Below are 143,658 nucleotides of genomic sequence, written 5' to 3'. Positions count from 1 at the left end.
GCACCTGTGTGGGAGACCAGGAGGAAGCACCTGGCTCCTGGCTGCGGATCGGTGTAGCTCCAGCCGTTGCGGCCATTTGGGGAGTAACCAACGGAAGGAAGACCTTTCTCTCTGTCTCTCTCTCACTGTCTGTAACTCTACCTGTCAAATAAATAAATAAAATCTTAAAAAAAAAGAATAATTCCTTTTAAACCCCCTGCTGCTACTTTCTTTGGATACCAATGTAATTGTCTTTTCTAGAGATTGCCAATTTATTTCTGGAATAGAGCTACTTTTGAGATTTACAAAGTCTTTGGTCTGCTGGAGTTGGGACTTACTGAAGTTACTGAGTCGAGGGTGAGGGCACATGGGGGATTACCGATGTAAAGCTTCAGTGCTTCCGTGTGAGGAATAGCTGTGTAATAAATAGACCTGGCAGAGGATACAACGAGGTGTTAAATAAGATAGTCACTTGCTTATAACTGATTGTTGTCTAACTAGCCTGAGTAACTGCTCATCAAATGAACATGGAGTCAAAGTTGGTCAGACCTAGATGGTCATAAGAGCTTTCCAGTGCTGAAATTGTGGTGATTTTGTGTTAGCAGATTTGTCATTGGGTTGACTGCTCATCTTTTACTTCTCTGAAAGTTTCTTAAACTGGAAATGGTCATAAGGGATCTTTTGAGTATGATAGAATGTTCTAAAATTAGATTGTGGTAATGGTTGCACAACTCTGTACATTTACTAAAATCATTGAACCTTGTACTGAAAATGAATGAATTTTATGGTATGCAAATTTTGCTTAATCCCTTGCTCCTGACTTTGGCTTGGTCCAGCCCTAGCCATTGTAGTCATTTGGGGAGTGAATCAGTGGATGGAAGATTTCTCTCTCTCTCCCTCTCTCTCTCTCTGTAACTCTGCTTTTCAAATAAATAAATCTTTAAAAAACAAAAACAAAAAAATTATGCTTAAATAAATTCATTTTTAGGAAGTCCTTTAAGATCATAATAACTATATTTATTTTTATTTATTTATTTTTATTTTTTGACAGGCAGAGTGGACAGTGAGAGAGAGAGAGAGACAGAGAGAAAGGTCTTCCTTTGCCGTTGGTTCACCCTCCAATGGCCACCGCGGCTGGTGCGTTGCAGCCAGCGCACCGCGCTGATCCGAAGGCAGGAGCCAGGTGCTTCTCCTGGTCTCCCATGGGGTGCAGGGCCCAAGGACTTGGGCCATACTCCACTGCACTCCCTGGCCACAGCAGAGAGCTGGCCTGGAAGAGGGGCAACTGGGACAGAATCCGGTGCCCTGACAGGGGCTAAAACCCGGTGTGCTGGCACCGCTAGGCGGAGGATTAGCTTATTGAGCTGTGGTGCCAGCCTGAGATACATCTTAATATTTTCTCAGTCGTCTAATCTCAGCCTGGAGTTGGGCAGGAACATGGCTCAAGGCTTCTCTCAAATTGTTCCTTCCTTCCTTCCTTCCTTCCTTCCTTCCTTCCTTCCTTCCTTCCTTCCTTCCTTCCTTCCTTCCTTCCTTCCTTCCTTTCCTCCCTTCTTCCCTCCTTCCTTCTTTTCTTTTCTTTTCTTTTCTTTTCTTTTCTTTTCTTTTCTTTTCTTTTCTTTTCTTTTCTTTTCTTTTCTTCTCAGATTTATTTATTTGAAAGGATTACAGAGAGAGAAGGAGAGACAGAGAGAAAGTCTTCCATCCACTGGTTCACTCCACAGAATAGTTGCAATGGCTGGGGCTGGGCTAGGCTGAAGCCAGGAGCTTCATCCAACTATCCCACGTGGATAGCAGGGGCCCAAGTACTGGGACCACTTCCTCTGCTTTTTGCAAACCATTAGCAGAGAGCTGGATCAGAAGTAGAGCAGCCCGGAAATGAACCAGCCCCCATATGGGATGCCTGCACTGCTTTCGCTACAGTGCTTGCCCTCAAATCATTCTTGGCTTCAGTTGAAGTACACAATCTTTGAATCAACAAGTGCTTATTGGGAATAGTCCCTGGGCAAAGAAAAGGCTGTGGGTGACACGGCGTTTCCCAACCCCTGTCTTCTCCAGTTTGAAAAGACTCTCAGACTTTAGCTGTTATCAATTTCAAATTTTGAATTTGAAAGCAATGATTATTTTGGGTTGTGGGGATTTCCCTGCTGGCAACCAATCAGACTGAGAAAGGCAAAATAGTCAGAGACAGAGGGAAGTTCATCTGAATTCAATCACGCTCCCAGAATCACGAGCAGTTAGACTTAGGAAGGCTTTTAGAGCCAGTTAGCCGACATCTGAACTACAAACATAAATACATTGAGATGCAGAAGAGAAGATGAATAACAGGTTTGCATAACCAGCTGCAGAGTAGCTGAGTCTCCTGACTCTGTTTCAGTGTGCTTTCAACTGTTGTATACCATGAAGTTTACTATCTGTTTCGTCTGAACTTGAGTTCTAACATGAACTCTGTCTCTTTGTACTTACTCTGCCACATCCTTGATTGCTGGTGATTAGAACAATACTTGGTATACATCACTATCACTTGAAGGATGGTTTTGGATTATTGTTTCATTAAGTTATGATCTGAGTCCACTTCTTGTTGCTAAACCAAAATACCTGAGACTAAGTACTTTATAAAGAGTTGAGATTTATTGAGCTCACAGTTCTGGAGCTCAAGGGCATGGTGCCAACATTGCCTTATCTCTAGTGAGGGCCCTCTGATTCTATCAGAGTGTGTGGATGGCATCCTGATGATAGGAGCACATGTGGAAGAGATCACGTGGTGGGACTGGAAGCCATGGGATTCAGGGCAGGTGTCAGATTCCCTGTAACAACCCATTCCCATGGGAACTAATAGGGGTCCCGTGAGAACTGCATGAATCCCTTCTGAGGGCAGTGTCCCCAATGGCTAACCAACTTCTACTAATCCCTGTATCTTCAAGGGTCTACCACTTCTCAACACTGCCACACGGGAGACCAAGCCTCCTACACACTTACCTCCGGGGGTCACATTGAAACTATATGTAAATCATTGCAGTTATTATTCCTGACTCTTTATATCGTGAAACCATGGTTGTTTCTTCTGTTTCTAGGCAAAACGCCAAAGAGAAGCACACAAGTCATTTTAAAAGCAAGAATTGGAAAGGCCTCTAGGAATCAGTTGAGGAGGTTCTGAGGCTTCTTAGGGCCCTCCAAGTCCCCACCCAGAGCACTTCAGTAGCAGGGAAAGCAAAGGGGATTAGTGGTGCTGGTGCTGCCTGCTCTGGTTGAATCATTTGGTATCATTTCAATTCTTCCTGAAGGGCTTCCTTTAACATTTTAGTAGTGTTAATATGCTGGCAACGAAGTCTTTCAGCTTTCGTATGTCTGAAAAAGTTATCATTTCATCACTGTTTTTGAAGGCTGTTTTCCCTGGGTATAGACTTCTAAGTTGATAGTTCTGCACCTCCTCCTCATCTCACTTTCAAGATGTTTCTCACTGACTTGCATTGTTTCCAGTGAGAAGTCTGCTACCATTTATAGCTTTATTTCCTAGTGTATGTTGTACATTTTTTCCTCTGGCTGCTTTCTAATTTTTCTTTGTATCACTAGTTTTAAGCAATTTGGTTATGATGTACCTTGGCATAGTTTTCTTAAGTTTCTTATGGTTCAGATTTATTGAGCTTCTTGGAGCTATACATTTGTAGTTTCATGAAATTTGCAAAATTCGGTCATTAATTCAACTTTTCTTGTCCTTTTCTTTCTTGAGCATAATAGTCAATTTGAGGTTGCCCTGTAGATCAATGATGTTTGGTTATTTTTCTGAGTTTCTATTGCTACATTTTCAGGTTCACAAATCTTTGCTTACGCAGTGTCTACTCAGCTTCTAATCCCACAAAACAGGTATTATATTTTCATTTCTAGAACTTTAATTTGGGCTTGTTTTAAAAATATATTTCATACTTTTATTAAATGCTCATCTTTTCTGCTACCTTCTTACACATAAAGAATAGTTACAGTAGCTTTTTTAAAAAATGTTTTATTTATTCATTTGAGAAGTAGAGTTAGAGACAGAGAGCAAGATCTTCCATCCACTGGCTCACTCCCCAAATGGCTGAAATAGCTGGAGCTGGCTTGATCCAAAGCTAGGAGCATCTTCCAGGTCTCACACTGGGGCCCAAGCACTTGGGCCATTTTCTTCTGCTTTCTCAGGCTATAAGTAGAGAGCTGGATTGGAAGAAGAGCAGCCAGGACATGAACTGGCTCACATGTGGGATGCTGATGCTGCAGGCAGAGGCTTAATGCACTACGCCATAGCTCCAGCCCCTATAGTAGCTTTTTAATTAATTAATTAATCTATTTTTATATAACAACTCTATTTTAATTTTTTTGACAGGCAGAGTGGACAGTGAGAGAGAGAGACAGAGAGAAAGGTCTTGCTTTTTCCGTTGGTTCACCTTCCAGTGGCCGCTGCGGCCAGCGCACCGCGCTGATCCGAAGCCAGGAGCCAGGTGCTTCTCCTGGTCTCCCATGTGGGTGCAGGGCCCAAGGACTTGGGCCATCCTCCACTGCACTCCTGAGCCACAGCAGAGAGCTGGCCTGGAAGAGGGGCAACCGGGACAGAATCCGGTGCCCAGACCGGGACTAGAACCTGGTGTGCTGGTGCCACAGGCGAAGGATTAGCCTAGTGAGCCGCGGTGCCGGCCTTTTTAAATTTTTAAAATATTTATTTGAAAGACAGTTACAGAGAGAGAGAGAGAAAGAGAGAGAGAGAGAGAGAGAGAGGTCTTTCATCCTCTGGTTCACTCCCCAAATGGCCACATCAATGGAACTGAGATGATCTGAAGTCAGGAGCCAGGAGCTTCTTCTGGGTCTCCCACGCAGCTGCAGGGGCCCAAGGACTTGGGCTATCTTCTACTGCTTTCCCAGGCCATAGCAGAGAGCTGGATTGGAAGAGGAGTAGCTGGGACTGGAACTGGTGTCCATATGGGATGCCAGCACTGTAGGCGGCAGCTTTGCTTGCTATGCCACAGCACCAGCCCCTGACGTAGCTTTTTAAATGTTCTTTTCTGCTAATCTAATCATCCATATTATCTCTGGCTCTATTTCTAATGATCTGTTTTTGTTCTCATTATGGGTAATATTTTCTTGCTATTTCGCATGTCTGTTCTTTTTTTATTGAATGGAAAATATTGTGAATTTTAGATAATTAGAATTTTTGTATTTCATTAAATTATTTGAAGTTTTTGTATAGCTAATTTACTTGGACACTGCTTGATATTTTAAGGTTTGCTCTTAAGCTTTGCTGGATGAGATTAGAGCCAGAACTCTTAATTTCTTTTTATATAGTTTTACCTGAATGTCCATCTGGAATCATTTTTTAAACACTTATGTAAAACTTTATTTTTATTTGAGAGGGAGACAGGGAAGAGAGAGAGAGAGAGAGAGAGAGAGAGAGAGAGAAAGCTTCCATTCTCCCATTTGGTTCACTCTGTAAATACCTGTGACAATGAAGACTGGACTGGGCCAAAGCCAGGAGCCAGAAGCTCAGTGCAGGTTTTCCACATGGGTGGGAGGAGCCCAGCTCCCTGGGCCGTCACTGCTACCTCCCACAGTTTACATTTGCAGAAAGCTGGAATAAAGAGCTGAGTGATGTATTTTTTAAAGCTTTTGTTTGAGGAATGCATTTTTCATAGGTACAACTTTAGGAATATAATGGTTCTTTCCCCCATACCCACGCTCCCACCCCCACTCCTGTCCCACCTCCTACTCCCTCTCCCATCCCATTTTTCATTATGGTTCATTTTTTAGTTTAAATTTATATACAGAGGACCAACTCTATGCTAAGTAAAGATTTCAACAGTTTGCACCCACACACATACACAACATATAAAGTACATTTTGAGAACAAGTTTTGCAGTTATCTCATAGTACAACTCATTAAGGACAGAGGTCCTACATGGGGAGTAAGTGCACAGTGACTTCTGTTGTTCATTTAACAATTAACACACTTTTATTTATGACGTCAATGATTACCTGAGGCTCTTGCCATGAGCTGCCAAGGCTGTGGAAGTCTTTTGTGACCATAAACTCCATCAATATTTGGACAAGGCCATTAAACTCAAGTGTTTGGATGTGGGATGCAGACATGGTAACCAAGTGTCTTAGCACTAGGCTAAGTACTAGCCCCTGGAATCTTCTTATTTCAAACTTAGAAACTTTTTTTTTTAAGATTTTATTTATTTATTTGAGAGGTAGAGTTACAGACAGAGGGAGAAACAGAAAGAAAGGTCCTTCTTCCACTGGTTCACTCCCCAGATGGCTACAACGGCCAGAGCTGAGCCGATCCAAAGCCGGGAGCCAGTTGCTTCTTCCCGGTCTCCCATGTGGGTGCAGTGGCCCAAGTACTCGGGCCATCTTCTACTGCTTTCCCAGGCCACAGCAGAGAGCTGGATTGGAAGAGGAGCAGCCAGGCCTAGAACTGGTGCCACAGGCAGAGGATTAACCTACAGCACCATGGCGCCGGCCCCCAGAAACTTTATTTTTTAAAAACGTATCATATAGTTTAGGTCTTCTGGTCGTGAATTTTTTCATTCTTTTACTTTTACTTTTTTCATTCTTTTTTAAAAATAAAATAATAAATAAAATAAATAAATAATAAATAAAATAAGTAAATTTATTTATTTGAAAGAGTTACAGAGAGAGAAAAAGAGACAGAGAAAGAGAGAGAGAGAGATCTTGCCTGCAACAGTAAGATCAGGCCAGGCTGAAGCCAGGAACCTAGAACTCAGTCTGGGTCTCCTATATGGGTGGCAAAGATCCAAGTACTTGAGCCATCATCTGCTGCCTTCCAGAATAAAAGAAGCTGGAATCAGAAATGGAGCCAGGACTAAGCATAGACACTCCAGTATGGGATATGGGCATCCCAAATGGTGCCTTAACAGGACACCTGTCTGTGCAACACTTCTTATCTTATTAACCTGCATGTAATGTAATGCAATGTTTCTTTCTCCTTTGGCTGCTTTTAAGATTTTTTTTTTTTTTTTTGGTTTCCAGCAATTTGGTTCTGATTTTTTTTTTTTTTTAGTGGCAAGTGAGGAAGCAAAATTCAATGATGAGAAATAAAGAAAGGAGTATACTTGATAGACCAGTGGGTATCTCTGGTATGCGTTTTTTTAAATGCGTGTTTTGCTGGGGTTCATTGAGTTTCTTGCATCGTATATTTATAGCTGTATCAAATTTGAAATATTTTTAGCCATTATTCCTTCAAGTATTCCCTGCTCTCCTCTTTTTGGGTCTCTGATTTCATTTATGTTCCACTGCTCACCAGTGCTCTACTTCGCTGAGGCATTGCCCTTTGTGTTTTCACTTTTTAAGTTTTTTTTTCTATTCTTCAGTCTTGATGGTTTCCATTGAATGTCATCAAGTTCACTGATCATCTGTTCTGTACTGTGAAGTCCAGCTAGGAACTATCCTATCAGATATTATATGTTTCAGTTCTGCAGCTTCCATTTGGTGCTTTTCTATGTCTTCTCTATCTTTCTGAATGAACACATGAGGAGATAAATAGAAGATACAAAAAAAAGAACAAAACGCAACTTCTTAAAAAAATCATTTTATTTAGGCACCCATGAAAGTACACTGTTTAGATATTGTTGCAGGACGCCCAATTGATTGATGGCTCTAGCAGCTGTTCCCTGAATCCACCATTGTGTTTGCATGAAAGTCACACTGTTAATAGGCTGCTCCTAGACAAGGATTGAATGTGATGTGAATACTAACACAAGTCTTTTCTTGTAAGATCTGGACTTCTTTGATAGGTGGCTTGGTTTAAGGACTCCCCATCAGGCTGGCTGAACCTTTCTTTTAAAATTTTTTTTCATTAATATAAAGAGAACAGATTTTATTCATTCCATGGTACAGTTGCAAGAAGGCAGCCACACTTCCTGCACTCCCCTGTTCTACCCGTGTTTCCCTTTATAGTTCAGAAGCTTGATGTAATCCCATTTGTCTATTTTTGCTTTGATTGTGTGTGCTTCTGGGGTCTTTTCCAAGAAATCTTTGCCTACATTAATGTCTTTTAGAGTTTCCCTCTAGTATTTGATGGCATCAGGTCATAGATTTAGATCCTTGATGCATTTTGAGTTGATTTTTGTATAAGATGTAAGGTAGGGGTCTTGTTTCATACTTCTTCATGTGTAGGCCCAATTTTCCCAGCACCATTTGTTGAAGAGACTAGCCTTTCTCCAGGGATTGATTTAAGCTCATTTGTCAAAGATTATTTGGTTGCAGAAGTGTGGATTAATTTCTGGGGTTTCTATTCTGTTCCATTGGTCTATGTGTCTATTTTCGTGTCAGTACCGGGGTGTTTTGATTATAATTGTCTTGTAGTATGTCTTGAAATCTGATATTATGATGCTTCTGGATTTGTTTTTGTTATTTAAGATTGCTTGAGCTATTTGGGTACATTTGTGTTTCCATATGAGTTTTAGCATTATTTTTTCTAATCTGAGAAGAATTTTGATTGGGATAGCCGTAAACTGCTTTCAGTAGTATGGACATTTTAAGGATATTAATTATTCCAATCCACTAACATGGAAGATTTTTCCATTTTTTTGTGTCTTCTATTTCTTTCTTTAATGTTTTATAATTTTAATTATAGAGTTCTTTCACCTCCTTGGTTAAATTTGTTCTAAGATACTTGAGTGTTTTTATAGCTACTGTGAATGGGACTGATGTTACAAGTCCTTTATCAACCATGGCATTGTCTGTGTATACAAAGGCTACAGATTTTTGTGTGTTGACTTTATATCCTGCCACTTTACCAAACTCTCTTATGAGTTCCGATAGTCTCTTAGTGGAGTCTTTTGTGGACCTTTCTTATAATGGCACAGCAGCCTTGAGACTCTACTTATCGAATCCTTCTTCCTTTGTTTCCTTTTCTTGGGGGTCAGACCTGCACCATGGTCTGAAGAGTCTCCCTACCTTCTCCAATGTCCTCCCTTCTCATGTAGACATCTCCTCCAATGAATCTTTGGCATTTACTTTTTGGATGATCTGAGCTAACACATTTATTATTATGATTATTTTTCTTCATCTAGTCCATATAGGATTTTATTTACATAAAAAGTTCTAGACGTGGAGAATTTAGCATAGTGGTTAGGATGTCATTTGGGATGACTGTGTCCCCTGTGAGAGTACCTGGATTTGAGTTCCAGTTGCATCCCTGATTCTGGCTTCCTGCTAAAGTGCACCCTGGGAGGCAGCAGGTGCACATTACTCAAGTACTTGGTCCTTGCCACAGGCATGGGAGACTCAGATTGAGGTCTGGGCTCCTGTTGAAACTGAGCCCATATACAGTGCTTTGAATGCAGATATCACCAGGTCCCATTCTCCTTATCTTGACTGAAAGTTTCCTTATCCTGATTTTTTGATTGAAAATCAACTATATACTAAAATTAACTCATTTGAATTAATGGAGTGATGTAGCTGGTCCTATAAAGTTCTAATCACCAGACCCATGAGATCATTTGTTTCTCTAATAGATAGCGTCTCCATGTTTGGTCTTATATTGAGGGGTTTCTTTTCCAGGAATGCCAGACCTGGAGCATAAAGTAACTACAAGCCTGCACACAGCTCCCAAATGACTGAAGTACACTTTGCCATCATCAAAATTCCTAAAGGGTGTGATATCGTAGATCAAAGGAAGGACATGAGCACTGCCAGCCAATGGGGGATTTGACACACACTGAACATGCCCCACTCAACCCCAGCTGCAGTCTGTAAGAGGCATCATCCCTAACCTTTCAGAAATCCCAAGAATTAAGTGGTAGCAGCCCAGATCCTTTCTTCTGACTTTGCAATAAATACTTTGTTTCTTGCCCTATCCTGGTGTCAGTGATTGGCTTTTTTTTTTTTTAAGATTTATTTATTTATTTGAAAGTCAGAGTTACACAGAGAGAGGAGAGGCAGAGTGAGAGAGAGAGAGAAATATTGAGATCTTCCATTCGATGGTTCATTTCCCAATTGGCCACAATGGCCAGAGCTGCGCCGATCTGAAGCCAGGAGCCAAGAGCTTCTTCCGGGTCTCCCACATAGGTGCAGGGACCCAAAGACTTGGGTCATCTTCCACTGCTTTACCAGGCCATAGTAGAGAGCTGGATCAGAAGAGAAGCAGCTGGGTCTTGAACCAGCGCCCATATGGGATGCCTGCTCTTCAGGCCAGGGCGTTAACCCACTGCGCCACAGTGCTGGCCCCAGTTGGCTTTCTGTTCTTTGGGTGACAGGACCCAGTATTGAGGGGTCTAAAGCAACTTCTCCAGCCAGTATTGGGGTTGCTCTGTATCACTGGCTTTAGTGCAATCCAAACCTGACTGTTGCAGTTGTTTGGAGATTGAAACAGAGATGGGAAATTCCTATTTGTCAAATAAATAAATAAAATCTAAACAAAATGTAAGTAATTATATAAGTGAGAAAAGTTAAGTACTTTACCTGACTGATCTCCCAAAAATTTATTAGACAAAGAATTCCTGGTTTTGATTTTTTTTCTCATAGTCAATAAATGGCTCATGATTTATTTTCATTTCATTTTATTTTATTTTTAAAAAAGATTTTATTTATTTATTTGAGAGACAGAGTTACAGACAGTGAGAGGGAGAGACAGAGAGAAAAGTCTTCCTTCCACTGGTTCACTACCCAAATGGCTGCAATGGCTGGAGCTGTGCCGATCCAAAGCCAGGAGACAGAAGCTTCATCCAGTTCTCCTTGGGCAGGGGCCCAAGCACTAGGGCCATCCTCCACTGCTTTCCCAGGCTATAGCAGAGAGCTGGATTGGAAGAGGAGCATCTGGGACTCAAACCAATGCCCAGTGGGATGCCGGTGCTGCAGGTAGAGGATTAACCACAGCGCCGGCCCAATCATGATTTATTTTTATACTGAACTGTCTTTAGGAAAATACCCTGATAAACCACATAAAGTAAATGGTATGATCAAAGGACATGGTCGTCAGGAATCAATGTAGTTTAAAAAAATAGTTGAACTGTTCTGCAAATGTAGGGAAGGAATTTGGTTTTGATCCTAGGAGGCAACAGGAAAGAGAAAGAAAGAAAGGGAACTGAGTGAATCTATTAAGGAAGTATAAAACTAGAGACACACTTGGGGAGAAAATTCTTGGGAAGAAATGAGGAAAGGCTTTTTAAGGCTAGAGCTACCCACTCTTGGAAGCTTTCTGCTGTTTTAATGACACACCCTCATTTTATTTCGTTATTTATTTTTTAAAGATTTAATTATTTCTTTGAAAGTCAGAGTTATAGAGAGGGGGAGAGACAAGAGATTTTCCATACACTGGTTCACTTCCCAATTGGCTGCAATGGCCAGGCCTGGGCCAGATCAAAGCCAGGAGCCAGGAGCCTCATTTAGATCCCTCATGTGGGTGTCAGGGCACTAAACACTTGGGCCATATCTGCTGTTTTTTCCCAGGCCGTTAGCAGGGAGCTGGATAGGAAGTAGAGAAGCCAGGACACAAAAACTGGTGCGCGTATGGGATACTGGCGTCCCAGACAGCGGCTTTACCCACTACACCACATGCTGGTCCCACAATCCCATTTTAAACAAATTTAAATAGGGCCGGCTCCGCAGCTCACTAAGCTAATCCTCCGCCGCCGGCACACTGGGTTCTAGTCCCGGTCGGGGCGCCGGATTCTGTCCCGGTTGCCCCTCTTCCAGGCCAGCTCTCTGCTGTGGCCAGGGAGTGCAGTGGAGGATGGCCCAAGTGCTTGGGCCCTGCACCCCATGGGAGACCAGGAGAAGCACCTGGCTCCTGCCATCGGATCAGCCGCGGCGGCCATTGGAGGGTGAACCAACGGCAAAGGAAGACCTTTCTCTCTGTTTCTCTCTCTCACTGTCCACTCTGCCTGTCAAAAAAAAAATAAAAAATAAAAAAAAAAATTAAATAACAGGAAATCTTAGCAGCTCACAAAATTTAGAATGATTCCAATGTAGTTTGAAGCATGTAAGGCAAAATTATAGAAACGAGCACTGCAGAAATTGGAACCCGAAATTTGAATTGAAATTGCCAAGTTCTCTCTTTCTTTCTTTTCCTCCCTCCCTTCTTTATTTCCCTAGCTTTCTCATCACTGTGTGACTCTGGTTTTCTTCCCATGTTGACCTCACTCTTTTCTACTACAGATAGGACCTAGCCGTGTGGCAGGAAAGCTGTTTGCTCTCAGACCTAGCTCAGCAATCCAGAAAGAGAGCTTTGCCTGGTCCCAGTACCCATAGAACAATTCTAGGGACCTGTTCTAATTGGCCTTCCTTGGATTACATGTCCATCCCTTGTCAATCATAATTTCCAGGAAATTTGGACACTATGATTGTCCTATACAGGTCACATGTCTCCATTTTTGCCTACAGATGAAGGGTTTATTACAAGAAGAATGGGGGTGTAAATGCTAGCTGGGAAAATAAAAAAAAAGTTGCCCATATGTGTTACTTCAGTGTAAAGCAGCTCTTCTTGCAAAACCTTCAGTATAATCAGAATGTTGTATCCATGGAGATTTCAGAAAGGATCTTGACACTTTAAGTTTGTCAGGACTTGGGAAACACATGGGTGGTCACATGGGTGGTCAAATGATTCATAAATTGAACTAACTGAACAGAAGCAGGAGGTGAATACAATAGTCTTGACTGGAAAGAGGGCATCAGAATGCCATAGACTGTAGAATGGAAACTGAGCCCATTCTATGTACCATTGTGGTCTAGGATGCACCAGATATATCATTTCTGATTATTTTCCCCCATGAGATAGATTTTCTGTTCTTCAAAGATTCCCCTGTTGGCACAGGTATTTGTCACAGCGGTTAAGTTGCTACTTGCGATGCCTGCAACCCATAACAGAATGCCTGGCTTGAGTCCCGGCTCCTCTGCTCCCAATCCAGCTTCCTGTTAATGTACACCCTGGGAGGCAGTGGATGATGGTTCAAGTCCTTCGGTCCATATAAGCCATGTGGGAGACCTGGATTGAGTTCCAGGTGCCTGGCTTTGACCTGGCTCAACTCTGGCTATAGTAGGCATTGGAGAATGAGCCAGTAGATGGAAGCGCTCTCTCTCTGTCTCTGCCTATCCCTGTTTCTCTGCCTTGCAAAAAAAAAAAAAAATACATTAAATATTCTTAGAAAAGAAAAAAGATTCCTCTGCTGGGAACCTTGAATGGTAACTCCTGTGATGTGGGTGATGTTTCTTATCTGACTGGTTGGTTTTAACTTCAGTCCTCAGGACTTAGCTTCCCTTACTTGGTTATGAGGGACCTCTATGGAATTGTGAGCCCTCGAACAGGCTCCCAGCCAACTCTGTTCACTGGTCAGGGGACGCACTTGGGCATTCCTGCCCCACCTTCTGTAGACAGTCTTCTTTGTTTCTCTGCTCTGTAGCCTGAAGTGCAGCTAGCCTCTCTTCACACTCTTTGTACCCCAAATTCCAGAGGGTGTATGACAGGCTGAATGCTCTCCCACTTATCATCTTATGGAAGTCCGTCTGACTGGCTTGAGGTGAAGGGAACGTCCCTGTTCCCCACTGGGGAGAGGAGTAGAACACAGCATTCCAACAACTCCTTCTAAAGAAATCCTCTCTCTTTTTCTTCAGTTTCTGATACTGTTAGGTGATGTGCTAAGGGCTACGTCAGATTTTTTTTAAATTTATTTATTTATTTGAAGGTCAGAGTTACACAGGGAGAAAAGAGACAGAGAGAGAGAGAGAGAGAGAGAGAGAGGTCTTCCACCCTCTGGATCACTCCCCAGTTGGCTGCAACGGTTGGAGCTGAGCCAATCTGAAGCCAAGAGCCAGGAGCTTCTTTGGGGTCTCCCATGAGGGTGCAGGGGCCCAAAGACTTGGGCCATCTTCTACTGCTTTCCCAGGCCATAGAAGAGAGCTGGATCAGAAGTGGAGCAGGAGGGACTCGAACCAGCACTCATATGGGATGTCAGCACTGCAGGCAGTGGCTTTACCCACCATGCCACAGCGCCAGCCCCACAATGTCAGATTTTGATTATCTCCTTTATAACCCCCTGAATAAGTGAATAAGCTATCCAATATGTGTGTGCATTTGTGTGGTGGGGGAGGGATTAGCATCTACTGTTTTTGTTTTTGGAATTACAGCTCAAACTGCACAAGAAAGAATCCCATTTTGAACCTCTTTTGTTGTGTATTGTCTCAAGTAATCATTTAAATAAATTGATCCTAATGTACACATGGGGAAACCAAGGTTTAGATAGATGTGGCTTGTTCAAGGTCACATAGATAGTAAGTAGAGGAGCACAATCTGAACCCAGAACTTTCTGATTCCATTATTGCCACTTAAAAATTGTGAGCTGGTTATCAGGGAGGCCCAGAGCCCTGCAACTGATTCTCTGAGTCCTCTTGAGAAGTTTTGTGTGAGTGCTGGTACCTCTGATTCACCTCTGGGCCTAGGTTTTCCTTTATGTAAGCTGTGGAAAATAATAATAGTTATATATATATGTATATATATTCATATTACTGTTTTCCAACAGAACTGTGTTGGTGATGAGGGTTAGGGGTGGGTGGATAGGAAAAAAGACTGATAGAACTAAAATTTATTGGCCATCCACTACCATGTGCCATGCAAGAATCTGTGGTAGGTTCTCTAAATGAACATTCCCAGTTTAATGTTTTCAAGGTTGATTAAGAAACATTTAGTAGCTAGTATAGCACAGTTGTTGACTAGCCAGGGTGCTGCTGGCCATGGAGGGTGCTGGTGAGGACCACAGGACAGGAGGAGGTTGAGCAACTTGTACAAGGCCAGGAAGCCAGTGAAGAGGGGACAGGATGTCCCCTCTTGCAAAATTCTTGCAAAATTCTTGCTCTTTCCAACTACGTGAGCACTTTAGAACAAAGTCACCACAGAAAGCCTAGCTATTACTATCTTCAGTGGCAGGTACTCGAGTGTTAGTTGGGCAAAGGTAAATCATGCTAAGAAATTTCATTTCTATGGTTTTCCTTTCAAAGGAACTCTGTTTGGCTCCTTTTATCTGTCTGTCTTTCTCATGCCTCCAGGAGACCAACAGTAACTCGGTTATGAGTTTCAGAATCTTTTGCTTAAACCATTACTTCCTGTCCCTGTGGTAGCACTGCTTCGTAACACACATTTAAAAGACTGAAAGCGACCCCGAAGAAAAAGAAAGAGAGGATGGGGGAAGAAAGAGAGACAGGGAGGGAGGAAGAAGAGAGGCCGATGTTGTACACAGGCTCAAGGGTTCAGACCAGGGCTGGGCTGGGAGCTTTTATCTACCTGTCTAATCAGGTCGGCTCACAGCAACTGGAAAGTTTACACGTTTAGTAGTCATTTCTGGCTCCCTCCCAGCTTTCAACTTCAAAGTGCTCCAGAACCCTCAACATGCTCCACCAGTGCCCGGCCTGTGATAATCATGACCTGGGAGAGGAGGCCAAGGTGAAAGGTAGAGACTCAACGATTACTTATGGAAAAACCAAGGACAAACAGGAAGAACTGAAATAGGCAATGACTCATAAGTGTTGGGGGGGGGCATGCCCCTCGCTTGTGTTGTCCCCTCTCAGACAGGAGTTTCCATTTGCTTTGTTTTCAGGAGCTTTCCTTCAACAGCCGCTCAAAGCCCCCCTCATTCCTTTCTTTGAGGGGACTAAGTTTTTCCGAAGTCACAACATGCATTGCCTTGCCCTCCTCTCTCTCTCTGACTTCTCGTGAGCCATCTTGATACTGAATACTGTGTTCAGTATTGGCTGGGGAAGAAGACAGGGATTTGAAAAACTGCGGCGGCCCTTACCAATGTTAGGGTAAGATTCTTCTCTTAGCACCAGCCTCTCTGGTTTGGCAAGGCCCCTCAGTAAGCCATTTTGTTCAGATCCAGACCCCAGAGCCTGCTCTGAAAAGCAAACTGCTGTGGCTAAGATGGGTTTAAACTGGTTTGTGATGGAGCAATGGGTATGTTGTAGTCTCACAGAGGGGGATAGAGTGGTGTACTGGTGAGTGTGCAATAATCACCTCTCCATTAGAAACAGCAAAAAACACACAAGAAACCACACACGGTTTGCAGCGCCTGTCTTTCTTTCTTTCTTTCTTTCTTTCTTTCTTTCTTTCTTTCTTTCTTTCTTTCTTTCTTTTTCTTTCTTTAAGATTTATTTATTAACTTGAAAGAGTTACACAGAGAGAGAAGGAGAGGCAGAGAGAGAGACAGAGAGATCTTCTATCCGCTGGTTCACTCCCCAATTTGCCGCAATGACTGGAGCTGTGCTGATTCGAAGCCAGGAGCCAGGAGCTTCTTCTGGGTCTCCCATGTAGGTGCAGGGCCTAAGGATTTGGGCCATCTTCTGCTGCTTTCCCAGGCCATAGTAGAGAGCTGGGTTGGAAGTAGAGCAGCTGGGACTCGAACTGGTGCCCACATGGGATGCTGGTGCTGCAGGCGGTGGCTTTACCTGCTACATCACAGCGCCAACCCCCCTGCCCATGTATATGGTAGCATTTGCATCAAGCTGCTGGAGTAGAAGATGTGCACCTTCACAGAGGATTTCCCCTATGCAGGTACAGCAGATGCAGATAACCACAGGCAAAGTGCTACAAGATAATTAGGAAGCATTTAAGTGCTTACAACCTTTAAAAATATAGGATTGATTTAAATGTAAGTGTGATTTCGTTTTTAATTAGTGCTATATTTAACAACCGCTTGGCAGAATCCCTGTGATTTTAGCAACGTGTGGACCTGCATCAGTAATCTGTGTACCACTAGTTCTGGGGGCCTGGAACTTGGAGAGTAGGAGCGTGGGCTCTTAGGAAGGCTGTAGGCCAAGTCTCAAGCCAAACGACACCTGGTGAGACAGTTCCTGTACAGGGATAGCAAAGGTTTTTTTTTTTTTTTTTTTTTTTTTTTTTTAAAGATTTATTTATTTATTTGAAAAAGGCTGCTGGTGGTGGTGGGGGTAGGGGAGATACAAATCTTCCATCTGCTGGTTCACTCCCCAAATGTCTACAACAGCCAGACCTGGGCCAGGCCAAAGACAGGAGCCAGGAAGTCCATCCTGGTCTCTCACACAGATGGCAAGGTTCGAAGTACTTGGGTCATTTTCCTCTGCCTTCTCAGACATATTCTCAGGAAGCTGGGTGGGAAGGAGAGCAGCTGGTCCCTCAGCCATTACGCTGAGATGGCCCACTGTGCCACAGTGCTGGCCCCAACCAAGGGGCTTTGAGGATAGTGATCTAAAGTTCTCATCTGTTTCCTGTTCTGTGCTGTACTCTAGGCTCCTGCCCTTATCCTCAGACCTTTATGTGAGGAGTGGGCCTGCATCCAGCAGTCCAACTACTGCTTGGGACCCTTGTATCCCATATCAGAGTGCCTGGTTCAAGCCCCCACTTCTAATCCAGTTTCCTGCTAATGCATGCCATGGGAAGGCAGCAGTAGATGGCTCAGGTACTTGGGTCTCTGTTACCCATGTGGGAGACCTAGATTGAGTTCTGGGCTCCTGGCATTAGCCTGGCTCAGGTCTGGTTGTTGTGGCCATTTGGGAGAGTGAACCAGAGGACAGGAGATATCTATCTCTCTTTGCCTTTCAAACAAAATGAAGAAATTAAAAAAAAATCCTTTAGGTAAACACGGAACAGAAACACAGACTTGTGTTTGAGGGGGAGGGCCAGCGCTCATGGTGGTGGAGCATGGCAGGAACAGAGCTGTAGAAGGTGAGAAGGGGCGGTGACTGGCTATCCTGTCGACGTGGCAGTGTGGAGTGAGAGTTCACCAGGCACCACCCCTTTGCCGCCCATCTGGCAATCCTCCAGTTCTGTGGGAGGATGCTTGAGAATTTTATTTAGTTTATTTAGGAGGAAAGGATGGCCCCAGAAATCTAGAAGACCTAGAAATATTTGGTTTAAATATTTAAGAAATATTTTACATTTAAAATGGTTTAAAGGGCAGGTATTTGGCATAGCAATTAGGATGCTGCTTATGACATCTGCATCCCACATGAGAGCGCTTGGGTTTGAGTTCCAGCTCTGTTCGGGATTTCAGCTCTCTGCTAATGCACACTCTGGGAAGCTGCAGGTGATGGCTCAGGTGCTTGGGTCCTTGCCAACTAATGGGAGACTCAGATTGAGCACCAGGCTCCTAGCTGTTGCTGTTGCAGGCATTTGAAGAGTGAAACTATGGATGGGAGATCTCTTTCAAAATAAATAAATAAGTAAACAAATAACATTAAAAATAGTGTGAGTGAACAAGAATGACCCAAAGAGACACAGTTTGATTATTTCCTCTGAATGATAAGTGAAAAATTATTTAATTTGGCCCCCCTCTATCCCTTTCCATCCCCATTCCTGTCTTGGCAGTGGGGAAGCCATGGTAATATGTACAAAAGGCAAGACCCCAAGTTATGTCAGTAAAATTATGACAAAAATTGCTCCAGACTTTCAGAAATTTAGACATCCAGATTACCTGACCAGGAGACGTAGGAAGGAAGGCAAGGCTGCTATACTGATCACCATCAGGCCTGTGTCTGAAACTCTGTGTGTCCTTGGGTCACCTTTCAGAGCCAAGCAGCTCTCTCTCTCTCTTTTTTAAAATTTATTTGACAGATAGAGTTAGACAGTGAGAGAGAGAGAGACAGAGAGAAAGGTCTTCCTTCTGTTGGTTCACTCCCCAAATGGCTGCCACGGCCAGAGCTATGCCGATCCGAAGCCAGGAGCCAGGTGCTTCTTTCTGGTCTCCCATGTGGGTGCAGGAGCCCAAACACTTGGGCCATCCTCCACTGCCCTCCCGGGCCACAGCAGAGAGCTGGACTGGAAGAGGAGTAACCGGGACTAGAACCCGGCGCCCATATGGGATGCCGGTGCTGCAGGCGGAGGATTAACCATGTGAGCCATGGCGCCGGCCCCAAGCTCGCTTGCTCTCTCTCTCTTTATGTATTTTTAAAGATTTATTTATTTATTTGAAAGTCAGAGTTATAGGTAGAGAAGGGGAGAGAGATCTTCCATCTTGTAGTTTGCTCCCCAGATGGCCGTAACAGCCAGGTCCCGGCCAGGAGCAAGCCAGGAGCCAGGAGCTTCTTTTGGGTCTTTCACATGGGTGCAGGGACCCAAGTACTTGGGCTATCTTTCACTGCGTTTCCCAGGCACATTAGTAGGAAGCCAGATTGGAAGTGGAGCAGCTGGAACACAAACCAGGGCATGTATGGAATGTTGGCAGTGACTGCCTGCTATGCCACAATGCTGGTCCCAGAGCCTGGCAACTCTTATTTCATATTTATATGCTGATAGCATTTTCAGATCACAGCAACCATGAAACAGCAGTTTACAAGATGCTAGGGCTGTAGGGGCAGTTTCTATGACAAAAAAAGATTCTGTTGTTCTCCTGTTAGGACAGAAACTACAGGAAAACCCAACACAGTACAGTAAGTAATAGCTATAATCGACTTCTGTGGTGCCAGCATCCCATATGGGCACTGGTTGGAGTCCTGGTTGCTCTACTTCTGACCCAGCTCCCTGCTAATCCACCTGGTAAAGCAGCAGAAGATGGTGTGAGGGGCCACTGTTGTGGTGCAGCAGGTTAAAGCCACAGCCTGCAGCACTGGTATCCCATATGGATGCCAGTTTGAGTCCCAGCTGCTCTACTTCCAATCCAGCTCTCTGCTGTGGCCTGGGAAAGTAGCAGAGGATGGCCCAAGTGCTTGGGCCCCTGCACCCGTGTGGGTGACCCAGAAAAAGCTCCTGGCTCCTGGCTTTGGATCGGCTCAGCTTCGGCCATTGCAGCCATTTTGGGAGTGAACCAACAGATGGAAGACCTCTCTCTCTGTTTCAACCTCTCTCTGTAACTCTGCCTTTCAAATAAATAAAATAAACATTAAAATAAAAAAGAAACATAAAACGGCCTGAATGCTTGGACCTCCCACATGGGAGACCCAGATGTATCTTCTGGCTACATTTTTCTCTAGTTAATTTTTTCTTTTCTGGCTTCACCTCCAGCTTGTTTGACCTCTTGCTTTTTTGTTTGCCTAATACTTGTATCTTTGGGGAATTTTTTTTTTTTTTTTTGACAGGCAGAGTGGACAGTGAGAGAGAGAGAGAGAAAGGTCTTCCTTTGCCGTTGGTTCACCCTCCAATGGCCGCCGCGGCTGATCCGATGGCAGGAGCCAGGTGCTTCTCCTGGTCTCCCATGGGGTGCAGGGCCCAAGCACTTGGGCCATCCTCCACTGTACTCCCTGGCCACAGCAGAGAGCTGGCCTGGAAGAGGGGCAACCGGGACAGAATCTGGCGCCCCGACTGGGACTAGAACCCCGTGTGCCGGCGCCGCAAGGCAGAGGATTAGCCTAGTGAGCCGCGGCACCGGCCTGGGGAACTTCTCACTCCACGTGATGTTGATAGGACTGTTAGTCATACAGCCTATCCTCCTCCCACCCCCACAACCTCCAAGTATGGATTCCAGATCCTGGCTGACCAAGCAATCCTTCTGGGGTTTGCTATGTACACTGTAAGAGAAAGGGCTGGGGCCTGTCTATGTAACCCTGGGCTCTAAGGAACTTGTGAAAACAGAACTTAGGGAGCTTGTCCTGTCACAATTGGACTTAGGGGAAAATGAAGTCAAGCAGAGGCAACCTGAGCTGAGGGTTAAGAGAGACAGCACTCCTATGCCATTATTTGAAATGTGGGTGCTGCCGGGCATGAAGCCAGTTGTATCTCTTAGACTTCCCAGTTATGTTAGCCAATAAATCCTTTCCTAGTTCTTAAAAATATTATTACGTTACTTTAAAAAAATCTATTAATTTACCTGAAACACCGAGAGAGAGAGAGAGAGAGAGAGAGAGAGAGAGAGAAGATCTCCGTTCACTGGTTCACTCCCCAAGTGCCTGCAATGCTGGGCTAGGCCAGGCTGAAGCCAGGAGCCAGGTACTCCATCTGGATCTTCCATGTGGGTGGCAGGGGCATCATCTGCTGCTCCCGGATAGGTTATAAGAAAGCTGAATTGGAGGCACAGAGTAGCCAGGACTTGAACTAGTCACTTGGATAAATGAGATGCAGGAATTCCAAGTGGCAGCTTAACCTCTTATGCCACAACTCCTGCCCCTATTATTATGCTACTTTAATAATATTTTTGTTTTTTACAACCAGAAGCATTGTGACTAACACATTTATTTAGCCTGAATCTGTTTCAGTTATGAATGCATTTGATTGCAAAGCAGCAGAAAATATCAAACTCATGTCTTCGATAAATCCATGTTTATTTCCCCCACAAAATAAGAACTCTGCCGTGGGACAGATCAGAGCTGATGCAGCAGCTCCACAATGCCATCAAGAACTCAGGTTCTTTCTGCGTTTCTGCTCTGCAATCCATACTGTGCTGCCTTGGTCCTATTACTTGTTGCTTCAATGGTGCCAAGCACTTACTGCTTCTCTAGGTCTCATGACTGCTGTGGGCAGAAGGAAGAAGGAAGTGGAAGAGGTAGCATTTGCAGCTTTATGCTCAAGAGTCATTGGCTGGATGCATACCAGATGGCATTTCCTAGCTGTAGGACAGCTGGAAAATTGCTTAGCTTTTACTGTCTCTGTATTAGAAAGAGTTGGAAGTGGGAAAATCCAAGTTGAAATTTAGATTTTTTTTTTCTGGATTCCAGTACTACGTCTTACTTCTTTGCCTAAACTGCAAAGCAACCAACCACCTCCTAGTTCTACAAATCATTCTGCATTTGAATGCTGAGTGTTATTGGGTAAAACCACAAAACCATAGACAACAAAGCTTTTACAGATTAATGACATTTAATATCTTCAGGCACTCAGAACTGTTTGGCAGTCTTTTTGTCTTGGTTTTATTAGCTTCCTCTACTACTCCCTTTAATTTTCATTGCAAATCTTTAACCTATACAACTTTCTTTAAACCCATTTCTCATATTCCTTTCACGCTAAATAGATTATAGTCTTTTTGCTGAGAAAATTGAGGCCATGATATATGAAGTTCCTCAGTTTTATGTAATCAATACATTTGCCTCCTCTTTTGTTTCCCTCCATTTTTAAGGCCAGAACCTACAACTGTGGTCTTACTCTCACTCATGTATGCTGTAAGCTACGTGGTGTTTATTTCACTCATTATATCTCTACACTTGACATTGTATGGTAGCAGGCACTACACATTTTTGTTGGATTCTGCTGAGTCTTTTTTGTCGTTGTTGCAGAAACTTGCTAAATCAGTAATCATTTTTCTCTCCTTAATCTTTTTTTTCAATCCTAAACGGAAAAAAAAAAAAAAAAAGGAATTCCAGTGCAATCACTCCCTAGCTAACACCTGATAAGGATGCCAGTTCCGGTCCTGAGTCCCGGATGCTCCACTTCCGATCCAGCTCTCTGCCGTGGCCTCCGAAAGCAGTGGAAGATGGCTCAAGTGCTTGGGCTCCTGTACCACATGGGAGAATGGGAAGAAGCTCCTGGCTCCTGGCTTTGGATCAGCGCATCTCTGGCCATTGTGGCCAATTGGGGGAGTGAAGTAGTGGATAGAAGACCTCTCTCTCTTTCTCTCTCTCTTTTTTCTCTCTCTCTCTCTGCCTCTCTTCCTTTCTGTGTAACTCTGACTTTCAAATAAATAAATAAATAAATCTTTAAAAAAAGACTTATTGAAGAGTTGGTGCCCTCTATTACTAATTTTCTGCCCTTATCTCCTAGTTGTCTAGGATAATGAGAGAATGAACTAGGGAAATAAAGTATAATTGCCCGATGCCATTGGAGTTGGGGTCACAAATTTAAGTCAGACTAGTAAGTATTATTGCATGCTTTTTTATGGCTACTTTTTTAAAAAAAGATTATTTATTTGCAAGTCAGAGTTACACACACACACACACACACACACACAGAGAGAGAGAGAGAGAGAGAGAGAAAGAGAAAGAGGTCTTCCATCCAATGGTTCACTTCCCAATTGGCCACAATGGCTGGAGCTGTGCTGATCCGAAGCCAGGAGCCAGGAACTTCCTCCTGGTCACTTCCTCCTGGTCTCCCACGCTGGTACAGGGGCCCAAGGACTTGGGCCATGTTCTCTGCTTTCCCAGGCCATAGCAGAGAGCAGGATTGGAAGTGGAACAGCTGGGTCTCGAACCGGCACCCATATGGGATGCCGACTCTTTAGGCCTGAGTGTTAACCTGCTGCACCACAGCGCTGGCCCCTACTTTTTTTTTTTTAATTTTTTATTCATTTATTTTTTAGGAAAAATCACACAGACAGGGAGAGACAGAGAGGTATTCCATCTGCTGGTTCACTCCCCAAATGGCTGCAACAGCTGGAGCTGGGCTGATCTGAAGCCAGGAGTCAGCAACTTCTTCCAGGTCTCCCATGCAGGTTCAGGGGCCCAAGTACTTGTTTCATCTTATACCACATTCCCAGGGCAATAGCAGAGAGCTGGATGGGAAGAGGAGCAGATGGGACACAAACTGGTGCCTATATAGGATGCTGGAGAAACAGCAGAGGCTTAGCCTACTACACCACAGCACCAGCCCCTCTCTGGCTACCCTTAGTTGTGCAAATTCAGGGACTAAAGTGTCAAAGAATTGTATGGAAGTAGTATAGAAATGTTGAGTGTGTGTGTGTGTGTGTGTGTGTGTGTGTTTGTCCACTCCAGGGAAGGACAATCCAACAAAGGAGTTGAAGGTGTGTGGGAGGGAGTTGTGATAATGACTTATTATGGAATTTAAGCTGTGTTAGCAGGAACATGATGGCATAAGGGATAGGAGTAATAGTAAAAACTGGTTGGATCAGTGGGTTTTAGGATGGGTGATGGAGGCTGGAGGATTATTGAAATCGGGGCTAGAGAGAGTGAAAAGGAGAAATGGAGGGTTGTGATGACAGTCAAATGCTTGAAATGAAGATCCTAGAGGGGTTGTGGCTTTGGTGCAGGACACAGCTCATGGTTGAAAGGCTGAAAGGATGAAGCAGTGAAAAGAGTATAGGACAAGAGCAATGGAGGAGAGATCAGGGATCCAAAATGCTGGGCTGTGCAGGGATCATCCATCCAGATCGATTTCTGAAGGACTGATTGTGAAGAATGAAAGAGTAGGCCAGGAGCCAAACTCTTCAAGGAGTAGGGTGCAGCGATCTGAGGATGGCAGATGATTGCAACAGGAAGCACAGTGGGGTTTTATAACATGAGGTTCAAAGCTAAAATTGCTCATCTTATGGTCACACATGACATCCTACTTAACAACATTTTATCTTGAGTTTTCTGCAGAATTGGTCATCACTTCCACTTTCATAGACCTTTTATTTTTTCTCTTGAAATTTTGATCATGAGATGAGTTAGTTCTCCTGCCTCTCTGTCATTTACTCCTCTGGCCACCCACTGTCTTTTGAATTCTGGGCAGTGGCATTATCCAGGGTTCCCCAGCTGTCCTCTCTTCTCACTGGACACACAATTTCTGGGTGATTTCATCAATTGCATGACTTCAGCTGCCCCCTAAATGCGTGTGGCTCACATGCATCTGTATCTCCAGCCTTAACTGTGCTAATTTGCTCCATGTCTTGTATTTCTGACTACCCTTCCTTCCTTGAAAATCTCTGTTCTCAGTTAAGTGTTGAAGTTATTTTCCATGTTGTCCTAACTTGTCATGAAGTCTCTTTATGATATGTTTTGCTACCAGATCCCGAGAGGGGATTTGATTGGATACTTTCTTCCCCTTGGTTCATCAGGAGTCTCAATCACATTAGTTTATGGAAATGAACACAGGGAAAGAGAAAAGTGGACTTTAAGGTGATGTCCAGGAGGTTTGCAGTCAGCAGAATCTAGGGAAACAAATCTACTTATGATACACAAAGCATAAACTGGGGAGAGGTCAGGAGGAGGCAGAGGGGCAGAGAGGGAGCCAGGATGGTGCGACCTAAGGAGAGCTAAGTGAGGGAAATGTTCAGGTGGGTGGGGTCCTGCCATACTCATGCTGCAGAGGGCACTGGAATATGGCAGAAAGACCTCTGCTTCTGGACGTTGGTACCTTAGAGGAGTGCAGACACAGAAGAGGGGTGAGGTGAGGTGTGAGGAAGGGAAAGATTTGGGCACAGTCGTTCATTGCAGAAGTGTGACAGTTAAGGGCCATTGAGGATGCCCCCTCCCTCCTCCCTATAGGGAGGATATTTTGGCTAACCTCTAGGAAGAGGAGCGTTGCGGGGGTCAGACTTGTTCCTTCACCATTTGAGGAGTCACTTCTCTGTGGATTCTTTTTTTTTTTTTTTTGACAGGCAGGGTGGATGGCCGCTGCGGCCGGCGCACTGTGGCCAGCGCACTGTGCTGATCTGAAGCCAGGAGCCAGGTACTTCTCCTGGTCTCCCATGCGGGTGCAGGGCCCAAGCACTTGGGCCATCCTCCACTGCACTCCCAGGCCATAGCAGAGAGCTGGACAGGAAGAGGAGCGACCGGGACAGAATCCGGCGCCCCGACCGGGACTAGAACCCGGTGTGCCGGGGCCGCAGGTGGAGGATTAGCCTAGTGAGCTGCGGCGCCGGCCCTGTGGATTCTTTTTACCACCTTATAATCCAGGGGGAAAAGTCTGTCCAAGGACCTTGGAGCAAGGTTACCTTCTCTGTTCCTCATCCAGCTGTGGCAATATTCCTTCTATCAGCATGTACACTGGATCCAGAGGGAGCTTAAGTATTTCTTTTCTAAAACCCTCAGGTAAGTATCCTAAAGCCACACAGGATCCAGCTGTTGGTTTGGGGGTGGAATGGGGAGTGAACAAAGGAGATTAGGCATTGTTATTTTGGGACTATCCACTGTGCTCCTTCACCAACAGGAAATGCGGCAAAGCTTCCTGGCTTGGGCTAGAAGTTGGAAATTTAAGTATTTTTAGGGGCCAGGCAGATAACACAAGCAAGCTGAAGTAGGCAGGAGAGGAAGGGCCTTGAGGCAGATGTAAATCACTCCAACCTGAGAACTTTTCCTTTTAACAGAGGACTGTGCCCTGCAGCTGTGACAGGGTAAACATGGGAGGTGTGTCAGCCCCACTTCAGTTTCTCAAATCCACAATGTTGCCATCAGTCTTCTTTTAAGGTATCTGACAATGAACACAAAACCTGAGTGAGAAGGCTAATTTTCTTGAAGACTACCCAATCAATGTAATCTATATGCAAAAATGAATGCCTCTCTTGTGGAGTACCCTGGAGTTACTTGGAGGAGTTAAAAGTGTTCTTGTGGGCCGGCATTGTGGCTTAGTGGATTAAGCTGCTACCTGAAGTGCTAGAATCCTGTATGGGCACAGGTTTGAGTCCTGGCTGCTCCACTTCTAATCCAGTTCCCTGCTAATGCACCCAAGAAAACAGTGGAGGATGGCCCAAATACTTGGGCCCCTGCACCCACGTGGGAGACCTGGAAGAACCTGGCTCCTAGCTTCGGCTTGGCCCAGATCCAGCTGTTGTGGCCATATGGACTGTGAACCATTGGTTGGAAGCCCCCCCCCTCCCCCTGTCTACCTCTCTGTCTGTAGCTCTGCTTTTCAAATAAATTAAAAAAATCTTAAAAAAAAAAGCAAAAATGTTCTTGCCTGGGTCTCAGCCTAGACCAATTAAATCAGTATCTGTGGTGGTTGTGCCTTGCTAATAGTAGTTTTATTTATTTGTTTTTAGTTACAAGGCAGTGAGAGAGAGAGAGAGAGAGAGAGAGAGAGATTGATTGATTTTCCATCTGCTGCTTCATTCCCCAACTGTCCCTGGCTGTGGCTGAAGTCAGGAATGGAGAACTTAACCCAGATCACTCATGTAGCTGGCAGGGATCCAATGACTTGCCCCATCACCACTGCCTTTCAGAGTCCTCATTAGCAGAGAGCTGGAATCAGGGCCGAAGGTGGTTATTCAACCTAGATGTTCCAAAGGGGACATAGGTTTCTTAATTGCTAGGCCAAATGCTCACCCCACAATAGTGGTTTTATTTTTAAGATTTATTTTATTTATTTGAAATGCAGAGTTACAAAGAGAGAGGTGCTCGCTTCGGCAGCACATATACTAAAATTGGAACGACAAAGAGAGGTAGAGACAGTGAGAGAGAGGTCTTCCATCTGCTGGTTCACTCCCCAAATGGCCACGATGACTGGATGGGTACAGGGGCTCCAGTACCCAGGCCATCCTCCACTGCTTTCCCAGGCTACAACTGAGAGCTGGATTGGAAGTGGAGCAGCTGGGACTCAAACTGGCGCCCATATGGGATGCCGGTGCTACGGGCCAGGCCTTTAACCCACTGCATCACAGTGCCGGCCCCCACAATTATAATTTTAAAAGCTCCCTGGTTGACTCTAACAAGCAGCTAAGGAGTTGGGAACCACTGGGAAGGTGACAGTGATGTGATTGAGAACATGTGAAGTGTGGAGAAGCTTTGGAATCCCTAGGAAATCCCCCGGGGGAGTTACTGTATCTTTGACTGGAACAAAGCACCAAAGAGAAATGGAACGGCTTTGTGGTGTGCTGCCTGGTTTCATGGTTTTCTCTTATACCCTTTACAGGTTGGATGTAGTCATTGAGAAAGCAGGATGGGGATATGGAATCCTTTGGGTTGGATATTGACCCAGCAGAGTGAAAAACTATGAAAGAGTTGCACAGAGTGTTAATGGCAGCTTTATTGATCTGTGAACAAGGATGAAGGTAGGCAGGAGCTGAAGCAAAGTAGGAAGGGGAGTTTGGATTATTCCAGGAGCTGAGTGATGGCCAGTCTGACTGAGACAGCCAATCACAGCCTCTTGTCTCAGTCAAAGCCACTTCATGGGGTTGCCGTTTCCTTCATTCTACCATAAGAATATTAAAGAACACGCCAACTTTCTGGACAAGGGAGTTTCCATTTTGTTTTGGTAGGCATTTTTTAATTATTGACTGATTTTTTTCCCTGCCTGCAAAATATATATGTGTCTTTCGAGAATGAGACATCCAAGTTTAATGTATTCACCTTCAAAACAATGCATTAGTCACAGCTGGTTATATGCATTTGTTGCCTACAAGAAAGGAAAAATGATTAATTGTATGGTGAAGATTGGGTGGTCTTCCAGGGAGCTCTAATGAAGAGTGTCCCATAACAATGATGCTATTTACTGATCTGAAGAAAAATGGTGGAAGAAAAAGCATGGCAAGAGAAATCAACAGTTTTTGTTTTTAAAAATGAATTCCATGGTCATGGCAGATGGGCATTTGGTGATGTAAGCCAGGAGAATAGGGTCAAGGATAGGAGTTTGGAAACTATCAGCATGTAAATGGTAGCAAGGAACAGGAATGACTGACCTCAGAAAAGAACACCTAGATGGAGAACAGAAAGGGCCCCGTATCTGAGCCTTAGCTCAGCCTTTACTGGTCCTTTGGCGGAGGAAGATGCTCAGCAAAGAGACCAAGAAGCAGCTAGGAAGGAAAGAGGAAAGCCAGGGCAATGCAGTGCCCACGAAGCCGGGAGAAGAGAGTGTGGTATTGATAATAAATACGGAGATTTGAAAGACTGCAGGAAACAGAAGCATTAGGCAGTCTGTATTTTATTACGTGTTCTGTTGCGAAACACAAGCTCCACCTGACATGACTTCACCGACGACCCCTTCTGCCCCTTTGAAGGATCTCGGGATTCTTGCTGGTCTGTTCTTGGTGGTCCTGACCGGGAAGGCACTCTGCTCCAGCCCAGTGAAACCTGCTCTCATCTGGCAAGATCAGAGCAGTAATGCTCTGCCTTCTCTCTTCACTGAAGTCTCCACGACTCTATTCCTGGCTTCCCTTCCTTCCTCCTGATTGATTTTTCTCAGACTCGCCTTATTCCACAGACTGATAACGTAATAAATGGCCTGTATTTGAGATCAATTGCACATTGATGCATTTTGCTTTCCTCTTCAACTGCCTGGTGTTGTTGTAGCTCTGCCCCACTTCAACTTCTCTTCCTTCTCCTTTTCTTTTGAAACTTGAAGTCTTGAGAGCTTAACTCTATTACATAGTTTTCAGTTCATGGATTCTCTCTGATAGCCCTGTTAAAGTGCTGTGCTTAATTTTAAAAATTGGTTAAAAATTTAAGGGAATTTGGTTGGTTTACAAAATCACAAAGAGTGCATTATTACTGTAATTATTTAAGCAATTCAGAGATATATAGAGGAAATACTCAGTTACATAAGTTAGGGCATCTCACAGAGGACTTAGGTAAAGAATTTTCTGAAGGGATGGCAAAGGAAAGTCCCAATATAGTTGTTATGCATCAGGCACAGTATGGACGAGGAGGTTAGATGCTCCAGTAGGGATTTCTGTAGAAGGATATAAATCTGATAAATTGTTTCACAGACTTAACCAGGTGAAAAATTATATTGAGGATCATTTTTGTAGAGCTAATAGAACACGGGCTGATAGTCAGTGTTCACTGAAAACAAAGTAAAAGGAAAAATGAGGCAATTATCAACTGTAAGAAAATCCAAAAGTTATGCAAGAAAGGAAATGTAACAGTAATCATGACTTGGCTCATTGAACAACATTTTACATGGTAATAGTGATATAGTTGTTTAATATGTGTGTAACCAAAATTGAGATGTATTTGCATTAGGAAGATGGGGTGAGGAGAGAATGAGACTAAGCAAACGTAACAGGAATTCAATAGAGTGTGTGTGTGTATGTGTATGTGTGTGTAGAAGCAGGAGTGTGACACTGAGCATATAAAAAAGAGACTGTAGTTAGTTGCTATATACATTTTAAAAGACTATTTTGACTTAATTATTTGCAGATAATAATGACAAAAATAATCAAAAGCAAAAATAATGTAATAGAACCACATATTCTGACTTTGGGAAGTTGTTTAAGAGATATTTTTTGGAAAGATTTTATTTATTTATTTGAAAGGTAGAGTTACAGAGAGAGGGAGAGACAGAGAGAAAAGTCTCCCACCCACTGCTTCACTCCCCAGATGGCTGCTACAGCTGGAGCTGAGCCAATTGGAAGCCAGGAGCCAGGACCTTCTTCCTGGTCTCCCATGTGGGTGCAGGGGCCCAAGGACTTGGGCCATCTTCTACTGCTTCTCCAGGCCATAACAGAGAGCTGTATTGGAAGTGGAGCAGCTGGAACATGAACCGGTGCCCACAGGGGATGCTGGCATTGCAGGTGGTGGCTTTATCAGCTACAACACAGCGCTGGCCCCAAAAGTTATTATTTTTTTTCCCATTTTATTTTATTTCATTTATTTATTTATTTTTTTGACAGGCAGAGTGGACAGTGAGAGAAAGAGAGACAGAGAGAAAGGTCTTCCTTTGCCATTGATTCACCCTCCAATGGCCGCCGTGGCTGGTGTGCTGAGGCCGGTGCACCGCGCTGATCCGATGGCAGGAGCCAGGTACTTATCCTGGTCTCCCCTGGGGTGCAGGGCCCAAGTACTTGGGCCATCCTCCACTGCACTCCCTGGCCACAGCAGAGAGCTAGCCTGGAAGAGGGGCAACTGGGATAGAATCCAGCGCTCCGACCGGGACTAGAACTCGGTGTGCCAGCGCCTCAAGGCGGAGGATTAGCCTAGTGAGCCGTGGCGCCGGCCCAAAAGTTTTTTTTTTTTTTTTTTTTTTTTTTTTTTTTTTTGACAGGCAGAGTGGACAGTGAGAGAGAGAGACAGAGAGAAAGGTCTTCCTTTGCCGTTGGTTCACCCTCCAATGGCCGCCGCGGCCGGCGCGCTGCGGCCGGCGCACCGCGCTGATCCGATGGCAGGAGCCAGGAGCCAGGTGCTTTTCCTGGTCTCTCATGGGGTGCAGGGCCCAAGCACCTGGGCCATCCTCCACTGCACTCCCTGGCCACAGCAGAGGGCTGGCCTGGAAGAGGGGCAACCGGGACAGAATCCGGCACCCCGACCGGGACTAGAACCCGGTGTGCCGGCGCCGCTAGGCGGAGGATTAGCCTAGTGAGCCGCGGCGCCGGCCCCAAAAGTTATTTTTTTAATATGGAAACATTTATGGTAGTTATCTTTGGAATTTTAGGGGATTTTTGCAGATTTTGGAATTGTTTACTTTGAACATGTATTTATTATTTGTGTAATTAGGGACGGACACACTAAAAAAGAAACATTAAAGAATACCTCAGCTCCCCCAAAAGTCAGAGACTTCTTCTCAGGGGAAGAGGATCATTATTTTTCTTGTGGAGTAAAAGAATGGAATCAGAAGAGATGAGCAGTGCAAGGGCCAGAAGTGATGTGGAGGTGGAACAAGCAGTGTCCGTTCTCCTGATGGTGCTGGCAGTTACGGAGAAGGTCCCGCAAGTCCAGGAGAGTGTGATTTAACACTAGTCACACTGTGAGTAATGACAGCAATGACCATGGCGGGCATGGCAGGAGCTCTTCTAGGCGCTGGGCACTATGCTAGGGCTTCAGGGGCACAGTCACCTCTCAGCATCAGTAGAAGATTTGTTCCAGGACCCCTGCCAATCCCTTATATAGAATGGTGCATTATTTGCATATAGTCTACGTAGGTAACTCTCATATTCATTAAATCATTTCCAGGTTACTTGTAATAACTAACACAATGTAAATGCTATGCAAATAATTATTATACTGAATTACTTAGGGAACAATGACAAGACAAAAGATCGGTGCTTGCTCAGTACAGATAAGATTTTTAAGATTTATTTTGTTTATATGAAAGGTGGAGTTACAGAGAGAGAGAGAAATAGAGAGATCTTCCATCCGCTGGTTCACTCCCCCAATGGCCACAATGGCCCAGGGTCGGGCCAGGCTGAAGCCAGGAGCCTGGAGTTTCTTCCAGGTCTCTGGTGTGGGTGTGGGGCACAAGGTCTTGGGCCATCTTCCGCTGCTTTCCCAGGTGCATCAGCAGGGAGTTGGATTGAGAGTGGAGCAGCCAGGACTGGAACCAGGGCCCATATGGGATGCTGGCATTTCAGTGGGCAATTTTAACCCATTATGCCATAATGCCAGACCCCAGACAAGTTTTATTTTTTTAAAGATTTATTTATTTATTTACTTGAAAGTCAGAGTTACAGAGAGGCAGAGGCAGAGGCAGAGAGAGAGAGAGAGAGAGAGAGAGAGAGAGATCTTTTATCCGCTGGTTTATGCCCTAAATGGCCATAATGGCTAAAGCTGGGTCAATGTGAAGCCAAGAGCCAGGAGCTTCCTCTGGGTCTCCCATGCAGGTTCAGGGACCCAAGCACCTGGGCCATCTTCTACTGCTTTCTCAGGCCACAGCAGAGAGCTGGATCGGAAGTGGAGCAGCCAGGTCTCAAACTGGTGGCCATACGCACTACGCTATAGCGCTGGCCCCGATAAGATTTTTTTAGAAGTGTTTTCAATCCATGGTTACAGAATCCATTGGTGTAGAGTCCATGGATATTGCAGAATCTACTGACTGGCTGTATTGTTCTTACTTAATTCTCACAAACCACACTACATATTCATTTACTTATTAAAAATATTTATTTACCACTTGCAATGTGCTAGATACTAGGATTACCAAAATAAAACACTCACTGTGCACCTGAACAGCTTATGGTACATTCAGAGAAACAGACATAAACAAATAAAAATAAATACCTAGTGACATGTGTCAAGTGACATGGAAGGTGTAACAGAGTAACAGATGGGGTGGTGTGGGCAGGCCTTTCTTAGAAGGTCACCATTGTAGCTGGAACCTTGAAGGCTTCATTAGAGCTGAAACCTAAAGAATGAGGAGGAGAGGAAAGGCCTTGAGGCAGACATGAATCACTCTAACACTGAGAACATTTTCTTTTAACAGAGGAGCTGGAAGAAGACGAGAGAGTAGGGAGAGTGACGGCAGCTGAGGCTGGAGACAGTCTAGACCATGCAGGGCCATGGACACTGGACTCTCTTGGGAAACCTGCTGGGGCTCCAGCAGGCAAATGAAGGGTCTAATTTATATTCAAAACCCTTACTCTGGCTGCCTTGTGCAGAATGCATTGGCGAGGGACAAGAGAAAAATGTGAGAAGAGCTCTTTGGATGCGATCATGGTATTCCAGATTGGAGGTGGTAGGTGAGGCGTGGAGGGAAGCGGACAGGTCCAAACTGCATTCCGGAGGGAGAATCCGAGGACCCTGGGCAAGGAGAGGTGAGAGTCAGGGATGACTTAGGTTCCTGAGTCGGGCCGTGGAGCTGATGCATTGCCATCCTCCTCCTGTTCAGTCTGGAGCTCATGCGGCCCAAGTGTCAGTCCAGTAAAGGGATGCTTCAGGATATGAGTGTGGGTCTGCTTAGCTCCACAGACTGCCAACACACAGTGTGCTCTGCCAAGGAGTCACGTCCTCATGCTTTATAAAAGGAGCACTTGCTGTCTTCTGAATTACAATATCTCTGTCAAACGCAACTCCGTTCGTTCAGTTACCAAAAAGGAAGTCAAGCCACAAGTGTGTTGACTGAATCGTGTTTTGTCCCAGAGTGGACTGAAAAATACTATTTGGATCCCATGCTGGAAATGATGTTTTACCCAGGTAAGCAGGTTCAAGACTGAAGGATGGGAAGCAGTCATCTTAGATATTTAGATTCTGTCGCCAGGCAGAAAACCAAGCTTCCTGTCTTTGTTCTGTGCCATGGGATCAGGAGATGTGTCATTCCTGAATATCTGAGGTCCTTTAGGAAATTAGATGACATTGTCAAGGGCAGTTGTTCTGGAAGAAATGTGTTTACTCTGTGGGAAAAAGAGGAAAATGAGGTAGTTTAATAGTAACCAGAACCTTAGCCCACCCCCTTGGCTACAGAGAGAAGATGGGGGAGCCCTGACAAACAGACAGTAGGGAAACTGGTATCATAAGGCTGCATTAAACTAAAACCAAATAAGTTGAAAACTTATTTATGCATGGCGATCTCATGCAAGATAACTTCTTGGGTACCTTTGGGCAATGGCCTGAGACTTTCTGTATACTGCTGGTATTTGTGCCTGTATGAAAAGGTTCTTTCTCTCTTGATTTGTTTGCAAAGTCTTAGGCTAGAGTTTAAGAACACGGGGCAATCACAGCTTACCTCTTTGGAATGATTGACTGTGGAGTAAATTGTGACGGATTCATTGTTTTTCACAGGTGCTAGGTTTTCTTTTTCCTGTAAAAAGGATCATACCCATTTGGCTCAAACCGAGACAAAGAGATACATACACAGTTGTATTCTTGGGAAATGCGGTGTGACAAAAGAGAGACTATCAAATTCTTTGAGAGGAAGGCCACACAGTGGTTAACTAAAGGAGTTAGAGAGCAAGTGCCACAGCTCAGACCTGTGACAGATTAGCGGCGTTTCCTGAGTCCAAAATAGAAGAGCAACACCCCAGCAAACCAGTGGCTCTAGAGCTAGAGAGACACAGGAAGGCGGCCTCATTGTGTGAAGGAAGGGAAGCATTCTTGTCCTGCATCTAGCACTGTCTCCTTGCTCCACCTTTGAGCACTAACTAGGTCATCACTGTGTGGTAGATGTGGTCTCAGATTTTCACTTGCTACACTTGGAGCTGCTCATTTTTTTGTTTTTTAGATTTTTATTAATCTATTGAGAGACAGAGTTACAGATAGACAGAGGGAGAGACAGAGTGAAAGGTTGGCTCACTCCCCAAATGGCCACATTGACTGGAGCTGAGCTGATCCAAAGGCAGGAGCCAGGTGCTTCTTCCTGGTCTCTCATGTGGGTGCAGGGGCCCAAGTACTTGGGCCATCTTCCACTGTTTTCCCAGGCTACAGCAGGGAGCTGGATCAGAAGTGGAGCAGCTGGGACTAGAACCAGTGCCCATATGGGATGCCGGCACAGCAGGCAGAGGATTAACCTACTGTGCCATGGCTCTGGCCCAAATCTCATAAATTTTAACAGTTTATATTAATTAAGGAACATTGAGAGAATTGTTAAGACCTCAGAAACTCTCCAAAGTATACTTTTTAAACTAAAGAAGCAGCTAACAAATGTGTTGGAGTTCAGTTTCTTGGATTGTTAGAGAGTGATTTGGCTTGTTGTCAAGAGAAATGTGGAAAGATCAGTAAACAGGTGAGAGTATCCCTTCTTGTCCTCTCTTTGCAAGGAGCCCGCTTTGCAAATACCTGTGCAGGACTGTGCGAGTGAAGATTTGCTTGGGAAATCCCCAGATTTCTATCTGGATTATTGCTTCCATCATTTGGAGATGTTTCCTTGGTTTATTTTTCAGAAATCACAAGAACTGGCCCCCCAAGATGTGCAGTGTTATTTAGAAATATGCCACCTGCAGGTGCTTTATTTAGGGGAGGTGGTGGTTGATGCATAACAGAGGAGTTCCTGATGCCTGACCAAGCCCATCTTGTTGTGTTGCTAGAGGAGAGGGGAGAATTGAGGGCTGCTCATGGCTTTTGTGTCCCCTATTGTGGAAGGTTGTACATTCTTGCCCTTCTTTCCCTCTTGGCAGAGTTCTTCTGACCTTACCTAATATCCCTACATCCAGAGGAAGAAGCCCTCTACTACAGAACTGCCTCCCTTGGAAACTCTCAATGGAACTCTGATCGGCTCAGCAAGCACTGGCTGAGTATCCTACAGGGGAAGAGAGACAAAGACTTCATTTGTAGTTTCAGGCAGCTTGCCACTGCGCTGAGGAGACAAGACTTAACGATGCATTAAGCAGTTGGAGCGCAGAGTTGCAGCAGGGTAGGAATAAACATTCCCTCAAGGGCAAGAGCGGCTGATCCTAGACTGGTCTAGTACAAGACTTTGCAGCCTCTTTGCTGCCTTCTTTTCCCCTCATTGGTGAATGTCATTTGGAATAGTCAGGTGATTATGGTGATGAGTGTGTGAGGGATGACTGTAAAAACAGTGACAGTTATGGAATATAAAGCTGAAAAGACTCACCCGGCTTGGATGAGTGACCTGTGCATACACAGTGCTCCCTGGAGATCCCGAAGTGTACTCTAAGTTCCACATGGACTCTACTGTAAGTACAAGAAGGCACAGTCAGTGGCAGAAGGCATCTTGATGTCTCTCCCTAGGACTTTGCCTTCCCCAGAGCACTTCCTGTGCACAGAGACAATGTTCAAGGTATTGTCCTTCCTTAGAGAGTTCATTTGCTCAATAATCTGGAGAAAACTCTTGTTCATGAGGTCTATTTCTGACTTCATCTGTTGGGGGGGGGAGGTGGTCTTGGGGCATCTCCCTGAGTGGCCAGAGAGCTCCTGGGCCTACAGATGAGATGGAGATACTACATTGGTAAACATAATGCAGCCAATTATTCCACATATGTGATATCATCAAAGTTCTCAGAGGGCCTTAAGGTGGAGTTGGTTATTTTAGAGATGAGGAATGGCAGGCTCAGAAAACTCAAATGATTTCTGCACGGTCACACAGGAGGTAGCAGAACAGGAACTCAAATGCATGTCTTCTGACTACCTGACTCCAAATCTATTTCTTTGGTGTGAGATGTCAGGTATCTCTCAGCCATGAAAGGTGACTCAAAGCCAATCCATGCCAGGAGTGTGCATTCCCACCAATACCATGTTTCTCTCTCTCTCTCTCTCTCTCCCTCTTTGATTTATTAACTTGAAAGTCAGAGTTACACAGAGAGAGAAGGAGAGGCAGAGAGAGAGAAAGAGAGAGAGATCTTCCACCCACTGGTTTACTCCCCATTTGGCTGCAATGGCCAATCCGAAGCCAGGAGCCAGGAGCTTCTTCCGGGTCTCCCACATGGGTGCAGGGCCCAAGGACTTGGGCCATCTTCTATTGCTTTCCCAGGCCATAGCAGAGAGCTGAATCGGAAGTGGGGCAGCTGGGACTTGAACTGGCGCCCATATGGGATGCCGGCACTGTAGGCGGCAGCTTCACCCACTATGCCACTGTGCCAGCCCCACGTTTTATCTTTTGATTGTGTCTATCCGCTGCCCAAGCCTTGGCTGAACAGCAGTGATACACTCAGGCAGTTTGGTTTTAGGCATTTGATTCTTGAATCCTGACCCTGCCCTGCCCTTGCTGGTGTCAATGGGCAGCCTATAAGTTTTTTCTATGGCACTGGAGTGTCTCCATATGCAGGGTGGGAAGCTGCCCTGAGCTTGCTAGGACAAACTGTGTGAGGGATGGGACCTCATGCTTATGAGGGACTCTAGAAGTCCCATGATTACAAGCCATTTCCCCTTGCAACTTGTAGTCTGAGCAGGGACATTCTGATTTGCTGTGTTCTCATTGTCTAGCCCTTTTGGTCACCCCCATTTCTCTTCCATTCAGCTCTTCCTAGTTAAGAATCTGGGTACTCACCAGGACTCTGGGTTTGCTGAGTAGACAAATGAAGGGAACCTGAAAAATAAAATCAGGATATGAAATGTGTGACTGTGGTGGGAGAGGTTCCCCACTGCCTCCTCGTGGGTGTTTCTCTAGGGAGTGTGTTGGGAGGGGTCACAAAAGAAGGGCAGGCTGGCCCTGTCCTTTCCGGGCTAGAGCAGGTGTCAGGTCATCCCAGCGGACCAGCTCAGCCAGGGTGTGCATCTTTCCCTCTTCACCTGTCCTCCACAAGGGGTCCTAGGCAACTGGAGACCCGAGATTCTATTCCCTGGAACCTTGGAGAAGAGACAAATAAGAGGAAAGAAAACCTGCCTCTTCTTTTACACCAGAAAATTATCCCCACAATGATGACTATAGATATCAAAGGAGCCATAATTATTATCCATGTGAAATCCCAGCGTTCATTTTCCTTATTGAAAATACCTGAAAAGAAAAAAAAGAAGTAAAACATGAGACACAAGTGGGGAGGCAATTAGCCCCTGCAGAGGCACCAATGAGCCCCTTCTCGACTGCTTTGGAGGCTGGGGGACTTCATCCATGCCCGAGGCTCTGGCCTCTGGGCAGTGTGGAGTGAGCAAAGTGCGAGCCCAGAAGAGTCAGGGTAAAAGGCAGTCAAGACTTTTCAAGACCTTGCCCTTGGGCTGTGAGTAAACTGGAGACTGGGGAGGGTGGGGAAGGAAGGAGCAGAGATCTCTGGCGGCTGGCTTATGTGGTGAGAAGCACAGACTCCAGAGCATGTTTGTTCCCTCCCAGCACTGCTTGGCTGCCTCCCACTGGGCCACTGTTGGCAATCATGCAAGGTGTGAGGACATGGTGTACCCTATGGCCCCTCTAGGCTCTCAGAGAGACCTCAGGTAGACTGTTACCTTCACAGAGGCCCCTGGCAGACACAGTGAGAGATAAGTTGTTGGCAGGGGTCTCAGCTATGCAGGTGTAATTGTGTTCACTGTCGTTCCTGGGGTCCCAGGAGATAGTGAGGTTTGGTTCACTTAGAGATGTGTTTCCTGGGGTCTGCCACCTAAGCCAGGCATTGTCATTTGGATTCTCCACAGAGCAGGTCAGGTGAATCTCGCAGGTCCTATTCTCAGACAGCTGAACGTGACTGGTAATTTGCAAGTTCCTCAGTCGCCCTATGTTTAGAGAAAAAGGGGGATCAGTTAGAATGGTTGTCATACAGAAATTGACAAACAACAAATGCTGGCGAGGATTCCCACTGTTGGTGGGAATGTAAACTGGTACAGCTGCTGTGGAAAACAGTGTGGAGATACCTCAGAAATCTGAATATAGAACTACCATATGATCCAGCCATCTCACTGCTGGAAATTTATCCAAACCAAAAGAAACCCGCATATGAAAGAGTTATCTGTACTCCCATGTTCATTGCAGCTCAATTCACAATAGCTAAGATATGGAATCAACCCAGATGTCCATCAACTGTTAACTGGATAAAGAAATTATGGTTTATATGCACTATGGAGTACTACTCAGCTGTTAAAAAAATGAAATCCTGTCTTTTGCAACAAATTGGACACAACTGGAAACCATTATACTTAGTGAAATAAGCCAGCCCTAAAAAGACAGTTACCATATGTTTTCCCTGATATGAGGTAACTAATATAATAGAGCACCTAGAATGTAACATACTGGAGTGAATTGGACATTTTGAGATTTGATGATTTTTTACAGCCCTTGTCTCTTCAGTTGAGGAACAGTGTTTTTTTTCCCTTCATTCTATTTGTTGAACTCTTTACTTAGTGTAGGGTTAACTTTACAATCATTAAGTAAATTCAAAGTACATCTTTATAAAAAGTAAGAGTGGAAATGGGAAAAGGAGGATAAAGAAGGGTTGGAGCATGGGCAGGAGGGAGGGTAGGGTAGGAAGTATCATTATGTTCCTAAGTCTGTATATATGAAATACATGAAACTTTATAACTTAAATAAAATTTAAAAAGCTTAACTAACTGAGTAGGAGTTGTGGAACACAAAATAGAAAGTTCATGGAAAATGCGATTGAAAGGTGTTTATTTTAGTGTAAATTTTTTTTTGTATTCAAACGGTTTCTTAAAAAATCCATTTTAAAGAACTTTCTATTCAGGCTAACGACAAACACAATAAAGGCAAACATGATAGTTTAACATAATAGGTTGATTTTATACAGCTCTTATATCTTTTGGTTCAGAAGTGTATTAAATGGTAGAGAACATCTGTTAAAACCATTTCTACAGAACTAGGAAATAAATGTCTAAGAAAGAAAGATTTTACAGACCTCTATCTTTTATACCCACCCCAACAGTCTAACTCTAAAAAGGAAAAAGCCAATGACTTTCCTCACAAGAACTCATGACTAGTGTTGCTTTGCTATCAAAATCTGTATTTCTGATCCGTTATGGGCATTGAGACAAGATTCAAATATTCCCAAAGAAAGAAGCGCAGTGCGCTTTGTAATAGCCCATTCAGAGGACAGAGGCAAGATGGCGGAATAGGAAGGGAGCACACTGATAGTCCGGGGAGAGACAGTTTAATAAAAGTGGAGATACTGCAGGTTCAAGGAAGAGTAGGGGAGGAAACAGCAGAAGAAACTCTTCCAGAACGCGTGATTCACAGCGGACCTGCGTGGAGAGCGTGGGAGCCCACAGTTCGGGACACCAGCGGCAGACTCAACACACCAGCGCTGGAACGCGAGGTGAGCCGAACCTCAATAGCCCAAGACACCGGCAGGCAAGCGGAGAGAGGAGACTAGAGCGAACGACCCCTGGCGGGGAAAAGTTCACCAGGCTAACTGGAAGAGAGAGAGAGAGAAAAAAAAAAAAGGTGACTGGTACGGACACAGGTTTCTCTCTCTCCGCTCACCTCTCAAGGGCGAGCCAGACAAAGAGCAGGCGCCATCTTGGACATACGTCATAAGCAGAGCGACCTCAGGTCTGCACCGGCCCTGAGCCTAGCAGAAAAACCTGACTCTGGGCGGGGCGAATTAACAGGAGATTAGGACCTAGTAAATTTGTGGTGCTACTGAACTGAGACTGTGAAAAAAGAGACGGTGGGGGAGAGAACTCAAGGAATTCACCTGAGTACTCTCCAGAGATGCTACAATTCCGTAACTTTGGCAACCCAGTGGGAGACTGAAGGAGAATTTGAGCCCACTCTGAGGGCAGAACAGATTCCCTGTGTGGTCCTTGGGAAAGAGCTTCCGATCTCTGACTCCTGTGGGTATATCATTTGCCTGCTAACTACCTCCAACTTCGTTCAGCTGTGCGGAATTACTTCCCTTTTGAATCAAAAAAAGAAAGAGAGAGAGAGAGATTTACCACGCCTAACCTGGGAGTGTCACCTTTGGCACACCAAACAGAGCTCTCAGGCCACACCCATCTCAAGCCCTAAGGCTCCATCAAAAACAGATAGTCCACTTAATCTAGAGTCATAGTATAACAAGAAAAAGCACCACAGTGAAGAAACCAAATATCTCCAATATGCCAAATAACAAACGCAAAAACCGAGGTAATAAAAACAAGGAAGTCACCATGACGCCCTCAAATGAAAAAGACACCCCAATTCAAGATTATGAAGATGATGACATAGAAGAATTGCAAGAAGCAGATCTCAAAAAATTGATAAGAACATTAAGAAGTTCTCAAAAACAAATTCTTGAACTACATAAAGCCTTAATGGACAAGATAGAAAATCTCTCTCGTGAAAATGAAATATTAAGGAGGAATCAAAATGAAACGAAACAATTAGTACAACAGGAAACTGTGATAGTGACTGAAGTGAAGAATTCAATAGATCAAATGAAAAACACAATAGAGAGCCTTACAAACAGAATGGGTGAAGCAGAAGAGAGAATATCGGACTTAGAAGACAGAGAACAGGAAAGGATACAGTCAGATCAAAGAAAAGAAGAGGAAATTAGAAATCTAAAACATATTGTCGGGAATCTTCAGGATACTATTAAAAAACCCAACATATGGGTTCTAGAAGTTCCTGAAGGCATGGAGAGGGAGAAAGGATTAGAAGGCCTTTTTAGTGAGATATTAGCAGAAAATTTCCCAGGTTTGGAGAAGGACAGAGAAATCCTAGTACAGGAAGCTCACAGAACCCCTAATAAACACGACCAAAAGAGATCCTCACCACGACACGTTGTAATTAAACTCTCCACAGTGAAACATAAAGAAAAGATCCTAAAATGTGCAAGAGAGAAACGTCAGATTACTCTCAGAGGATCGCCAATCAGACTCACTGCTGACTTCTCATCAGAAACTCTACAAGCTAGGAGGGAATGGCGAGATATAACCCAGGTACTAAGAGAGAAAAACTGCCAGCCCAGAATATTATATCCTGCAAAGCTATCATTTGTGAATGAAGGTGTAATAAAGACTTTTCATAACAAACAGAAATTGAAAGAATTTGTCGCCACTCGTCCAGCCCTGCAACAGATGCTTAAAGATGTGTTACACACAGAAACACAGAAACACGGTCATCAATATGAAAGAAGATAAAGGAAGGAAACCTCACAGCAAAAGATCACAGGGAATTCAAAGCATATATTAGAACTTATCTTTGGCAAATGGCAGGGCAAAGTTACCACTTTTCATTAGTCACATTGAACGTTAATGGCCTGAACTGTCCAGTTAAAAGACACCAATTGGGATTTGCTTCTTAACCTGATGCAATTTTAAATGATGCTTAATTTTGTTTTTAAATTTCAAATCCTAGCTCTTACCCATACATGGAACAACAATGAAATTGTACATGTAATTTGCCATTTTGCTACACTAACATTGTTCCAGGGGTACTTATGATGTACTTTTGAATTTTCTATACATGCAATAATGACATTTGCTAGCAGTTTTATGTCTTCCTTCCCAATATGTATGCATTTTGTATCCTTTCTTTGTGTTACTGCACTGTCTAGTAATTCCACCATAATATTGAAAAGTAGTGGTGAGAAAAAGACACTTCCCCCTTTCTCCAACTTAAGGGAAAACTGTCCAATTTCACTATTAAAGCTGGTTTGGGTAGATATTCTTTATCTAGATGAGGAATTTCTCTTCTGTTCCTTGTTTGCTCAGTTTTTTTATGCCAAATATCTTCTACAAAAGTTGATGTAATCATTTAACATTTTTGCAGTTTGTGTAGTATGTCCAATTTATTGATTTTTTTAAATGCTGACAGCCTTGCTTACGTGGGATAAATACCACTTGCTTGTACTACATAAAATTGTTGGATTTTACCTATTAAAAAAAAATAGCCCATTCAGCATTCAAACTCTCATCCCAGGAATTAAATAAGGTCAGCCACATTCATGGGCATTTCCTCTACTGTGGTACTGTAGAAAGTTTCAATGTCATGAAGAATCCTCTTGTCTTCTTCAGTAACACAGTTTATAGCTATACCTTTCCTCCCAAATCCACCCCCTCCACCAATTCTGTGTGATAAAAAGAAAGTAGCAATCAGAATATTTGTCACACACTTGTTAACTATTGAACATGATGATCCACTTGTTAATCGTCAGCTGCTGTTTACTTATCAATATAGTTCGTGCTAATTGGAGCACTACCTGCTAATCAATATCTAGAGAAAAAAATCTTACTTTGCAGTTAGTGCCAAAAGGATTCAATCAAGTCTTTTCTGGCTGCAAAATGAGATTTTATCAGGTGTTTTGAGCATTATAATAAAGCAGAAGACAGTACTGTGGGGTAGTGAAATTAAAGCCCATACTGAAGTGGGCCAGCCAAGAGCAGGTGTCAGCCTGGGACAGATGGAAACATCAGGGATAAAAATAACAGTTATGTAATCCATTTCGATGCACTTCTGGAACTGTAAGCTGCAAATACAAATGCTACAAGTTTACAACTTCTCTCCAGTGGTGACCATAAAAAATTTTTGAAATTCATTCATAATGTTTTCATAATATGCATTTTTCATAAACTTTTTGAAGACCCCTTGTATATTTCTGTTTTTCCAGAATGCAGTTTTTATGTATAGGAAGAATCCTAAATTTGGAGTCAGGAAAATTGGAGTTAGGATCACGGCTTCATTGTTTACTGGCTATAGAGCCATGGACAAATTATTAATGTTTCCTACTCTTGGTTTTCTTATCTGGGGAACAGGGCAATCATATTTCCTTTTCAGGCACTTATGAAAATAGAACAAGACAATGATGGGAAATATTTGGCACGAATGTCACATCGCATCCCACATCTGTGGCTGACCTCAAAAGTCTGTCTTGTTAGGTAAAGCTATCAGGTGATGCTGCTATCTGTGATGCTGTCATCTCATACGGGCACCGGTTTGTGTCCCAGCTGCTCGACTTCTGATCCAGCTCCTTGATTATGCACCTGGGAAAGCAGCAGACAATGGCCCAAGTCCTTGGGCCTCTGTGTGGGAAACCCAGAAGAAGTTCCTGGCTCCTGGCTTCAGCCTGGCCCAGCCCTGGCCATTGAGGCCAGCTGGGGAGTGAACCAGAGATTGGAAGACCTCTCTGTCTCTCCCTCTCTCTCTCTGTAGCTCTTTCAAATAAATAAATAAATCTTAAAGAAATCTATCTGGCTACCTTTTTTCACATTATGAATTATACTGCCTACTTGATGTTTACACTTGGATATATCTGAAACTCAACATGTTCAGAAGGAATGCTGGTTTTCTCTCCAAACTCTGCTTAACCTGAACCCTTCTCCATTTTAGTTCATGATAGCTGCATCCTTTCAGTAACTAAGACCAAAAACCTGGAGACATCCCTGACTCATTTATCCTTCTTATGTTCCCATATCAAGAAATCCTTTCAAAACATCAGAATTCAAGGAATCCAACCACTCTACATCACTTCCACTGCTACTACCCTGGTGCAATCCAGCATCACCTTTGGCTTGGATGACTGTAATGGCTTCCTGATTGGTCCATTAGCATCTCAACAGACTAGCCAAAGCGGTCCTTTTAACAAGTAAGTTAAATTGCATTACTTTTTGTGCAAAGCCATCCAGAGGCTGTCAATCTTGTTGAGTAGAAGCCCAGGTTTCAGTGGGCCTTACATGATGTGGCCTCTATTTCCTTTCTAACCTCACTTCCTGTTACTCTGCCTCTCAGTCTGCTCCTCAGTGTTTGGCCTCCTTGATGTTCCTGAGTGTGCCAGGCACCGGGGAGTCTTGCTGCACATGATGGAGGACTTCTCCAGATAGCTTCGCGCTCATTCCCTCCCCTTCACTGGGTCTTGGCTCAAATACCATCTGTTTAATTCTGACCACTCTGTTCAAAACTGATTCCTGGGGCTGGCGCTGTGGTGCAGTGGGTTAAAGCCCCATCCTGCAGTGCCGGCATCCCAAATGGGCACCGGTTCGAGAGCCGCTGCTCCATTTCCAATCCAGCTCTCTGCTATGGCCTGGGAAAGCAGTAGAATATGGCCCAAGTCCTTGGACTCCTGCACCTGCGTGGGAGACCTGGAAGAAGCTCCTGGCTCCTGGCTTTGGATCAGCTCAGCTCTGGCTGTTGCAGTCATTTCTGGAGTGAACCAGTGGATGGAAGACCTTTCTCTCTCCCTGGCTCTACCTCTCTCTGTAACTCCCTCTTTCAAGAAAACAAAAATAAATCTTTAAAAAAAGAAACTTATCCCTGCACCCTGGCATTTTGATTCCCACTTACACTGTTCTCGTATCTCCTCAGGACTTGTGGCTTTCTTGCATACCCTATCATTTGTTAATATTTATGTGTATTATGTATTACCTGCCTCCACTTTCCATGTAGAATGTTGACTCCGGGAGAGCAGTGATCTTTGTCTATTTTGTTCACTGATGTACCCAGTGTAGTGCCTTGTACGTTGTCCTTGTCCAACAAAGATTGATGATTTAGTGAATAAACTTAACATGGCTTCAACATCTTTCCTAACACTGAAGGCTAGGCAGTCACTTCCAATCCATTGTTACTAACTCATGAAATGACATTTTGCTGTTCCTATCCTGGCACATACTGAGAGATTGGTCAATGATAACAAATAAACAGACAAACAAATGCTGTATAGTTCAAGCCTTGAGATTCCTTTGCAGCTTTGTCAGTAAGTTAGTATAGCTCACACATCTCTTTGTGTATGTGCCTTCAAAGGAGGGGCACTTAAAAAAGCCTGAAAAGGGATTGGCAATGAGCCCCAGGAGTGTGGTTGCTGTAGGAGAAGTCATACTTGGTCTTCTCAGTAGTGTCAGAAGAACATTGTCTCAGCAAACACAGTGGGTCTGCTATAACATCTGTTCCTGGGCTTTTCTTCTCTCCAGGGTTCCAGCACCGCCTTGATGATCCCTGACCACCCAGGGTGATCCTGCCCTTAGTTCCTTGAATGCTGACCCCACAGAAGATATGTCCACACCTTAACCCACAGAATCAGAATATTCTATTACCATCTTTGGAAAAAGGGATTTTGCTGATTAGTTGAGATCATCCAAGATTATTTAGATGGCCATAAACCCACTGAGAAGGGTTCTTATAAGAGAAAAGCAGAGGGATATCTGAGAGAGACAAAAAGGCAGAAAACAGAGAAGATGAGGAGGCAATGTGACTACAAAGACAAAGACTGGATCGAGGTACCTGCAAGCCAAGGAGAACCAAGGCACACTGGCAACAGCCAGACTCAAGAGGCAAAGAACGCATTGTGCCAGAGGGCATCCAGGTGATGTACAGCCCAGCTCACGCCTTGATTTTGGGCTTCCGGTCTCCAGAACTGTGGGAGAATAAATCTATACAGTTTCAAGCCACCTAGCTTATGGTATTTCGTTTCAGCAAAATTCAGGAAATTAATACACTGCCCCAGGCAACTTTGTCCCTTTTGTTGGAGTAATTGGTGTAGAACCTTTCCAGACATCATCTCTCTCCCATCACATTTACCTGTTCTGTACCCTATTCTTTCAGGCATACGACTTTGACTAACAAAACAGATAAACCAGTCCAATATTCATGAAATTCTTTTTTTTTTTTTTTTTTGACAGGCAGAGTGGACAGTGAGAGAGAGAGACAGAGAGAAAGGTCTTCCTTTGCCGTTGGTTCACCCTCCAATGGCCGCCGCGGCCAACGCGCTGCGGCCGGTGCACCGCGCTGATCCGATGGCAGGAGCCAGGAGCCAGGTGCTTTTCCTGGTCTCCCATGGGGTGCAGGGCCCAAGCACCTGGGCCATCCTCCACTGCACTCCCTGGCCACAGCAGAGAGCTGGCCTGGAAGAGGGGCAACCGGGACAGAATCCGGCGCCCCGACCGGGACTAGAACCCGGTGTGCCGGCGCCGCAAGGCGGAGGATTAGCCTAGTGAGCCGCGGCGCCGGCCTGAAATTCTAAAGTTAACATAATGTACTTGGGGAGGCATTTTTTTTTTTTTGGATGGCATATCTTGATTCAAAGGACTTTGAATTGTAGACACTATGAGCTCTCTAGTAGATAAGAATCATGGAATCTCATCAGCCTTTAACTATCAGTTTGATTCTGGAATTTTCTGTACTATATCCCTAATTAAGTGTCAGTGATCAGACTAAAGCCATGGTATTACTGAACATCAGATTGCTGGAAATATTTTTCCCTTTTTCTAAAGATTTATTTATTTGAAAGGCAGAGTTACAGAGAGAGAGAGGGCTAGAGAGAGACTGAGAGAGATCTTCCATGTGCTGGTTCACTTCCCAGATGGCCACAGAGATCAAGTCTGGGCTGATCTGAAGGCAGGAGCCAGGAGCTTCTTCCAGGTCTCCCATGTGGGTGCAGGATCCCAAGCACTTGGGCCATCCTTTGCTGCTTTTCCAGGTGCATTAGCAGGGACTCAAACTGGTGCCCATGTGGGATGTCGGCACCACGTGTGGTGGCTTTACCTGCTACACCACAGCATTGGCCCATGATTTTTTTCTGATATTGGTTCATATACTGCCTCATTATAGCTCATTATGTTGAGGGCATTTTCATTCTTTAATCTTGCAGAGGCAGGTGTTTGACTGGAAATCCACATAAACTGTCTGGGGGAAAATATTGTTAGGACTTAAACAGTCTTGATAGAAAAGACATTTTATCAGCTCATCCTTACAGAGCACTTTCAAGGTAGACCACTGTTCTGCACACAGAGTGTTCTGCAGGGCCACACCAGCCTTTGTGTCAGGTGAGGTATTGTGCTGAATGGTGGTGTGGGAAGTGCTGCCACTTGCTGTCTCTGTGGCTCTAGGCAAGTTCTTGTGGCTCAGTACTGTTACTGTGATGCCTACTGTGTGTAGCCTTGGTTAGGATTACATGACAGATGCATGCAATGCACGTAGTAACAGGACCCTAAGTATCTCACTGCTTAATTTCTGGTTGCAGTGGGTAAAGGAAAATAAGGTATTCTTGAGCTAGAAGCCGCAAGACTTAGGTTCTAGTCTCAGTTCTGTCCCTAAAAGGCTGTGCATTGTCACCGAGTCGATTTACCACTGGGCCTCATTCTGACTCCAAAAGCTGTACGCTTCAGTACTGGGCTATGGTCCACAACTGACATCACAAACGACTGAGACATGCCATATTTTTAGTCCATACAAGGCTAAACCCCACATTTTGACTTACTGAAGATTCTCAGGGTGTAATTAGAGAATATCACAGAGTTCTCTGTGGTCATCTGAGCACTGTAAGATCCCACTTCTGCCTCTGTCAGGTTGTTGAGCCACAAAGAATAGGATTGGGTGAAGTTCAGTCGTTTTTGCCATGCTGGATTGGTCACCAGGATTCCTGGGCGTCCATTTGGCTGTAGGACGGCAATAGATGCTCCATTGTGAAGCCACGTGATGATCATGACCGACTCTTTTGCCGGAAGCTGTAGAGGCAGAGTTACCGGCTCCCATAGAATCCCGTTCACCACCAATGGGGTTGAGCTGCTTTGTGAAACTACAGTCCCTGTAAAAACAAAAGGCAAAGGCTATAAAACTCCCTGACAGCCACTCCTCCGGGTCCTGCACCATCTCCCCCAGCTCCGCCAGTCTATTAGAGCTCTCTGAAATGGAAGCTCAGAGAGAGGCTGGGGAGAGAAAGGGTTACAAGTATTGAAATGGGGCTGGCGCTGAGGCACAGCAGGTTGAAGCCCTGGCCTGCGGTGCAGGCATCCTTTATGGGCACCAGTTTGAGTCCTGGCTGCTCCACTTCCAATCCGGCTCCCTGCTAACCCACCTGGAAAAGCACTGGAAGATGATGGCCCAAGTCCTTGTATACTGTATATTTACCTTTTTTTGTCTTAAAATTCCACTAGTCAATTTTCTTTTAAAAATATATTCTATGGGGCCGGCGCCGCGGCTCACTAGGCTAATCCTCCGCCTAGCGGCGCCGGCACACCGGGTTCTAGTCCCGGTCGGGGAGCCGGATTCTGTCCCGGTTGCCCCTCTTCCAGGCCAGCCCTCTGCTGTGGCCAGGGAGTGCAGTGGAGGATGGCCCAGGTGCTTGGGCCCTGCACCCCATGGGAAACCAGGAAAAGCACCTGGCTCCTGGCTCCTGCCATCGGATCAGCGCGGTGCGCCGGCCGCAGCGCGCCGGCCGCGGCGGCCATTGGAGGGTGAACCAACGGCAAAAGGAAGACCTTTCTCTCTGTCTCTCTCTCTCTCACTGTCCACTCTGCCTGTCAAAAAAAAAATATATATATATATATTCTATGTGGCCGGTGTCATGATGCAGTGGATTAAGCTGCAGCCTGCAATGCTGGCATCCTATATGGATGCCATTTTTATCTTGGCTGCTCCACTTCCAATCTAGCTCCTCACTAAGGTGCCTGGGAAGTCAGAGAAAGATGGCCCAAGTCCTTGGGTCCCTGCCCACCCACATAGGAGACCTGGAAGAAGCTCCTGGCTCCTGGTTTCGGCCTGGCCCAACCCTGGTCATTGTGGCAATTTGGGGAGTGGACCAACGAATGGAAACATCCCCCCACCCCCGCTTTCTGTCTCTACCTCTCTCTGTAACTACCTTTCAAATAAATAAAAATAAATCTTTAAAATAAATAAGAAGTATTGAGATGGCAATTAAACACCCAGTGGCTCCACCTTCAAAAATGTCTGACACTCTTGGTTACGGGGAAGCTGATCCAAGTGACCCTGGCCAGTGCCTGTTTTCACACTGTCTGGTCACTTTTCACATGTGGGGACCCCAGCCTCTTGATTCTTTGGACATTAGGTTATGAAGGATAAAGAACTGCATCCATTCTCTGGCACAGGCTCCAAAAACTGGAACTCTTTGCAGATGAGGTATAATTACAACCTGAAATATACTGACTACCTCCTATGTGCTCTCATTCACACATAGTAGGCTTATGTGATTTAGAGGACTAATAACAGGAATTTACAGTTTGCAGAGTTCTTCTGATACGTTATTTCATTGGGTGCTGACAAGTTCTGTGAAGGAGGGAGGGTGGATTTTGCTATCTTTATTTATGAATAAAGGAGCTGGCATACAGCAAGGCTAACCAAACTTCCCAGCATTAAACAGCTGAGAATGGAAGAGTCAGGGCTCATGCCCAAACAGCTGACTCCAATTAATTTTGTTCTTTTCATGCTAGATGATTTTTCTACCACCAGAAAGGTTTAATCTAGTAGCTGATGAGAGAAGACGGATAAATGTAAAAATAATAAATGCAATTTCAAAGTAAGACATAACAGCCACAGTCTTGCCAGCCTATTTCAGAATCATCAACATTCAGGCAAAAATTGTAAAATTACCACAATGATTTTTTTTTAGAAAAATTTATTTATTTGTTTATTTGAAAGTCAGAGTTACACACACATAGAGGGATTGGGCGGGGGAGAGAGATATTTTATATCTGCTGGTTCTTTCCTCAGAAGATCACAACAGCCAGGTCTGGGCCAGGCAAGGAGCAAAACTCCATCTGGGTCTCTCACATGAGTGTCAGGGACCCAAGTACTTGGGCCATCATCCACTGACTTCCCAGGTGCATTAGCAGGGAGCTGGATGGCAAGTGGGGGAGCCAGGACTAGAACCAGCATTCCCATATAGGATGCTGTTGTCCCAAGTGGTGATTTAACTTGCTGGGCCACAATAGTGGCCCCTGTCACAATATTTCTTTAAAAAAAAAAGGATGTTTCCTTAGCATCATTTATGAAATTCTTGATACTTATCACAGCATTTTGCAGTCCTCTATTTCCTCGTTAGTCTAGCTGGCCGTGCCTTCAGTGTCCTTGTATTTCAGCACTGAGCACTGTGTCTGATACACTGTAGGATCTGCAGAGATGTTTGAATGAGTCCATGAATAAATAACCATAAGCATGACCTCAAATTTTTGAAGTTTCTTATTTTGCAGGAGAGGAGCTGAGAAAGTGGATTGGGGTCGAAGGGGCCAGGGAGAGGGTTGTCTCCTGGGATCCTGACAGCTCTTAGGTGAGCTTGCACTTCCTCTTTCTTTCCCCAACAGTCATACAAATTTCAGGCACATGAAGATTGCTGTCATCAGTTCCCCTTCTGGACTCCATCTTTCCAGTCAGCATTTAATACCCTGTAATTTGTCATTTTGACCACTATTCTCTCTCAGAATCACATGGGTGAACATCATAAGCAGAATCTTGAGTCAAAAAATCCAAATACAAAGGATACATTGGTATGCTTCCATTTATTTGAAGTTAAAGAACAGGCCATGTAAGCTACACTTAAGAAGTCAGGAGATGGGGCTGGCATGTGGCATAGCGGGTAAAGCCGCCACCTGCAGTGCTGGCATTCCATGTGGGTGCTGGTTCTTGTCCCAGCTGCTCCACTTCCAATCCAGCTCTCTGCTATGACCTTGAAAAACAGTGGAAGATGGCCCAAATTCTTGGGGCCCTGCACCCACATGGGAGACTTGGAAGAAGTTTCTGGCTCCTGGCTTCGGATCAACTCAGCTCTGGCCGTTGCAACCAAATGGGGAGTGAACGAGTGGATGGAAGCTCTCTGCTCTTTCTCTCCCCCTCTCCTTTTCTCTGTGTAACTCTTTCAAATAAATAAATAAGCAAATAAATCTTAAAAAAAGAAGTCAGGAGAGTGGTTACCTTTGAGAAAGAGGGAGTGGTAACAAATGGAGGGAACATAAAGGGGGAATTCTGGGGTGCAGGCAATGTTCTGTTTCTTGACCTGTGTCAGGCTACACAGATTTATGCATTTTATGGTAATATGTTTAGCTGACACTTAGAATCTGTATAGTTTCCTTTTTGTATTCCAGGGAAAAATAATTGAAACAATGACAAGACCAAACCTAAAGAAAATCTTCACAATGGCCTGTTACGACTAAAATGATCTGGTCCCTTTTTTCATGTTGATCTAGTTCTTAGAACTCTCCCCTTGTCCACTTTGCTCTGAACTGCGTGGTTACTCCTTAGACAGGTCAGGGCTTCTGTTGTTGCAGTTTCCACTGCCTGGAATGCACTTCTTCAAGGTGTACATGGAGCTCACTCTTCTGCCCCATCAACTCTTTTATGCAAGTGCTCCCTCTTAGAGAGACCTTCTGCGAACACCTCTACCTCACCCACTCTTGTACATCCAGCAACACTTAGATTTATTTTTCTCTATAGTGCTAAACATTTAGCATACTTCATAATTAACATACTTGGGTTTTTCTTTGCTCTTGTTCTTCTCCACTAAACACAAGTTTTGCAAAGCCAAGGGCTTTTGTCCTTGTGTTACCCTCTGTTACGAATGCTCTTGAACAATGCAGACAGAGTAGGCATCCAGTGAAGATTTGTAGAGTAAGTGGACACGTCTCCATCCCTTCTTTTGGAGGTTTTCTATCTAGGGTATTAAGGTTCAATTCCTCTTAATAAAGAGTCTGGGCATACCATGCAGCCCAAGGACTCAATAGAGTATTAGTCAACTTTTCATTATAACAATAAAATGCCAGAGATGAACTACTCATGAAGAAAAGAGGTTTATTTAGCTCACGGTTTTGGAGGCTGGTCTAAGCAGCATAACACATGCTCTGGGGAAGGCTCCGTAATGGATGATGGAACATGAGCAGAGGAAGGATCACGTGGTGAACTGGGGCAAGAGTGGCTGCACCCAAATTAAAGTGTTTATAACAACCTTCTTTCTTTTTTATTTAATAAATATAAATTTACAAAATACAACTTTAGAATTGTAGCAGCTTCCCCCCCCCCATAACCTCCCTCCCACCTGCAATCTTCCCATCTCCCACTCCCTCTCCCATCCCATTCTTCATCAAGATTCATTTTCAATTATCTTTATATACAGAAGATCAACTTAGTATATACTAAGAAAAGATTTCAACAGACTGCACCCACACAGACACACAAAGTATAGAGTACTGTTCGAGTAGTAGTTTTACCTTTAATTCGCATAATACAACACATTAAGGACAGAGATCCTACATGGGGAGTAGGTGCACAGTGACTCCCGTTTAAAACAACCTTCTTTCTTTCTTTCTTTCTTTTGACAGGCAGAGTGGACAGTGAGAGAGAGAGAGAGACAGAGGAAAGGTCTTCCTTTTCTGTTGGTTCACCCTCCAATGGCCGCTGCGGTTGGCGCACCGTGCTGATCCAAAGCCAGGAGCCAGGTGCTTATCCTGGTCTCCCATGCAGGTGCAGGGCCCAAGGACTTGGGCCATCTTCCACTGCACTCCCTGGCCACAGCAGAGAGCTGGCCTGGAAGAGGGGCAACTGGGACAGAATCTGGCGCCCCAACTGGGACTAGAACCCGGTGTGCCGGCGCTGCAGGCGGAGGATTAGCCTATTGAGCCGCGGTGCCAGCCACAACCTTCTTTCAAGAGCTGATGAAGACACATGATGACTATCTTCCAAGGGCAGTACACTCAGTGGCCTAAGGACATCTCAATAGGTCTCATCTCCTAAAGGTTGCACCACTTCTTAATAGTGTCACTTTAAAATATGGGACATTCAGCATAGCACACTGGGAACTGCTCTTCCCTTGACTAGTACTCTCCTTAAATTCTCTTAATTTTATAGATTGCAATTATTAACTTATTTAACAACCACTTATATACTTTTGCTCAATTCTATGCTAATGCAATGAGCAAAACCTTAGAAATCATGACATTCAGGCCATAGCTATTAGTCCTCTTTTATGTACCAGTTTCTGGGATGGAGACTGGAATGAAAATATGAATATGGCATTGTTGATTCTCTGAGTTCATCCTTTGGTAGAGGGGCCTGACAGGTAAATGAGTAGTTAGTTATGGTACAGCGGGTTAGGTATTGACCTTGAATAGGACTTGCCTCTGCATTGCCTTTGTACCACTACTGCACCCTGTGCACTCAATCTTGAATACTTCTTTTTCCTCATTACAATTCCAACATTGCTTTTCTCTCTTTTTCATAAATTTGAGGGTAGGCATTATCCTTATTATCTCATATTCCTAGTGCTTAGCACTTCCATTCTAACTCAATAGATGTCAAATTGATGAGCTATGAGCTCTATGGGGGCACAAATAGTGAGATTGATGGACTAAGTACAGTTGGAATTGTCAACTGGTAGAAGATCACTTCACAGAAGTTGGATCACATCAGGGTTTTGAATAAAATTGGAGACTTCTCCAATGTTCTATTATTCCCTGATTTCACACACACACACACACACACACACGGAACACCTTACGTTCTTTTCTCTGCCGGTAGCTATGTCTGAAATGCTCTTCCCCATCTTCCTTGCACAGTAAGCTCCTACGTATCAGCTGTGGTTGGCTGTGGACTCAGTGTCCCTCCAATGTTCATGTGTTGGGAGCTTGGTCCTTAGTGAAGCAGTGTTGGGAGGTGGAACCTCTGGGAGATGAGGCCTAGGAGAAGACCCTTTGGTTGTTGAGGGTACCACTGGCGAAAGGGATTAACATAGTTCTCCTTGGATCCAAGGGTGGTTCTAATGAGGAGGTTTATAAAAAGAGCAAGCCTGGCTTCTCCAGTTTCTGATGTCCTATTTGGTGATATGATTGCTCTCATACAAGCTTACCTATTCCCATCTGCCATGAAGTAAAGCAGCCAAGAGGAGTCCCCTTGCAATAGCTATGCCATGCTTTTTGGACTTTCAGCCTCCCAAGACTGTAAGCGAAATAAACCTCTTTATGAAGTTAGCCTGCCTCAGATATTTTGCTAGAGTAATTAAAAAACAGACCAATAATTCATCCTTCAGGGGCTGTCAATCATATCTACTTGCCTCTGCTTATATTTGAGGGGGTTTGACATTGGTAGAAGGGGAGGAGAAAGGAGTTTGTGGTGTTGGAAAGGGGGAAAGAGCACAGGAATGGATGAGATGACAGGAGAGGCTCGCTGAAGGTCTAAAGTGAAGTAACAAGAATGACAAAACTAGATTTGAGCCAATATGCTTGAGGAAGGTTAAGTTCAGAAGCTATTGAAATGCTCAAAACGCCTTAGATGATGTGGAATGGCCCAGAGGGCATAAGGAGCTTTTTTCATCTGCTCTTCCTGGGCTCAGCATTGGTGGGGAGCGCCTTGGGTCAGCATGCTTGGCAAGGACATTGATGTTCTTGGGGTTGGCAGGGCATCCATCTGCCTGCTGGGAATGTAGGTGGAACTAGAGGACCAGAACCAGAAGGGGGGACTAAGAATTGGAAAGATAACTCATGGTGGCTGCAGCTGGCATGCTGCTTTGGGGACCTATAGGCATAAATATCTATTAGGGGACCTCAAAATTCACTGGAGGACCAATTAGAGCTTGGGAATGATGCTGAGGTCCTGTTTTATACCCTGGTAAGGATGTAAAACCAGTGGAAGCATGAGATGTGTTTGTTTCCACATTTCATCCTTTGAATGGTGTGCTTCTGTCTTAGTCAGCTCTTCATTTCTCAGAATCTAGTCTAGGGAACTCAGGTGGACTGGGATTAGAGGTTACTGTTAGGAATCTATTAGGGAAATGGAAAAAGATCATTAGATAAGTGTGGAGGTACTGAGGAGGACTTGGCCATGGTTGGTTGACAGGCATCATTTGTAGAATTTGTACAGAATTGTTTATTTCCCTGATGATGATAGCATATGTAGCCCTAGAAGAGAGAAAGGAGGTGTGTGGGCTTGATAACAGCAATGAGCATGGTGGAAGAGCTAAATATGGCATCAAATGGAGGATGTTGCAGGGAAATATTGACTACTTTGTGGACATTGCTGGCCAAAAGTCTGAGGGTGGGTGATGTCAGTGAAAATGGCACAGTAAGTAGTTCCATAACCATCCCTCCACAGAGGTGCACACACACATGAACACACACATAGAGTGAGCAAAGAAAGAGATAAGGTTTTTGTTTTTGCTTCCAATATTCAAAGAAATATATCTATCAAAGCATTAGCTGGCCATAAGCTAAAGAAGAAGAGACTTTACAGACCACAAGTGACAAAAGAATACAATATTTTAAAAAGTAGTTTAGACATTATGCTGAGTGTAATAAGCCAATCCCAAAGGGACAAATACCATTGTTCTCCTTGATAGGTGACAACTAACTGAGCACCAAAAAGGAAACCTGTTAAAGTGAAATGAACACTATGAGAAACGGTGACTTGATCAGCCCTCACCATGACTGTTGATGAGCAACTTGATATGTTATCCCTCTTAGTATTTTTTTTGTTTGTTCTACTTAATACTTTTGGTTGAATACTGTAATCAATACACAATTCTCCTTAAGTGCTGAAACTTAACTGAAAAGTGATCGCTGTTAAATGTAAGAGTGGGAATAAGAGAGGGAAGAGAGGTGCAATTCGGGACATGCTCAAGCTGACTTACCTCAAACGGTAGAGTTAGAAACATACCAGGGGATTCCAATTCAATCCCATCAAGGTGGCATGTACCAATGCCATCTCACTAGTCCCAGTGATCCATAACTGTTCACAATTGATCATAATGATAGGACTAAGAACCAAAGGGATCACATAAACAAAAATAGTGTCTGCAAATACTAGCTGATAGAATAAAAAAGGGAGAGAATGATCCAACATGGGAAGTGAGATACACAGCAGACCCATAGAATGGCAGATGTCCTAAACAGCACTCTGGCCTCAGAATCAGCCCTTAAGGCATGCAGATCCGGCTGAAAAGCCCATGAGACTATTTCAGGCATGGAAAGCCAAGACACTCTGGAAAAAAAAAAACCTAAATGAAAGATCTCCACGAGTGAGATCCCAGTGGAAAGAATGGGTCATCAAAGAAGGAGGTACCTTTCTCTGAAGGGAGGAGAGAACTTCCACTTTGACCATGGCCTTGTCTAAATATGATCAGAGTCAGTGAACTCAGGGGGCTTCCATAGCCTTGGCAGCTCATGACAAGAACCTAGGGTGATTACTGATGCCATAAACAAGAGTGTCAATTTGTTAAGCCAACAACAGGAGTCACTGTGCACTTACTCCTCATGTAGGATCTTTGTCCTTAATGTGCTGTACATTGAGATTTAATGCTATAACTAGTACTCAAACAGTATTTTTCACTTTATGTTTCTGTGTGGTAGCAAACTGTTGAAATCTTTACTTAATGTATGCTAAACTGATCTTCTGTATATAAAGAGAATTGAAAATGAATCTTGATGTGAATGGAAGGGGAGAGGGAGTGGGAAAGGGGAGGGTTGCGGGTGGGAGGGACATTATGGGGGGAAGCCATTGTAATCCATAAGCTGTACTTTGGAAATTTATATTCATTAAATAAAAGTTTGAAAGAAAAAAAAAGTAGTTTAGAAAAGCCACTAGGCAAACAAGAACTGCAAACTAGAGCAAACAATAAAAACAAACACTGAGAATAAGGGAAAATTTGATTTTCAGATTTAACATATTATAATATACAAAGCATACAGATCTTAACAACAGAAAAATAGAGTTCACCTGAAGAAATAAGAAAACTTGACCCATTTGTAAGAGCAATTATCTGAGAAAGCACTGGTGTTAAATTTACTAGACAAAAACTAAAAATTAACTGTCTTAAATATACTCAAAATATTGAAGGAAACCATTGACAAAGACCTAGAGGAAAAATATATGCACAAAATGAGAATATTAAATATAGAAATTATAACAAAGAAATAAATGAAAATATTAGAGATAAAATGTGGGGAGCAACTCGGACTAGACTAAGTTACTGGAATTAAGACTTATTCTATGCATCTGCTCTCCCACAATATGGCGTTGGGAGAGGAGTAAACAACTTCTACACAGCTGCCTCCAGTTCGACCAATAACCTGCAGGAGCTGATCCTGCTCCTGATTGGAGGAGAGCAGCGTACTCGGCATGTGGGTAGCAGAGTTGGGATTGGTGGAAGAGGACTATAAAGGAGGAGAGAGACAACATGCACCAGGAACATCCAAGGGGAACACCTGAGGAACATCTAAGCAGCCCCCGAGAGAGCCGGCCAGCGGTGTGCCGCTCCCCTGCGGAAGTGGGGAAAGTGGCAGGGGGCACCACCCTTCCACGGAGGTGGAAGGGACGGCAGCCAACCCGGGAAGAACCAGCAGCAAACCCGGGGAGGGCCGAGCAGACAAAAGAACAGCGCAGGGTCCTGTGTCGTTCCTCCGCAAAGAGGGGGAGTGACAATAAAATATAATTGAAATAAAGATTCACTAGAATATTTATATAGTAGATTTAAGTAGGCAGAAGAAAGAATCTGCTAATTTAAAGCTAAGTCAATTGAAAGTTTCCAGTCTGAGGAACAGAAAGGAGAAGGGTGAGGAAAAATGTACAGTGTATAAGAAATATGTGGGAGACCATCAAACTTACCAACATATGCATAATGGGAATCCAAAAGATGAGAAGGGAGAGAAAGGAAAAAAAATTAAAGAAATAGTGGCCAAACTTGATAAATTTGATAAAAGACATGCATTTATATATACAAGAGGGTTAATGATCTTCAAGAAGGATAATCACAAAGAAATCCATAAGAAAACACTTTATAATCGAAGTGTTGAAATGCAAAATCAAAGAGAGTATCTGAAATGCAACAAGACAAAGCAAATTGTCACACGGAAATGGTCCTTAATAAAACTATCAGCAATTTCTCAGGAGACTCATGAATGTGAGAAAGCAGTGGGATGCCACATTTAAGATCCTGAAGAAAAAAAAATCACTACCAATCAAGAATTCTATGTCTGGCAAAAACTACACAAGGGCTTCTCAAAAACGTCATGGAAAATGTATATTAATAAAAAAATCTATGCTTGGATTTCAGAATTTTGGGGGCAATAATGAACTCAATATGAACTTGTTTTAGCATGTCTGAACAGGATCTAATTTGTTGCATGAAGAAGGGTATCACTTTGAAAAGCGCCCCTTTTGGAGCAACATAAATTCTGCTAAAATTGAAGCAAGAATGAACTTAACATTTACGATGAAGTCATTGATGCTTTATGAAAAACTTACAGGGATGAATAAATCAGCAGCTTACAAATAGGTATGAATAATTCATTTCAAAAGGGATGAGATGATATTGAAGATGAAGCCTGGAGAGAGAACAAGATGGTTAAATAGAGAGGAAGCTGCCCTTACCTCAGCCGCACATTTCTAGAACAACAAAGGAAGAATCATATTTCCAGGAGACTGACTGAGGGGGAAACACTAGTAAAGAAGTGATGGGAACTCCAAATAGCACAGAGAGTTTGAAAGCCAGCAGAGAAAGGGAACAAAGCATACTGCAGTACCTACTCTGGCTCTGTGGTTAGGGGATGCTATGATGCTGGGAAAAGGGGACAGCAAGCAGCCCTGTCACTATCAGAAGCCCACGAACCAGAGTGAGGGTGCTTTCCTTAACAGAGAGCGGATCCCTTGGAATTCTGCAGCTGCAAGATTTTGGGGCATAAGCCCCAAAGCTATGATCACTCACCCAGTGCAATCTAGGGAAATTCCCATTGGCTTCTGGGTACTCAATAACAGCAGCAGGCTATATACATCCCAGACGACCAGACCAGAGGCAGTACCTTTCTGCAATTCAAAGCACAGAGTGCTAGGTGGTAAGGGTACATGCCCCAGTGCCACCCTTGCGTGCCCTTTGAGAATTGGGGGCTGTCCGCTTTGTGCTCTGTAGCTATAGCACTGTTGCTATTGATGCTACAACCTCCCCAGTGACTCACACTCACACTTACCATAAGGTCTGCATTCTTCTGTTTAACTGACACTTGCTCTGTGAGACTTGGTAAGGACCCCATTGCATCCTGAAGCTCCAGGATTGTGACTATTCCTTAGTCACTAGAACCTATCCTTGAGGACAAGCGAAAAATCTACCTGCATTCCACTACTCCAGACCAGTATCTGCCAGTGCACAATTCCAAGCATAATCTGTATTCACCCTGTAGAGCAGGTGCATGGTCCCTTTAACATCCACCAGTGCTGGGGCTTGGGTTTTGGTGCTTTAAGTCCCAGAATCAGTCACACCCACATGGAAGGACTTGACAAATGTCCAATCCACATTGCATAATCCCTGGCCCATAGTTGTTAGTGCCACAAGCCCAGCATCACTCAGGCTATCCTGGTAGGACAAAGGGACAGCTACCTCTTTGTCCCACAGTACTAGGAATATGGATACAACTATCACAAAACCTAGTGTAACTGACGTCCAACTCTCTGGGGACTGAAGACACACACCTTTGGAAGCTCATGTCCACTGCAAAGTCATACTGTTGCTTCCATGAATTGCAGACTATACAATTCTGGCATAGACACTGCTGACACCTATATAGATGAAGAAATAACTCAGAATTTACACTCCTGGGCTCACTTAGAACCAATACCAAAGTAACAGCTCAAGTGACACCTGCATTCCATATAGACATAAAGTCTGTTGCAATGAAATCTACTCCACAAAAAAGAACTATTACATCAGATGTTCAGATGTCAGTGTAGGAACACACGAAAAATGAAGAAGCAAGGAAGCATGACACCTCCAATAGAATACAATTGTTCTCCAGAAACAGATCCCTATTTGAAGGACATCTATGAAATGCTTGACAAGAATTAAAAATGATTATCCTAAGGAAATTCAATGAGATGCAAGAGAATACAGACAGCAAGTTTAAAGGAATGAGGAAAACAATGCATGATATGAATGAAAAATTCAGCAAAGAGATAGAAATCATTAAAAAGAACCCAAAAGAAATTTTGAATCTGAAAATGTCAAACAATGAAATAAAAAAGTACATTTTAGAGCTTCAATAACAGAATAGACCAAATAGAAGAAAGAATTTCTGATCCTGAGGATAAGACTTTTGAAATAACCCAGTCAGACAAAAATAAAGAGAAAAGAATGGCACAAGAATGAAGAACGCCTATGAGACATATGAGGTATAATTAAGTAGGTAAATATTTATAGTATAGAAATACATGAAGGAAAAGAGAAGGAAAAAGGCTCTGGGAACCTACTGAATGAAATAATAGTCGAAAACTTCCCAAGTCTTGAAAGAAATATAAATATTCAGATACTGGAAGCTCAAAGGACCCCAACCAGACTCGATAAGAAAAGAAAAAAAAGACCTTCTCCAAGGCATATTATAATGAAGTGGTCAAAAGTTAAGGACAAGGTGAGAATATGAAAGCTAGTGAGATTAAAATGTCAAATTCATATAAAGAAAGAGCCCCTAGACTAACAACAAACTTCTGAGCAGACACATTACAGGCCAGAAGAGAGTGGGATGATATATTCAAGTCTTGGAAGAAAAAAATTCCAATGAAAAAGATCATATCCAGTGAAGCTATCCTTTAGAAGTGAGGAGAAATAAAATATTTCCTAGATAAGCAAAAACTGAGAGACTTCATCACCAGCAGACCAACCTAACAGGAAATTCTGAAGGGGGTATTAAATTAGAACTAACCGTCATGAAAACACTTGACAGTACAAAGTTTACTAACAGAGCAGATACAATCAGTAACCAAGCAACAAAATGACTAGGAGTTGGTTCTTACCTATTATTTTTTAGAAAATTTATTTATTTATTTATTTGAAGTCAAAGTTACAGAGAGGCGGGAGAGAGAGAGAAAGAGATCTTCCACTCACTGGTTCACTCCCATGATGGCTGCAACGGCCACGAATGGGCCAGGCTGAAGCTAGGTGCCAGGAGCCTCTTCTAATCTCCCATGTGGGTTGCAGGGGTCCAACCACTTGGGCCATCTTCTGCTGCTTTCTCAGGTCATTAGCAGGGAGCTGGATCACAAGTGGAGTAGCCGGCTCTTGAACTGGTGCTCCTATGGGATGCCAGCATCATAGGCAGCAGCTTTATCCACTACACCACAACATTGGCTCTCTTGTCTATAACTTTTTTTTTTTTTTTTGACAGGCAGAGTGGACAGTGAGAGAGAGAGACAGAGAGAAAGGTCTTCCTTTGCCGTTGGTTCACCCTCCAATGGCCGCTGCAGCCGGTGCTCTGTGGCCAGTGCACCACGCTGATCCGAAGCCAGGAGCCAGGTGCTTCTCCTGGTCTCCCATGCAGGTGCAGGGCCCAAGGACTTGGGCCATCCTCCACTGCACTCCCGGGCCACAGCAGAGAGCTGGCCTGGAAGAGGAGCAACCGGGACAGAATCTGGCGCCCCAACCGGGACTAGAACTTGGTGTGTCGGCGCCGCAAGGTGGAGGATTAGCCTAGTGAGCTGCAGCGCCAGCCGTCTATAACTGTTAAACTTGAATGTTAATAGACTAAATTACCCAGTCAAAATGTATAACTTGGATACATGGATTAAAAAAAATCAAGATCTGACTATATGCTGCCTACCAGAAATTCACTTCACAGGAAAAGATACCCATAGACTGAAATTGAAAGGTTGGAAAGCCGGCACCGCGGCTCACTAGGCTAATCCTCTGCCTTGCAGCGCCGGCAAACCGGGTTCTAGTCCCGGTCGGGGCGCCAGATTCTGTCCCAGTTGCCCCTCTTCCAGGCCAGCTCTCTGCTGTGGCCAGGGAGTGCAGTGGAGGATGGCCCAAGTGCTTGGGCTCTGCATCCCGTGGGAGACCAGAAGTACCTGGCTCCTGCCATTGGATCAGCGCTGTGCGCCGGCTATGGCGGCCATTGGAGGGTGAACCAACGGCAAAGGAAGACCTTTCTGTCTCTCTCTTTCACTGTCCACTCTGCCTGTCAAAAAAAAAAAAAAAAAAAGGTTGGAATTTGTAAAGTCAACAACAGGAGTCACTGTGCACTTACTCCTCATGTAGGATCTCTGTTCTTAATGTGCTGTACACTGAGGCTTAATGCTATAACGAGTACTCAAACAGTATATTTCACTTTGTGTTTCTATGGGGGTGCAAACGATTGAAATCTTTACTTAAAGTACACTAAACTGATCTTCTGTAAAAAAAAAAAAAAAAAAGAAATTATCAATTCCCAACTTGACTCTCACTGGGATTAAACATGACAATAGGTCTGATCTGATTTCATCATGATTTAAAAAAAAATCATCTATTATTTTTCACTTTATGTTTCTGTGTGGGAACAAACTGTTGAAATCCTTACTTAAGGTATACTAAGCTGATCTTCTGTATATTAAGATAATCGAAAATGAATCTTGATGTGAATGGAAGGGGAGAGGGAGTGGGAAAGGGGAGGGTTGTGGGTGGGAGGGACGGTATGGGGGGGAAAGCCATTGTAACCCATGAGTCGTACTTTGGAAATTTATATTCATTAAATAAAAGATAAAAAAAAAAGGTTGGAAAAAGATATATCATGCAAATGGAAATTAAAAACAAGCTGGAGTAACTATGTTTATATCAGGAAAAAGAGACTTTAGATTAAAACTTGGAAAAAGACACAAAAAAACATCATATATTGTTAAGGCGATAGATTCAGCAAGAAGATATGGCAGTCATAATTATATATACACCCAGAAGACCACTGAAAAATATAAAGCAAATATTATTAGACCTAAAGATAGAGAGTTTCCAACACAATAATGCTGTGGAGACTTCAACACCTCACGGTCATCAATGGACAGATCATCCAGAGAGAATACCAACAAAGATGTATCAGAATTGAATCATACTATGGAGCAAATGGACCTAACAGACATTTATAAAACATTTCCCCCAACAGCTACAGAATTCACATTCTTCTTATCAGCTTGTAGGACATTTTCTAGGATAGATCATGTATTAGGTCACCAAATCTTAGTAACTAAAAAATTGAAATCATACCATTCCAAAAGGGAATAAAACTAAAAGGCAACCATAAAAACAATAGCAAATTTACAAATAGACAAAAATTGAGCAACATGCTCCTGAATGACCAATGGTTCATTGAAAAAATTAAAAAGGAAACTAAAAATATTTCTTGAAACCAGTGAAAATGAAAACACAACTTATCAAAATCTGTGGGGTCCAGAAAAGGCATTATTAATAGGAAAATTTATAGCAATAAGTACTTATATTTAAAAATATGCATGTAAAATAATCTAATGATGCATCTCAAAGACTTAGAAAAAACAGGAAAAAGTCAAATCTGAAATTACCAGGAGGTGAGAAATAATACAATCAGGCAGAAAGAAATGAAATTGAAACTAAAAAAAAATTATAAAAGGTCAACAAAATGAAAGTAAATAAAATCACAAACCTTTAGCCAAATTAACAAAATTGAGATGAAAAAGCAGACAACCAGTATAACAATTATAAGACTACTATGAACAATTATATGCTAACAAATTGGAAAGACTTGAAGAAATGGAAAAATTCCTGGGTTCATGTAAACTGCCATAATCAAATCAAGAAGATACAGAAAATCTAAACAGACCCATAAAAATAACAAGATTGAAGCAGGAATTAAAAGTCTTCTAACGAATAAAAGTCCAGGACTTGATGGCTTTATATCTGAATTCCACATTCCACATTTAAAGAGGAACTAACATCAATACTTTTAAACTATTTCAAAATACTAAACACGATGGAACTCTGCCCAGTTCTTTCTATGGGGCCAGCCATTACTCTGATACCAAACCAACCAAAGACACAACACAAAAAAGAAAACTACAGATCAACATCATTGATTAAAATGAATGCAAGCATTCTAACAAAATATTATATAAAAATTATACATGATGATCAAGTGGGATTTATCCCAGATATTTAAGGTGGCTCACCATTCACAAATCAACAAATGTCATAAATCATATTAACAGAACAAAGGACAAAAACCATATTATTATATCAATAGATGCTGTGAAAGTGTTTGATAAGATTCAACACTCCTTCATGATAAAAACTCTCAGCAAGGTAGGTGTACAAGAGACATACCTCAAAATGATAAAGGCTATATATGACAAACCAATAGCCAATATCATACTGAATGGGGAAAAGCTTAAAGCATGTTTCCTCAGATTTGGAACAAGACAAGAATGTCCACTTTCACCACCTTTATCTATATAGTATTATAACTGTTAACAAGAACAATTAGGGAAGAGAAAGAAATTAGAAAATTTCCAAATTTCCTAATAGGAAAGGAAGAAATAAAGATATTCATGTTTACAGATGACATGATTTTGTAGGCGTAGAAACCTAAACATACCACTAAAAACTGTTAGAAGTGATTGAAAAATTCAGTAAATTTGAAGGATACAGAATCAACATACAAAACACAGTAGCATTTAATACACCAATAATGATCTTGCTGAAAGAGATACCAAAACAGAAATCTTGTTCACAATAACCTCAAAAATTAAGTATTAATTTTTGTATAATTAGGAATAAATTTAACAAAAGAAAAGTAAAAGATCTCTACAATGATAGTTATAAAATACTGATGAAAGAAATCATCAGGGGCCAGCGTTGTGGTGCAGCGGGTTAAAGTCCTGGCCTGATGCGCCGACATCCCATATGGGTGCCAGCTCTAGTCCCGGCTGCTCCTCTTCCGATCCAGCTCTCTGCTACGGCCTGGGAAAGCAGTAGAAGATGGTCCAAGTTCTTGGGCCCCTGCACCCACGTGAGAGACCCAGAAGAAGCTCCTGGCTCCTGGCTTCAGATCGGCACAGCTCCAGCCGTTGCGGCTATCTGGGGAGTGAACCAGCAGATGGAAGACCCCCCCCCCCCCTCTCTCTCTTTCTGCCTCTCTCTGTAACTCTGTCTTTCAAACAAATAAAAAATAAATCTTTTTAAAAAAAGACATCATCAAGGACACCTAAAAATGGAAAGTTATTCCTTGCCCTTGGATTGGAAGAATTAATATTATTAAAATATTAAATTATATTATTAAATTAAAATATATTATTAAAAGCAATCTACAGATTCAATGCAATCCCTGTCAAAATATCAATGACATTCTTTACAGAATTAGAAGAAGCAATCTTAAAATTCATGTGGAACCACAAACTATCTCGAATAGCCAAAGCAATTCTGAGCGTACTCATGTGCACACATATATACAGACCCACACATCAAGCCAGGGGCATCACGATTCCTGATTTCAAAGCATACCCAAAGTTATGGCAATTAAAACAGCATGGTACTGTCATAAAAACCAACAGGTAGATCAACAGAACAGTTCAGAGAATCCAGAAATTTTCCTCATACTATCAATTGACTTTTGACAAAGGTGCCAAGAACATACATTGGAGACAGGACAGTCTTCAATAAATGGTGCTGGCAAAGTTGGAAATACATGTGTAGGAAATGAAATTAGATCCCTACCCCCCCCAACCATATACAAAAATCAACTGCACATGGATCACAGACCTAAATGTGAGATCAGAAACTATGAAAATTGCTAGAAGAACACAGGGGAAACCTTTGACAACACTGGTGTAGACCCACCCAATGGATAAGACCTCGAAAGCACAGACAACAAGAACAAAACCAGACAAACGGGTCATATCAAACTAAGCAGCTTCTGCACAGTAAATGAAATAATCAATGGAGTGAAGAGATGGGATAGCATGGGAGAAAATATTTTAAGCTATTCATCTGACAAAAGATTATTATCTAGAATGTATCAAACTCAAAGAACTCAACAACAACAATAATCAATTCAGTTAAGAAATGGGCAAAAGACATGAACAGAGAGTTCTCCAAAGAAGAAATACAAATGGCCAACAAATACATGAAAAAATGCTTGATATCACTAAGTATCTGGGAAATGCAAACAAAACCACAAGATATCACCTCACACCAGTCAGAATGGATAATATAAAAAGAACACCAAAATGGGTATTATAAAAAAGAAAAACGCTCAGTAGAGCTTCACCAGAGTTCCTCTCCACCATGATATGGCTCCTACTTATTCCTCTCATAAAACAAAGGAAATTTTTTAGGAGTTTCAGTGGAAAATAATTAGGTGCTATCCTCATTGCCTCATTTTGATTTCTTTTTGCCTTTTGATTTTTCTTAAAAAAAGATTTATTTATTTGAAAGTCAGAGTTACACAGAAAGAGAGAGAGAGAGAGAGAAAGAGAGAGAGAGAGAGAGAGAGAGAGAGAGAGAGATGTGTCGTCTATCTGCTGGTTCACTCCCCAAATGGCTGCAACGACTGGAGCTACGCCGATCTGAAGCCAGAAGCCAGGAGCTTCCTCCAGGTCTTCCATGTGGATACAGGGGCCTAAGGACTTGGGCCATCTTCTATTGCTTTCCCAGGCCATAGCAGAGAGCTGGATTGGAAGTGGAGCAGCCTGATCTTGAATTGGCGCCCATATGGGATGCTGGTACTGCAGGTGCCACAGTGCTGGCCCTGCCTCTTAATTAAAAAAAATATTTGAACAGTACCAATTTTTCTTCAGTTAATAATGTGAAAGAGACTTTATTGACGTGTTTAAATTCCCAGGAAATTCTTTCAGTTCTTTAGGGACAGAATAAATGGCTGATATCATTACTTACAGAAGTACCTTGAACTTGACAGAGCTTATGTTGAGAAATAAAGCTAATTTTTTTTTGTTTTTATATTTTGATTCCATTTTCTACAAACTTTTTGTGAAAAGGCTAATTGATATGCTTAGATTATGTTGCAATTATGTGAGGAAATAAATATTACACTGTGTCCCATAAAAATGTGCAAAGTTGTGTATTAATTAAAAAATTTAAAAATTAATTAATTTTAAAATAAAGAAGAAATTAAGACTTTCCCAGATAAACAAGAGAAGATGGAGTTCATTGCTAGTAGATCTTTACTATAAGAATTGCTACAGGAAATCTTTCAGGTGCAAATGAAATTATAGTGGGTTAGAACTGAATGCCTTAGTAAGAAAAATAGAACAAAGCTAAAGGTAACTATACAGATTAATACAACAGCCAGGAATCTTATATACTGGCAATAATCTACAGATTCACCGCAATGCACATAAAACGCCAATTACATTTTTCGTTAACAAAAATACAACTCTTCAAATTTATATGGAATTATAAGAGATTTCAATAACTAACCCAATATTGGGGCCAGCACTGAGGCATAATGGGTTAAGCGGCTGTTTGCAATGCCAGTATCCCATATTCGCACTGGTTCGAGTCCTACCCAGCTCCTTGCTAATGAGCCTGTGAAAACAGCGGAGGATGGCCCAAGTCCTGGGGCTCCTCCACCCACGTGGGAGACCTGGAAGAAGCTCTAGACTCCTGGATTTGGCCTGGCCCAGCCCCAGCCATTGCTGTCATTTGGGGAGTAGACCAGAAAATGGAAGATCTCTCTCTCCCCATCCCACCACTCTCCCCCCACCCATGACTCTGCCTTTCAAATAAATAAAATAGATTTTTTTTATAAAAAAAAGGAAAAACGAAGTTGGAAGATTCACATTTCCCAGTTTCAAAACTTATGCAGCTATACTAATCAAAATAATGTACTACATGGGGATCCACAGGATTCCATATATATATATATGGAATTCAGTTGAGAGTCCAGAAATAAACCCACATTTGTGGCAAAGTGAGTTTTTTTTTTTTTTTTTTTTGACAGGCAGAGTGGACAGTGAGAGAGAGAGAGACAGAGAGAAAGGTCTTCCTTTTTCTGTTGGTTCACCCCCCAATGGCTGCTATGGCCGCCACACCGCACTGATCCAAAGCCAGGAGCCAGGTGCTTCTCCTGGTCTCCCATATTGGTGCAGAGCCCAAGGACTTGGGCCATCCTCCACTGCCCTCCTGGGCCACAGCAGAGAGCTGGCCTGGAAGCAACTGGGACAGAACTGGCGCCCTGACCAAGACTAGAACCTGGTGTGCCGGCGCCGCAAGGCGGAGGATTAGCCTATTGAGCCGCGGCGCTGGCCGCAAAGTGAGTTTTGACAAGAGTACCAAGACCAGTCAATAAGGAAAGAATAGTCTCTTCAACAAATGGTGCTGAGACAACTCAATATCAATATACAAAAGAATGAAGTTAGAGGCCAATGCTACGGCACAGAGGGGTAAGCCACAGCCTACAATACCAATAACTCAATATCCTGTATGAGTGCCTGTTTGAGTCCTGGCTGCTCCAGTTCTGATGCAGTTCCCTGTTAATGTGGCTGGGAAAGCAGTAGAGGGCGGCCCAAGTACTTGGGCCCCTGCCACCCACATGGGAGACCCAGATAGTTTCAGACTCCTGTCTTTGGCCTGGCCCAGACCTGGACGTTGCAGCCATTTGAGGTGTGAATCAGTGAATGAAATATTCTCTCTCTCTCTCTCTTTCTCTCACTCCTATTTTGTAATTCTGCCTTTTAAATAAATAAATATTAAAAAAATGAACTTATAGCCCTACTTTTTACCATTTGCAAAAATTAATGTGAGTATATCAAACTTCTAAATATAAGAGCTAAAACTAGAAACTCTTAGAAGAAAATATAGGAGTAAATAATTATGATCTTGGATTTGTCCATGGATTTTTAGCTGTGGGAACAAAAGCATAAGTAATAAAAGAAAAATACATAAATTGTGTTCCTTGAAAATTAAAACCTTTTGTGCATCAAGAGACATTTATAGAAAATGAAAACACATAGTACAGAATGGGATAAATATTTTCAAATCATATGTCTAATGAGGGTCTAATATCAAGAAAATATAAGGAAATCTTATGATTCAACAATGATGATATTTAATCCAATTAAAAATGGGCAAAGGACTTGAATAGACATTTCTCCATAAAACATACCCAAGGGGTCAATAAGCACATGAAAAAAATGTTCAAAATCATTTGTTAATAAGGAGATGAGGGACTGGCATGGTGGTGTAGTGGGTTAAGCCGCTGCCTGCAGTGCTGGCATCTCATATGGGTGCCCATTCGAGTCTCAGCTGCTCCATTGCTGATCCAGCTCTCTGCTATGGCCTGGGAAAGCAGTGGAAGATGGCCCAAGTCCTTGGGCCCCTGCACCCACTTGGGAAACCCGGTAGAAGCTCCTGGCTCCTGGCTTCGGATCAGCACAGCTCCGGCCATTATGGCCATCTGGGGAGTGAACCAGTGGATGAAAGACTTCTCTCTCTCTCTCTGCCTCTGCCTTTCTGTAACTCTAGAACTCTGCCTTTCAAATAAATAAAATAAATATTAAAAAAAGGAGATGCAAGTCAAAACCACAATGAGATACTGCTTCACATCTACTTTTAAGGACGAACCTTAAAAACAATATCCTAAGCTAAAGAAGTCATAGGTAAAAGGTCACACATTGTATGGTTTCATTTTGTGGACATTTAGCTTGACATGTGTGTAAGTAGGCTTTTCAGTACTAAATCTAAAGTACCCCGAAGAGGTTACTTATGAAGAAAGAGGATTGATTCTGGCTTATGGTTTTGGGGTTCATAGTTGAAGATGGGGGCCCTGTGAGGCTGGCATCTCATGAGGGCAGAGCTTGGCAGAATACTTGTGGAGCGAGCCAGGAAGGAGAGCGAGAGTGAGCAAGTGAGAGTGCACATCTAGGCCCACTTGGCTTATATAAGCAACCCTCTCCCAAGAACTACCTTCTACAGACATGGCCTCAATCCCTAAACACTTCCCACCGGGCCCTCCTCCTGGGCACCATAATTGGATCAAGTCTCTACCTTCAATCTACTAATCGCTAACATAATTTTGGAGACCAAGCTCCCAGCACATAGGCCTTGGTGGGACACCTAAACTATTATCCAAACCACAACAATAGGACTGTAGCTATTTGGGATGCAACTGCTATCTTGCTCAAAGATGACTCTAACTGCCATCCCAAGTCCCTGACTCGCAAACAACGCTTTTTTTTTTGCCAGCCTGATCCTGGAATATCCCTTATCTAATACCTGGAATGTTAGTATTTCTGAGAAAGTTCACCTGCTGTGGGCTTTTTGTCTAGCTTAACATATAACCCCTTCCCACTGACCGAGAGCAGGGCAGTCCACGGTCTTGTGGCGGCCTGAGAACACATTTCTGCCTGTAAGTCCTCTTAATAAGTTATAATTGCTGTAATCTTGGGGTTTTTGCCTCTTTCTTCAGCCTGTAGGCCTCTTCCACCTTTGTTGACAATTCTTGTACACAGGATATTTCCAAAACACATTTATATGAAATATCAAGAAGAGGTAAACCCACAGACAGCGAGCAGGGTGGTGTTTTCCAGAGAGTGAGGAGAGGGGAAATGAGAAGTGACTGCTTAGTGGGTGCAGGGTTTTCTTGTGGGGTGATACAATGTTTTAGAATAACAAAGGAGGCAGTTGCACACTATTGTGACTAGCTAAATGTTATTGAGTTGTACACTTTATAACCGTTAGTTTATGTTATGTGAATCCCACCTTAATGATGATTTAAGAAGTCTGAGTGTGGATTGAGGAACAACTGAAGATAGATCTGGGATGAGGGATCAAACACTAGAGGCATGGAAGGCAGGGGGTCTCATTGGGGACAGACTGCAGATTCTGGGACATGGAGACACTCGTGCCTTTGAGGATGATGACAAAATGTAAAACCACTCTCTACCCATTCTGAGCAACAGTACACGTCTGAAGGCAGATAATGGAGCTCAGGGGAGTGGAGCTATCAGATCGTAACCTCCTTGCACCAGAGTCCTGCACGGTTTGATTTAAGAACCAGCCTGGGGACCAAGCATCGTGGTGTAGCAGGCAGTTGCCTCCTGCTCCACTGGCTGCTCCACTTCCGATCCAGCTCCCTGCTAATGGTCTGGAAAAAGCAGCAGAAGATGGACTAAGTGCTTGGACATCTGCACCCACGTGGGAGAGCCCATGCTTGGCTATTGAGCCCATTTGAGGAGTGAACTGGAGGATGGAAGATCTGTCTCTCTGTCTCTCCCTCTCTCTCTCTCTGTAACTTTCAAATAAAATAAAATAAATCCTAAAAAAAAATCTGTCTACCTTTCCAACCACTACATTTTCCTGGGCCTCAGAATACTTGTATCCGTTTCTTGAAAACACAGTTACAAGGCCGGCGCCGCGGCTCACTAGGCTAATCCTCCGCCTAGCGGCGCCGGCACACCGGGTTCTAGTCCCGGTCGGGGCGCCGGATTCTGTCCCGGTTGCCCCTCTTCCAGGCCAGCCCTCTGCTGTGGCCAGGGAGTGCAGTGGAGGATGGCCCAGGTGCTTGGGCCCTGCACCCCATGGGAGACCAGGAAAAGCACCTGGCTCCTGGCTCCTGCCGTCGGATCAGCGCGGTGCGCCGGCCACAGCGCGCCGGCCGCGGCGGCCATTGGAGGGTGAACCAACGGCAAAGGAAGACCTTTCTCTCTGTCTCTCTCTCTCACTGTCCACTCTGCCTGTCAAAAAAAAAAAAAAAGAAAAAAAAAAAAAAGAAAACACAGTTACAAAATTAGCTTCCTCCCTCCAACTCCAGGATGTCTGAATAAAGTCCAATGGGATTTAGAACCTTGCTGTTATTGGAAGTGTGGTCCATGGGCAGGCAACATTGATATCACCTGGGAGCTTGTTAGAACTGTAGAATCTTAGCCTCCATCCCAGAACCATCATTTTAATGAGATGCCTAGGTAATTTATGTGAACACTAATGTTTCGCAGATTCCCCTCTAGAAAGAATAAAATGGATGAACAAATGGCATTCATCTTCTCTAGGACACCAGAACACTTGACCACAATAATACGCGGGTAGTTTAAAAAGTTTGTGGAAAAATGGAATCAAAAGGTTAGTTTATTTTGGCTCAAAACAGGTTTAAAATGTATGCATAGTTCCTTCCTTCCTTCCTTCCTTCCTTCCTTCCTTCCTTCCTTCCTTCCTTCCTTTCTTTCTTTCTTTCTTTCTTTCTTTCTTTCTTTCTTTCTTTCTTTCTTTCTTCTTTCTTTCTTTCTTTAAAACTGCATTTTTCCTGGACTTTTTGAAGATCCCACATACACACAGTGAAATGGTTATGAGCACAGACTGGAGCTAGGCTCTCCTTCTGGGCCTAAAAACACCTGCACTTGCCTCCCGCAAACACATCTGTTTCTCCCTCTGCACCCTTCCCCCGCATGACAGTGTGACTTTGAGCAGGTTACTTAAGTGTCCTCTGCTTGCTTTCCTTATCGGTGAAGCAGACAGGGTTGTCACAAGAAGTGTCCTTGGCAATGAGAAGGTGAGGCGTTTTACGGGGAAGACATCCAGAATATTTAATTGTAGAGGCTGCTTCAATTTTGCGAGAAGGTAAAAGCGAGACAAAGGCTCCAGTCTCTGGTTGCTGGAGAATTCTGCCTCTTTCTCCATCTTATAGCTCCCTCCCAAGGTTCTAGCCTCATTCCGTTTTTCTCCTTGGGTTCACTTCCAACCTTCATGCTGTTGATTTTCAAGTCTGCAGCCTCAGTCCCACCCCTCATTCTATTTCTAGCTGCTTTCAGGAAGTCTCCTCATGGATATCACACCAACGTCTTAAATTAGTCATTCTAAAACGGAACTCGCCTTGCTCCCAGTGGCTGCTCCCACCTCCCAACTTTGTCACGTTCTTTGGCTCTCCCATCCAAAATTTGGCCGCCTCTCCTCCATATTCTGTACCCTCTTCCCCTGTTTGCTTTACTTCCTTTTTATCATTTGCCACTGTCCTATATAGTCTTTTACTTACTTGTCGTGTTTGTAGTCTGTATACCTTTCTAAAATGCTAACTTCCCAGAGCAGGCATTTTTGCCTGCTTTTCTCATGATATGTTCCCAGAACGTGGCAGGCATTCAGTCCTTGATGAATATTTATAGAATGACAAAATGAATCTACCTCTGTGGCATCTCTGGCTTCTGTTCCTTCCCTCTTCTGTGCTGTTCTCATGTTTGTTTAGCTATCATTGTGTCTCAGAACTATGGCAAAAGCTTGTCACTTGCTGGCTGATGACATTTGGATAAGTCATCTAAATTATCTTCACCCTTTCTTCAATTCAAAACAGGGATAAGAATAGTAGAATCATAGAACTGTCTTGAGACAATTGCACCTGGGCCAAAAATCGAAACTAGAATAAATACTCAATGAATGTTAGTTGTTTTTATCACTCCACAGGGCTAGCGTTGAGCTCCCTTTTCTGTCTGGTCTCCTGTCTCCTGTCGCTGAACTTTACACTTTGCCTTCAACAAACCACTTGTAATTTCCCAAACATGAGGTGAACCTTCATGTTTTCTAACTGACAGCAGGAACAAGAAGCAGGTTAGATCAGTCATTAGTCAATTCTTTTCTCGCATCCTTATAAAGTGTTGCTGGACTTGCTATAGCCCCTGATTTGCGTCAAAGGAAGGGAGATCTGGAGATCCGGTTTTTTCGCAGTCAGCGAAAGGTAAGAGATGCTCGGCACCTGAACTCTTTCTAGTGTTTCTGGTTGGACCCAGAAATGTTGGCTACATGGAATGATAGGTTTTCAATGTTTTAGATGAGCTCAGTGAGGCCCAGGAAGGATAACCAATCTACTCAAGGTTACACAATAGCCTAGCAGCTGACTGTGTGAAGACTCATTTTTCTGATATTTCTTTCTACCACAACATGCTGTTCCCAAACCTCAAACAGACTTAGAAAAGCTTGTTCCCTGTGCCCCGGCAAACACTTCCCTTACATGCACACACAGCTGAAACTGTTCACTCTGTGCCCTCTCGGGCCTTTAGCGTTTAAAACAGAAAGAGGATGGCAGTTTGTTAGGCACCACTGTAAGCCCCACTCGGTCCCTTGGCAGAAGGCCAGGCAGACAGCTGTACACAGGTGATTTAGACTGAACAAGCAGCACAAAAGCAAGGAGCCACTAGAGGCTACATGGGTTTGCATCGACATTTACCTGGGCCCAGGCAGAAGACAAATGGGAGAGACAGGAACAGCCAGAACATGCTCTCAGCGGTGGTGACTGGTGCTGGCGACCTCAAGACAGTCATCACTGGTGCCACTGTCAGTTGAAGTGACTTCCCCTTCCTCTCACAGGGGTGAGTGAGAACTTCCTCCCTCTCACTAAGAATCCCTCTCTTACTGATTTTCAGCTTAATTACATTTTGATCATAAAAAAGACTCAGAATTTCATCCCTTTAAGCTGTATTAAGACTTACTTTATGATCTAACATATGCACTTGAGAAAATAGCTATTCCACTGTTGTTGAGAAGAATATTCTGTATCTGACCGTTGGATCCAATTCATCTACACTGTGGTTCAAGTCCTCTATTTTCCAACTTCCTTTAGTTCTTTGTGATTTTCCTTTCTGGGATTTAAGAGAGTAGTTTTAAAATCTTTGAGAAATTAGGATTCTGGGCTTCCTTAGAGATAGTTTCTGTCATTATTTTGTTCCTTTAAGACTGGCATTAGGGCACAGTAGGTTAAGCTGCTACCAAGCTAGCATCTAATATTGGAAGGCCTGTTTGAGTCCCAGCTTCTCCACTTCCAATATAGTTCCCTGATAATGTGCCTGGCAAAGCAGTGGAAGCTGGCCTGAGGACTTGGGCCCATGCCACCCATGTGGGGGACCTGAATAGAGTTCTTGGCTCCTGGCTTCAGCTTGGCCCAGTCCTGGCTGTTACAGTCATTTGTGGACTGACTCAGTGGATGAAAAGAACGCTCTCTCTCTTTGTCTCTTTCTCTCTCTTTTTCTTTCTTCTTCTTCTTGTTCTTCTCTGTCACTCTGCCTTTCAAATAAATAAATCTCTTAAAAATCATTTTGTTGCTTTGAATGTACTGTACTTTTCTATTTCTGTGTATGATTTGTTATTTTTTTTTAATAGCCACCATGCTCAGTTTTTGCAAACTGCCTCACACTGGAGGTGTCCTGCACCAATTATCTGGGCTTCCACTGATCCTAGGTGTCAGCCTAATGTGAAACTTGGGTTCTTCACATGGCTCTTTTGAGCATGCATTGTACCTGGGATTGTGTGTGACGTTCTTAATTCTCCCATATACTCAGATTTTTTTTTTAAATATTTATTTTATTTGAAAAGCAGGGGGAGAGAGAGAGAGAGAGAGAGTTATCTTCCATCCTCCCTTTTACTCTCTGTATGCCCCAACCTGTGGGGCTGGGCCAGGCTGAACCAGGAGCCTGGAACACAATGTGGATCTCCAACGTGGGTGGCAGGGACTCAAGTACTTGAGCAATGACCTGCTGCCTCCTTGGGTGTGCGTCATCAGGAAGCTGGAATTGGAAGCACCTCTGGGACTTGAATCCAGGCACTATGATGTGGGAGGTGGGTGTCCCAAGTGATGTCTTAAGTGTTGTGCCCAAAGCCTGCCTCCCACAAATGTTTTTGAGTGTTTATTTTCCCAGAGTCTTACTCTGATTTCTCCTCAGGGAGAAGCTGGGCTGTGTGTTGCCACCCACAGTCCCTTGGCCAGGATTCTGTGTATCTGTGTCATCTGTGCAGTTCTTACAGTAGTTCCTGTTACTACCTCACCTAGGGTCTGAACCAGGTGAGAAGAGACCAGTCCTCCATGCATCCCATGTAGGATAGAACTTTGAAATAATAAAAGAAAAAACTTCAGACAAATTAAATTTCATAGCGTTTACTTGAGTGAAGGATTAGGCAGCATCCAGAACCAGTGAAGGTACAATGATTGAGGCAGGCGTTATTTACGAACAGAAAAAGGAACTGCTATGCAGCACAGCAGGGTTGTTTACAGTGTGACATTTGCCTTATTTGGACAGGATCTGATCAGTTGGCAGCCTGTGATTGGCTGAAGCTCAGCTGCTATAATGGCTGTGTTTGTTACAAAAATGTACCGTTAAGTTAGGCTTTCAGTCTGTTTACCTATTAAGTTAGGTTGCAGTTTGTTCTATAAGTACTCAGGATACAAAGGCAGCCTTAGGCCAAATTTGAGTTAATTTAACAATGCTGCCCTTTTGATAAGCCTCTCATTTTTAACAGATTAATTCAATTTTGGGCATTGACATCACTCTCTGCTACCATGATGTGGATTTGTTTGGTCCAAATACTGACAGAGTTTGCGGACTCAAAAGGCTTTCGTAGCCTTGGCAGCGCATGACAAGAGCCTCAGGTGATCACTGACGTCATAAATAAGAGTGTCAATTGTTAAATCAATAACAGGAGTCACTGTGCGCTTGCTCCTCATGTAGGACTTCTGTCCTTAATGAGTTGTATTATGAGAATTAACGATAAAATTAGTCTTCGAACAGTACTTTATACTTTGTGTGCAAACTTGAAATTTTTACTTAGTATAGAGTTGATCTTCAGTATATAAAGATAATTAAAAATGAATCTTAATGAAGAATGGGATGGGAGGGAGAGTAGGAAGTGGGATGATTAGGGTATGGGGGGAAGAACTGCTGTAATCCAAAAGCTGTACCTATGAAAATTATATTTATTAAATAAAAGCTTTCTATAAAAAAAGAAATTCACAAGTCATGATGACTGATCATAGGAATGATTTTTTTAAAAAATGTTCTCTTCATGCTTTTGTTGCTCTAGCTAGAGTGAGACATTTGTCACACAGTGGATGTCTTCATGCAACTGCGTAACACACTGGAAAGCACCCAGTGCAGCAGCAAGATCATTATGATGACTGTCCGGAGGATAATACAAAGAGGTTAACGTGTACTCCTTAGCAGGAACCCACATGAACCAAATCCATTAAAATCAAATAAATAATCAAATCTCAAGGTGTCAGTTTCACTCATGTACATTGATTATTACCCTGACTTGCCTGCAGAATCAGGAAAGCCACCCAGGAAAAAGAGGAAAAGGGACAAAGTGTTTATGATGTGGTCTTGGGAAAGTCAGCCATGTGTTTGATATCATTTGCTTTTGAGAAACTTTCCTAGTTTTTACCTTGTGTCTCCAATGGATGTGCAGTCCCAGGAGTCTTGAAGGACTCTCTTGCATTGGGAGGTATGGTCTCAAGAATCAAGGCCCTGGAGTTTTGCTGCCATGTGAGTGATGACAAGAACTTGGAATGGCATCTCCTCTTACAGTTCAAGAGCTGTCTTTTTTTCATGTTATTTCCAAAAGACCCAAGTGGAGCAGCATCCCACATGGCTGCTGGTGTCATAGGTAGCAACTTTACCTGCTAATCCACAATACTGGCTCTGAAGAATTATTTTTAAATCAGCCATAGGTGTTGAATTTTATAAAATATATCTTATAGAATTGATCAAGATGATTGTTTTTGTCTCGCCTTCAACTTGCTTAAACACAAATTACAATAGGTTTCTGAAAGATATCTTTTGAGGATAGATTCTGCATAAATTCTGAGGATAAATCTTACTTATTGCATTTTCCTTTTAATTTATTGCTTGATTCAATTGACTAAAATTTAGGTTAAGATTTTTAACATTTGTAAGTGAGATTGACCTACATCAGGTTGCATTGTGGCAACTTTTTTCTGTAGAATCTCAGATAGTGAATATCATAAACATTGAGGGCCAGATTGCCCTGGGCAAGTACTCTTTACTGTCATAGGGTAAGCGCAGCCATAATCAAGACAAAAATGAGCAGTTGCTGGCTGTGTTCCAATAAAACTTAATTTATGAGCACTGGAATTTGAATGCATATAATATTCACCTGTCACAAAATATTACTTTTCATTTGAAAATTTTTCAATTATTTAAAAGTGTAAAAACTACTCTTTATCTGTGAGCCATATAAAAACAGGTAGATTTGGCAACAGTATGCTAACCTCTGGGGTTATCTCACTTTTCTCCTCCTCCTATGACTTCGGTAACAGTATTATGTTATGGTGTTGAATGAATTTGGAAGCTTCCCACTGTTTTCTATGCCTTGGAAAGTTAAAATCATATGGGAATTATTTGTTCATTGAAGGTGGCAAAACTAGTCCACAAGACTAGTTTTGAGAAATATATCACTGAATATGTTTTTCCTTTTTTTCTCTAATTAAAGAAGTCCTTCTAGTTATGGGAGGGGAGGGGAGGGGGAGAGAAGGGGAGGGGAGGGGGAGGGAGCCCAGTCACTCAGACTAGGGGAAAGCGAGGTTACGTGGTTAAATAGAGAGAATACACCTGGCAGGCCAGGCCTGTGGTTCAGGGAAGCTGAGCAGGTGGGTGGTCTTTGTGCAGACTTCGATTTTTAAGGGATCCTGTCTAATTCTTCTGACTCTTTCTCTTCACCCCCTCTCCCTTCTGCTCCAAGACAAAGGGTTTGTTAAGTGTGAATTAGGAAAATTCCTCCCCCAGTTTACTACTCAGTGTTATCTGACTGGGGAGCCCACCTGGTGCTGGGCAGAAGCTTCCCCTAGGATGTGTGCCTTGGAGGAGGCTGTGGAGGTTTTATTGCCTCATGTTATCAGGCCAGGTAACCCACCTGGTGCTGAGGAGAGAGGATTCTCCTGGGAACCTTTCCTCGGAGGAAGGGCTGAGGCCACCTGGGAAGTTCTCAGGGTCTGGGCAGGACTTCACAGTGTAAAATACTGGGCTGCTTCTAGGCTGCTGCTTTGTTCTCCTCAGGCCCCTCGCACACACATAGGCTAATTTCTAGCTTTCTACCTAAAGTTCCCCCCACCAAGAGAAAATACCCATAATCTTGTGGGGATAAAATGGATGAAGATCCGTCTTCTGTGGTTTCTGTAGAGCTGACAGATGGGTGTAGAGCTGGATACAGGTATTCTTCTGTCCTATGGTGTTTGAGGGTGACCTCGGAAGGCATTGTCCTGCTTGGTCTAGAGGGCTGGTCATATTGTCTGACGAGATAGGCTGGAAGCCCTGTCTCAGAAGCACCTGAAGCAAGATGGCTTGTCTTCTGTTAGAGACAAAACAAACAAGGGCATTAAAACACAATAGTTGGCGGGTGCTGCGGTGTGGCACACCAGGTTCTAGTCCCAGTTGGGGCGCCGGATTCTGTCCTGGTTGCCCCTCTTCCAGGCCAGCTCTCTGCTACGGCCAGGGAGTGCAGTGGAGGATGGCCCAAGTGCTTGGGCCCTGCACCCCATGGGAGACCAGGAGAAGCACCTGGCTCCTGCCATCGGATCAGTGCGGTGTGCCGGCCGCGGCGGCCATTGGAGGGTGAACCAACGGCAAAGGAAGACCTTTCTCTCTGTCTCTCTCTCTCTCACTGTCCACTCTGCCTGTCCAAAACAAAACAAAAGAAAACAAAACAAAAACAAAAACACAGTAGTCTACAGAGAAGCAGAAGGAATGTGGACACCATGTCACCAAGGAGAGGCAATGACCAGAATTTTTATGACCAGAAGCTAGTCCAGGTATTTTAGCCTTGTCCGACCAGTCCTGGAGTTATCTGTCCTCATCCAAGAAAGAATGAACATGATGTGTACTCATCTAGTTTGACCCTAGTCTGGGGGTACTTTCTTGGGCAGCAGGTAGCAGGTCTAGGACTGCCTGAGTACTGAGTTCAGCAGTGAGTACTGAGTTCAGTACTGAGTTGCAGTGGCCCTAGTCATGGCAGTATTCCAATAGATGAAAGCTGTGTTTTATTTTGTTTGTTTTTTCATAGGAGGGCTCTGTTTTGGCTCGCTGTTGAGAGCCTGATTTAGGAACTTTGCTGTTTTCCTGTATCTAGGAATCCATAACCCGTTAGGGAAAAGCAGGAATTTGCTGTATGGCTTGCATCCTCTCTGGGGCTGCTCTTCTCTCCCCAGAGGTGAGGACAAGGGTTAAATAATTAACTTTCTGGCAGACTAGCTATGCTTTTTTCCCTGGATGCCTGGTTGTTGCATTTTGCTAGGAAGTTAAAAGTGTTAGCTAGTGCACAAGACCAGAGTCTCAGGTTGGGAAAGGCAACAGACTAATAAACCATCTACATTCTGGATCATTTTGCACCTGCCCTCACTATCCTTTAAGTCCTCTGTGAAGGCCTGTCTACTTAGGTGGACTGTCCACGTTAGTTGTTACTCTAAGGCCTGTTTTTAGGAACTGGCAGGAGGGGCTTTTTAGGCTTAATAACATTCAGATAGGCTTTAAGACCTGACCCAGACCTATCCATGGGATTCTGGAAGAGAGGTGTGAACCTCCTTAAGGAAGGCACCCTGTTGATTCCCATTATGTGCCTGGAGTAGGAGGAGAGCTGAATAGCAGACTAGTATGAATAGGCAAAGGAAACTTATGTTTTCATTGACCCTAGGTCATCCCTTCAATAGCAATGGTTAGAGTTGGAAGCTGGGCAGAACTAAGGGCTTTTTAGCTTGGGGCCAACAGGGTCTGTGGTTCTGACCCAGAAACACGCAGGGCAGTTTTGTTTCTAGTGCAATAAGTTTTTGAAGGCCCCTTGTATATTGAGTACTTCCTCTGTAGCTTACACAGGGTTAGGCACAGTAAATACAAATGGTGAGAGAAACTGGGCATGGTCTGTGTCCTGATGGAACTCTTGTTCCAACAGAGAAAGAGAGAAATTATTCAAATTATCTCAGAGTGAAATATTTAAATGCAAACTCTGAAAACTCCTATGAAGGAAAGATGCAGCATAAAGAGAGCAAAGTTTGGACATCAGAGATGGTTAGACTTCCCCAGGAGAGGGTATTTGAGCTGAGCTTGAATGAATGAGTGGACATTAACGAGGCAAAAGTTACAGGTGTTACAGATGTGTTATAGGTGGTGAGGGTACCAATGCACAGGTAAAGCGTGTCAGGCAGGGGGAGAGTCCTAGGATAGATGTGTAGATGAAGTGGAATGAAGTGCCAGGCCTCCAAGGGCATGGAGAGCATCCTCTTCAGTGGTGGCTGTATCTGCTTGTGCAATTTCTACACAATAGCTCTGGGATTCTTCAAGAGTAGCAGTTATTTTCAGTCCCATGAGAAGAGAATACAGAGACATAGCTGGGAGCTGGGAGACTTGGTGCATCTGCAAAGAGTAGCTCAGAACAGAGGATATGGGGCTTCTTTGATCAGCAGGGAGTAAAGGAAGTGTTTTGTTCTTTTTTTTTTCTCAGATCTAGAAGCTTCCATTTGTCATCTCACATAAGACTTCTTAACAAGTCACTTTCCACTCAGGGTTTTAGCAAACATCCTAAGGCCCTAAACACCCTATAGTTCTGTGGGAGTCACAACCTCATTCTCATCATTTAAAAGCCCAATCCTTCTATCCTTTTTTCCAGGTGCCATTTGGGGCACGCAGACTGTCCCTTCTCCCCAGTTCCCTAGATTGGGCTCTGGGAGAGCCTCCAGGACCTCTTTTGCTCTCTCAGTGTCTACAATGCGAGTTCAGTTCAACAGATGCTCATTAGCATTTGCTGGGCATTGACTTCTAGGTTGGGGTGCTGCTCATGAAAAGATGACTAAGACAGTTCTTGCTCTGGATGGACGTGGCCTCTAAACCATGATTTCCTTCCACCCAAGCTGATCAAGGCAGAACCCCCTTATCTACCTCCTGTCAGACACCTCTGTTGCTGCCCTTCTGTTTCCTGTGATTTCTGGGACTGGTCTTCCCTGTCTCTAGCTTTTCAGTCTCCTCCCAGGGTTGCAATCATCTCAGCCCCATTAGACATCCCATTCCCCCTCCTCTGTCTAATACCCTCCATGTCTCGGTCTCCTTTGCATCTACTCAGGGCCTGGGTTTTCAGACTGCACCGGGGCTTTGATCATATTCACTGTCTCCTTTGCTGTTCCAGCTATTCACTTTGTTTTTTCTTTTCTTGGGAAACAAAACAAAGTAAGGCACAAGTAAAAGAGATTCATTATAAAGCAGTATTTATTATGTTTGCCTCCTATGATGGTACCTATAGTCACATTTCTTAAGCACTTACAAAGTAAAATTGAGAAATGATACTTTATTAGAGCATGAAATAAATAAAAGATGATGAATAGAGAGAATAAAATACCTTGTGACAAACATGACACCTTGCTTCTGAAATAGGTTTGGTGGCACTTTGCTATTAGCATAATCTTCATGTTCTTATTAACTAACCCAATGAACATTTATTTCAAGAATCCAAGGTTCATTAACCACTGGAAACAGAAAAAAGGTGAAGAAAGAGCTTTGACTCAAAAAACTCTCTTACTGGTTAGACAGTCAAGAAAACAGTACAGTAAGTACAGGAGTTTGGTACAGTGGCCAAATTGCTGCTTGGGTTGCCCATGACCCATATTAGAATGCTTGATTTGAGTCCTTATCACTCCATTTAGGATCCAGCTTCTTGCTAATACACACCCTGTGAGACAGCAGATAATGCCTCGATACTTGGGTCCCTCTCACTCACATGGGAGACCCACATTGAAGTCTAGTCATCTGGCTTCAGGCTGAACCAACCCTGTTGTGGCCATTTGGAAGGAAAACCAGCAGGTGGAAGATCCCTCTCTGTCTCTATACCTTTCAAAAATAAAATGAAAATATATATAAAAAAGAAGATGGTACAGCAATTATCACACCATGGAACATGATAAGTGCAACTACTATACATTTTGGTACTGAGTTTATCAGCTGTATGTTTGACTTTGGGTGGGAGGTTCTGGAAGCCTATGCCAAAGGGAGATAGTTGGTTTGATCCTTGGGGTATGTATGAAAGATCTGGGGGCAGAGGGGAGAGAGAAGGGCATTCCAGGCAGAAGATATTACAGGGGGAAAGGGAAAGGATTTGGTGGGTTCATGGCCCCATGATATTTCTGTGTGACTGGTGCCTAGGCAGCAGGCAGGCAAGGAGCCTGGAAAATTTGATTGTTTGGATTGCCAACAAGCCTTGTCCTGCAGGAAAAACCTTTCAGTAGGGAAATGACGTGACAAGATTTGAGATCTGGGATCTGTTCTTTGTGGAACAGCAGCCAGGTGACTCATGGTAGTAGGAGGGTGTGTTGGAACGGTTAGGCAGATTTAAGGGACACAGCTGAGAGGAACCATATGGAGGACTTGGAATTGACAGGACTGATTAGATGTGGATGGCAGCTAGGTGACAGGGTTTGACTATTGGATGAGCTATTTGGCCTGTGACTCAGTTTCTTAATTTGTAAGATGGAATGATTGCATCTGCTTCAGAAAGTACATGAGTTTGAAGGTTTCTTATGGACTCTCACTGTACAAAATAGGACAGGGAGTGGTACAGTGAATGCTCAATGAACACCAGCTATTCTGATTGTCGTAGGTTGTGAACTAGCATAGGGGAAAGCAAGCTGGGAAGGTCAGGGACACACCCCTGAGTTCAATTTTGGGCACAGTGAATTTGAGGGGACTTCTGGCCCTAACACAGAGATAACTCATAAACAGTTGGAAATAAAGGTGATGCATAAAAGTGTTGCATTATAAAGCAAAGATTATGTGAATTTATAAAAGTCTCTGGGGACCAGTATTGTGGCACAGCCAGTTAACACTGCTTTTTTTTTCTTTTAAGATTGATTCCATTTGTTTGAAAGACAGAGTTAAAGAGAGAAATAGAGACAGAGAGAGAGGTCTTTCATCCACTGGTTCACTCCCAAGGTGGCTGCAATGGCCGGAGCTATACTGATCTGAAGCCAAGAGCCAGGAGCTTCTTCTGGGTCTCTCACGTGGGTGCAGGGGCCCAAGGACTTGGGCCATCTTCCCCTGCTTTCCCAGGCTATAGCATAGAGCTGGATCAGAAGAGGAGCAGCCAGGACTAGAGCCGGCGCCGACATGGGATGCTGGCGCTTCAGGCCAGGGCTTTAACCCACTGCACCCCAGTGCCGGCCCCAACTGTTTTTTTTTTTTTTTAAAGATTTATTTATTTACTTGAAAGTCAGAGTTATACAGAGAGGAGAGGCAGAGAGAGATAGATAGAGAGAGAGAGAATGAGAGGTCTTCCATACGCTGGTTCACTCCCCAACTGGCCACAATGGCCAAAGATGTACTGATCCAAAGCCAGGAGCCAGGAGCGTCTTCTGGATCTCCCATACGGGTGCAGGGGCCCAAGGACTTGGGGCATCTTTCACTGCTTTCCCAGGCCACAGCTGAGCGATGGATTGGAAGTGGAGCAGCCTGGTCTTGAACTGGTACCCATATGGGGTGCTGGCACTGCAGGTGGCAGCTTTACCCCCTATGCCACAGTGCCAGTCCCTAAAGCACTGCTTAATGTGATGCTGGCATCCTGTTTTGGAGCAACCGTTTGAGTCTCAGCTGCTCTGCTTCTGGTCCAACTGCCCGTTAATATGCCTGGGAAAGTAGTATATGATGGCCCAAGTACTTGTGCTTCTGTCACCTACATGGCATTCTGGGTTTCTGACTTCAGTCTGGCCTAGGATGTTGTGGCCTTCTGGGGAGTGAACCAGTGGGTGGACGATCTCTTTACTTCTCTGTCTCTCCCTCTCTCTCTGTCACTCTCCGTTTCAAATAAATAAAATAAATATTTAAACAATCTCTGATAGCTAATTTATATAATTATTTGGCTACAGTAAGAATTCATAACAAAAATCTCCATTTCTCATTTGCACAGATGTGGCCATTTTTAGGTCACAGAGTGGACCCAACTCACACCTAGAGACTTGTGGAGGGTTCTTCAGAACCAGTTGGAGGTCTGGCACTGTGGCTTAGCCCCCTCCTGTGGTGCCTGCATCTCATGTGGGTGCTGGTTCATGTCCCAGCTGCTCCTCTCCTGATCCAGCTCTCTGTTTATGGCCTAGGAAAGCAGTGGAAGATGGTCCAAGTGCTTGGGCCCCTGCACCCGTGTGGGAGACCCGGAAGAAGCTCCTGGCTTTGGATCAGCACAGCTCTGGCCATTGCAGCCATTTGGGGAGTGAACCAGCAGGTGGGAAACCTCTCTCTCTGTCTCTGCCTCTCTATGTCTGTAACTCTGCCTCACAAATACATAAACAAAATCTTAAAAAAAAGAGAACCAGACCACCAGCCAGCTAGAGTTAATGATTGTCACCCATTCCTCTAAGAATTCTCCAAATCAATTTCTCTATGTCCCTAGAGATTGTGTAGTACTTGGCTTCCCCAAGTCAGGACTAAGGATTTTTACTAATGGTCCTTTGTCAAAATATATCAACACTTACTGTGTTTTGAGAAACCACAAGGGCTCCTTGAACTTGGACAAGGGCTTCTTAAAATCTAAATGTACACAGCTCCTTCAAGGAGCTTTCCATTTCCATCACAGAGTGCAGCATGGTTTCCCAAATTCTTACTTCTTCTTCTATTCCTGTTATTCTTGTGACTAGTAGTGGTGGAAACTTACACTGTTTCACTCATTTTGCAACAGCTCATAAGAAGTGCTTGTGACCTGGATCCCTGGCGTTCCGTGAAACTGCTTCTGTCCCCAGTGCAGAGTTCTATCCAAGCTTCTTTAATTTAATGGACATTTCCAGCAGGGAAGTTGAGGGGTTCTCCAGATAGCAATAGAATTAACATATGAATGAAGATACTTTGGGCTACTTTTAATCCTTTAAAAATATTAGTAAATGTAAATATTCATTCAACATATCTTTGTGGCTCATTTACTATGTGTAAAGCAAAGGGCCAGGTGTGTGGTGTGTGTGAGGGCAGTGCCAGGTACTGGGAATCCACAGCAGGTTAAAAGAGGCAGTATGGCCAAAGGCAAGTGCATGGCCCCTGGTGGTGAGAAGTCTTATATTCAAACCCCACCTTGCCAGCTTCCTGACTTTGCAGAGGTATTTATCTCTTCAGCCTTAATGTAAACCAGAACTAATTTCTCCTTTCCAGAGTTGTTGCAAGTATTGGCAGTAACGTACAAAGCATCTAGTGTAAAGTTGGAATGAAAAATAAGCTCTCAGTGAGTTATTACTGGCTCCCTTCCCTCAAGGAGGGCTCTATTTACATTTTTTTTATAAGATTTATTTATTGATTTAAAAGGCAGAGTTACAGAGAGGCAGAGGCAGACACAGAGAGAGAGGTCTTCCATCCGCTGGTTCACTCCCCAAATGGTCACAATGGCTGGAGCTGGGCCAATCTGAAGCCAGGAGTCAGGAGCTTCTGGGTCTCCCACATGGGTGCAGGGGCCCAAGCACTTGGGCCATCTTCCACTGCTTTCCCAGCCCATAGCATAGAGCTGGATTGGAAGCGGAGCAGCTGGGACTCACTGTTGCGCAAATGGGATGCCAGCACTGCAGACTGCAACTTTACCTACTATGACATAGCACCAGGCCCTCTATTTCCATTATTATTGTTATTTAAGGATAGCCCTGTTCTCTCAGTCTGAGTGGGGAGCCAGGCATAGTATCAGGTAACTAGAGTGTGGTGTGTCTGAGTTAGGAGGATTGAGAGTTAGAAGTTTGTTATATAGCATTGATTTAGCAAAATGCCAACTGTATTTATGTTGTCCTGTTGTAGTTCATAAATTTGGATTAGGTTCTTATGAAGGTTTCAGGCCTAAACGCACAACATATAAAATGATTCAGGACTTTACCATGAGTGGCATATATTTTTAAAGAATTATTTGAAAGACAGAATTACAGAGAGAGGTAAAGCCAGAGAAAGAGAAGTCTTCTATCCATTGGTTTACTCCCCAAATGACTGCAACAACCAGAGCTGAGCTGATCTGAAGCTAGGAGCTGGGAGCTTCCTCTGGGTCTCCCACGTGGGCACAGGAGTTGGGCCATCTTCTACTGCTTTCTCAGGCTATAGCAGAGAGCTGGATCAGAAAAGGGGCAGCTGGGACTTGAACCGGCACCCCTATAGGATGCCGGCCTATAGGCTGGGGGTTTAACCTGCTATGCCACAGTGTTGGCCCTAGGGCATATTCTCATAGTAATACCTCTTTCAATGCCCACATGGCCCTACATGACAGGACTTTTCATTAGCATCCCTATTTTGCAGGTAGGCAACCTGATGGGAGGAGAGGTTGGAGGAGCTTCCCAGGTGACGTAACTCAGAAGCCAGGCTTCAGACGCAGGAACTCCAAAATCACAGCCAGCCTTTGAGACCACTCACCACACTTCCTCCTGTTGTCTTTGTTTTTTAAGCTTCATTTTATAACCAAGAGACTGTCACTTATTATTCTAGTGAAAACTATACAAGTCAAGGGAAACTCAGGGAAAAGTCAGACACAGGAAAAGTAATGGATCTGGGAGAAAATGCAGCCGGGTCATTTCTTATCCCCAGGTAGAACTTGAGAAGTACCCTCTTGACACAACTCAGAGCAGGACACTGCCTATGCCCAGTCTCCAAGGTGGCCCAGCCAAGCCCTCCTCTTGTGGAATGTGTAGTTTCAAGTGCTGTATAGAAGTTTTTTTTAAAAAAAACATTTTTAAAGCCATTTTATTCTTCTGGGAGCAATTAGCTGGGACATTCCTCATTTTCTCAGTAGAGTCTTCCAGGAAATGGCTGCAGGCACAGGGATTTCCACTTTTTTTTTTTTTTTTTTTTTTTTTGGACAGGCAGAGTTAGACAGTGAGAGAGAGAGACAGAGAGAAAGGTCTTCCTTCTGTTGGTTCACACCCCAAATGGCCACCACGGCCGGCATGCTGCGCCAATCGGAAGCCAGGAGCCAGGTGCTTCCTCCTGGTCTCCCATGCAGGTGCAGAGCCCAAACACCTGGGCCATCCTCCACTACCTTCCCGGGCCACAGCAGAGAGCTGGACTGGAGGAGGAGCAACCGGGACAGAACCAGCACCCCAACTGGGACTAGAACCCGGAGTACCGGCGCAGCAGGCCGAAGATTAACCTAGTAAGCGGCGGCGCTGGCCGAATTTCCACATCTTACCAATGCTTTCCACTAGAGGGCTCTGTCCCTGAGATCTCAATTTCCATGCACATTTTTAAAAAAAACTTTTTTTTTTTTTTTTTTTTTTGACAGGCAGAGTGGACAGTGAGAGAGAGAGACAGAGAGAAAGGTCTTCCTTTGCCGTTGGTTCACCCTCCAATGGCCGGCGCGGCCGGCGCGCTGCGGCCGGCGCACCGCGCTGATCCGATGGCAGGAGCCAGGAGCCAGGTGCTTTTCCTGGTCTCCCATGGGGTGCAGGGCCCAAGCACTTGGGCCATCCTCCACTGCACTCCCTGGCCACAGCAGAGAGCTGGTCTGGAAGAGGGGCCACCGGGACAGAATCTGGCACCCCAACCGGGACTAGAACCCGGTGTGCCGGCGCCGCTAGGCGGAGGATTAGCCTAGTGAGCCGCGGCGCCGGCTTAAAAAAACTTTTATTTAATAAATATAAATTTCAAAAGTACAACTTCTGGATTATAGCAGTTTTTCCCCCAATACCACCCTCCCACCCACAAACCATCCCATCTCCTACTCCCTCTCCCATCCCATTCTTCATTAAGATTCATTTCTAATTATCTTTTTATACGGAAGATCAACTTAGTATATACTAAGTAAAGATTTCAACAGTTTGCACCCACACAGATGCGCAAAGTATAAAGTACTGTTTGAATACTAGTTTTACCATTAATTCTCATAATACAACTCATTAAGGACAGGGACCCTACATGGGGAGTAAGTGCACAGTGACTCCTGGTGTTGATTTAACAATTGACACTCTTATTTATGACATCAGTAATCACCCTAGGCTCTTGTCATGAGCTGCCAAGGCTATGGAAGCCTCTTGAGTTCACAATCCATGCACATTTTTTAAAACTTAATTTTATTTTTAAAAATTTCTATAAAGAGAACAAATTTCACATTTACAGTAATGACATTTCCCATCCCACCCTCATTCCCTCACTCCTTTCTTCTTTTATTTTTCTTAATTTTCTTTTAATTTTTACAATGACATACTTTCAATTTACTTTATAATCACAGGCTTAACCCTCTACTAAAGAAAGAATTCAGCAAGTACTAAGTAGAAAAACCACTGTTCCTCAAGAGTATAGACACGAGTTTTAAACAATACTCAAATCTCAAAATGTCAATTTCACTCATATACATTACAGTTTTTGAGTACTCTGTGTGTTAGTTACCACAAATCAGCAAACAAAAACTCAACGCATCTTGGTTTGGCATAAAATCATGTTCCATTGAAGGGATGTAGAGGTGAATAAAACAAAGAACAAGTCGTGGATCTTGCTCATAAGTAGTGTACAGTGAGTGTGGAAAAGATGATTATTTATGCTGTGGGGCAGAATGCAATGAGTTATAGTGATAGAGGGACCAGAAAGGGAGTGGGGGAAGAATTGCAAAAGGAGCTGTGATTCATTTTGACTGAGGATACCAGGGAAAGCTCCATAGAGGAGGGGCCATTGAGGTGGCCATTGAAGGAGATGTAAATGGATTGGGGGCACATGTTCTGGTAGAGGTAAAGGACTGTGAGTGGGCATGGTGTTTCTGGGGAGGCGACCTGAATGCACCCCGCAGATCCAGGCCTCCACTCATTTTTCCTCCACTTGAAAGCCCCATCCTCCTCATTCTCTATTCAAATCCCATCCATCCTTCTGGGACCAGCTTCCACACACACACACACACACACACATCTGCCAATCTTTCCGGGACCAGCTTCCATGCACACACACATGCACACACACACGTGCACATACACACACACACTCTCACACACACACTCACTCACACACCCGCCGATCTTTTCTGCCTGGGCTAGCTTATGCCAGTACTTGCAGCTTGCAGCTCAGATTAGCTGTGGCGTCTATGCCAGGACTGCATTCTAAGAAAAGGGCAGATATTAGTCTTATACTTTGGGGCCTTACAATGCCTAATGTAGTGCTCAGGGCAGTCGGTACGTTTCTATGGATCCATTCTCTGGGACTGACATATTCTTGCTTCCTAAAAGCAGCTTACTCTGCTATCTAGCCTGGGATTGTTCACGAGGTGCTAGGATTTAGCTGATTATGCTTGTTAACACCAAAGGGGAGAACTTCCTCAAATGATCACATGAATGTCTGGCTCAGCTGGGGTAGGTCTTCCTCAATGCTGGGAGTGAAAGCCCGTGCAAGCTGGCCAGCTGTGTGTATGTGTGGCAGGGGTGGGGGAGGTGAGGTGCCAAAGCAGGGGCACTCAGCCTCAGCTCAACCCGCATGACTCTCTGAGCTGAGCTTTAGGAACTGGGGTGCGCTCATTTTTATCATCTGCACCATCATCTCCCAAGTTCCTCTGAAGAATGACTCTATTTCCTTCAAAGACTCTTGCTTGGGTGGTTGGGTTACACCCGGTTCTCCTGAATGCCAGAAATAGTTGCTTGGTTCCTTTTAGAAAGTGGGGGCACTAGGCATGGATTCTTCTTCTTGCTGAAGCTGGTTGGAGTGCAACAGAAAGAAAGCTTGACCAGAAAGGAAATCCTACAATGCTTCTCAAGTAGAGCCCAAAGAAAAGTGGTCCAGTAGTCTAGTCCCTGCAGGAAGAGCATTTTCCAACACTCCATTTAGTCGGAGAACGTTGTCTGCACAGCTGAGAGCCATCACTCTGACAGCCTCCACAGGGCATCATTATCTAGAGCCAGGTTGGCTGGGCCAGTCTACTCTCATGGATATTTCTGGGCAAAGGGGTGAGGGGCGGCTGAAATGGAGTAACAGGGCGCCCATACTCTGCTTGCCATGCTGTGCAGTGGGGTGAGAAGCTACCTGTGCTTCAAGGGAAGAGTGCCTACTCCTAGTTTGCTCAGTGTGCTCTTGGGGCTCATGGAGGCCATGCATCAGAGCTCTTCACATGTGTTGAGTCTGGGCAGAGTGTCCTAGCCAGGGTGCTGCAGCTTGTTACAGATGCATCAAATAGTGTCTCCTTCTCCTGTGGCTGCTGGGCAGGATTGTCCTAGCAGACACGAGAAACCTCTCTTGATGTGCAGCCTCCAGACATAAGCAATCTTGATTGCTTACCACAAAGTGCCATAGAAATATTATTTCCCATATGTACTGAGATGTGAGGAAGTTTGGAAAATATAGTACCAGGGACCCTGCCTTGTCATTTCCTCAGAAGGGCATGTATCTTTTTGTCCATCTGTGGCCATCAACAGCTTTTCTGCTGTTTTGCAATCTCCTGGTAGGAACTGTGCAGACAAGATCTTGGTCACCAATCTAGATCACGATATCATAGCTTGAAGTTATTGCAGGTTTGCAATCCTGTGTGCTGGTTTTCCCCATCTGTACACAAGAGGGAGACATGAGAACATGTTAGTGGAAAGGTATTGCTATGAAAAGCAGCCCACAAAGTACCAAGGACAGTTAAACAAATGGCTCAGGAGGATGTCTTGGTTTGCCCTGGTACTGGGGAGATCTGGGGTAGCAATGCCTTGCCTCTGTGCCTGCCACTTCATTTTGGAGCCCCTGGGCAATTAAATTCTTATCCCAGAACACAACAGTAAGAGGGAGCAGGGTAGTGGGATTTGGCATTTACTGTATGCTTGCAGCAACAACCAGGCTCAAGCTACCTACATCTTTGTTCCTAGTTGAGTCTTTGTTCTTTCTGGACCCAATAGTTCCATCTGCACCTGGCATCTGGTCATTATGTGATCCTGTCACTTAGAGTGCCACAGACAACATTCCTGTTAGCTGAGAAGTCTTAAACTTTAAATTACATACTGATGGATGGAGCACACCAGAATGGTTGGAAAAGACAGAAAACAGGGATAAAAATTCCAGCAAGGGTTTACCTTATCCGAATACTGCACCATGGAATAAACCGTGTTCTCTGGCTCTTCCTTGGTGGGAAACACCTGGAAAACACACAACTTCAGTGTGGGAGCTCATGAGGCCAATCTTCTCAGTTCCTATTCCTAGTTCTTCCCCCACCCATATCTCCCTGGTCCCATTTTTACCCCGTAGCTTACTCTTCTGGTCTCAGCTCTGGTTCCATCCAAGTTTGGAGGGAATTAGGATCAGGTGATGGGGAGGGGGAGTGGATGGGGAGCAGCTGGGAAGGGGCTTGGGAGAAACAAACCTCAGTAACCAAGGGAAAGGGTTTGCATGGATTGGGCTGAGTCTTGCTCCATCAGGACATTAACTTTCCATGGGCTGTATGGACCCTGTTGCCCTAAGTCCAAGCACTGTGCAGACCTCAGTTTCTCCCTTGGCTCCTGGCAGACTTCAGGAAGAAGGCTGGTGGAAGCACAGAGGAAGGGGATTCAGGGTGAAGATGAGAGATGGGGCGGGTGAGTAAAAGGCAGGAAGGACAGTATGTGGTACACAGTGGGTCTGAGTATGAAGAAAGCATGTTAATGGTGATGCTAAACTTGGAACCAAGTCCTAGGCCAACCAGTTACTGGTGATCCCAGAAACACATTCTGAAAACCATTTAGGGCAGCATCATGCAGTCCTTGGGGCTGTCATTCTGGCCCTAAGAGTTTGCTACTGCTGGTCCATGAAGTATATATCAAAGGGCTTCTGTCAGCTCTGTGCCCCCAGAGCCCACTAGCATCCTGTTCACCATGTCAGTGGCTACATAACAGCCCCACCTCACATCAAGGGCTCCCCTGTGTGTGCTTCCCCAAAGAGGTGTTTCACTCCTACTTATGACTCTCATCTCGTCTGGAACCAGGTCATGGCCTCCACCCAGAGAAGCTGCCATAGGGTGGCAATCGGCCATGCTTCTGTCCTCAGAGACAGACTCATGGCATCATTTCACTGATGTGGTATTTCTGTGTTGTTCCTTGGCTGTGGTGGCCTTCTAGGCCATAGAAACATGACAATGGTGATACCTGTCTTGGTGGTGGGGGTAGGGGCATCCACCAGCTCACCTTGGATTGGGGGATTTCATCATAGACTGTAGACTCTGCAGGCTGCACGTCTCTTGAAATTGTGATGTATGTGTATATTGTTGCCTTTGAGGCAGCATCTGTATCACAAACAAATATAGAACCACAATCTATGAGAGGTGGATGGAGTTTTAGAGGTGATCTATCCCACTGTTTTTTTTTTTTTTTTTAAGATGAAGAAATGAAGCCCTAAGAGGCCCAATGGCTCCCATCCTATGGAGATGCATGCTTGGATCCCCAGACTGTCTCTCCTTTTTCCAGGATTTCATGCAGTATGGGAGACCCCTGGCCCAGCCTTCACACAAAGCTCAGTGAGAATTCTATTCTAGAGTCTAGATTAGGCTAAAGAGAACCTTCCAGTCCCTTGTGTGGGTAGTTGATAGGAAGTTGTGTGGGCACTTAACATTGACTGCCTTGCCTGGCTAGCTGACTTCTCATGTTAGGGTCTTAGTGTTTCAATTTGATTGATTTTCTCTAGTTATACACTGTGTGTTGATGTCTTCTGGTGCTTACATTTTTGTACCACCTGAATGTTAAAGCTCATAATAGATGCTCCTCAAACATTTATTGTTTGCTTGCTTGATTCACATTCTTAATGAATATTTATTAAACTCCTTCTATGTGCCAGGCTCTGTGTGAGGCCCCAGAGAAGCAAACATAGAAGGGGCTAAGTCCTTACTTTTAAGAATTTATGAGTTAGAAGAGACATTTATCCTAGTAAACTCTTCTTTGGTACTAACATGAAACATTTTAGGATCAAGTTGAAAAGAGCCAAAATTTTGGGTCTTCAGAGTCTAGAGAAACAATATATCTACAAACAATGAGTCCGATCGGGCAATATCATAAGACCAACGTTTCAGAGTTTGGGCTTATCCCAGCCTTTGCCCTAGATTTGGAGAATGAGTCAGACTGAGTATTCTTCTTATCTCATTTGTAGATGTGAAGGATAGTCCTTCCCCCTACTCAACAAGCTGCAAAAGAGGGAATAAGGATAGATATCTCTTTCAGAAACCTGGCTGATCATCTGTGGCGCAAGCAGGCTGTGACTTCTCTTCTTCAAGAGTCTATTGGAGTTACCACGCATGTCACAGATGTCCTTCCCCTGGAGTGTTTCCTCGCATCATTCCCAGACATGTCAATTATTAAGTGCAGCAGCTAACATTTACTGAGTGCTTATTATATACCAGTCCAACTATCTGATACATGCAATTCCATCTGACCCATTTAATAAGGATATGCAGTCTGCCCTGTTTTAATGAATGTTTTACAACTCAGAAGACTGATGTTTACAGTGATCAAATAACTTGTAGCTAGTAAATGGTCAAGATGGGAACATTATCCCCAGACTGACTGCACTTTAGGCTGAACTCCTCTACTGCAAATCCCCAGCTCCTCCCACTTGCTACTCAGGGAACCCCGCGACTGAGAACTTACCAGAACTTTTAGTGAAGGCCTTGAAGTGGGAACCTGAGGAAGTAGACCCAAAGAAGTCAGTAATGTGGAAGCAAAGGTTCTGGGTTTTTTTGTTTTGTTTTGTTTTGTTTTTAATCATGATTGATGAAAGGAAGACCTTGGGTGGAGGAGGTGTAATTATTCCTTAGAAGTCCTTAGAAGGTCAAGTTTTCTGAATTGAGAACAGCACAATTACAGGATGATCCTGAGTGGTCCATTAGGGCTAGTGACAATCACACAATGCAAAACTAATAGACGTCTCTCAGTGACTCTCCAAGAATCATTATTGAAAAACTATGAAATTGGGACCCCAGAGGCTCTCTAGTTTAATTATTTTACATATGGGAATACTTAGGCAATGAAATAAAGCTTGTTAATGGTGAAGCTAAACTTGGCCCACCAGTTACTGGTGATGGCAGGAACAGATTCTGAAAACCATCTAGGGCAGCATCATGCAGTCTTTACGGCCATCATTCTGGAAGGTGATGAGGGGATGGGGGTTGGGATTGCAACAAGGCTGGAACAAAGGACCTCTCCCTAACACCTTGAATAAATGACTTCAGTGTCAGGAAGAAGGCAGGTGCACTTTCACTTTTTACCTTCTGGAAAAAAAATCCTACCTTGTTGTCTTTTGCACCAGAGGAACAAAAACACTGCCGGCAGCATGAGAGCAAGAAGAAAGAGCACAGCCAATCCACTCAGCAACCTGGTGTGGCGAGTGCGGTGGGCCATGGCCACGTCTGGAAATGGAAACAGTGGTGAGTCCTGGCTCTCAGGAAGTAGCCCAAGGGGCTTGTTTACATTCAGGGGCACTCTCAAAGTTGGGTGCCCTCCAGAGGCTACCGTAGCTCCTAGGGAAACTCTTTCCTACTGCCAGACGTTAGGTTTCGAACTGAATGACAGAGTAGAGCAGGAACTGCTTCAGAACACCCTGAAGCGCTTAGCCTCTCTCAAAAGGCTCTGGACCACTCCCCAGTGGGCTTTCTGGGAGCAGCTGCCCCCTAGGGATCAGGTTCAGTGTACAGGAGGCACACGCCCCTGGAGCTGAGGACTGGGGCTCTTTGGAGAGGTTTCTGATACTCCTTGGGGGAGATGGATGGAGTTGGTTACCTGAACAGAGCTGCTGGGCAGAGATGGAGTCAGAGCTGTTGCTGACCGGGTTCCAGGCTGTACATGTGTAAGTCAGCTCTTGGTTCTCAGGAATCTGGAAGATTTGAAGGACATTGCCTTCTTTTCCCAGGGGACTCCAGCTGTATGTTACATTCTTTTCCTCCTTCTCCACAGAGCATGTCAGTGTGACATTGCAGGTGCTGTTCACAGATGTCATTAAACTCTGGGTAATTGTTGGTTTCCCAAGCCGACCTATGAGGGGAAAACACATGGGCTTGTAGTGAGCTACAGCTGCCTTCCATCAGCTTGTGGGGACTTATTTTTAAATTTTCATAAATTTTTCCAGATAGTTGTTAAACACAGATATCATTAAGAATTAAATTGTGGCCGGCGCCACGGCTCACTAGGCTAATCCTCCGCCTAGCGGCGCAGACACACTGGGTTCTAGTCCCAGTCGGGGTGCCGGATTCTGTCCCGGTTGCCCCTCTTCCAGGCCAGCTCTCTGCTGTGGCCCAGGAGTGCAGTGGAGGATGGCCCAAGTGCTTGGGCCCTGCACCTCATGGGAGACCAGGATAAGTACCTGGCTCCTGCCATCGGATCAGCACGGTGCGCCGGCCTCAGTGCGCTGGCTGCGGCGGCCATTGGAGGGTAAACCAATGGCAAAGGAAGACCTTTCTCTCTGTCTCTCTCTCTCACTGTTCACCCTGCCTGTCAAAAAAAAAAAAAAAAAAAGAATTAAATTGTGAAACCTTGGGGCTGGCATTTTGGCGCCAGATACACTGGCATTCCATATGAGCACCAGCCTCCGTCCTGCCTCCCTTCCAATCCAACTGCCTGCTGATGGGCCTGGGGAAGCAGCAGAAGATGGCCCAAAGTGCTTGTTTCCCTGCCACTCCTGTGTGAGACATGGAGGGAATTCTAGGCTCCTGGCTTTGGCTTCTCAGCCTCAGCTATTGTGGCTATTTATGGAGTGAATCAGTGATTGGAAGATCTGTCTCTCTCTCTCCCTCTCCCTCTTCTCTCTGTATTTCTACCTTTCAAATAAATAAATTGTAAATTATGAAATTATAATTAAATAAATATATTAAAAGGAAACGCAACAAATACTCAAAAGTCATTACTGTTTAGTTGTGTGTGTGTTTTTTTTTTTTACATATTACTACTATCTATGCTCTTGAGATTATTTACATTTATGGTACAAGAATACTCAAAAAATTCATGAAAAATTCATGTTATAAAAAACTGTGCATGGATTTCAAAAATGTTTTGCACACAAACAAAATTATCTTTTAATCACATTTCTTGATGAGCTTTTTGAAAAAAATGATTTACTTACTTGCCTGAAAGGGGGAGTTACAGAGAGAGAGGGAGAGGGAGAGGGAGCGGGAGAAGGCTAGAGAGAGATCTTCTATTTGCTGCTTCACTTTCTAAATGGTCGCGATGGCCAAAGCTGGGCTGCTCTGAAGCCAGGAGCCAGGAGCTTCAAGTTCTCCCACACAGGTGCAGGAGCCCAAGCACTTGGGCCATCTTCCACTGCTTTCCCAGGTGTATTAGAAGGGAGCTGGATCGGAAGTGGAGCAGCCAGGATGTGAACCAGTACTTGCTATGCCACAACGCCAGCCTCCTCCATAAACTTTTAAAAGTACCTTCAAATCTGCCCTTTGTAATGATGTACAGCTTAAATTCTGCATCTTAAAAATCAGCCACCATGGGAGTATCTATTTGTACTTATAGATATATTTATATATATTTCTACAGAAACTGATAAATGCTATCAAATTGAGTTGGCTTATTGTTGCTCTGGACTTGAGAAAGCAAGAGAGGAAATGGTATTCAGGCAAATTAAACTTAAAAGTGTACCATGTACATTGTAAGCAGCACATACAAAAATAGAAAATCATCCTTCCAGTATTTGAGAGCTGTTATCCAGCCCAGCAAAGAAGTGACTCACATCAATGATGAACATATGAAGCTCCAACATATATGTATTTTTTTTTTGACAGGCAGACTGGACAGTGAGAGAGAGAGACAGAGAGAAAGGTCTTCCTTTTGCTGTTGGTTCACCCTCCAATGGCTGCCGCGGCAGACGCGCTGCGGCCGGCGCACCGCGCTGATCCGATGGCAGGAGCCAGGTGCTTCTCCTGGTCTCCCATGGGGTGCAGGACCCAAGCACTTGGGCCATCCTCCACTGCACTCCTGGGCCACAGCAGAGAGCTGGCCTGGAAGAGGGGCAACCGGGACAGAATCCGGCGCCCCGACTGGGACTAGAACCCAGTGTGTCTGCGCCGCTAGGCGGAGGATTAGCCTAGTGAGCCGCGGTGCCGGCTTCATATATGTCTTTATTGAATTTCTTTTTTGTATTATTTAACAATATTCATGTTGGAACTGCAAGGTGTCCGGTGCATAACAAATCTTCCCAGGCAGATGAATCAATTAATTCACAAGATTTTATTGGGATTCCGCTCTCTGGCGAGGTTCCCAGGTCCAAACAGAGCGGGGACTGGGGAAGTCGCGCATCAGAGATTGGAAGGGCTCCTTTTATAGATTTAGGGCATTGGAGTTAAAGGTTGAGGCGGGTCTGATCCTCATTGGTTGACCTTTAGGCAACCGTGGGGACCTTGACAAGGACTTTTCTTCCCCCGGAAGTGCGGGTAGGGACTCTCCATTCCCGGAAGTATAGGCCTTCCCTCCTTGCGGATCCCAAAGCTACCAGGAACTACACTTATTCATCAATTATATGTATAGATTGGTTAGGAATATAAATGTTCAGCAAAAATCAATGAAAATATTCTATAAGAATAGTAGGCTACCTGGACTTTACAAAAAAGACACTGTTTATTTCATTAAAAGTTATGAAACTGTATGCTATACATCTTTCATGTTGGTAAGCCTTACATGACTTATACATTGTGTATGTACACAATATGTGCATGGGCAAACACACACATATGTTATCAAGAGCCAATTAAATATTTGTCAGCCCAAAAATGCATGAAAACATTTTTTAAAAGCATTTTTTGTTTTGTTTTCTGCTGTATGTGTATTTTCTTTCAGTTTTTGTTTAAAGTATCTGTGGTGAAAAACTATAACCTTTTTATAAGTCCATTTTCAAAAATGTTCTTTCTAGAGCATTCAAAACATAAGCTGTAGAAGCTGTAGACTGGTAAGGGGTTGCTAAAGAACAGTTACATGGAAGTTCAAGTGACAGCTGGATCTGGAGCCCGCAGAAGGAATGGGAAGGGCTTTCACCAGGAGATAAGCAAATGACTACATTCAGAGTTGATAAATTGTGTGCACTCCGGGCAAAGCTGCTGTGATGGGGCTTGTTCCTTCTGCTGTGGTCATGTGAGGAAAAGAATAGAGGAGTTAGAAGGAACTGGCACATAAATTTCTAATTAACACAGAGTTTACAAAGGCAGTAGATTCAGCAGGGTAAGTATGTACCTGTGAGAGAGTCAAGTGTGAGCAGACAGAAGTTGTACAGTTATTTGATTCCAAGCTGGTCATTGATCCTAACAGTTTCTTAGAGGGATCTACTCCAGACTACCATTAGTGATGGCTTGGTAACAAACCTTGTGAACACATTGGGAGTGAAAAGCCTGATTAGTTATAACAATGGATATAGAAATGCATTAGAGGCTGGCGCAGCGGTTCACTAGGCTAATGCTCTGCCTTGCGGCACCAGCACACCGGGTTCTAGTCCCAGTCGGGGCGCCGGATTCTGTCCCGGTTGCCCCTCTTCCAGGCCAGCTCTCTGCTGTGGCCAGGGAGTGCAGTGGAGGATGGCCCAAGTCCTTGGGTCCTGCACTCCATGGGAGACCAGGAGAAGCACCTGGCTCCTGCCATCGGATCAGCGCGGTGCGCTGGCCACAGTGCGTCGGCCGCAGCGGCCATTGGAGGGTGAACCAACAGCAAAAGGAAGACCTTTCTCTCTGTCTCTCTCTCTCACTGTCCACTCTGCCTGTCAAAAAATAAAAAAAAATGCATTAGTGAAAAACAAATCAAATTGTGTGCATGTGCATTTCTTGTTTTTTTTTTTTTTTTAGATTTATTTGTTTATTTGAAAGTCAGAGTTACACAGAGAGAGAGGAGAGGAGAGGCAGAGAGAGAGAAAGGTCTTCCATCTGATGGTTCACTCCTCAATTGGCTGCAACAGCCGGAGCTGCGCCAATCTGAAGCCAGGAGCCAGGAGCCAGGAGCCTCCTTCGGGTCTCCCACGTGGGTGCAGGGGCCTAAGGACTTGGGCCATCTTCTACTGCTATCCCAGGCCATAGCAGAGAGCTGGATTGGAAGTGAAGCAGCTGGGACTGGAACCGGTGCCCATATAGGATGCCGGTGCTGCAGGCCAAGGTGTTAACCCGCTGCACTACAGCACTGGCACCTGTGCATTTCTTAAGAAATTTGACTTACAGCGGTTGGTGTTTGCCCTGGTGGTTAAGATGCTCATGGGATTGCCCACGTCACACACCGGAGTACCAGGGTTTTGTACCCAGTTCTAGTGTCTGACTCCAGCTTCCAGTCAATGTAGTCCCTGTGAGGCAGTGGTGATGGCACCAAGTAATTGGGTACCTGCCACTCATGTGAGACCTGAGTTGAGTTCCTGATTTCCTGCTTCAGCCTGGCTCAGTCCCAAGCCATTGTGAGCATTCAGGAGGTAAATCAGAAGGTAGAAACTCTCTCTGTCAACCCACAGAGAGGTTGCCAACTTTGCCTGCCAACCTCTCTTAAATAAATAAATTCTTAAAAATTTTAGAAAGAAATTTGATTTCCAAGAATATTTGTCACGGGAGCCAGCATTGTGGCATAGCGGGTTAAGCTACTGCTTGCAATGTCAGCATTCCATATCAGAATTTCAGTTTGAGTCTTGACTGCTCTGCTTCTAAACCAGCTCCCTGCTAATGCACCTGGAAAGGCAGCAGAAGATGGCCAGGTACTTGGGTCCTTGCTACCTGTGTAGGAGATGCAGATGGAGTTCCAGGCTCCCAGCTGTAGCCTGGCCCATCCTTGGCTATTGCAGCCATATGAGGAGTGAATTAGCAGATGGAAGAATGGAAGATTCTCTCTCTCTGCCTTTCAAATACATCTTTAAAAATAATGTTAGTGCTTAATATTTACCAGATTTTAATAGGGCTTTTTCTGTTCTTTTTGGTGGATGTTGAGAGGGGCATGTAGTGAAGAATAAGATGCTGGCAGGAACAGGGATGTGACTTACACAGGCTGCTGGTAGAAAAGGTTAGAGTTTAGACTGACAAATCTTCATTCATTCGCTCAAGTCAAGAATGTGGTAGTTGTTGGAGACCTGGTTCAGAATCCAGATTCCACTACTCTAGCTGTGAAATGGTGAAGGAACACAACTTCACTGGGCTCTCTCACTTATAACGCTAGGATAACAATTTCTTCCTGATAGGGCTATTGTGAGAATTAAGTGAGATATGCTATATTAAGACCATTCTAATGTCCATTTATCTACCTGCCTGCTTACCTACCTACCTATCTCTCTATGTACATTAATGATCTATGGAAGAGACAATAAACTGGCCACAGCCACTGCCTCTGAGAAGGGAGGGTTACATTTCACTCTTTGATCTTTTGCTCTGTGTATTTATTGCTTATACACGTATAATCTACATATCTTTTAAATTATGTAGTAGAATTCCAGACACATAGGTAGTGTTAAATAAATTTTAATTCCTCTCTTTTTATCTTCTCAAGTAATTGCTCATAAGGTATATACTTTGGTGTATCTCAATATGGCCTTCTCTAAGATTTTACAGTAAGACTTTCCCATAGTCTGTCCTAACTGATACAAGAGCACTTGAAGAGTGGATGGAAAAAGCTAAGCATATAAAGTGATAAAAACAAACCTCTCCTAATTGAATACCTTCTTTTTTTTTATCAACCAAAGTTCTTGAATGAGTCAAATATTTTCTAGTGTTCACACATGGATATACTTCTTTGACTATGTCATTCAAGTCCAATTCAGAGCCTTCTTCATCTAGGAAAATCCTTTAACTAGAAATTATTTTTTTAAAAAAGATTTATTTATTTGTTTGTGGGAGAGAGAGAGAGAGAGAGAGAGAGAGAGAGAGAGAGAGAGACTGACTCCATCCATTGGTATACTCCCCAAATGGCTGCAATGGCTGGGGCTGGGCCAAGCCTATCTCCTATGTGGGTAATAGGAGCCCAAGTATTTGGCCATCTTATGTTGTCTTCCCAGGAACATTAGCAGGGAGCTGGATTGGAAGGGGAGCAATCAGGACCTGAACTAGTGCTCATATGGGATGCAGGCATCCTAGGCAGTGGCTTAGCCTGCTGCACCACAATATCAGCCCCTAACTAGAAATTCTTAACCAGAATTTTCAAAGGGCTGAGGATTAAAAATTAATGCCTACTAGTTATCGAATATTTGCTTTAAGGCACACATTGTATTAGGAGTTGAACTAACAGTATCTCTCTTAATCCCGCTGGTTATGATCTTGATTTTGTAGATGAGGAAAAATGTCCAGAGAGTTTAAACAACTTGCCCAAGGTCAGAAGCTGGCAAAGTCTAATTCCAACATTAATGCTCTTTCTACTGTGCACTCCATTCAGAAACAATCCTCCGCAGGCAGAGGATTAACCAAGTGAGCCATGGCACCGCCACACACCCCCTATATTCTTTACACTAGAAACTAGAAATACGTAATCACTTATGAAATTAAAAAACTCTTCATGGGGCCAGCGCTGTGGTGCAGTGGGTTAATGTCCTAGCCTGGGGCGCCAGCATCCCATATAGGCGCTGGTTCGAGTCCTGACCACTCCACTTCCAATCCAGCTCTCTGCTATGGCCTGGGAAAGCAGTAGAGGATGGCCCAAGTCCTTGGGTCCCTGCACCCACGTGGGAGACCCAGAGGAAGCTCCTGGTTCCTGGCTTCGGATCGGCACAGCTCCGGCTGTTGCGGCCAACTGGGGAGTGAACCAACGGATGGAAGACCTCTCTCTCTCTCTCTCTCTCTCTCTGCCTCTCCTCTCTCTGACTTTCAAATAAATAAATAAATCTTTAAAAAAAAAAAAAAAAAACTTGTGGCTGGTGCTGTGGCTCACTTAGTTAATCCTTGCCTTCCGCGCCGGCATCCCATATAGGTGCTGGGTTCTCATCCCAGTTACTCCTCTTCCAGCCCAGCTCTCTGCAGCGGCCTGGGAAGGCAGTGGAGGATGGCCCAGGTGCTTGGGCCCCTGCACCCGTGTGAGAGACCAGGAGGAAGCACCTGGCTCCTGGCTTTGGACTGGTGTAGCTCCGCCGTAGCGGCCATTTGGGGAGTGAACCAACGGAAGGAAGACCTTTCTCTCTGCCTCTCTCTCTCACTGTCTAACTCTATCTGTCAAATTGAAAACAAATCAAAACAAAAAAATTCCTCTTCCAGGGTCAGCGCTGTGGCATTGCGGGTGAAGCCGCCGCCTGCAGTGCTGGCATCCCATACAGGTGTTGGTTCGAGTCCTGGCTGCTCCACTTCCGATCCAGCTCTCTGCTATGGCCTGGGAAAGCAGTAGAAGATGGCCCAAGTCCTTGTGCCCCTGCACCCGTTTGGGAGACCCAGAAGAAGCTCCTGGCTCCTGGCTTCAGATCGGTGCAGACTGGCCATTGCGGCCATTTGGGGAGTGAACCATCGGATGGAAGATCTCTCTCCCTGTCTCTCTTCCTCTCTCTGCCTCTGCCTCTCTGCCTTTCAAATACATAAATGCATCTTAAAAAAAAGACAAAAAACCCCTTTCCCATAACTATATTAAAAATAGTGAAACTAAACAGGTAATAATACATTCAATTTAATAATAAATATATTCAGAACACTAATTAAATCTTGTGTAACTAGTACAAAAATCATTAATGAGATATTTTATGTTTTTTGTGATAAGATTCCAGATCTGATCTGTATTTTACATTTATGGCAATATCAATTTGGACTGTCTACATTTCAGATGCTCAAGTGGTACAAGTGCTTAAGGGTTACCATATTGAACAGGTGGCTATAGATCAGTGCTTCTCAAACTTTAGTGCACATGGTCATAATGCAGAGTGTTAAATGGAGATTTCTTGGCTTCACTCCACAAGGTTGTGGATAAGTTCTGCGAGTTTGCATTTCCTCAAAGCTCCCAGGTAATGCTGGTGCTGTCAGTCCACAGACCACACTCTGGATAGCATTGCATAACACATCACACTCATTGTCCAGTGAATTGTGGCAATTATGATGATGATAAAAAATAGTTCTAGTATTTTACCTTTAAAAACTCTTTGTGTTATCTCCCAGAAAAAGCCAAAGGAAAACTAAAATAAGGCATCATTGCACATCTGAAATAAAAAAAAATGATACCAAAAGCTGGTGAAGTTGTAGAGAAATTGGATCATTCATACATTCCTGGTGGCAATGGAAAATGGAAAATGGTTTGGCAGTTTCTTGTAAAAATAAAATGGCAGGGGATTGAAGTTGTCATTTGTGACACCATCATGCTATAACAGAGAGCCAATTCAAGTCCCAGCCACTCTGCTTCTGATCCAGCTTCCTGCTAATGTGTCTGGGTAAGTAGTGGATGATGGCCCTGGCCACCCACGTGAGAGACCAGGATGGAATTCTTGGCTCCTGGCCTTGGCACAGCCCAACCCTGGCTGTTGCAACCATTTGGGGAGTGAACCATCAAATGGAAGATTAACTCTCTCTCTCTTTCAACTAAAACAAATAAATAAATAAATATTTAAAGAAATGGATTGACTGTATGATTTCTTTCTTGGGCATTGATCCCAGAGAAATGAAAACTAGTTTCATGCAGAAACTTACATACAAATTATTATGTTATATACAACAATTATTGGAAACAAATAAAATGTCCCTCAAAGAGTGAATGGTTGGGGCTGGCATTGTGGCATAGCAGGTTAAGCCACCACCTGCAACTCTGATATATTATATGGGCATGGGTTCAAGTCCCAGCTGTTTCACTTCCAATACAGCTTCCTCTTCCTACTAATGTGCCTGGGAAAGCAGCAGAAGATGGCCCAGATGCTTGGGTCCCTGCACCCACTTGGGAAACCTGTATTAAGCTCCTGGATCTTGGCCTGACCTGGCCTAGCCTTGGACATTGCTGCATTTGGGGAGTGAACCAGCAAATGGAAGAACTCTCTCTCTCTCCCTCCCCAACCCCAGCTTTCCCTTTCTTTAACAAATCTTTCAAATAAATAAATTAAAAAAAAAAACCTAAAATGTGAATGGTTGATCAAGCTAGAACAACCACACAATGGAATACTATACAGCAATAAAAGGTTTCAACTGCAAAGTTCCATCTATTTAACACTCGTGAAATAACATAACTATAGATATAATAGACACAGATGAGTGGTTTCCAGGAATTACAGATGTTCTTGGTATAGCAAATTCGCAAGTAAAAATAAGAAAACAAGCTCTCTATCCTTGCACAACTTACGATAGACTTGGAGGCTGTAGTCCTTAGTGATGGTGAAGGGAGGGAGCTGTATATTTATGTCTGCTCTGTAGTCTCCTGCATCTTCCATCCTCAGACCACTGATGACCAGGTCGTAGTTAGGAACTGAGATGTTTACTCGTTCATAATAATTTCTGTGGGTCACAGTCACTTTGGGTGCTATTCCCGACTCTTCTACTGCTACAAAAGCAACAGACGTTTTGGAAATCCAAGCAACGCTTTGAACTTGCCGTGGTTCTTGGAGATTTAAGGAGAAAGTCGCTGACTCTCCCAGAATCCCATTCACAATGCGGGAGTCTGCATCTCTTCCAGCTGCTTCCGGCCCTGAGAACATAAATGAAACACTGTGAACATGTGGTAGTTGCACCTTTGAGAGTTCCTTGTCTTCCCAGCTTTGGGTCTATGTCAGAAGTTGCCACAGACACAGCTCATCTAGTTTCTTGAGGATGTCGTCCTTCTTCTTCTCCTTCTTTTTTTGTATTCTCTTCTAAACACACACACACACACACATACTTCATAAATTTTTAAAAAGATTCTCAATTGAAAACTAAGTTTTAGCACTCTGGCCTTAGAATGAGCTCTTAAGGCATTCAGATCTAACTAAAAAATCTTATGAGAGCATTTCAGGAATGGAAAGCCAAGCCATTGTGGCAAAAAATGGCCTACATGAAAGATATCTCTCTCTCTCTCTCTCTCTCTCTTTTGTTTTTGGACAGGTAGTGGACAGTGAGAGAGAGATAGAGAGAAAGGTCTTCCTTTACCGTTGGTTTACCCTTCAATGGCCGCTGCGGCTGACGCACCGTGCTGATCCGAAGCCAGCAGCCAGGTGCTTCTCCTGGTCTCCCATGCGGGTGCAGGGCCCAAGGACTTGGGCCATCTTCCACTGCACTCCCGGGCCACAGCTGAGAGCTGGACTGGAAGAAGGGCAACCGGGACAGAATCCGGCACCCCGAATGGGACTAGAACCCCGGGGTGCCAGCGCTGCAGGCAGATGATTAGCTTATTGAGCTGTGGCGCCGGCCCTCTCTTTTTTTTTTAAGACTTTTTAAAAATTTGACAGATACAGTTAGACAGTGAGAGAGAGAGACAGAAAGGTCTTCCTTTTGTTGGTTCACCCCCCAAATGGCTGCTGCAGCTGGAGCTATGCCGATCCGAAGCCAGGAGCCAGGTGATTTCTCCTGGTCTCCCATGCAGGTGCAGGGGCCCAAGCACTTGGGCCATCCTCCACCGCCTTCTCAGGCCACAGCAGAGAGCTGGACTGGAAGAGGAGCAACTGGGACTAGAACCTGGGGCCCATATGGGATGCCAGTGTGGCAGGCGGAGAATTAACCAAGTGAGCCATGGCGCCAGCCCCCATACATGAAAGATCTCTGTGAATGAGATCCCATTGGAAATAAGAGGCCATCAAAGAAGGAGGTAGCTTTCTTTGAAGGGAGGAGAGACTTCCACTCTGCTTATGGCCCTGTCTAAATAATGATGGAGTTTGTGGACTCAAAAGGGTTCCATAACCTTGGCAGCTCAAGAGCCTCGGGTAATCATGAACGTCATAAATAATAGTGTCAACAACAAGAGTCACTGTGCACTTGCTCCCCATGTAGGATCTCTGTCCTTAATGAGTTGTACTCTGAGAATTAACAGTAAAACTTGTCTACAAACAGTACTTTATACTTTGTGTATCTATGTGGGTGCAAACTGTTGAAATCTTTACTTATATAGAATTGATCTTCTGTATATTAATATAAATAAAATGAATCTTAATGAAGAATGGGATGGGAGAGAGAGTAGGAGATGGGACAGGAGTGGGGGTGGGAGGGTGAATATGGGGGGAAGAATTGCTTTATTTCAAAAACTGTATCTATGAAATTTATATTTATTAAATAAAAGCTTTCTAAAAAAAGAAAACTAAGTTTTTCAGTGAGTTTATAGGGATCCACTTTATTTTTTAAAGATAATTTATTTGAAAGGCAGAGTTACAGAGAGGCAGAAGCATAGAGAGACAGAGAGAGAGAGAGAGAGAGAGGTCTTCCATCTGCTGGTTCACCCCCCAGATGACTGCAATGGCTGGAGCTGTGCCGATCTGAAGCCAGGAGCCAGGAGCTTCCTCTGGGTCTTCCCGCATGGGTGCAGGGGCCCAAGGACATGGGCCATATTATACTGCTTTCCCAGGCCATAGCAGAGAGCTGGATTGGAAGTGGAGCAGCCAGGACTCGAACCAGCACCAATACAAGATGCCAGCACTTGATGTGACAGCTTTACCTGCTACACCACAGCACCTGCCCCAGGGATCCACTTTATTCAAATCATGTTTACCTAGGCATATCGATTCTGCAAGTTAGAAAGCATCTGAGACCACAAACCCCCTTTGGGATGAAGATATCAAGTGTATTTTTCCCCAGAATTTTCTTGCTGAGTGGTGGAAGGGCTGGGACAAGACCCTGGACTATCTGGGCTGATGGATCTTTGGCTCGTTGTTTTGTCTTTCATTTGATTTTTACAAAATCACATTTTTGCATCTATTCCTAGAAGATACAGGCAAAGGGTGCTTTGGGAGCTCAGGAGAAAATATTGCCCAAGTTAGTGATTTTTAGTGTATTTTTTGTCCATTTTTATGTCCTCAGGTTCTAGAAGAGTTTTTGACACATGGCAGGCGCTTAATAAATGCAGTTACATGTCACTTAGTGGTGGGGATACATTAAGAGAAATGCATTATTAGACTATTTAGTCATTGTGTGAACATCATAGACTTACACTCTTTGTGTAGCCTACTGCATACCTAGGCCACAGGGGCTCTTCAGCTACATACCTACATAGCATGTTCCTGTACTGAATACTATCGGCAGTTATACACAATGGTAAGCATTAGTATATCCAAACAGAGAAAAGGTACAAAACAAATATGGTATAAAAGATAAAAATCGGTGCACCGTGAGTGGAGCTTGCAAGACTAGAAGGTGCTCTGGGTGAGTCAGTGAGAGGGTGAGTGAGTGCACCACTGTAGAGCTGATAAGCACCAAAAACTTAGGCTACACTGAGTTTATGAAACATTTTTCTTTAATAATAAATGACCCCTTGTTTATTGTCATTTTTTTAACTTTATGAACTTTTAGCTTTTAAAGTTTTGACTTTTGTAATAATGCTTAGCTTAAAATACAAACACATTGTACAGTGAAATAAAAGTATTTTCTTTCTGTGTGTCCTTTTTTTCTATTTTATTTTATTTTTTTATTTTTTAAACTATTTTTAAACAACTAAGATTCATGCACCGTCAGGCCTCCCCGGGATCAGGGTCATCAAGGTCACTGTCATTCACCTCCCCGTCTTGTCCCACTAGAAGATTTTCAGCGACAGCAACTCCCATGAAGCTGTCATTTCTTCTCCTGAAGAAGCTGCCTGGGACTGTTTTACAGTTCAGAGGAGTACATTCTAAAATAATGCTGAAAAATATAGTATACCAAACACATAAACCAGCAACATAGTCATTTATTATCATTAGCACGTTTCATATTTCATATGTTCTGGACCAGTAGCACCTCAGGTTTGTTTACATAGGCAGCACCATTCACACATGAGTAGTGCACTCAGCTACATCATTACGATGGTTCCAAAGTCACCAGGTAAAAGGATTGTTCAGTTGCATTATAATCTCATGGGACTACCATTGAATATGTGGCTCATCATTGACAGAAATGCTGACGTGGCACATGACTGTATTTGTGGAAGGGATTAATACACTCGTGTTGCTCAGACTCTATTGGAACAGTTTCTTTTTTCCTTTAAAGATGTTTTATTGGGAATGGCATCCTTTCCATTTTTAAAAAATTTTTTATTTAGTAAATATAAATTTTCAAAGTACAGTTAATGGATTACAATGGCTTCCCTCCCCCATAATTTTCCTCCCACTCACACCCCTCCCATCTTCCACTCCCTCTCCCATTCCATTCACATCAAGATTCATTTTCAATTATCTTTATATACCGAAGATCAATTCAGTATATATTAAGTAAAGATTTCATCAGTTTGCACCCACACAGAAACACAAAGTGTAAAATACTGTTTCAGTACTAGTTATAGCATTACTTCACATTGGACAACACACTAAGGGCAGATCCCACATGAGAAGTAAGTACACAGTGACTCCTGTTGTTGACTTAACAATTTGACACTCTTGTTTATGGCGTCAGTAATCTCCCTAGGCTCTAGTCATGAGTTGCCAAGGCTATGGAAGCCTTTTGAGTTTGCCGACTTCGATCTTATTCCGACACAGTCATAGTCAAAGTGGAAGTTCTCTCCTCCCTTCAGAGAAAAGTACCTCCTTCTTTGATGGCCCCATTCTTTCCACTGGGATCTCATGTGCAGAGATCTTCCATTTAGGTCTTCCTTTTTTTTTTTTTTCCAGAGTGTCTTGGCTTTCCATGCCTAAAATACTCTCATGGGCTCTGCAGCCAGATCCGAATGCCTTAAGGGCTGATTCTGAGGCCAGGGTGCTATTTAGGACATCTGCCATTCTATGAGTTTACTGTGTATCCCGCTTCCCATGATGGATTGTTCTCTCCCTTTTTGATTCTATCAGCTAGTATTAGCAGACACTAGACTTGTTTGTGTGATCCCTTTGACTCTTAGACCTATCAGTGTGATCAACTATGAACTGAAACGGATCACTTGGACTAGTGAGATGGCATTGGTACATGCCACCTTGATGGGATTGTATTGGGATCCCCTGGCATGATTCTAACTCCACCATTTGGGGCAAGTCCGATTGAGCATGTCCCAAATTGTACATCTCCTCCCTCTCTTATTCCCACTCTTATATTTAACAGGGATCATTTTTCAGTTAAAATTTAAACACCTAAGAATAATTGTGTGTTAATCACAGAGTTCAACCAATAGTACTAGAACAAAACAAAGAGAAAATACTAAAATGGATAAAGTATTACATTGTACATCAACAGTCAGGACAAGAGCTGATCAAGTCATTGTTTCTCATAGTGTCCATTTCACTTCAACAGGTTTCCCCTTTGCTGCTCAGTTAGTTGTCGCCGATCAGGGAGAACATATGATATTTGTCCCTTTGGGACTGGCTTAATTCACTCAGCATGATGTTTTCCAGATTCCTCCATCTTGTTGCAAATGACCTGATTTCGTTGTTTTTGACTGCTGTATAGTATTTTATAGAGTACATATAATTTATATTATTATATTTAGAGTAAAATATAATTTATTTGTGAAGGAGAAAGAGGAGAACCATTTGCTGATTTACTCCTCAAATGCTCCCAATGACTGGGACTAGTTTAGGGCTGAAGCCAGGAGTTTAGGAAGCCAGGAGTGATATTCCCATCTCCCAAGTGGGTGGCAAGAACCCAATGACTTGAGCTGCTTCCCAGGGTCTGCATGGGTGGGTAGCTGGTCTCAGGAAGCACAGCTGAGAAATCCACCAGGTAGCCCAATGTAGGATGAGGATGCACTCTCCTGGAACAAGTTCTGAAGTAAGCCAAGTTCACTATTCATTCATTCATTTATAAAGGTATGCCTGTGTTTATTCTGGGTCAGTGTTTTCCCCACATACTATGGCAGGTATCTATTAATTTAATTTATGATGCAAATGGTTGTTGAGCATCTAGTCTGAAGCATCCTACAAGGAGCTAACATACAAAGGTGAAGAAAAAACCAGATACAGGTCTTGCTCTGGAATTTACGGTTATAGGAAGATACCAATGGTGACTGGACAGCACATCAACGGATGGGTGGATACCAAGCTCATAAGTATTACGGTACCATGGGAGAATGGTTAGGGGAAAGGGGACTTGTTATGTTCTGGTACACTTATGTTCTGGAACACTTGCTCCTGAGAGCTGAAGGATGGGTCCTACAAATATCACATAGAAAGCGTGGCAGGCTCATTTTCTCCTCCTCCTCCTCCTCTCTATCACCTTGTAAAGGTAAATTGATTGATTACATAGTTTGCAGAATGAGAGGAAATATTTTTCCTCCTTCTCCTCCTCTTTATTATCCTGTCATTCACTGAAGTTTCTGTAGTGAGAGATAGTGTTTGGGCCCAGCATGGGTTGTAGTAGAAGTAATTAACAACAAGTGAGACATAGCTCTGACAATCAGAAAGGGCATGAGCCACAACAGCTTGTTGGCTATTCTGATGCGCACTGGCTACGTGTAAGCTCCAAAGACCAGTACCTAAATCTCCCACATAAGTGGATACTGGTTAAATTCAAGTTTACCCAGAGATTGGAATGTATGGGGGAAAAATAAGGTTCTCTAAGAATATAAATGACTGTGAAGTGTCACAAAAACAAAAAGATTCTCAACTAGACAGTTGTGGCTACCTTTCCCTGTCATCCCAGCAGCTGCTGACTGAGCCCCAGGGACTGCTGATGTAAACCCCCTTCCTTACTGGACAATGAAGGTTTCTCTACTAGGAGGAATAGCCCAATTAAGGCCTGACAATCAGCTGTACTAAGTATAGAAGGAGATGTAACATGCCCTGGGGCTGAGGTTAGAGGACTGGATAGGGGGCAAACCAGGAACTTCTGGTTTATTGAGTGCTAACTATATGTCAGGGGCTGTGTTAGAGACAGGCGTAAATAAGCATATCGTTGAAGGCCTCAGGATTTCAGAACCCAGGAACTGAGACAGATGTTCATGTAAGTGGAAAGTAAAACAGTGTGATGAATGCTGAATGTTAAGAGCTTTAGGAGCAAACCCTTGTGGGGACAGAAAGCGAGGCTAATGCTGCCTTTAGTAGTTGCAATCATAGTTTGCCAACACCCTGAACAGTAGTTCTCCCCAGCTAAACTGTCCTGCTGGGCTGGTGAGGTCCACTCAAGGGGCACTTTGAACACTGCAGCCCAAATCCCTGGATGTCCTCGACGTGGGTATGTGAGCTGCACAGCTGCACAGAGCCCTGAGCTCAGAAGACCCGTGAACTTGCTTGTAATGCCACCTTCAAGTTCTTAATTCTATTTTAACAAGGAGCTCTACTTTTCCTGATGCACTGGTCCCTGCAAATTTTACAGTCAGACCCGGTTCTCGATCTCCTATTTCTCCAGGCTTTTTCAAAGTCAGGCCCTGGAACCTAATCAGCACTCCACTCTGTGGATTCATACTAGGTGAATGTGAATGAGGAGGTGAATAGGACGTGGTGTCCACAGACTTGTAATACTGATGAGGTCTTTCAGCCAAGTCCCAGGAAGTGTGGAGGCAGCTTGGGTATGCCAAGGGCTTCTTGGTACTAAGGGCGATTGTAAAGCCACAAGTGGTTGGTGTGGGGTGCATTGTTAAAAGTGCTTGTCACCTCCCGTAGCAGGCAGGAAGTGATGCTGGCCATCAAAGGGCAATCAGGCAGTGGTGGGTGAAGCTGGGGAAGTCTGCTGTTATTTGTGTTCCTGGTGCTATAGGTCAGCATCCTGTGATTGCTGTGCAGAGGCAGAGGGTTCACATGCAGGCATGCGATAAAGGTTCTGCCACCTTTAAACACTTCCGCTGTGCAGCTGCAAAGCCGTAGCAAGTAGTGGAAAGGCAAGGAGGCAGAAGCTGCAGGTGTCAGCCCTGCGGCTGATGAGCTGGGCAACGTTCAAAAGTCACAAAGCCGTTCTGAATGTGCTTCTTCATCCACAGGATGGAAATAATAACTAATATTTGCCCTGTCTCTGTAGTGAGCAGCAAATTATATGACATGAGTACAAGTATTTTGTTAACCATTAATGCCAAGTAAATACTAGTTATTTCCGAGGCTGATAATGCTAACCATCCTTTGAAAAACTGGTCCATGATCTTTAGGGGTTCCATAGGTCACCCCTATGATGTGAGGGCCATAAAGGAGCATGAATGAGTGTTAAGAACATTTTTAAGGTTAATATAGGTATTAGTATTCAGGAATGGTTTTAGGGACTCTTGGTAGACTCAATTTGCTCATAAAAGAGCAAATTTCAGTTTTATAAAGAAACCACCATATCAGTCATTACCAATATATATATTTTTTAAGTGTTAAAGGGATCCAAATGCCATAGTCCCTGGAATGAACTAAATTTCAGAGAGAACGTGTGGCATGGACATGTCTTGAAGACTTATCATGAAAAGTATTATGCTGTTTCAGGCATGGAAAGCTCAGATACTGTGGCAAAAATGGCCTACATGAAAGATCTCTGTGAGTGAGATCCCAGTGGAAAGAACGGACCATCAAAGAAGGAGGTAGCTTTCTTTGAAGGGAGGTGAGAACTTCCACTTTAATTATGGCCTTGTCTAAATAAGGTCAGAGTTTGTGAACTCAAGAGACTTCCAAAGCCTTGGCAGCTCATGACAAGAGCCTCGAGTGATTACTGACGTCATAAATAAGAGTGTCAATTGTTAAATCAACAACAGGAGTCACTGTAGGTCCCCATGTAGGACCTCTGTCTTTAATGAGTTGTACTATGAGAATTAACGGTAAAACAGAACTTTACACTTTGTGTGTCTGTGTGGGTGAAAATTGTTGAAATCTTTACTTAATACAGAGTTGGTCTTCTGTATACAAAAATAATTAAAAATGAACCTTAATGAATAATGAGATGGGAGAGACAGTAGGAGGTTGGACTGTTTGGGTGGGAGGGCAGGTACGGGGGGAAGAACCACTATAATCCAAAAGCTGTACCTATGAAATTTATATTTATTAAATAAAGATTTCTAAAAAAAGAAACTCTCTGCTGAAATATCAAGAGGTCTTCAGAAAGTTCATGTAAAATGATTATTATGAAAAATATAGATTTTTTAAAAATTGCACCAAAATAAATATATCTTTAAAAAATAAAATAAATGTTTCTCTTCTCAATAAAAAAAGAATGAGCTAAAAAAAAGAAAAGTATTATGCTGGTCTGTGCCTAAGATAGGTTCCCAAATTTTCCTTTAGAATTTACTATCTAATTAGGGATATACACACATGCATGTACTGCCTTTGACAGTATGAGATAGTAAATGAATAAATTCAAGTGAATAGTAGAAGCAGAACTTCCAGATGATATTCAAAGGAAATAGAAATTACTTTGAGCTGTAGTGGTCAGAGAAAACTTGGAGACGCAGAATTTGAAGAGGATCTTGAAGGGTAAACAGAATTTTACAGGATGTAATGAGAAAGGAAGCATATGTCAGGTCCTCAGAGTCCTGAACAAAAGTTTAGAAGCAGGAGAATTGTTACATGGGTTGGGTAAGTGTCAGGTTGCATAACAGAACAGAAGGAAAGGCAGAGGAGAGCTATTAAAGTTTTTGAGGATGATGATCAAAATAATATTTCAGGGTCACAGTAATGTTCAGTAATGAGAAAGAATAAGAGGAAAGAGAAGTTGGACTAGAGAGACCACTTGGGAGACTGTTAGAGCCATCTGGGTGTGAACCCAGGGGATGATCATGGGAATGGAGGACTGTGTTTGTGGACTTGACAGAAACAAGAAATTTGCCTTGCCAAACAAGGCAAAGAATCAGGAAGTCTGCAACAGAATTTGATTGTTCAACAGTATACTGTGAGTTTCTGTTTCATATCAGTGAATAACTCAGTTCTTGGAAAAATCAAAGTTTATGGCAGAAATAAGTCAAACGGGAAAGGAAAGTTTAGTGTTAGAAATAGTTTGAACGTGAGATGCTAGCATACCCTCTAAGTAAGCAGCTGGAAGGATGGATGATAAGGAGACAGAATGAGCTGGAAGTGTTGTCTGAGGGAGGGTAGCAGACCCTGCTAGCTATTCTGCTGCATTTGTTTTCTGCTTCATGCCTACCAGTAGAATACCTAACTTTTAGCATGGCATTTAATGCCACCCAGAATAAAGATTACATTGCTCGGCTTTCTGCTTACTGAGTTTGCTCATGTGACTACAAACAGGCCACAAATATGAAAGTGGAAGTGTTGTATATGGCTTCTTTGTCTTTAAGAAGAGGGCACTTTTCTTTCTTCATCTCCTTCTTGCTCCTTGCAGGCTGGGACATTCTACAGCTGCTTCTCAGACAGACATGATGGATTACAAGGAGGAAGTCAAGTACTGAGGATGGTGGAGCAGGAAGATAGAAAGCATGATTTTGGCCGGCGCCGCGGCTCACTAGGCTAATCCTCCGCCTAGTGGCGCCGGCACACCAGGTTCTAGTCCCGGTTGGGGCGCTGGATTCTGTCCCAGTTGCCCTCTTCCAGGCCAGCTCTCTGCTGTGGCCAGGGAGTGCAGTGGAGGATGGCCCAGGTGCTTGGGCCCTGCACCCCATGGGAGACCAGGAAAAGCACCTGGCTCCTGGCTCCTGCCATTGGATCAGCGCGGTGCGCCGGCCGTGGTGCGCTGGCCGTGGTGCGCCGGCCGCAGCGCGCTGGCCGCGGCGGCCATTGGAGGGTGAACCAACGGCAAAGGAAGACCTTTCTCTCTGTCTCTCTCTCTCACTGTCCACTCTGCCTATCAAAAAAATAAATAAATAAATAAATAAAAAAAAGAAAGCATGATTTTGTAAACCATTTTACCAACTGTGAACTGACACTCTCGGGCTATGTATATATATATATATATATATGCAAGAAATAAACTTCTTTCTTGTTGAAGCCATTATCACTTTATTGCTTTTGTTACTTATTGTGAAACTAAAAGTCAAGAGATTAGGAAAAAATCCACTGGCAGAGAAAGAAAGGAGAGGGGCCGGAGCTGTGGCATAGTGGGTAAAGCCACTGCCTGCAGTGCTGGCATCCCATATGGGTGCCAGTTCAAGTCCTGGCTGCTCCACTTCTGATCCAGCTCTCTGATATGGCCTGGAAAAGCAGTAGAAGTTGGCCCAAGTGCTTGGGCCCCAACACCTCCATGTAATACCTGGAGGAAGCTCCTGGCTCCTGGCTTTGGATCGGCACAGCTCCGGCCATTGCAGCCAACTGGGGAGCGAACCAGCAGATGGAAGTCCTCTCTCTCTGCCTCTCCTTCTCTCTCTGTGTAACTCTGACTTTCAAGTAAATTAATACATCTTTATTAAAAAAAAGAAAGAAAGGAGGATCATTCAGGTGGAGAGAGGCTGAAGTCTCAGGTTGAGTCTTGTGAACATGTCTTATATTTACAAAAGAGGCACCATCAAGAGAAATCAAACACACTGGGTGGTAACAATGGCCCCTGTGGTAGACAATATCATGGAACCTGAGCCTACAGAGTCTCAAGGAGAAAGTTGTCGCTGATGGCTAGGGAGTCAGCATGAACAAGTGGGATAAAGAAAATGCTCATGGATTTGCCTATTGGGGGTTATGCTGGCTTTTGAGAATGTAGCGCAAGTAGGACAATTGAATTGGAGGCCACAGTACTCCTGTACTGTCAAGGAAAATAAATGTACTTGATTTTCTTTTTAAAATAGAATAGATGGGGGCCAGTGCTGTGGCACAGTGGGTTAACGCCCTGGCCTGAAATGCTGGCATACCATAGGGGAGCCAGTTCGAGTCCCGGCTGCTCCACTTCCTGTCAAGCTCGCTGCTATGGCCTGAGATAGCAATAGACAATGGCCCAAGTGCTTGGGCCCCTGTACCCATGTGGGAGACCCAGATGAGGCTCCTGGATCCTGGCTTCGGATGGGCGCAGCACCGGCCATTGCGGCCAACTGGGGAGTGAACCATCTGATGGAAGACCTCTCTCTCTCTCTCTGCCTCTCCTCTATCTATGTAACTCTAACTTTCAAATAAATAAAAATAAATCTTAAAAAAATAGAATAAATGTGTCGGGGAGAAGTGCTAGAGCCGGTGAGCAGAGGCAATTCCCCCGACAGATCTGCCCTTGGGTAAGCGAGCCTACCTGTAAGCACTCTGGGGCTCTATGTTTCCTTGCCACCTTTGTGGTAGCCATGGATCCATGAGTCTGTGTTACTGAAACTATGAACAACTTGAGTCCAGGGGCCTTGCCAACAAATTTGCAACACCCAGCACAGCACGAGAGACTCTGTCATGGAATAAAAGATGAAAGGAAAGGAGTGGGCAGTGACAGCTATCAATTTTCCATCAGTGGAGGTCGCACCTTCTCTTGAGGGGAGGGAGAATGGAAGCTTGAATGAAAGAACAAAGGTACTCTGGGTGTTGTGGGTTATGGGGAGCAAGCGGGACTGCTTGGTCAAGGTGAGAAAGCGGACTTGAACCTGGTAGTCCCCTGTTCACAGTCCGTCCTTGACATTTGCTGAGGACTTTGTCTTACTTTGCTGGAAGATGGGATATAATGATCCCTGCCTCAGAGAATTATGAGCTCACCCAGAAGCTGCTTGATACATAGTGGATGTTTCAGAGCAAAGAAGATAAAGTGGAAGGCAGTCATTCTTGACGGCCTTCATCTCTTCTGGAATGTGGAAGGCAAGCCTATGTGCTAAGGGTAAGCAGGCCAGGGGTGGGGCTGGCTGGGGAGTATCCACATTAGGGGTACAGGGTTTGAATCCAGGTATATGCGAATCTGGCTCTGTCATCTTCAGAACATTACCAAAATTCACTGATCCTTAGGTTCCTCAACTCTAAAATGTGGGTAATCATTAAATGCAACCATGAAGATACTCCTAAGGCACCCAGCACAGTGCCTGGCACATATAACTAGTAATCGCTATTTTTTTTTTTTTCTGATGAATGTAAAAAAAAAATTGGGAAACGTTCCTAGAAGAAACATCACTACAGGAAATCAATAAGAGATTAACAAATTAATGATTGCTGAGAAGTCATCAGAGCCCAGTGAAGAGAGATAAACTGCGTGTAAAAGATTTATTTATTTATTTGAAAAACAGAGTTACAGAGAAAGAGAGAGAGAGGGAGAGACAGAGAGGACTTCCATTAGCTGACTTACTTTCCAAATGGCCAGGATGGCTGGGGCTGGGCCTGTCCAAAGCCAGGAGCCAGGAGCTTCATTCAGGTCTCCCATGTGGTGCAGGAGCCTAAGCATTTGGGCCATCCTCTGCTGCTTTCCCAGGCCATTAGCAGGGAGTTGGATCAGAAGTGGAGCATCCAGGACTTGAAGGGGCACCCTATATGGGATGGCCACACTCTAGGTGGTGGCTTTACCTGCTATGCCACAGCGCCAACCCCTGGGTAACCCACACTTATAACATCTCAGTGTGATTTCCTGAATTCTGTATTCCGGACCACTGATGGGAAAGGTAGGCGGAAGGCAAGAAGCAAGAGCAAGAAAAGGTTGAAACCTTGGAGTGCAGATTTAGATGGAAAAAAATCTCTTTACTGCGACATTGGTAGCTACGGTGAAGAACAAGCCCAGAACCACAGGCCAGCATGACAGCAGCTTGGGCACAGGGCACCGTGTCCTAGTTTGAGCTGAGGCATATTTTCTAGTTCATCACATCTTTCTGTCTGGATGATCCATTCTACGTATATGGTAGAGATTACAAATGTTTCATGGTCACATAGTTGCCAAAAGCCACTGCTTAGAAGAAGGCAATAGGAATTATGAGAAAATGAAAGATAAGTTAAAAAACAGAAAGGAATCAGGAATTCCAGCTGGTCGTAAAGATGATTCTGTAGGAGGTCTTTCAATGGTTAGAGGAAAATTCTTTAGAGAAAGGTACTAGTGTGGAGTGGAACCCCAAGTGATTTTGAAATATCAAATATTGATGACATTGGCATTTAGACCAAAAACTTTGTTGGGCGTCCTAGATTCTAGTTAAACAAAGGATAGTGTATACCTGGGGTTGGGGGTGCTCCTTGGTCTCCTTTCAAGTGGTTTACCATCATCAAGTCCCTGTCTGATCTGGCCTCTCCTTCTTCCGTATCTTCTCTCGTTCCCCTTTTCACTTGCTCCAACCACACTGGCTTTCTTTTGTTCTCCAAACAAGTGGGGGAACTCTGCACTTGCTGCTGTCCTCTGCTATCCACTCAGCACAGCATGTCCTCACTTTGTTTCATTCTCTGCTGTCATGTCATCTCATTGTGAAGATCTGGCCTGATCACCCATGTCCGAAAGTAGCAGTCTCTGCCCCCTCACTATCTAGTGCCTAGCTTCACTTTCATTTAACATTGCATGTGAAGGTACTTATTGTCTCCTCAACTTCCCCTCCAACCCACTCCTACTAAAGTGAAATCATCTTGGTTGCAAAGCATTTGTTTCAGTCACTGCTGATTAATGAGTGTTCATTAAGTGGTTGCTTGCTACGGATCCCATTTTTTGCTTGCTACTGATTCCATTTTCCAGCAATAAAAAACAAGAAAGTAGGCCGGCGCCATGGCTCAATAGGCTGATCCTCTGCCTGTGGCGCTGGCACACAGGGTTCTAGTCCCGGTCGGGGCACTGGATTCTGTCCCGGTTGCCCCTCTTCCAGGCCAGCTCTCTGCTGTGGCCAGGGAGTGCAGTGGAGGATGGCCCAAGTGCTTGGGCCCTGCACCTGCATGGGAGACCAGGAGAAGCACCTGGCTCCTGGCTTCGGATCAGCGTGGTACACCAGCTGCAGCGCGCCAGCTTCAGTGGCCATTTAGGGGTGAACCAATGGCAAAGGAAGACCTTTCTCTCTCTCTCTCACTCTCCCTCTCACTGTCCACTCTGCCTGTCCAAAAACAAAAAACAAGGAAACAAACAAAAAACAAAAAACCAAGGAAGTAAACAACAAAGCATGAGCAAAAATGAGGGCAGAGAGAACATTTATGGGTCTTTGGGTCTTAGTGTAAAAAGGTCAAAGTTTAAAGTAATTCATTCTGTTTAACTAGACATGTCTCAAATTTATTTATTGAATTCTCCCTAACCTCAAATGACTTTAGGAAACTTAGCTGGATTATTAAAAAATGGCCAAGCAGAGGTTGACAGTAGTACTATTTTAACAAAATGGAGTTCTTTCTGTATAAATGATAGGATCACTGTGTTTGTAAATGATTAAGCTCTTAAATAGGTTAAATAAAAATATTTCTACTGTACTCTAAAAGAAGAAGCAGCAGTAGCAGGAGCAGTTGGCTAACTAACTTTTTTTCTACTCTAGTATTCTACATTGTTTCTAGGAAAAATTTATTTAGACCCAGACCATGGTTACTGCAAGTGTCCTGAAGTGGGGATTGAGAAGCAGGTCCTAGTCAAGGGTCTGTTAGCAACCAGTCCTTGACCTTTAATGCCTCTTACCTAGTAGGTCTCTGGGTCCTCGCCAGTAAATTAGCTAGGGCAGAGCCATCCTGCCACTTCAGAGAGTTATGAGGAGGACTAGTTGAAGGAGCGTACACGTGGGGTGTACATGCTAGTGGGGAGGGACCCTGAGAGTCCCTGGGGAGTCTTGCCTGGAGGTGTGTCCACTGCATGCCCCAGTGTGAAGCACTTTGACTTAGTGATTAAAAATGCAACTTCCTGGGCTTGAGTACTGGCTTTGTCAGGGACTGGCTGTGGGCCTGGAGAGTCAATACACTCTCTATGCCTCAGCGTCCTCAGCTTTAAAATGAACGTCACAGTGGTGACATCATAGATATGTTAGAAGGGTCAAATGAGTTGATATCTGTAAACCTCTTAGAATAGTGCCTAGTATATAGTGGACATTAAATATTTGTCATATAAAGCAAATCAGCAGCTTTATAGAGGTTGAAATAACACCCAGCTGACTCTGAGGTGGAAAAGAAGGGTTGAAGTATTGGGGAGATGTTAGAGATCAGTGTGTTGCTTTGATAAGAAAGGAAATGAGGGGAGATTGCATTGCTTCTTAGCAGACAATTCTATGCCCTTGTTTCATTATAATGCTTCAAATAAGAATTTCTTTTTCTGTTTTGACACCAACTCTATTTCCTTTTTTCATATACTGCCTTCTGGAGTCAGTAAGTTGGGGTGGAGCCTACATGAATATTGCAGGCTTGGGAGGATTATGAGAGGTCATCTGTGTGGCACCAAGAAGAGAACTGGGTCAAACTGAATGGAGGAAAGGAGGAAAAAGAAGCTTAAAGAGAAGTTGTTTTGTGTCATTCTCCATATAGGTAGAAAGTCCTTGGTCACAGTGTAATAAAAAAGGAACTTACCACTCCCATATGATTACATTATTTTAAAGATTTATTTTATTTATTTGAAAGGCAGAGTTACAGAGAGTCAGAGATAGAGATAGATAGGGGAGAGAGAGAGGTCTTCCATTTGCTGGCTCACTCCCCAGGTAGCCACAACAGCCAGAACTGTCCCAGTCCAAAGCAAGGAGCCAGGAGCCTCCTACAGGTCTCTCACGAGGGTGCAGGGGCCCAAGCACTTGAGCCATCTTTCTACTGCTTTCTCAGGTCGTGGCAGAAAGCTGGATTGGAAGTGGAACATCCAGGTCTTGAACTGGCACCCATATGGGATGCTGGCACTACATGCCCCTCCATACAATTATATTCTATTTCCCCCTGAAGCTTTTTATTTTATATCATCTTTATTGAGATCTGGATTGACTTAAATTGGTTGTTTCAAAACAAATAGACATGTGCAAATATACACATACACACATAAAAACCTCAAAACAAATATAAGGTCACAGCCATCCATTGTTTCGTCATTGCTCCCTTCCACTAGCATATAATTGAACACTGAGTTTGATAACAGAAATATGGGTATCTAGACAGTTCCACCAGCATTAGTACTGACTCCCCTAATGATTGCTCATTTCTCTTTCTTTTCCAAATTCTACATTGATGAATCTAGTTAGCCCCAACCTTGCAGATTCATCCCCTCCAATGTCTAAGACAAGAAAGGTTTGATTCTGGAATACCCAAGTGGGCTGAATGGCCTAGAACTCCTGCTGTGAAAGTACTCTGGATGCCTTGCTGGTCACCACAGTGACCTCCAGGGCTGCTTCAGCAAAATGGGCTGGCAAGTTGGGTTTCTGCTTTCTCTTGTGTCATTACAGGATTACTGGGCCACAATGTCCCAGCCTCAATTTGGAAACTGAGTCTAGAGCTGATATCTTTTTTTTTTTTTTGACAGGCAGAGTGGACAGTGAGAGAGAGAGACAGAGAGAAAGGTCTTCCTTTGCTGTTGGTTCACCCTACAATGGCCACCGTGGCCGGCGCACCGCGCTGATCCGATGGCAGGAGCAAGGTACTTATCCTGGTCTCCCATGGGGTGCAGGGCCCAAGCACTTGGGCCATCCTCTACTGCACTCCCTGGCCACAGCAGAGAGCTGGCCTGGAAGAGGGGCAACTGGGACAGAATCCGGAGCCCCAACCGGGACTAGAACCCGGCGTGCCGGAGCCACAAGGCAGAGGATTAGCCTAGTGAGCCGCAGCGCCGGCGAGCTGATATCTTGATATCTAGCTTTCCCCCCTTACACAACAGCTTTCCATTTCTTTATCTGGGCTTCTGCTCTTGAGCCCTTTCAGTGTGTTAGCTCTCTGCTCAAATCTCTTTCTGGAATAGAGGCCTTGTCTTCATCTTGAAGGCCCATCTCTGCAAGGATTTCATACCAGTGACAGGTAGACTCTGTCAGCATCTGGTGTCTAATTTCCAAGGACAGATATCCAAGTGGGCAATTCACCTTTTGGATTTCCAAGTTTTGACTCCTGGAACACCCTATGACTAGTCTACATCCAATTAGACAGCAAGACCATCTTGATATTATGCTTTTTAAAGTAGTTAATTCAGATCAATCCAAATAATACGGGTGTGAATGGTACTTGAACTGTCTGGAGATGGTTACTGCCTAGGTTGTTCTGCCTTTTTGGCCTGCCTAAACTTCTATAATTCACAAGGAGCCGCCTGCCAGACACATCCCCCTCTACAGGGGGTGTACAGACAGGTGCAGATTCTACCCAAATAGTCTTGACAGGAATAAATAAATCATCACTCTTTACTGATAAATTCCCAATTGTGATAACCATCTACAATGGAGACAGTATTTTACTCCATTTCAGCATCAAAGTGGGTGGAGACAGCATCTTGAATTGATTAAGTCTAAGGACCTTGAAGTATAGATCCTACCTCCATCACTTTTTGTATTATCAATGTCTCCATCTGTAAATAAGTGTCCTGATAATACACATCCCCTAGGGTACGGTGAAGACTAGAGATGATAGCCATTGTCTCAATACAGTAGACTGCTTAGAGTAATGCTTGACATGTAGTGATTGTTCCTTACATGGTTGATTACTCTTACTAATGAGAGAGAGGAGAAAGGTGCAAAGGGAAGGAGTTGCAGAAATAACAGCATGAAAGCCATGGAGAAAAGGAAGAATTAACTGTGAAATCTCTGACTTCATGAGGAAGGAATGGGTCAGGTGCAAAGGCAGTGCACTCTTTCATCTTCTATCATCCAAGGGTGAGTGGTTAGGAGGGTAAGTGGAAGTACAGTCAGAGTCAGTGTTCTCCATGTTATGATGATAAATTTGAGATCAGAACATAAGACTGTGAGTCTTGGTGCCCAGAAATAAATTTCCTTATACAGAGGAGTCATGAGTTTCCACACTTGAACTTCCCTTATGCTAATTATTTTAGGGGGAAGTGAGACTTTCTACATTCAGCTCTCCAAATAATTTTAATTGCTTCTGCCGAGAATTCTACAGAGGTGCACAAAATCAGTGTTGACTCTTAAGCCTAGCACTAAAAATGAGGGCTCACCTCTACCAGGAATAGTTGCAGGAGAAATTTAGGATATATTTTTTTGCAATAAGGAAATGTTTGTGGAAAGATACATGAGGCAAAAAGATACATCAGTAAAGGGAAATGATATGGAAGGTACTTCTGACTTTTCTTCTATGAAAGTAAGCCCTGAAGTGAGCATTTGGCCTAGCAGTTAAGACACCTGTGTTTCATAATGTCATGCCTGGGTTTGACTTCCTGGCTGTAGATCCTGACTCCAGTTTACTCACAATACAGACCCTTGGAAGCAGCCTTGATGGCTTAAGTAATTGGGATCCTGCTAACCATATGGGAGACCCAGATTGCATTCCTGGATTCTGGCTTTGGCCATGGATCAGTCTAACTGTTGAGGGCATTTAGGGAGTAAAACAATCGAAGGAAACTCCCTTTCTGTGTGTGTAACTTGTCTCTCTCTCAAAAAAAAAAAAAAAAAAAAAAACAAAAAAAAAAAAAAAAAACCCAAAACAATAAAATAAACCATCAGAAACAAGCCAGCAAAATACAAGTCTCTACTCCCTATTTCATGGGTCCCTGATAAAAGGAATATCTCCCCTGGTTTTCTTTTCCAGTATGCTGTCAGCCCATACTTAAGCTCAAACTCTGACCGCCTTTCCTCCTGCTCACATTGCTTGGGTTGCCCAGTATTTTGATGTTATAAAGCCACAGCTATTCCTAATAATGCATGCAAAGCAAGTGTGAAAAACAATAGAACTAGATAATATTTGTTAAGCAGTTTATGTTCCTGTTCTTTGCCAAGTGCTGTATATGCATTATTATTCTAATCTCAAAATAACCCTACTGTATTAATAGTTTTCCCACTTAGAGATGGAAACAACCAAGTGAGAGAGGTTAGATAACTTTCCTAGGGTCATAAAGCCGATGAGTGTGAATGGTTAGCTACTACCTGAACCCACTGCTTTCATTTCAGTTTCAGTACATGGGGAAGTGACTAGAGCTGCCTTTTGTCTTAACCAGTGCTAGCCCTTGCGGAACATCAGGTATTTTAAAACTTAATGAGTGAGGTCAGGTGTAGCAGAAAGACCTCTAGCTTTGCGATGAGAAGAGTAAAGGTGTGTCTCCAGCTCTACCAATTTCAGGAGGTGAAATTTCAGGAAAAATTTTAAACTTCAGAATCTTAGTTTATTTTTTCTTTACATAATGGAATTAATCACATCTAGCTTTCTATTTTAATGGTTTTCTATAGATAGCAAGAATATAAGCACAAACTCACAGAATACCTTACAAATTAAATGGTATAAAATTCTGTCTAGTCTTTCTCTGAAAGATTAGGGGTATTCCTAGATCCAGTTCATCTCTCCATGTAGCACTTTCAGTCTGCCTCACAAGGGTGACCATCTCACTGGCTCCAGAGCCTTGCCTTAGCTCATGGTTACAAAAACCATGAAGATCAAAATAAAAGGAGCCACAACTTTAAATTGCCAAGGGGACAAGAGGAATCACAGGTATTGTTTCTACCTTTTCAGAAAATCCTAACCCTCTACATTCACTGGCTTCTAACTCATGCCAGAAGTTTTCTACTATATTTCCAGAGTTGGTAAGAGATACCAACTAGATAGAACTAGATTCAGAGACTTCAAACATGGTGAGTTTTTGTCTAACCAGGAAAATTATTTGAATTTGATGAGATAATAATGCCATGCCATCTTAATATTACATAGTTTGTACTAATAACAACCAATATTCATTTTTGTCCTTTATAGTTTGCTACTAAGCCATAAGCAAGAAAAACAAGGGTTTAAAGTTAGTTTAATTTTAATTTAATGCTCCCTACCTCTTTTTTTTTGATAGTTAACTTATTCGTAAAAATGAGATAAAGATCTCTTCAATTTAATTTAGAGAGTTTTTGGGGGGATAAAAGTAGGCTAGTAGCTGGGAATGTGCTTTGAAAATAAACAGAGCTTAGAGATGAGATTTTACAATGATCATGTGATACATCACTCTAACTTAATAGAACAATGAAACACAGTTAGGAAGAAAATATTTCTGAAAAACCATATACTGTACTCTAGTGCCAGAAAGAAATTGCTTTTAGTTATTCAATGTTTTGGATAATGTTTTTGTCAAGCTTGGGGAGTGGGTTTACCAAGTGCTAACCCTTCTTCTGAGAAGATAGTTTTATCTCAGAGCTTTGGAGGTAGCACAGATAAAATTCAGAAATATGAACTCTTACCACTGAAAACCACTTAGGCTTAGGTCTTTAGCTTCTTCCCAGTCAGTTGGTTTTCTTTTGAGTATAAAATATACTGATACTTAGGGCATTACGTTAAAAACATATTAAAGCAACACTTCAGTGTCTTCCCAAATGTAATTTTTAGAACAATGAAAACTAGGAGGGGTTAGCAAAGATCAGAACTCACAGATAGGCAGGCAAAGGAGCAAGATCCATAGGTGGTGCAGAGCCATCTTCTTCTGGGGTCTAAATGTCTGCACCAGAGCGGCTCTGTGCTGGCAGAGACTGTTTTGCTTGAGTTTCTTGCTCCTTTTTATAGCCACGTTTAAGAAAGGAAGTGTGAGCTAACTGATTTAGGAAGACTTGTTTTTTTTATTGCTATGCTAATTTTTTCCAATTAGATAACTTAAAAGGTGCCTTGCCTTAATTAGTATTTGTCCAACAAAATCCAAATATTTATTGAGTACCTACTATGTGGCAGATACTATTCTGGGCACTAGTAAAATAAAGAGTAACACAGTAATTGCTTGACCTCTTTTTGTGGGGCTTATGATCTCTTTGGAAGGATCAACAGTCAAACAGGCAACTCCAATATAGTGTGATAAATGTTGCCATGGGAGAAATACAAGGAGCTATGGGAGTGGCAGGGGCATCTAACCCAGGCTAAAGGGAGCTGCCAAAACCTCCCTGAAGGAACGGACAACTGTGCTGAACAAGACCTAAAGAGTGAGTTAGCATTATTAGGCAAAAGCTGGTGGTAGATAGGAAAGAAGAAAAATGTCTCAACACATGGTAGGAGCTTATTAAGTGGTAGTAATTAATATTATATCATTAACATTACATAAATTGATAGAATTATGTAATTATATAAGATAAATTATAGATTAATTTTATTGTAAGCAAATAGAATGATATATATAATCATTATTATTTCTCCTTATGGAAATTATTTACTATAATTAATATTTAGCATATTAACAACACACAATTATGGTGATATATACCATATATACATATATGGTAATATATACTACGACCTTGTCTAAATATGATCAGAGTTGGTGAACTCAAAAGGCTTCCATAGCCTTGGCAACTCATGACAAGAGCCTAGGGTGATTACTGATGCCATAAACAAGAGTGTCAATTTGTTAAGTCAACAACAGGAGTCACTGTGCACTTACTTACTCCTCATGTAGGATCTCTGTCCTTAATGTGTTGTACATTGTGATTTAATGCTATAACTAGTACTCAAACAGTATTTTTCACTTTGTGTTTCTATGTGGGTGCAAACTGTTGAAATCTTTACTTAATATATGCTAAACTGATCTTCTGTATATAAAGAGAATTGAAAATGAATCTTGCTAGAAAAGCGGCGGCAGCGGCTCCAGCAGCAGCAGCAGTGGCAGCAGCGGCAGCAGCGCCGGGCCCCGGGCGGAGGTGCTCGCAGGCGGTGTTGTTTCTCGAGCTGCGGCAGTGCTCAGCCCGGCGCCAGGACGAGTCCGGCTCGCGTTCGTCCGCGGAGATCTCTCTCATCTCGCTCGGCTGCGGGAAATCGGGCTGAGGCGACTGAGTCCGCGATGGAGAAAACTTTAGAAACTGTTCCTTTGGAGAGGAAAAAGAGAGAAAAGGAACAGTTCCGTAAACTCTTTATTGGGGGCTTAAGCTTTGAAACCACAGAAGAAAGTTTGAGGAACTACTACGAACAATGGGGAAAACTTACAGATTGTGTGGTGATGAGGGATCCTGCAAGCAAAAGATCAAGAGGATTTGGTTTTGTTACTTTCTCATCCATGGCTGAGGTTGATGCTGCCATGGCTGCAAGACCTCACTCAATTGATGGGAGAGTGGTTGAGCCAAAGCGTGCTGTAGCAAGAGAAGAATCTGGAAAACCTGGGGCTCATGTAACTGTGAAGAAGCTGTTTGTTGGTGGAATTAAAGAAGATACTGAGGAACATCACCTTAGAGATTACTTTGAAGAATATGGAAAAATTGATACCATTGAAATAATTACTGATAGGCAGTCTGGGAAGAAAAGAGGCTTTGGCTTTGTTACTTTTGATGACCATGATCCTGTGGATAAAATTGTATTGCAAAAGTACCACACCATCAATGGTCATAATGCAGAAGTAAGAAAGGCTTTGTCTAGACAAGAAATGCAAGAAGTCCAGAGTTCTAGGAGTGGAAGAGGAGGTAACTTTGGTTTTGGAGATTCACGTGGTGGTGGTGGGAATTTTGGACCAGGGCCAGGAAGTAATTTTAGAGGATCTGATGGATATGGAAGTGGACGTGGATTTGGAGATGGCTATAATGGGTATGGAGGAGGACCTGGAGGTGGCAATTTTGGAGGTAGCCCTGGTTATGGAGGAGGAAGAGGAGGATATGGTGGTGGAGGACCTGGATATGGCAACCAGGGTGGGGGCTACGGAGGTGGTTATGACAACTATGGAGGAGGAAATTACGGAAGTGGAAATTATAATGATTTTGGAAATTACAACCAGCAACCCTCTAACTACGGTCCAATGAAGAGTGGAAACTTTGGTGGTAGCAGAAACATGGGGGGACCATATGGTGGAGGAAACTATGGTCCAGGAGGCAGTGGAGGAAGTGGGGGTTATGGTGGGAGGAGCCGATATTGAGCTTCTTCTCTTTGCCTTGGGCTTCACTGTATAAATAGGAGAGGATGAGAGCCCAGAGGTAACAGAACAGCTTCAGGTTATCGAAATAACAAATGTTAAGGAAACTCTTATCTCAGTCATGCATAAATATGCAGTGATATGGCAGAAGACACCAGAGCAGATGCAGAGAGCCATTTTGTGAATGGATTGGATTATTTAATAACATTACCTTACTGTGGAGGAAGGATTGTAAAAAAAAAAATGCCTTTGAGACAGTTTCTTAGCTTTTTAATTGTTGTTTCTTTCTAGTGGTCTTTGTAAGAGTGTAGAAGCATTCCTTTGATAATGTTAAATTTGTAAGTTTCAGGTGACATGTGAAACCTTTTTTAAGATTTTTCTCAAAGTTTTGAAAAGCTATTAGCCAGGATCATGGTGTAATAAGACATAACGTTTTTCCTTTAAAAAAATTTAAGTGCGTGTGTAGAGTTAAGAAGCTGTTGTACATTTATGATTTAATAAAATAAATTCTAAAGAAAAAAAAAAAAGAAAATGAATCTTGATGTGAATGGAAGGGGAGAGGGAGTGGGAAAGGGGAGGGTTGTGAGTGGGAGGGAAGTTATGGGGGGGAAGCCATTGTAATCCATAAGCTGTACTTTGGAAATTTATATTCATTAAACAGAAGTTAAAAAAAAACATACAATTATGGTAATATATAAGATCCAGTATCATATAAATATAGTTATAATATATAAAACATTATAAGTATATGACAGATAACAATATATAATTATATACTTATAAATATGATTACTATTATACTTTTTAGAGATACAATACATTTTTTTAAAGATTTTATTTATTTATTTGAGAGGTGGAGTTACAGACAGTAAGAGGGAGAGACAGAAAAGTTTTCTGTCCATTGGTTACTCCCCAAATGGCTGCAACGGCTGGAGCTGTGCTGATCCGAAGCCAGGAGCCAAGAGCCAGGAGCTTCTTCCAGTCTCCCACATGGGTGAAAGGGCCCAAGGACTTGAGCCATCCTCCACTGCTTTCCCAGGCCATAGAAGAGAGTTGGATTGGAAGAGGTGCAGCTCAGACTAGAACCGATGCCCAGATGGGATGCCGGCGCTGCAGGTGGAGGATTAACTTACTGTGTCACAACGCTGGCCCCAACAAAGTGTATTTTTTAAAAAGATTTATTTATTTACTTGAAAGAGTTATACACAGAGAGAGAGGAGAGGCAGAGAGAGAGAGAGGGAGAGAGAGGTCTTCCACCTGCTGGTTCATTCCCCAGTTGGCTGAAACAGCTGGAACTGTGCTGATCTGAAGCCAGGAGCTAGGAGCCAGGAGCCAGGAGCCAGGAGCTTCTTCCTGGTATCCCACACAGGTGCAGGGGCCCAAAGACTTGGGCCATCCTCTACTGCTTTCCCAGGCTATAGCAGAGAGCTGGATCAGAAGTAGGGCATCTGGGACTCGAACCAGCACCCATATGGGATGCCAGCACTGCAGGCGGCAGCTTTACCTGCTATGTCACAGTGCGGCCCCCACAATACACCTTTGATAAGACTTAAAATCGAAAGGGATTCTTTAGACTATCTACTCTGTTTTGTAGCTGGGGAAACTGTGATTTTTCCCAGGATGACACAGTGAGTTACAGAACTGGGGTAACAGCCAGAGAAGGTTATTTGCTGAAGCCTGCACTACACAGACATGCACAGCAGCAGGTGCAGAGGAAGCACACTCAGGAGGGATTAAGCCAGGTGTAACATGGGACTGTTCTTCAGCAATGGCCCACGTCCCAACCATAAGAGCGAATGCCCTTCTCTGTGCAGGGGTGTGTCATGGGGTGGCGGTGGGAATAAATATTTGGGTCCAGGAGCCAAGAAGTTTGATCTTGGGCCTCATTGTTTTGAGGAGTGCTGGGAAGGCTGGGGACACAGTGCTTGAGTTCTGGGGGTGGGGGTGGGGGTGGGTAGAGTTGTGTACAGCTTTTCTCACTGAGAGGAGATGCTGACTAACTGATTCTAAGCAAACCGATTCTCCGGAACAAGTCTTTAAATAATTCTGTTTAGGGGCCGGCACTGTGGCATAGCAGGTAAAGAGGGCACCTGCAGTTCCACCATCCCATATATGGGCACTAGTTCAAGTCCCGGCTGCTGCAGTTCTGATCCAGCTCTCTGCTATGGCCTGGGAAAGCAGTGGAGGATGGCCCAAGTCCTTGGGTGCCTGCACCTATGTGGGAAGGCCCAGAGGAAGCTCCTGGCTCCTGGCTTCAGATCGGCGCAGCTCTAGCCATTGTGGCCAACTGGGGAGTGAACCAGCGGATGGAAGACCTCTTCTCTGTGCCTCTCCTTCTCTCTCTGTGTGACTCTGACTCTCAAATAAATAAATCAATCTTTCAAAAAAGAACTCTTCAGGCCGGCGCCGCGGCTCACTAGGCTAATCCTCCGCCTAGCGGCGCCGGCACACCGGGTTCTAGTCCCGGTCGGGGCGCCGGATTCTGTCGCGGTTGCCCCTCTTCCAGGCCAGCTCTCTGCTGTGGCCAGGGAGTGCAGTGGAGGATGGCCCAAGTGCTTGAGCCCTGCACCCCATGGGAGACCAGGAAAAGCACCTGGCTCCTGGCTCCTGCCATCGGATCAGCGCGGTGCGCCGGCCGCAGCGCACCGGCCGCGGCGGCCATTGGAGGGTGAACCAACGGCAAAGGAAGACCTTTCTCTCTGTCTCTCTCACTGTCCACTCTGCCTGTCAAAAAATTAAAAAAAAAAAAACTCTTCATCATTTCCCATTTACTCTTATTCATTATTGGATAGTTGAATGCCTTTATGTTGGTGTATTGAAATTACCGGGGCTGGTGCTGTGGCATAGCCAGTAAAGTCGCTGCCTACAGTGCCAGCATCCCATATGGGCACTGGTTCGTGTCTCGGCTGCTCTACTTCCAATCCAGCTTTGTGCTGTGGCCTGGGAAAGCAGCGAAAGGTGGTCCAAGTCCTCAGGCCCCTGAACCCACATAGGAGATTGGGAGGAAGCTCCTGGCTTCCTCTGACATTCAAATAAATAAATAAATATTTAAAAAAAAGAAATTACCAGCTGTTTGAGACCAAAAAAAGATTAGGAATAAAAGTGGAATTTCCCAAATTAATGGCATTTTATTTCATAAGATTAAACCATATTATTTTACATTTCTAGCAAGCGTGTCTTCTGAAATATGTAATTATTATATGTGCAAAAACATACCTCTATCATGTATCAAATACATACAGAGAAAGAATATGAAATTGCTAAGAGCTAAAAATCTGATTCAGTGTCTTTTTTTTTTAAAGATTTATTTATTTATTTGAAGGTTGGAGTTACACAGAGAGAGAGAGGTTCACTCCCAACTGGCCACAATGGCCAGGGCTGTGCCGATCTGAAGCCAGGAGCCAGGAACCTCCTCCGGGTCTCCCATGAGGGCACAGGGGCCCAAGGACTTGAGCCATCTTCCACTGCCCTCCCAGGCCATAGCAGAGAGCCGGATTGGAAGTGGAGCAGCTGGGTCTCGAACCAGTGCCCATATGGGATGCCAGTGCTTCAGGCCAGAGCATTAACCTGCTGCGCCACAGCACCAGCCCTTCTATGTCTACTTTCTATACTCTCTTTCTTCCCTCTTACTAGAATGCTCCTGCTTCCCTTGCCATTTAACTCTTTTTTAAAAAATTATTTATTTGTTTGAAAAGCAGAGTTACAGAGAAGCAGAGGCAGAGAGACAGGAGAGAGAGAGAGAGAGAGGGAGAGAGAGAAAGAGAGAGAGAGGCCTTCCATCTGCTGGTTCACTCCCCAGATGGTCAGAGACTTGAACTGGTGCCCATATGGGATGCAGGTGGTTGCTTTACACGCTATGCCACAGCACCAGCCCTACCATTTAACTCTTGATTGATACCATGTTTTTTTTTTTAAAGTATAGACTTATTTGAGAGGCAGAGTTACAGACAGAGAAAGGGAGAAGACGGAGAGAGAGGTCTTCCATCCTCTAATTCACTCCCCAACTGGCTGCAATAGCTAGAGCTGGATGGATCCAAAGCCAGGAGTCAGGAGTTTCCTCAGGGTCACCCACATGGGCACAAGGGTCCAAGCACTTGGGCCATCTTCCACTGCTTTCCCAGACCATAGCAGAGAGCTGGATTGGAAGAGGAGCAGCCAGGATACAAACTGGCACCCATATGGGATGCCAGCACCACAGGGGAAGGCTTAGCCTACTACGCCACAATGCCAGCCCCAAGTCTATGTCTTTAGAGACATTAGATTAGTATCTTGCTCAAGGTTTTATTTCCCATTAAACCTGGACCAGAATCTTATTTTTGTCTTTCAAACTTAAGTTACCAGACAACTGGTATATCTTTAGCAAGAAGATACTGTATTTGAGAATTCTTTCTCTTGATAATCACATAGAAGGATTTGAAATTCTTCTGTTCCATGGAAATAAGAAAACCATGAACAAAATTAAAGCCATACTTTTCTATAGTGTATGCAGAACACCCTTGATGGACAAAGTTACAGAAGAGAAATGAGCCTTTTATAGATGAGCAAAGATCGAAGTAGCTCCCACACATTGGGCAGGAGACTGGCCTGGGTAGAGACAAATAGAAGAGAGGGTCTGCCATTGACAAAGACGTTGCAGGAGAAGGATGTATGAGAGGACACTTAGGTGACAGATGGGCTGGCAAGACAGATTGGGATCTGGAAGAGCCCCAAGTGGAAGACAAATATTTTTGTTCAACAGTTTTCATCCCTCTGCAGATTTTTTTCTGAGAAAGTGGCACCGAGAAGTGACTGGAAAACAGAGGCAAATTGTACGTTACCATCTGTTTTATAATAATTGGATTCTGAGGTTTTAATCTAAAAGTAAACTGAAAATACTGAAACTGAAGTCCAATCCCTTCCCATATAAAATATTGATAAGATTTAAAAGGCAGTGGTGAAGGAGGCTGGAGAGTTAGCCTAACTGCAGGTGCATTCAATGTAATTAAGGTTTTGGTTTCATCCTGGTTCAGGTGAATTCTAAAGGGAATTTTGAGGATTTCTTCTCACTCCCAACTGCCAGAGGGAAGGGCTTACATTTCCAGGGAAATTAACAAAGCAAAGAAAGACAAAATATACTATTCGTTCATACTCAATTATTAGAATTCAACAAAAATTATGAAAATTATTAAGAAAGTTGATTCATAATCAGGAGAAAACTAAATCAATAAAAGCAGACCATGGATAGCCTAGTTATTAGGATACAGTAGACAAGGACTTTAAAGCAACTGTTTGTGACATTTTAAGGAATTTATAGGAAAAGTTGTTGAAAACTTGAAGAGATAGGGTATTTCTGGAGAGAAATGAAAGCCCAAAAGAGAACCAAATGGAAATTCTAAAATTCAAAGATAAAAAATATCTACATTAAGCTGGCGCCGTGGCTCAGTAGGCTAATCCTCCGCCTTGCAGCGCCAGCACACCGGGTTCTAGTCCCAGTCAGGGCGCCGGATTCTGTCCCGGTTGCCCCTCTTCCAGGCCAGCTCTCTGCTGTGGCCCGGGAGTGCAGTGGAGGATGGCCCAGGTGCTTGGGCCCTGCACCCCATGGGAGACCAGGATAAGCACCTGGCTCCTGCCATCGGATCAGCGCGGTGCGCCGGCCGCAGCGTGCCAGCCGTGGCAGCCATTGGAGGGTGAACCAACGGCAAAAGGAAGACCTTTCTCTTCTCTCTGTCTCTCTCTCTCACTGTCCACTCTGCCTGTCCAAAAAAAAAAAAAAAAAATCTACATTAAAAATAACTAGATGGGGGGCCGGTTCTGTGGCTCACTTGGTTAATTCTCGCCTGCGGCGCTGGCATCCCATATGGGCACTAGTCCCGGTTCTAGTCCCGGTTGCTCCTCTTCCATCCAGCTCTCTGCTGTGTCCCGGGAAGGCAGTGGAGGATGGCCCAAGTGCTTGGGCCCCTGCATCCGCATGGGAGACCAGGAAGAGGCTCCTGGCTCCTGGCTTCGGATCAGCGCAGCACCAGCCATAGTGGCCATTTAGAGAGTGAACCAACGGAAGGAAGACCTTTCTCTCTGTCTCTCTCTCACTGTGTATAACTCTACTTGTCTTAGAAAAAATAACTAAATGGGGTTAATAGTAGGGTGGGCTCTATAAAAAAAGAACAAATAAAAACTATTCAAACTGGAGTAGAGAAAGGAGAAAAAAATATGAAATAATTAGGGAGAAATCTGATAAAAGACACTGTAAACTAGAAAAATCAGCTCCGAAAAATTAACACCTAAGTAAATGGAGAAAAATACTTGTGAATGATTGGAAAATTTTCTATTATTATGATGTGAATTTTATTCAAACATATCTATGATCTCTTCACAACTCTACTCAAAATCCCTGAACTTAACAAGCTGGATCTAAAATTTATATGGAAATGCAAAGGTCCTAGTCAGGGAAAATAACTTTGAGAAAGAACACCATAGTTGGGGAGCTAACACTACCTACTTTCATCAGTTGTAAGTTTAGAGTTAAATAATGCTAGCATAAAGACAGACAAACAGGTAAATGGAATAGAAGAGAAAATTCAGAAATAGAATTACACACTCATGGATGATTTGGTAAAGTACAAAAACAGTTAGTGCAAAAAAGATACCCTTTTCTACAAATGGTGCTAGAACAATTGGATATCCACAGGAGGGGGTGGAGAGAGAACTTTGAGGCAGACCTCCTACCATATGCAAAAGTTCATTCAAATTGATCATGGACTTAAAGGTAAAACTTAAAACAATAAAGCTTCTAGAAAAAAAGATAGAAGCCATAGGAGAAAATATTTGCAACAATAGGATGGACCAAGTTCTTTCAGATACATCAAAAGCACAATACATAAAAGAACAAATTGATAAATTGTACATGACCAAAATTAAGACCTAATTTTTTTTTATCAGTAAGCATGCTAGCAAGTTTGATGAAGACAGTACAACTAGCAGACATGGTGGGCATTTTGGTAAGGAACTGAGAACTGAGTCTGTATTCAGACTGGAGTTTCTATAGAAATGGGTATTGGCCTTCTGTTCCTCTTCCCCTCTGTCTTCTGGGGTATGTTGTGTGGAGGGTTTTCTGGATTGGAGATCCTCCCAGAACTCCATAAAGGACCAATAGTTCCTAGGTGTGGGGTGGGGACAATTCCTGTAAGCTGCTCCTGGGAAGATTAATGAATGAAAGCAATACTTTAGCTATGCAATTGCTGGTCAGGCTTGCTTCTGCATTTCTTCCCCCATTCAACCACACAAAATACTCAACCAACAAGATTATTGAACAAGGAGAACACTTTTAATGTGTAAATACTTGGGTGCTCCCAAGGCTTGCTTCCTCTTTCCATCAACAAAAATTATCATTTTCTTAAAAAAAAGTTTCATTTTCTTTAGCTCCTCATATACTCATATACACATAAGCCAGTGTCTACCTAGCTACCTTAATATTCCCCCTCAAGAGAAGTAGTCCATAATCTTATGGGAGTAGTATGGGTGAAGGTCCATCTTCTGAATGTTCTTCAAGCTGGCATATGGGCATAGAGCTGGTGTGGGTATGAATTTTAGCATCATTTTTTTCTAGATCAGAAAAGAATGTCATTGGTATTTTGATTGGAATCACATTGAATCTGTAAATTGCTTTTGGTAGTATGGAAATTTTGATTATATTAATTCTTCCAATCCATGAATGTGGAAGATTTTCCTATTTTTTGTGTCTTTTATTTCTTCCTTTAATGTTTTATAATTTTCATTGTAGAGATCTTTCACCTCCTTAGTTAAATTTATTCCAAGATATTTAGAATTTTTTGTGCTGTCATGAATGGAACTGCTCTTAACAGTTCTTTATCAGCTATGGCATTGTCTGTGTATACAAAGAGGCTATTGACTTTTTTGAGTGTTGATTTTATATCCTGCAACTTTACCAAAATCTCTTATGAGTTCCAATATTTTCTTAGTGGAGTGTTTCAGTTATGCTATATTTAGGATCATGCCATCTGCAAACAGGGATAGTTCGACTTCATCCTTTCCAAATTGTATCCCTTTGACTTCTTTTTATTGCCTAATGGATCTTGATTAAAATACAGGACTATGTTGAATAGCAATGGTGAAAGTGGGCAGCTTTGTATGGTTCTGGGTCTTAATGGAAAAGCTTTGAACTTTTCCCTATTCAGTAAAATGATGGCAATGTGTTTGCCATATATTGCCTTGATTATGTTGAAGAATGTTCCTTCTATACCAAATCTGTTTGAGGTTTTTATCATGAAATGATGTTGTATTTTGGCAAATGCTTTCTCTACACCTGTTGAGATAATCATATAGTTTTTATTCTTTAATTTGTTAATGTCATGTATCACATTTATTGATTTGGGTATGTTGAACCATTCCTATATACCAGTAATAAATCTCACTTGGTCTGGGTTAATGATCTTTCTGATGCATTTTTGGATTCAATCAGCTAGTATTTTGTTGAGGATTTTTGCATCTATGTACATCAGGAGTATTTGTCTATAGTTTTTTTTTTTCTTTGTTGTGTCTTTTTCTGATTTTGGAATTAAGGTAATGCTGGCCTCATAGAAGGAGTTTGGGAGGATTCCTTCCCTTTCAGTTGTTTTGAATAACTTGAGAAGAATTGGAATTAGTTCTTCTTTAAAAGTCTGGTAGAATTCAGCAGTGAAGTCATCCAGTCCTGGGCTTTTCTTTGTTGGGAGAGTCTTTTTTTTTTTTTTTTTTCTTTTTGACAGGCAGAGTGGACAGTGAGAGAGAGAGAGAGAGAGAGAAGAGAAAGGTCTTCCTTTTGCCATTGGTTCACCCTCCAATGGCTGCCACGGCCGGCATGCTGCAGCCGGCGCACCGTGCTGATCCGATGGCAGGAGCCAGGTGCTTATCCTGGTCTCCCATGGGGTACAGGGCCCAAGGACTTGGGCCATCCTCCACTGCACTCCCGGGCCACAGCAGAGAGCTGGCCTGGAAGAGGGGCAACCGGGACAGAATCTGGCGCCCTGACCGGGACTAGAACCCGGTGTGCCAGCGCCGCTAGGCGGAGGATTAGCCTAGTGAGCCATGGCGCTGGCCAGGGAGAATCTTTATTACTGATTCAAACTGTGTCTTGATTATTGTTTTGTTTAGGTTTTGTATGTCTTCATGACTCAATTTTGGGAAATTGTTTGTGTCCAGGAATCTAGCCATTTCTTCTAGGTTTTCCAATGTGCTGGCATATAGCTGTTTATAGTAATTCCTGATGATTCTTTTTATTTCTGTGGTAGCTGTATTACATGTCCTTTGTCACTTCTGATCTTATTATTATCATCAATCTCTTTGTGTTCACATTCTAATATTGAAGTGTTGGTGTGTTCATTTTGCGGAGTCACGCTGTCTTCCTTGTTCTTGTTTCTTGTATTTCTGCATTTATTTGTAGACATTTGTGGGAACACTTGTTGGTTTTCTCCTCTTGGCTTTTGTCTTTGCACTCTGCCTCTGTGGATCAGTGTCTGCTCTTTCAATGAACACCTGGAGGCGTGAGCTCCCTCTCAGAAGCTGGCGTCTCCTCCAACCCTGGGCGGTGGCAGTCGTTGGTGGTGTTATTGCTGCACGTCTGTGCTTTCCATGCTGCTCCACAGCATCCCTCTTCTTTCTGTAGAGTTTCCACTGCAAAATTCTGTCCAACTCTCCTCTGGGAATGCACTGCCTCTGCTTTTCTTCTCAAGAAATCACTTTTTATATCAATACATGGAAACTTATTTTGGAATCATGTGTTTTTAGCTGTGGAATGAGAAAATGTGTAAAACATCAGCAAGGATTTATCTGCATTCTCTCATCACTTAGAGAAACCTATGAGGAGTCCAGCAGGCCCCCTCTTCTCTCCTTATTCCTTTCTCAGAATCAAGCATTAGCAAGAAATCCCTATCTTCAACAAATACAAAGAGGTTCAGATTTTAAATGAAGCCCATTTTTCTTCCTCTCTTCCTCTTTTTCTTTTGTGTTTTTAAAATGCAATTTGAAGGGGCGACGCTGTGGTGGAGTGCGCTGAGCCTCCACCTACAGCTCCGGCATCCCATGTGGGTACAGGTTCTAGTCCTGGCTGCTCCTTGCTCCTCTTTTGTTTCAGCTCTTTGCTATGGCCTGGGAAAGCAGTGGAGGATGTCCCAAGTACTTGAGACCCTGCACCTGCATGAGAGGCCTGGAGGAGTCTCCTGGCTCCTGGCTTTGGATTAGCCCAGTTCTGGCCATGTGGTCATCTGGGGAGTGAACCAACAGATGAAAAACCTTTCTCTGACTCTCCCTCTCTCTGTCTGTAACTCTGCTTCTCAAGTAAATAAATAAAGTCTTTTTTAAAATAGTAATTTGAAGATAATTAAATTAAATTAATAAGATCACTGTTAAAACATGCATTTTTTAATTTATATTTTATTTTATTTAATGAACATAAATTTCCAAAGTACAGCTTATGGATTACAATAGCTTCCCCCCCATAACTTCCCTCCCACCCACAACACTCCCCTCTCCCACTCCCTCTCCCCTTCCATTCACATCAAGATTAATTTTCAATTATCTTTATATACAGAAGATCAATTTAGCATATATTAAGTAAAGATTTCAACAGTTTGCACCCACACAGATACACAAAGTGTAAAATACTATTTGAGTACTAGTGATAGCATTAATTAAACACCTAAGAGTAATTGTGTATTAATTACAGAGTTCAACCAATAGTTTTAAGTAGAACATAAAAAATACTAAAAGGGTAAAGTATTAAGTTCTTTTTTTTCTGTTTCTTTTTTTGTTTGTTATATAGTTATTTTTTATTTAATAAATGTGAATTTACAAAGTGCAGCTTTTGTATTGTTATGGCTCCCCCTCCAACCTCCCTCCCTCCCGTGGCCCTCCCCTCTCTCACTCCCTCTCCCATCCCACCCTTCATCGAGTTTCATTTTCAATTACCTTCATATAATGAAGATCAACTTAGTATATACTAAGCAAGGATTTCAACAGGCTGCACTCACACAACCACACAAGGTATAGGGTATTGTTCGACTAGTAGTGTTGTTTTTAAGTTTCCTAGTAGAACACATTAAGGACAGAGATCCTATGTGGGGAGCATGTACCCAGTGACTCCCGTTGTTGATTTAACAATTGGCACTCTTATTTATGACGTCAGCAATCACCCGAGACTCTTGCTATGAGCTGTCTAGGCTATGGAAGCCCCTTGAGTTCACCGACTCTGAACTTGTTTAGTCAAGGCCGTATCACAGTAGAGGTTCCTTCCTCCCTTCAGAGAAAGGCGCCTCCCTCCTTGATGGCCTGATCCTTCTGCTGGAGTCTTGTTCACCAGGATCTTTCATTTAGATTAAAACATGCATTCTTAAAAATTCCAGTGACCTGATACGAGAGACAGATGCAGCTAAAAAAGTAATGAAATTCTGTGACTACATACAGGGATTACTATTCTACTTATGTTACTATTTGTATTTACAGAACAAAGAAAGGGTGAATCACATGGGAATTAAGCAGAATCATGAGGAGAAATACAGGTGTGTCCACCAGAAGAAACAAGGAGGTGGCTCTGAGTGAAAAGCTCGTGTTCCCCATGCTCTTTGGACTTTGTCCCCTTCACTCCTTCCCACAACACCAATTTCTCCATGTGCTTCATAACCTAATCCTCCAAATGTTATCTCCTGACCACACATCCTCCACTCTATACCATCTCTTCTCCATTGTTCTCATAAAAAGCAAACCATGTTAAAAAATGAATATACAATCAGTTTGTAACAGCATCTCAAATGACTTGACTTTAACAAAAGCTAGCAGTTGACTTTGCAACTAATCAGATTTTTGTTTAATGCAACAGCCAAATAACACTTTTTTGAAAATTCTAGAAATTAGTCTTGAGAAAGCTAGCTGAAGATGCAAAGTAGTCAGGTCTGCTCCAGTCATCATGCCTAGAGAACTGCATTTATGACTGTAGGCTGAAAGTAACCACTGAGACTGACAGCAGTCCCCCGAACATCTGGCCACAGACTGATTTGTGGCTGGCCCTGTCCTTTGTTGCCCTTGTTCCTAAGCCCAGTTTACCTCCCCTTTCTGGTCCCTTCAAGAGTTCTTTTGCTAACTTGAGACTTTGAGATGGTCTTTTTTTTTTTTTTTCCACATTTTAATTATCATTATTGCACTAATACAACATATACTTTATATACATTTATTTTAAACTTCATTTTCAATTTTTCAGCAATTCAAATACATAATATATGTATCTTGAGACTACAAAGAATACATATGGAAGAAGACTGAGAAAATAGTTTCCCAATAGTTAGTCACTAGTGATTCTACAGACTTTCCTTATGGTGTTTTCCATCGGAATTTTAAAATGTTGTACCACGGTTCTGCATGAAAAGAGCTGCTTGGAAGGGGAAGCAATGAATAAAATGGACCCAAAGTTAGAAAAAGTTAAGGAGGAAATCCAGGAGAGAGTATATATTTAGAAACTAAATATCAGGACTCTCCTAGAGTGTACGTATCTAAATAAGTGCTAATCGAAGAAATTATATCTTCCCTTTTCATCCTCAAAATTGCCCATTAACAAACAAAATAATACCAATTCATCTGAGGAGGGGAACTCTCTTCACAGCATTGTAAAAGGAATGGTAAGGTAGAAGGAAAGGAAAGTAACAGGAGAGAAATTGATTTTTAAGGTATCCTGAGCAGTGGGTATCAAAGCCTTGGGCAAACTTGTTACAGGTAAAACTATGGCTCTTCAACTCTCTTCATAAATGAAAATATATGTAAGAGCAGCTTTTTATTAAAGAGATAATTGGGTTAAAAAAGAAATGTTGAACCGGGTTCCAAGATGGTGGAATAGGGAGGGAGCTTACTGATCTAGTCCAGGAGAAGATAGTTTAATAAAAGTGGAGATAGTGTAGTCTCAGGGAAGAGTTAGGGAAAAAATGGCAGAGGAAACTCTTCTGTAATTAGAGGGACACAGTGGACCTACGTGGAGGGCACAGGTGCCCATGGCTCGGGACTCCAGCTGCTGAGAGCCTCTGCACCAGCACTGGAAATTGAGGTGAGACGAGACTGCAGTAGCCTGAGACACTGGCAGAAAAGAGGCAGGAAGAGCCTAGAGGGAATGAGGCTTGAAGCCCCGTGGGGGAAAGTACACCAGCCTAACTAGAGGAGAGAAAAAATAATAGGGATGATACAGATACGATTCTCTCTCTCTCTCCAATCACCTTACAAAGGCTTATGAGCTGATAGAGCAGGCGCCATTTTGGACATACATAAAAGCTGTGCCAGCTCGGGGCTGCGCCTGGCAATGCAATCAGCCGAGTGGAGAAACCTCACTCTGGTGGGGAATAATAACATGAGACTGAGACCTAGTGAATGTGTGGAGCTTCTAAGCTGGGACTGTGAAAAGAAAAAAAAAAAAAAACTAAGGGTGTGTGGGAAAACTCATGGTGTGGCCGAGACATTGAGTAGTCTTGGTGGGAGACTCCATGAGCTTGGGCGGCCCTGGCAACTCGGTGAGAGACATTGCAGGGGATTCCGAGCTTACACTGAGTACTACACAGATCCTTTGTGTAGTCCTTGGGACAGAGCAGACAAATATTATACCCACTGGAGCTAGACTCAGGCACTGATTGCCATCAAGGAGAAGAGCCCAGCTGAGCAGAATTACTTCCCTTCTGATTAAAAAAAAGAAAAAAGAGAGAGAGAGAGAAGATTTACCATGCCAAACCTGGGTGTGTCACCTTAGGCAAACCCTTACCCCTTAAGAACTGAACAGAGCTCTCTGGCCACACCCACCACAAGCCTCTAAAGATTCACTGAAAGCAGACAGTCCACTTATCTACAGAGTCATAATACAATGAGAAAAGCCGCCACAGCAAAAAAGAAGAAACCAGTGAGTATCTCCACAAATGCTGTACAACAAGTACAACAATCTGAGAAACAAGAATAAGGAAGACAACATGACACTCCCAAAAAAAACATGACACTTCAATACAAGATTATGAAGATGATGAGAAAGAAGAAATGAAACTCAAAAATTGATGATAAGAATACTTAGAAGTAATCAAAAACAAATGCATGAGCTACTTAAATCCATACAGGACATGAAAGAAAATCTCTCTCATGAAAATGAAATCTTAAGGAAGAATCAAAATGAAATGAAGAATTCAATAGAACACGAAACTGAAATTGAAGAGAAATCAAAATGAAATGAAGAATTCAGTAGGACAAATAAAAAAAATGCAGTTGAGAGCCTTAAAAACAGAACCAATGAGGCAGAAGAGAGAATATCGGACTTAGAAGACAGAGCACAGGAAAGTATAAAGTGGAACCAAAGACAAGAAGAGGAAATTAGAAATCTAAAAAATATTGTTGGCAATCTACAGGATACTATTAAAAAACCCAATGTTCGGGTTCTAGGAGTTCCTGAAGGCTTGGAGAGACAGAAAGGATTAGAAGGCCTTTTTAGTGAGATACTAGCGAAAGTTTCCCAGGTTTGGAGAAAGAAAGAGACATCCAAGTACAAGAAGCACATAGAACTCCCAATAAACATGAGCAGAAAAGATCTTTCCCACAACATATTATAATCAAACTCACCACAGTAAAAAATAAAGAAAAGATTCTAAAATGTATAAGAGAGAAATGTCAGATTACTCTCAGAGGATCTCCAATTAGACTCACAGCAGACTTCTCATCAGAAACCCTACAGGCTAGGAGGGAATGGCAAGATACAGCCCAAGTACTAAGAGAAAAAAAACTGCCATCCCAGAAAATTATATCCTGCAAAGCTCTCATTTATGAATGAAGGTGAAATAAAGACCTTTCACAGCAAACAGAAATTGAAAGAATTTGTCACCACTTGTCCAGCCCTGCAAAAGATGCTCAAAGATGTGCAACACACAGAAACACAGAAACATGGTCATCAATATGAAAGAAGGTAAAGGAAGAAAATCTCTCAGTAAAAGATCACAGGAAGTTCAAAGTATATATTAGAAATATCTTTGGAAAAATGGCAGCACAAAGTCACTACTTATCAATAGTAACATTGAATATAAAAGGGCTCAACTCTCCAGTTAAAAGGCACAGACTGGCTGAATGAATTAAAAAACAAAACCCATCTATTTGCTGCTTACAAGAAACACACCTTTCCAACAAAGATGTTTGTAGACTGAAAGTGAAAGGTTGGAAAAAGATATTCCATGCCAACAGAAACCAGAAAAAGAGCTGGTGTAGCCATCTTAATATCAGAAAAAAATAGACTTTAACACAAAAACTGTTAAGAGAGACAAAGAGGGTCACTATATAATGATTAAGGATCAATTGAACAGGAAGATAAAACTATTATAACGGTTTATGCACCTAATTACAGGGCACTGGCCTATTTAAAAGATATGTTAAGGACTTAAAGGGAGATTTAGACTTCAATACAATAGTATTGGGGAACTTCAATACTCCACTTTCAGCAATAGACATATCAGCCAGATAGAAAATCAATAAACAGCAGATTTAATCGACACTATAGCCCAAAACAGGTATCTACAGA

At 43.5% G+C, this 143,658-nt stretch overlaps 3 protein-coding genes and 1 long non-coding RNA gene across 13 annotated transcripts; 2 read left to right on the top strand and 2 right to left on the bottom strand.

The window, feature by feature from the left end:
* Positions 1-32,300: 32,300 nt before the first annotated feature.
* Positions 32,301-74,248, bottom strand: SLAMF6 (SLAM family member 6). Of its 5 annotated transcripts, XM_089299710.1 has the most exons (9): positions 74,092-74,174; positions 61,038-61,225; positions 47,658-47,984; positions 37,984-38,247; positions 37,430-37,540; positions 37,094-37,132; positions 35,702-35,781; positions 33,878-33,952; positions 32,301-33,545 (listed from the first exon to the last, which is right to left on the bottom strand). In XM_089299710.1, the coding sequence occupies exons 3-9, from the start codon at positions 47,881-47,883 to the stop codon at positions 33,498-33,500; spliced, it is 843 nt and encodes a 280-aa protein (XP_089155836.1). In that variant the 5' UTR covers positions 47,884-47,984; positions 61,038-61,225; positions 74,092-74,174; the 3' UTR covers positions 32,301-33,497. The 5 variants fall into 5 exon arrangements, with proteins under 5 accessions (XP_089155836.1, XP_008262438.2, XP_008262439.2 ...); XM_008264216.5 differs by lacking the exon at positions 61,038-61,225 and having other exon boundaries at positions 74,092-74,248; XM_008264217.5 differs by lacking the exons at positions 37,430-37,540; positions 61,038-61,225 and having other exon boundaries at positions 74,092-74,248.
* On the top strand, positions 71,687-103,548 carry LOC149125471 (uncharacterized). 4 transcript variants are annotated; one of them, XR_016210476.1, is made up of 3 exons: positions 71,687-73,602; positions 94,835-94,952; positions 102,708-103,548. It is a non-coding gene; the product is annotated as an uncharacterized LOC149125471 (long non-coding RNA). The 4 variants fall into 4 exon arrangements; XR_016210478.1 differs by lacking the exons at positions 94,835-94,952; positions 102,708-103,548 and adding exons at positions 75,581-75,699; positions 76,716-76,906; XR_016210477.1 differs by lacking the exon at positions 71,687-73,602 and adding an exon at positions 84,770-84,896.
* Positions 90,879-125,796, bottom strand: CD84 (CD84 molecule). Of its 2 annotated transcripts, XM_008264214.5 has the most exons (8): positions 125,669-125,796; positions 104,755-105,096; positions 95,305-95,556; positions 94,815-94,934; positions 94,177-94,209; positions 92,725-92,822; positions 91,642-91,704; positions 90,879-91,132 (listed from the first exon to the last, which is right to left on the bottom strand). In XM_008264214.5, the coding sequence occupies exons 1-8, from the start codon at positions 125,712-125,714 to the stop codon at positions 91,067-91,069; spliced, it is 1,020 nt and encodes a 339-aa protein (XP_008262436.3). In that variant the 5' UTR covers positions 125,715-125,796; the 3' UTR covers positions 90,879-91,066. The 2 variants fall into 2 exon arrangements, with proteins under 2 accessions (XP_008262436.3, XP_089155839.1); XM_089299713.1 differs by lacking the exons at positions 104,755-105,096; positions 125,669-125,796 and adding an exon at positions 103,561-103,630.
* A 1,035-nt stretch (positions 125,797-126,831) lies between these two features.
* Positions 126,832-128,646, top strand: LOC100353281 (heterogeneous nuclear ribonucleoproteins A2/B1). Of its 2 annotated transcripts, XM_051858467.2 has the most exons (2): positions 126,833-127,812; positions 127,933-128,646. In XM_051858467.2, exons 1-2 carry the CDS (start codon positions 127,059-127,061, stop codon positions 128,115-128,117), a joined length of 939 nt encoding a protein of 312 aa, XP_051714427.1. In that variant the 5' UTR covers positions 126,833-127,058; the 3' UTR covers positions 128,118-128,646. The 2 variants fall into 2 exon arrangements, with proteins under 2 accessions (XP_002715276.1, XP_051714427.1); XM_002715230.5 differs by having other exon boundaries at positions 126,832-128,646.
* Positions 128,647-143,658: the final 15,012 nt, after the last annotated feature.

Source organism: Oryctolagus cuniculus, chromosome 7, assembly GCF_051225735.1.
Source record: "Oryctolagus cuniculus isolate XC-2025 breed Fujian yellow rabbit chromosome 7, ASM5122573v1, whole genome shotgun sequence".
In the NCBI taxonomy this organism is placed as follows: Eukaryota; Metazoa; Chordata; class Mammalia; order Lagomorpha; family Leporidae; genus Oryctolagus; species Oryctolagus cuniculus.
Note: the sequence above shows the minus strand (reverse complement) of the source record. Positions and strands in the feature narration are given on the sequence as shown.

Coding starts and splice junctions, on each gene's coding strand:
- SLAMF6 (XM_008264216.5), bottom strand. CDS start 74,185: ATGACTGTCTTGAGGTCGCCAGCACCAGTCACCACCGCTGAGAGCATG. Junction 47,985..74,091: donor TGTCTTCTGCCTGGGCCCAG/GTAAATGTCGAT, acceptor TTGTTTTTACAG/GGACTGTAGTTTCACAAAGC. Junction 33,546..33,877: donor CAGTCAATCATTCCAAAGAG/GTAAGCTGTGAT, acceptor TTTTTCCCACAG/AGTAAACACATTTCTTCCAG.
- CD84 (XM_008264214.5), bottom strand. CDS start 125,714: ATGGCTCTGCACCACCTATGGATCTTGCTCCTTTGCCTGCCTATCT. Junction 95,557..104,754: donor CTACAGCCTCCAAGTCTATC/GTAAGTTGTGCA, acceptor TTCCCCTCATAG/GTCGGCTTGGGAAACCAACA. Junction 94,935..95,304: donor TGCCCAGCAGCTCTGTTCAG/GTAACCAACTCC, acceptor TTCCATTTCCAG/ACGTGGCCATGGCCCACCGC.
- LOC100353281 (XM_002715230.5), top strand. CDS start 127,059: ATGGAGAAAACTTTAGAAACTGTTCCTTTGGAGAGGAAAAAGAGAGAA.